General features: G+C 41.3%; 9 protein-coding genes and 1 pseudogene across 12 annotated transcripts; all 10 read left to right on the top strand.

Moving 5' to 3' along the window:
- The first annotated feature begins 9,997 nt into the window (after nucleotides 1–9,997).
- Nucleotides 9,998–12,361, top strand: LOC146552969 (tripartite motif-containing protein 16-like). Its single transcript, XM_085255429.1, has one exon. It carries the CDS (start codon nucleotides 10,008–10,010, stop codon nucleotides 11,682–11,684), a length of 1,677 nt encoding a protein of 558 aa, XP_085111555.1. The 5' UTR covers nucleotides 9,998–10,007; the 3' UTR covers nucleotides 11,685–12,361.
- Nucleotides 12,362–14,644: 2,283 nt separating this feature from the next.
- On the top strand, nucleotides 14,645–19,604 carry LOC146552970 (uncharacterized). Its single transcript, XM_085255557.1, has 2 exons — nucleotides 14,645–14,907; nucleotides 15,394–19,604. Exons 1-2 carry the CDS (start codon nucleotides 14,661–14,663, stop codon nucleotides 15,936–15,938), a joined length of 792 nt encoding a protein of 263 aa, XP_085111683.1. The 5' UTR covers nucleotides 14,645–14,660; the 3' UTR covers nucleotides 15,939–19,604.
- Nucleotides 19,605–20,907: 1,303 nt separating this feature from the next.
- LOC146552971 (tripartite motif-containing protein 16-like) lies at nucleotides 20,908–23,565 on the top strand. The gene has a single exon (XM_085255436.1). It carries the CDS (start codon nucleotides 21,892–21,894, stop codon nucleotides 23,563–23,565), a length of 1,674 nt encoding a protein of 557 aa, XP_085111562.1. The 5' UTR covers nucleotides 20,908–21,891.
- A 3,010-nt stretch (nucleotides 23,566–26,575) lies between these two features.
- On the top strand, nucleotides 26,576–39,089 carry LOC146552972 (uncharacterized). Its single transcript, XM_085255544.1, has 4 exons — nucleotides 26,576–27,779; nucleotides 33,040–33,185; nucleotides 34,451–34,729; nucleotides 35,216–39,089. Exons 3-4 carry the CDS (start codon nucleotides 34,483–34,485, stop codon nucleotides 35,758–35,760), a joined length of 792 nt encoding a protein of 263 aa, XP_085111670.1. The 5' UTR covers nucleotides 26,576–27,779; nucleotides 33,040–33,185; nucleotides 34,451–34,482; the 3' UTR covers nucleotides 35,761–39,089.
- Nucleotides 39,090–46,415: 7,326 nt separating this feature from the next.
- Nucleotides 46,416–61,411, top strand: LOC146552973 (uncharacterized; annotated as a pseudogene).
- LOC146552974 (tripartite motif-containing protein 16-like) lies at nucleotides 60,887–63,894 on the top strand. Of its 3 annotated transcripts, none has more exons than XM_085255451.1 (2): nucleotides 60,887–61,890; nucleotides 62,062–63,894. In XM_085255451.1, the coding sequence occupies exons 1-2, from the start codon at nucleotides 61,550–61,552 to the stop codon at nucleotides 63,215–63,217; spliced, it is 1,497 nt and encodes a 498-aa protein (XP_085111577.1). In that variant the 5' UTR covers nucleotides 60,887–61,549; the 3' UTR covers nucleotides 63,218–63,894. The 3 variants fall into 3 exon arrangements, with proteins under 3 accessions (XP_085111577.1, XP_085111576.1, XP_085111575.1); XM_085255450.1 differs by having other exon boundaries at nucleotides 60,887–61,846; nucleotides 62,003–63,894; XM_085255449.1 differs by having other exon boundaries at nucleotides 60,887–63,894.
- A 2,110-nt stretch (nucleotides 63,895–66,004) lies between these two features.
- LOC146552975 (uncharacterized) lies at nucleotides 66,005–68,386 on the top strand. The gene is made up of 2 exons (XM_085255584.1): nucleotides 66,005–66,262; nucleotides 66,965–68,386. The coding sequence occupies exons 1-2, from the start codon at nucleotides 66,013–66,015 to the stop codon at nucleotides 67,807–67,809; spliced, it is 1,095 nt and encodes a 364-aa protein (XP_085111710.1). The 5' UTR covers nucleotides 66,005–66,012; the 3' UTR covers nucleotides 67,810–68,386.
- Nucleotides 68,387–71,567: 3,181 nt separating this feature from the next.
- On the top strand, nucleotides 71,568–76,724 carry LOC146552976 (uncharacterized). Its single transcript, XM_085255541.1, has 3 exons — nucleotides 71,568–73,270; nucleotides 76,167–76,267; nucleotides 76,363–76,724. Exons 1-2 carry the CDS (start codon nucleotides 72,335–72,337, stop codon nucleotides 76,182–76,184), a joined length of 954 nt encoding a protein of 317 aa, XP_085111667.1. The 5' UTR covers nucleotides 71,568–72,334; the 3' UTR covers nucleotides 76,185–76,267; nucleotides 76,363–76,724.
- Nucleotides 76,725–78,869: 2,145 nt separating this feature from the next.
- LOC146552977 (tripartite motif-containing protein 16-like) lies at nucleotides 78,870–82,529 on the top strand. Of its 2 annotated transcripts, XM_085255393.1 has the most exons (3): nucleotides 78,870–79,110; nucleotides 79,465–79,551; nucleotides 80,039–82,529. In XM_085255393.1, exons 1-3 carry the CDS (start codon nucleotides 78,870–78,872, stop codon nucleotides 81,850–81,852), a joined length of 2,142 nt encoding a protein of 713 aa, XP_085111519.1. In that variant the 3' UTR covers nucleotides 81,853–82,529. The 2 variants fall into 2 exon arrangements, with proteins under 2 accessions (XP_085111519.1, XP_085111520.1); XM_085255394.1 differs by lacking the exon at nucleotides 79,465–79,551.
- Nucleotides 82,530–84,639: 2,110 nt separating this feature from the next.
- Nucleotides 84,640–92,448, top strand: LOC146552978 (uncharacterized). The gene is made up of 2 exons (XM_085255566.1): nucleotides 84,640–84,897; nucleotides 91,349–92,448. The coding sequence occupies exons 1-2, from the start codon at nucleotides 84,648–84,650 to the stop codon at nucleotides 92,275–92,277; spliced, it is 1,179 nt and encodes a 392-aa protein (XP_085111692.1). The 5' UTR covers nucleotides 84,640–84,647; the 3' UTR covers nucleotides 92,278–92,448.
- Nucleotides 92,449–104,736: the final 12,288 nt, after the last annotated feature.

Raw genomic sequence — 104,736 nt, forward strand, 5'->3', positions numbered from 1 at the left:
GCAGAATCAAGTTTAACACCAAGATTAGTGACTGAACTTTTCAGATGAGAGGTCAAATCACCAAAATCAACATCTGGAGAATCAGTAGAACGATGCGGGCCATATAAAATTGCTTCCGTTTTGCGACCATTAAAATTCAAAAAATTATTTGCCATCCATAATTTAATATCGCTAAGACAGTCAAGCAGTGATTGACATGGGGAGGTATCCAAATGACTAAAAGGTAAGTAAAGCTGACAGTCATCGGCATACAAATGAAATGACACTCCGTGTTTACGAAAAATCGCACCAAGGGGGAGTAAATACAGCGAGAAAAGTAATGGCCCAAGGATAGATCCCTGGGGCACACCCCAAAGCAGAGGGGCCACAGAGGAAGCGGCCAACCCCAGCTTGACACAAAAACTCCTTTCGGAAAGATATGATTTTATCCATGACAATGCCAGATCAGAAATTCCCACACAGTGATGTAAGCGGGAGATCAGCAGGTCGTGGTCCACTGTGTCAAATGCAGCTGTCATATCCAATAAGACAAGCACAGCATATTTACCACGATCAGTAGCAACAAGAATGTCATTCATAACTTTAACAAGAGCTGTCTCCGTACTGTGAAAGGGCTTAAAACCAGATTGGAAAATTTCAGACAATTGCGAGTCGCTCAAATAATCCAACAGTTGGGTATGTACAATCCTCTCCAAGATCTTGCTTAGAAAGGGAAGTTTGGAGATAGGTCTAAAATTTGACATAGTAGAACTATCAAGGCCAGGTTTCTTAAGTAAGGGGTGTATGACTGCATGTTTAAACCCACTAGGAACTTGACCGGTTAACAGACTAGTATTGATAATTTTCAGGATATAAGGTCCAAGGATGGGAAATACTTTTTGGAGAAAGCGGGGAGTAACAACATCATTTGGGGAGCCACAGGGCTTAGCATGTAGCACCAACTCCTCTAAGTCACGCAGAGAAATCGGTGCAAAAGCAGGGAATAAGCTTGAGCAAGGAGAATGCATGGCCGGATCAACAATAGGTGGAATCAGAGGCCTCAGGCTAGCAATTTTGTCCACAAAAAAGGTGATAAACTTATTGCACATAGCCTCAGAGGACGGCAAAAGGTTGTAACCCTCCAAGTTAAGTACAGAATTAATCGTATTGTATAAAACACGAGGGTTATGAGAGTTGGCCGAAATAAGTTGAGAAAAGTAGGAGTGTTTATCGGCCTTAACTGCCCTCTGATAAGTTTTCCAACTAATCTTTAGGGCTTCCAGGGAGACATGCAATCTGTCTTTTTTCCACTGTCTTTCACATTTCCTACATTGTCTTCTAATAGCTCGGGTATGATCTGTTAACCAAGGATTAGTCTTTGATTTACATTTTCTTACTCTCAAAGGGGCAACAACATCAAGCACAGATTTACAAGCAAAATCAAAATACAAAAGTAGGTCATCTGCAGTGGGCAACTCAGGGGCATAAGACATTAATTTGTCAAACAGTATAGAAAACCGTTCGGCAGAATCAGAGCCAAAGGCACGATAACATCGAGCAGGTGCAGTCTGATTTGCAAAAGCGTTAGAAGGAGCAATATCAAATAAGATAGGCATATGATCAGAAAATACTGCATCTTCAACCCGTACATTGCAAACAGATAAACCATGAGATAAAACTAAGTCCAGTGTGTGACCACGTTCTTGAGTGGCACCACTAACAAATTGGACAAAATTAAAAGAGTTCACTAAGTCCAGAAAGTCCTTGGCCAGGGGCTTCCCCGGACAGCAAACGTGAATATTAAAATCACCAAGCAGGAGGATCTGGTCATATCGTGATGCACAATCTGCAAGAAACTCGGAGAACTCTGATAAGAACACCTTGTTATATTTCGGCGGGCGATAAACAATCGCACATAACAACGAAGGCGAGTGGCCCAGTTTACATAAACAGAGTTCAAAGCTGGTGTAGCGAGACGAAGGGAAAAGCTGCTTCAAGTCCAAGTGAGCCTTAAAAACAACAGCAAGCCCTCCTCCGCGACCAGAAGCTCTCAGAACATTAAAAAAGGTACAGTCAGCGGGTACTAGTTCAATGAAAGCGCTTAACTCACCGGGAGATATCCAGGTTTCAGTCAAGAAGAGTAAATCCAGAACACGAGAGAGAAAAAAATCCTTCAATATGAAGGTCTTGTTGACCACCGACCTGGTATTTATTAGACCCAGCCTGAGAGGGACTGGGTCCAAAACTTCCGAGGTATTAGCAACCAGATCCACCGGTCGAAGATTTTTCTTGTCAACTCCGCGCCAGCGCATATGCCGTAGAGGAGAGAGTTTTGCTGGACCATTTTCGAAAGACCCAACAACAGGAACCAGCCAGGAGTCCACCGGATCCAAGGCACGCAATGGCACCAATAGTTGCGGACAAAAGCGGCGGATGCAGCGGAGCTCATGGGGAAAATGAGCAATCCAGGATTTCAGCTTCACAAGACGACCTCCACGGTTACCCCGTCTCCTACGTCGCTTCCGCAGATCCGGTGACGGTGGTAGGGAACGCCAGTACGGTGGTATTGGTTCCAGATAGGGAGGAAAAAAGCCTTGGTTGTCATATTCAGGCCGGTCAGACATCCGGATGGATAAACCTATTTCCAATAATGTCTGGCGATCATAGGAAAAAGTACAACACACATGTAACACAAAGTTAACTAAAAACAATAAAACAAAACAAATAAAGGAGAGCGATAGACGGCGTGCCGAACACACAGGCGCCATCTTGAACATTGTCAGCACAAAGAGAGAGAGAGGAACAGAGAGGGAGAGAGAGGAGCAGAGAGGGAGAGAGAGGAACAGAGAGGGAGAGAGAGGGAGATGGAGAACGAGGACAGAACAGAGGTGGAACAAGAGCAGGTGAGACACACATGTTAGTCAAATGGTTGTTTACCAAAAGTATCACCGTATCATAGGTCCTCATGTATCTCGTACCTAGTGTTTCTTTTTAGGTTTGCTATTTTTCAAATTCTATATTTATTAAGCTTGAACATTTATTAGGCTTGTTTGCACAACAAGGCTAAATAATTATATAAACTTTTCTCAATCTAAATATTGTACATTGGTAGACTTAAAAAATAAGTGTAGTGCAGGTCTATGATGATTTTTAGTGCTACTATCATCTAGTTCTGATTCTGGTTCTGTCTTGGTTAAATCCTAAGTAGTCCTGATTTTGAACTGTTGTAGTCCTGTTTTAATTCTGGATCAGTTCTGGGTCTGGTTGAATTGGGGTTTAGTCCTCATGTCTTGATACAGCCCTGATTTTGTTCTGCCTTGCTGCTTAAAAACTAGTTTAAGGTGTCCTGCACATGTGATATATATTTTTCCCTATATGAAGTCATTCTTTTTTGAACAAAACTCAAAACAGAGCCTATTAATCTTTCAGTCATTTTTACCCCCCCCCCCCCCCCCCCCCCCCAAAAAAAAAACCCAAAATCCCACATGCATACTACCCTTTTGGGCTAAGCCCCGGGTGTTTCAAATGTCTGGCTCCGCCTCTGTGTTCAAGATGGGCTTTACGTCTACCAACAACTGCTCACACTGCCAAACTAATTCACCGGACAATTACATCCACGCTCTTTGGTTCTGTCCACCAGTTCAGAGGTTTTGGCGCGAGATATGTGAGGACTTATCAAAGTGTCTGAAATGTAACATTCCAACTTCCCCCTTAGTGTGTTTGTTGGGCAGCTTAGATAATGTCACTTCAGAAAAGAATATAGCCCATATGGTTTTCACTGCCCTATGCATAGCCAAGAAAACAGTCCTCATGAAGTGGAAAAATAAAAATAATCTTAATTCTAACCAATATAGAAATTATCTATTAGATTACATTAGTCTTGATACAGCCTCTGCCACCACATCAGATCAATTGCTCTGGGCTCCTTTGATCAGCTCCATCACCTAGTGGGGGTAGGGGGTCATAGTTTGGTCCCGCCTTCACTGCTGTGATTGGTGTGGGGGTAGGGACAGGCTTAGGGCGTCGGGGGGTTCCCCGGAGGCATCTTCCTTGGGGGGCTCAACCCGGGGTAGCGGTCATGTCCGGTTGGGGGCTCTGTTGGCTCTTAGGTGACGGTTTCCTCGTGGCTGCGTGCAGCGGGGCTAGGGGAGGGTCTGTGCTGACGGACGTGGGTTACTGACCTGGTAGCCTGTCTGCCCCTGGGTGGGTCCGGGATGGGTGTGAGGTTCTGGGGGCGCTCCGTCTCTGGGCTGGGGCCCTGGCCGGGCCTCGGGGGCTTGGGTCCTGGTTGGTCTGTTGCCGGGGTGGTGGGCGGGTGGGTGCATGGGGGCCTGGCCCTGGCGCAGGGTGCCGCCGGTGCGTCGAGCCACCTGGGGGGCTCTTCAACTGGTGGAGGAGATTGTCACACCTTGCAGGAGCTTTCCTCTCTTCAGGAACTCTCTCTGCAGGAGAGGAGGAAGATCTCAGCCTGGGCGTCTATTGTCTTATGTAGTCTGGAAGATGAGTGGATGGTGGGGTGGGTGCAGTTTTCTCTGTGGTGGGGTTGGGTGGACTGTCCCGGGCTCTGTGGGGCCGGGCGGTGCTGCTGCACGGGGCCCCGGTCTGGATGGGCCTGGGCCCCCTTTCCCTGGCGGGTCGCAGAGTATGGGGGTGCCTACTGGGGTCAGCGGGGGAGCTGGCCCCAGGGAGGGGTCACTTGCCACTCCCTTCCTTCCCTCCCCATCTCCAGCTGCCTCCCTCTTCCCGCTCCACCACAACCACCCACACATGCAGGGCCTTGGAGTGGGGGTATGTCACCAGGGTGCAGAGGAGGCTACCCCCCCCCCCCCTGTCCCCTTCTGGCTGCCTCTGCCTCAATTTTATCCCACAACTTAGACATTCACATTACTCACACTCTCATTACACATACATATAGGATCTTGGGGGTGGGCACGATACACAGAATCCAAATTACCATCAGGGTGTACAACCTCTAAACCAGACACTCTAAACCAAGGCACAATGTACATTTCAAATTCCTTTAAATTTAAATATGTTTATATTGTCTCCTGTAAAATAGTCAGATGTCTATTCATATTAATGTACAGAATTCATCTGCTTGCTGCTACTACTGCACATTCACCCAGTGTATATACTATATGTATGTGTGTGTGTATGTATGTGTGTATATATATATATATATATATATATATATATATATATATATGTATGTTCTTCCTCTACACCCCCCCCCCAATTTTTGCACATGTCGAGGAGCGTGTCAGGCTACATTTCACTGTGTGTTATACTTGTATAACTATGCATGTGACAAATAAAGAACCTTGAACCTTGAACCTCACCCCTGGCGTCGTTGCCCACCTCTCAATTTTAAATACACGTAGACATTGAGGGCTAGCAGGAGGGACTATGCGCTTACTTGCTGCTCTCTGGCAGGTAGCTCCATGCCCTTCTGGGTTTTAATTGCACCTTAGAACACACATGCATCAACACTACAATGAGCGGGTGGAGGGAGGTTTGGAGTCTTCTCTCACCCCCGTTCTCTGCGGCCTGCTGGAGCGGGGGGGCTAGGAGGAGGACTTGGCCGTCCGACTGCGGTCTGGAGTGTGGGGCCTCCCTGCTGCTGCGGAGTCGGGACGGTCTGCCTCCCCCCACCGCAGGGAAAAGGGTAACACCACCTGGGTCTGGGTGCAGTTCCCCCCCCTCCAGGGGCAAGGGTACCTAGACCCGGTTCGTAGAGTACGCTTGGGGAGTGTGATCGTGTGTACAGCGTCTCTTTATGTCTGTCTCCACGTCGGTTGAGTGTGGAGTAAGTGCATATGAGAGCATGAGGGTGGGAATGGATGTTTGTATATGTGTGTGCCTGTATGTCTGTGTCTATATGTCAGGCTGGGTATCAGACGCCACCTCTCTGGGGACATCTCAGGCCCTCCAAGGTTTGGAGGCCTATCTCCCCCCCCCCCCCCCCCCAACCACTTCCCTTGCCAGTGGCGGACTCCCTCAGACATCAGTGCGTTGGTGGTTCTTTGTGTCTGGGGATGGGCGTCCAGGTACACGCCGGCTCACTCCTTGGCGGCCGCTTATCGGGACCTGGAGCCTGGGGCTCGCTCGGGCCACTTCGGAGGTGGGGTGCCCCCGACCTCTCGGCCTGGGGCTCGGTCACTCAGGCACAGCTGGCTGCCGGCGGAGCTCACGGGCGCGTCACTGCAACCCCCCCTGGCTTCTGCTCCGCGGCTGCTGAGTGAACCCTCATCTGGGACTCTCCTCAGCTCTTACTGGGACAGTGGCGCGGCTGCCCCTCTGTGGGTCTTCCTTGGTCTCTTGTGTTCTGGGGGCCTCTGGATGTCTGGAGTTTTGATCTCCTCCATACCTGCTTCATGCCCTGGAGGACGGGGCTGTGGCCCCCCCACACCCTCTAGCAGATCATTACATGAAGGAACCTTTTAAAAACAAGCGCGTCCATGCTCACAGGTGTACACACGGGTGATCACACCCACAAACTACACCCTTTTTGGCTCCTACCTCAAAGCACACTGTGTTCTGTTGATCTTATGTGCTGCACAATAATGTTTAATATTTAGTATTTACTGTCATATTCCCATATATCATTGTGATGTTGTTTATTCTATTACACTTGTTTTCTTCTGCTTGTTCTCTTTTTTCTTTCTCAGCAGGTGATCCAGGTGATTGATATATGCATTTTTTTTTCCTGCCCATTCTGTTGGTTTTTGTTTTTTGCCCTTCTCCCCCGTCCCTCTTCTCAGCTGTTTCTCTTTCCCTCTTTCTTTCTCCTCTTCTTTCCCCCAGTCAAGTCTGTCCCGTATTCAGCAAGTGAAAATAAAATAAACAATAAAAGGTGAATCAAATGGACCATTACGGCAAGGCTGGGATGGTCAATTTGGTAAAGTAAATCCATTGGGCATCTTTCTTTGCCTTTAGACAATAATTCTGATGGCAAAGGAGCCAAACGGGACAGGCAAAAAAAAAAAAAAATGATGTGTGCGGTCCAGAAGTAGAAGAAGAAGAAAGAGGAGAGCAGAAATGATGACATTCTAGGCTCGCTTTTCACCTTTGATGTACTCTTAGCAGGAAGACTTTGGTTTGGTGATGTGTTAGAGATAATTTAGTGGTTGAAGCTACTGTGGACTGACCAGATCTGCCATCAGCTCAGAGTGCTGGATATCACCGCAAACCTGAGACAAAGTCATACAGAACAGGTGTGTAAAACTGTGATGGTGTCAGTGAAATAACACTGACTCATGCAGGACTCTGATAAAAACTCAGCTTGTGGGCTAACAGACTAAAATCAAAGAATGCTTCTCTTTTTCTCTTTTGTTAAAAACTTTGAACATCCAGTGAGACACAGAGTAAAGTGACTTTCCGAGATTGTTTCTTCTTCTACAGATTCAGATAAATGATGTCATTTTGAGCCAGAAAGAACATTTCCATCATAAAGTAGAAGACTTTTATATTCTTTATTTATTTATCTGGTAAAAAGTCTCATTGACTTTAAAATGTCTTTTTCAAAAGAGATCTGGCCAAGACCAGAAGCTCCAGTTTTCTCTGCTTCTGTTTGCAGCAGAGCAAAAAGGACAGAGAGCAAGGGACGAGAGAAGACATGAGACAAAGACATGAACGGGACCAAATACTAACCAAGACAACCTAAACAACAAATACTGAATAAATTCAAGAGCGTAAGCCCTTGAATTCTGATTTAATAAAGTAAATCAGAATACTTTATTAATCCTGAAGGATTAATAAAGTATTCTGATTCTGATAACTAGGAAACATAAGATACACAGAGAACAGAATAATGATTAAACAAGACTCAAAAAACCACAAACACAAAACACTGGGTCAACGACCCAGGTACCCTAACAGCCGAGGGAAAAGATGACCTCCTATTCACATCAGTATGGTATATTTTACTCCCATATCACTACTCAAAGATCATATTTTATTGTTGTAGGTTGTGGAGGTGACACACACACAAGCTGTAGTTCAACAATGACTTCATTCCTCTATTGACCTATAAAGAGGTCTTGTTACATAAGATTAAAGCTGGAAACTGACACACATAAGCCCAAACACATTGTGTTATTGTGGACGTTGAAGTCACTGCATGTGTTTTTCATGAAGATTAAACTTTCCTGTGCTGTTGGTTCTTTGTTTAATTCTGTTGATTCTTACTTTTTTGTTCCTAAAGTTTAAACTAAACTCTTGTTGGATACCAGGTGTTCATTTAATAAAGCTGCAGGTTCAAACTTCTAACTGCATGAAAATGTAATGTGTAATGTCATGTGTTTCTAAGTACCATCATTGATTTTGGTCATCAAATCAGCCATTACTCATTTAATTTGATGTAAATTTCCCCTAATTTGCATATTCAGATTCAGTATTCAGTACCACATGTGAAAGTGACCCAGATCAGATTTGAAAATATTGGATTTGTGCCGTTCACACTGTCATAGCATGATCGGATATAGGGTCGCATAGGGTCAAAAAAATCGGATTTAATGCGCTTTCGCCTGCAGTGTGAATGTAGCCTTAGTTAGTTCTTAGAGTTTGGTTTCTGTGTTCCCCTCTATTTAGTGTCTGTACCGTGTCTCTGTGCATTTCCTGTTTTATTGTGAAGGTCCATGTCTTATGTTAGTGTGTTCCGCTCACATTTCCCCTGTCTCGTGTAGTCAATTAGGATCAGCTGTGTCTTTGCCATTCCATGTCCCCCCTGTGTGTATTTATACTATGTGTCCTCGTGTGCTCCTCGCCGGTTCATCTGTGTTTTTTCCTGCATCATTCTGTGTCGTCTCCCTGCATCTCCATTTTAGGTTTCAGTTCTGTGTTGTGTTAGTTTTTTCCAGTTTAGGTTTCACCTCCTGCTGGCCTCCTTCGCCCGTTCCTAGATGCCCCTGGTCTCATATCGCACTGGACTTCATCACTGGTCTCCCACCATCCTCAGGTAACAGTTATTCTGACCATCATCGATCGGTTCTCCAAAGCTGTGCATTTCATTGCTCTGCCTAAGGGGATTAGGTGCAAGAGTTGTTAAAATGTATAATTAAATAATAGATGAATTCAATAGCAAACTGTGCCTCGTTCTCAGATGGACAGCAAGTGGAATGTGATAGATGAGATGAGGAGATGGAAGGAAGAAGAGAGGCAAAGAGTGATTCACAGGCAGAGCTTAGTTTATTTCCCAGTTTTGTTGCCTTATGGTTCCAAGCGCCGTGACCAATCTTTGCGTTTTATTATTATCTCATAACACTTGTTTAATCAGCTACCCTCTCTCCTGTGGACTGTTTAATCTCCACAGTCTCAGATCAACACAGCCCTGCCCTCCAGCACTATCAGCAGCAAGAGCAGAAGCAACCCCCCAAACAGCAACATTGTACCCCATCAGGTAAAAAATGGGCTACATTTGCTTTGCATTGTGCCCACCTGATGACAGTGATGTAGTGTGATGTGATTCCATATTAGATTCTTGATGAATGTGGGTTGTTGTTCTTCAGCCTGCTTCTATGTGCCCTTTTTAACTGTGAGCACCCGCCCCTTTAAACATCTCTGCACTGCCCTGACTAAATGTATATATAAACTGTCTCTATGGTTTACAGTCTGAGTCTGACAAGCTGTCAGCTGTTCATTTCTGCTATTTGAATTGTTAAAAGAAACAAACTATTCATTTAGCAGATTAACAAAAAGAATAGAGAGGCATCCAGTTATTGACATTTATATTATTTAGTTAAAGGTTTGAACAGAAAAACAATTAAACACAGAGCCTCTTCCTGCTTTCTGGAATGAATCACAGCATGAAAACCCTTCCTCTTCTTCCTGCTCTCTAGCTCAGCACCTCCTGTCTGTCCATATCGTTCTGTGTTCCCTCCCCTTTAGATCTACATTATGAAGATGGGTGTAACCAACATGTGTTAGAGCTGGCAGGCCCCATTCACAGCAGCAACACTTGTTGTTCAGATCAGACCAGTTTCTATAATAAGGAAGTGAAACTTACACAGTCACTGACACTGAGAGGAGAAATGGCGCAGAAAGGAGTTCAGCTAGACCGAGAAACCTTCTCTTGTTCGATCTGTTTGGATCTACTGAAGGATCCGGTGACTATTCCCTGTGGACACAGCTACTGCATGAAGTGTATTGAAAGCTTCTGGGATGAAGAGGAAAAGAAGAAAATCTACAGCTGCCCTCAGTGCAGACAGACTTTCACAGCGAGGCCTGTCCTGGTGAAAAACACCATGTTAGCAGTTTTAGTGGAGCAGCTGAAGAAGACTGGACTCCAAGCTGCTCCTGCTGATCACTGCTATGCTGGACCTGAAGATGTGGCCTGTGATGTCTGCACTGGAAGAAAAATGAAAGCCTTCAAGTCCTGTTTTGTGTGTTTGGTCTCTTACTGTGAGAAACACCTTCAGCCTCATTATGTAGCAGCCCAGTTAAAGAAACACAAGCTGGTGGAGCCCTCCAAGAAGCTCCAGGAGAACATCTGCTCTCGTCATGATGAGGTGATGAAGATGTTCTGCCGTACTGATCAGCAGAGTATCTGTTATCTCTGCTCTGTGGATGAACATAAAGGCCACGACACAGTCTCAGCTGCAGCAGAAAGGACTGAGAGGCAGAGAGAGCTGGAGGTGAGTCGACAAAACATCCAGCAGAGAATCCAGGACAGAGAGAAAGATGTGAAGCTGCTTCAACAGGAGGTGGAGGCCATCAATCAGTCTGCTGATCAAACAGTGGAGCACAGTGAGAAGATCTTCACTGAGCTGATCCATCTCATCCAGAAAAGAAGCTCTGATGTGAAGCAGCAGATCAGATCCCAGCAGGAAACTGAAGTGAGTCGAGTCAAAGAGCTTGAGGAGAAGCTGGAGCAGGAGATCACTGAGCTGAAGAGGAAAGATGCTGAGCTGAAGCAGCTCTCACACACAGAGGATCACATCCAGTTTCTACACAACTACCCCTCACTGTCAGCACTCAGTGAGTCTACAGACTCATCCAGCATCAATATCCGTCCTCTGAGCTACTTTGAGGATGTGACAGCAGCTGTGTCAGAGGTCAGAGATAAACTACAGGACATTCTGAGAGAGGAATGGACAAACATCTCACTGACAGTCACTGAAGTGGATGTTTCACTGTCAGATCCACCAGAGCCAAAGACCAGAGCTGGATTCTTAAAATATTCATGTGAAATCACACTGGATCCAAACACAGCAAACAAACATCTGTTATTATCAGAGGGGAACAGAAAAGTAACATTTATGAATCAACAACAGTCTTATTCTGATCATCCAGACAGATTCACTAGATGGCAGCAGGTCCTGAGTAGAGAGAGTCTGACTGGACGTTGTTACTGGGAGGTGGAGTGGAGAGGGGGAGAAGTTTATGTAGCAGTCGCATACAAGAATATCAGCAGAAAAGGAGGTTATGAATGTGGATTTGGACATAATGACAAATCTTGGTCATTAAATTGTGACAACAACAGTTTTACATTTCGGTACAACAACATCCAAACTCCTGTCTCAGGTCCTCGTTCCTCCAGAGTAGGAGTGTACCTGGATCACAGAGCAGGTATTTTGTCCTTCTACAGCGTCTCTGAAACCATGACTCTCCTCCACAGAGTCCAGACCACATTCACTCAGCCGCTCTATGCTGGACTGTTGGTTTACTATAATTATGGAGCCACTGCTGAGTTGATTAAAGTGAAATAGACTGAAGTCTTTCATATTGTTGTAAGTTTAAATCTGTATTTTAGTTCCCTTTTAGTTTCTCTCCATCATTATTGTGGTATTTATGTGCTGCACATAAATCAGATGTCAGTCAAACATTATGGGCAGTACCTCGACATCTTCAACATGTTGTCTTGATGTTTTTACGTTTTATAGGTGGAGCTCTTTCCTGTGTCTGTTCAGCCATGGAGACTATCAATGCTTATGGATATTTTTATTTGAAAAATTTCTCCACATGACAACATAAACTTCTCTATCTTCTAAATGTTTACTGAATATTTTTCTTAGGTATTTGTATGTTGTTGTTTCTCTTCACTGATCTTAACAGAGAAGTCTACAGACCTTCCTTTATCACACAGATTTTATTCTCATTTGTACATTTATAAAGAAAACAATTAATTACAGAGCAATAAGAAATTTTAAGAAAGTGCACTATATCATAATTTATAGTAAAGTGTATTAAAGCATCGTTAGTTAGTCACTTATTTAGTTTGGAGCTGTATCATCTGACACTGTAGAAACATTTCCTCCAGCTTCAGCACAGAATGTTAAAAACAGAACTATTAATGAGAACAAACAGTAGGAACACAGTATCAGCAAACATCATGGCTTAAAATGGAGAGTAAAAATCTAAAAAGAAATAAACAAATTAGTAAAAAGGATTTCCTGTTGACATGTTATTGGTCCTATCTTGTCTGCAGCACCTCCAGGATGCTTCTTATATGTTTCTGGTTATTTTTGCACCAATTTTAGTTTTTGTCAGTAGGAAGTTCAAGTTCAACTCAGTGTGTTTGTTTGTTTTTTTCAAACTGATGCCTGACCTTGAACACCAAACATCTGTCAATAAAGCAATGATATAAAATGCTTATATTAGTACTGAAAAACTGCATATCCACTTTACAAATATAAATAATGATATAAATCCACAGCTGAACTGGAGGAGCAGCTGATCTAGTTCACTCATGTGTTTCTGGACTAAGAGTTGGAGCAAATACCTTATGATTCAGTGATGTTTGTTTTTGTTAAATATTTTGTAGATCCAAGAGTGAGTTTGACTCATGATGATGATGTTCCGAATTAAACAAAGTTGGTCACAAATTCTTCAAAGCTGTTTATTAAGAATATATTCACTTGGACTCATGAGACAGGCTTGTGATCCAAGGGAGCCATCAACTGGACAATTACTGACATGACAACAAAAAAGCTAAGTACAGAGGGGGGAACAGAGGTGAAAATACTTGCTTTAAAGGATTGTAATGTTTCCTTTTAAAATAAGTCTCTAAGGTCAGACAAAGGGACAGAAACTCATAGCTTTCTACCAGCCCAATGACAAAACTATAAGTTGTTTTTTAACATCTACTTTTTCATCTATTTGGCAGTCACAGTGAAAAGTATAAACATTGGCACGCTTTGTCTTGTGATTCTGCTGTTCGTAAAAAATGACCATGCGCAAAGTACCAGACTTTAAGGCTTTGACTTGATGCCAATGGCCTGAGGAGGACAGTATTACCCTTGGACATGTGTAGTCTGCCGTCTACTCAATAGAAGAACAAGAAGCGCGGAAATGGCACAACTGTCTTCAGTTTCTGGGAGAGTTTAACAATGAGAGACTGATGATGCAGAAGAAATCTCCGTGGTTAAAAACATTAAAAACAGTCGTCCAGGATGATGAGATCCGCCACTGGCTCAGACTGCTGTATATCAGCCGGAGACCCGAGATGAAGTCACGCAGCAGGTATGTAAAACTGTGATGTTCTCAATGAACTAACACAGGAACGATCTGAGCTCAGTCTGTAAGCTAACAGGCTAAAATCAGAGAGCAGCTAATCAAACAAGTGCGTCCGTTTTTTTTAAAGGTCAACTTTTAACAATAGACTTTCATGAGACACATCAAAACCAAACAGGGAGGGAAAGCTTCGGTTTTCTGCACTGTGCCACAGTTCGCTGTCTGCTTCGGCTCTCTGACCCTCACTCCGGGGCTACAGACAGTTCTCTGCCGCCTGTGGTGCTCCTCACCTCCGTCTGCACCCACAGGCTTCCCGAGGTGGAGGCAGGCCGGCAGGGACTTTGAGAGATGGGCTTTACTTTCAAAAATACCCCTTAATCAGGGTCTAACCCTACAAGACCATCGTGCCTCCCCCACCATCCTCACCTCATGTTAAAATGTATATTTTTCAACTGAATTATATTTGGGTTCAAGAAAATGATGAAGTTTTTAAAATAACTTTGTAATGTTCTAATAAACAGTCTCGAACTAAATCAGCTCAAATCTCACAGATGTCAGTGTTATTCACAAAGCATGGAAACATAGTTGTTAGTTTTGAATGCAGCCACAGCAGGCAAACTATGGCTGCATGCTCCAAAGAACAGGAGCACAGTAACTGAACACACTCTTAGCACACTTACATCTGATTTTGGGAACAGTTAACAGATCTGAACCTGATGACCTGAGAGGTTTAACTGGGTCAAAGGTCGAGAGCCAATTGAGAACTGTCCAGTTAAACCAACTAAATGATGAAACCTTTGATTTAAAATGTCATGATCAACAGTATCAAAGGCAGCAATGAGATCAAATAGAACTAAGACTGAAACTCTGAGTCCCTAATAATCTTCAGATCACTGATGACTTTAGTTGGGTTGATTCTGTGCAATGACTGGCTGTGAAACCTGACTGGTACTTATCTGCTATGGCACTGTGAGATTTTCAGTTTAATCTACAACAATGACAAACATTTACTTGCAGCGTGAAGCTGGCAGCAGCTACCTGAATGATTTGTACTCTGAACTTTCCTAATAAGAGTATCAGAGCTCGAGAGTAACTTACACTTTCATTTTTCACATTTGTACAGTTTAAATTTCACTCCCATATGAGGACATGCTCAGAGTGGACTATATTTGCTCAGATGTGTTTTCCTGTCATCACATTATTAACCTTTTTCCTCAAGATCTCCCCCTAACATGAAGTGTGAGGAAGAGGAGGGCCTGTATGACCAGCAGGTCTCCAACCAGGAGAGGAACTCCAGTCTGGACCAGGAGGGCCCAGATCCTCCACAGATCAAAGAGGAAGAGGAGGAACTCTGCATCAGCGATGACGTAGAAAAGATTGTACTCAAACAGGAGGATGAAGGCCTCATCTGGACTGAAGAAGAGCAGCTCAGACAGCTGGATAACATCTGGAAACCTGAAATGAACTTACACAGCAGGGGTATGTAAAACCGTAATGGTCTTACCTAAAAATTAATATGACTTTAATTCATTCAATAAAGATATTTTGGAAACACATCAGAGTTCTTCAAGGCCAGTGTTTAAATAAACTCAGCTGATTGTTAGTCGAGGTTTTCTGAGAGCTTCGCTGCTTTTTATCCCCATATTTTAATCCTACTTTTAAATTTCCCCTTCTGTCTGATGTTTGTCTTATCATTTACATAAACATCTTTCCAACAGTAATTGGTGGACAAACTGTGATTGGTGCATAGAAATTTACTAACGTGTTAGAAGTGAGTGCATGAAATCTTATTTTAACAGTTTCCAGGTCTGGGTAAATGATATGATGATATTTCGGATGATATTTTGATTAAACTCTGTTGTAGAGTTGGAAATGGACAGCTGTAGACACCACTGCCGAGTAGTCATTCTTGTTATACTTCTATATTTATCTAAGACAAGTAATTTTGTCCATTTGTCACCTCAGCTTTCCCACAACAGCATGAATGTGAGGAGGAACTGGTTTTTGGGGACCAGGAGAGAAACTTCAGCCTCGACCAGGAGGATCCGGAGCTTCCACAGATAAAAGAGGAAGAGGAGGAACCTTGCACCAGTCAGGACGTAGATCAGCTTGTAGTGAAGCAGGAGACTGAAGGCATTATTATCTTCATGGTGGCTCCTACTTATGAGGAAAGTGAGCCAGAGCTGGACAGTGAACGTCTCCTTTCTTCCAGCTCTCCTGAACCAGAGAGCAGAGATCAGCAAGACAACTTTCCTGTGTCAGAGAGTCAGCGTAAAACTGACACAAGTAAAAAGTTTGTGAAATGTGAGATTTGTGGAAAAACCTTTGAGTACAGATCCAAACTAACGAGACATATGAGGGTTCACACAGGTGAGAAGCCACATTCTTGCAGCACCTGCGGAAAAAGATTCAGCCTGATGATAAACTTGAAAACTCACATGAGAATCCACACAGGTGAAAAGCTTCATTCAGAGGATACAGTTACAAAGACACATGAGGATTCACACTAGTTAAAAGTGGGAGAACTGTCAGATGAAGCAGTCCACTGAGAAGCCAGATCAGAGCAGATCAGATGACCTCCTTCCTTAAAAAACTCTGTATTGTTTATTGTATGTAGGGGTGGGAGATATAGCCTCAAAATAATATTTCAAGAAACTTACATTTAAAAAAAATAATGTACATTTTATCAGCTCGGCAGGCAGCAGCATTTATATGTGTAAGTAAATGATGGATTTTCCATCTTTCTCTTCCAGTGAGCTGCTGTCACTGATGACAGCTTAGCTAATTCAAAGTGTGAAAATGTGGCCACCTCAAGGTGCTTGATATTGTAAGGTAAAGACCCAACAATAATACAATGAAAACAGAGAAAACCCAAACAGTCATATGACCCCCTATTAGCAAGCGTTTTGGCGACAGTGGGAAGGAAAAACTCCTTTTTAACAGGAAGAAACCTCCAGCAGAACCAGGCTCAGGGAGGGACCCCCATCTGCAACAAGGAAAGTTTTAAGTCTAATCTTAAAAGCTGAAGGCTCTGCCTCCCATTCTACCTTTAAATACTCTATGAACAACATTATAGTGCAATGTTAGTGACACGGCATACATGAAATATGAGCACATAAGTATCCTCAGGGGTGTTTTTCCTGGAAGTTTTAAGAAAAGTGTATTACAAGTGCTTACACTCTAGCTTAATATCCAAAATAACCTTGTAATGCGGAGCCTGCACAATTCTGTCATATAAGCAGAGGTGGAAAGTAACGAATTACATTTACTTGCGTTACTGTAATTGAGTAGTTTTTTTGTGTATTTGTACTTTTTAAAGTCATTTTTCAAGTCTGTAATTTTACTTTTACTTAAGTATATTTTTTAAAAAGTATTGTAGTTCGCTACGTTTTCAATCACACCCGTTACTGAGTAAATTTAAAAAACCATTGCACTTCGGAAATACTGCAGGGAATGATGGGTAGTAGAACAAATTGGCGCTAAGGTCACGTTAAAGATGGAGTCTGACATCGGTGTTATGGATCCAGTGAAAAAAGAAGCCCCGTCGAATTCTGCTGACCCTGAACTCGAAGAAACGGATGTGAACCCCTGGCCGTATTTAAGGGACCATTTCGGCTTCAAGTGCAAGAAAGGCAACAGCTTTATTATGCAGTGTAAGCTGTGTTTGCCCAGAGAGACCGAGTTAGCAGCTTTTAAAAATTCCACATCAAACCTGCGCAAGCATGTGGAGGTAAGTTAAATACAACTCGTACCGTTATGGTAGCAAAAAGGCTGTGTTCAAATTAATCACATTAAGTTAAGACATCTGTGAAGAACACAGATAACGTTGGTTGGTACTAGCAACTTGCTGTAATCGGGCACGTTGTTGTCCACGCAACTTACATTTTTTTTACTGGGTTGGTAAATTGCCAAAAGAAAATGTGTTTACCTACGTTTTTCCTGTTTGTTAATAATAAGAATTTATTTAAAAAAATAGTTAAATTAAAGACAGAAGCGGCTACTTTCTTACTTAACCCACATATGTTCACACTGCAGGCAAAAGAATAACAGAGCGCTCACTTACCTTAGATTAGTCAAAGACAGCTGACTTCTGTTACTTGTTAATTAGCACTTGCAACCTCCCGTTAACTAGCCTGTTACTGTCCAATAAAAAAAACCCCACGAGGTATATTGGTATAATTTACCAGCGGTAGCTATGTAATGCATTGATGTCTTATTAGGGACATCAAAAAACTTTCTCTCAAACTTAACACTGGCCTGCCTGCCTCAGCTGCCTTCGAGCGTCTCTTTAGCTGTGCTGGACTACTGTTCACTGCAAAGTGAGCAAGGATGAACTCTACTAACTCTGAAAATCAACTGCTCCTCAAAATTAACAGGAAGTTCAGAGAGTAACACTCTAGGATGGATACAAAGGAACTTTAATCTAGAGGTACAGTAGGGCAGGGCCAAGTTTAAAAAATTCAAAAACATTTTTAAAGCAGCTGCCGTTCAGTTCAGTACTTGTTCTCTTATTTGACAGTTTAGAACACATTCTCATGTGAAAGAATGATATGGTTTTGTATTGAAAACACTGTGATACCTGACGGTTTGGTTTGGTTGATTGGTTTGGTGACCATTATCCATTTTCATGTATAGACTTGCAGTTTAACTGCCACTGCACTTTAATTTGTAAAGTTTTTCTTTTCACTAAAAAAGAACTACTTTGAGATTTATATCCCACTGTCCTTTTTTGCACTACTCAGAAGCGGCTGTCCTCCTGCTGACAGAAAAGTAACTATGTAACTTTTACTCTGAGTACATTTTAAATGAGCTACTTTTACTTGAGTACATTTTTAGACAGGTAATTTTACTTGTACTTGAGTAAAATTTCAGCAAAGTAATAGTACTTTTACTTGAGTAAAATATTTTAGTACTCTTTCCACCTCTGCATATAAGGAAAAGAAATTCTACCTGGTTTGTTTCATCTTGGGTGGAGCTTTTTAACCTCCTGCTTTTCCACCGTGTAGCACATCAGTAATTTCCATCCACTGACTGCTCTTGCTGTTATATGAAATGTAACTCGCGAGTGCTCCAGTGATGCATGGTTGAATCATTTGTTTACCTTTGGGTCGCACATCACTGCTGCTAGTATCTCCTGCTCACGTGCCTTCACAGCCCGGTTGTACTCAAGTGTGTTTTTGCTTAAAGTGTTGTAACAGGTTTGCTTTTTTCACTTTCAGTGGGAAAAGTTTTCTTGCATATTTTGCGAACATTCAGCTACCAAACTGTGACTGGAGCCCGACATATGGCTCTGGCTGTGAGACATGACTGGGGTTGACTCATTGGGGTGAATGCAAACACATGATGTTCCTCTAAACACACTTTTTTGTAAACATTTATACCAGTATTATTGCAGATCATATGATATGTCACAGCCCTAATTCTGTTTGTTGCATATTCCATTAAAACCTGTAATGAAGATGAAACACGTATTTACATTCATTTGATGTGATATTTGTATCGTGTTGAGCTGTGGAGGTGACAAAAAAGTTGCTGAGATGTTTTATTTTTTTGTTTAGTGGAGAGGTTTTACTCCACAGAGTCAAAGCTGGAAAGAAACACACATGAGACCAAACATTTTGTGATTTAATCTTGATTTTCATGAAGACTGAATTTCAGCATGTGCTCATCCTGTTGATTCGTATGTTGGTGTTGGTTATGTGTCTTAAAAGTGAAATAAAGATTTCTTTAAAACTTCTTGTGGCTATTTTTTTAAGGCACAATCTTTACAACATGAAACAACGTCTGTGAAGCACATTTTGTACAGTGGGCAGGGAGACTTGCCCATCACTGTGGTGGTGGGGTGGATGAGATTTGCCTGCGGTCACTTAAGGCTCTGTATGTTGTGGGTCTGTCCTGGTTGTCCTGCTCAAACATTGTATGGAAGTTGAGGTCAGTGCCTTCAGACCGGCCAACTATGGTGGTAATCATGGTCCCCTGTTTTATGAAGGGAGTGTAGAGGGTATGTTTGCACTTCAGGCCTCCCTAGGAAGGTCTATATCTGTAGTCACTTTCACTGTTTTCTTATTGCTGTTTCAAATTGTTGTTTCTGTTTGTAGCCTTTTTATTGAAGGATTTTGGTTTATATTATTAATATGTGCATTTGTTGTTATTAATAATATTTGCTTCACTCTCCATTTGATGTGTTTTTGGTATGTTTTACTTTTAATTGTTCTATGATTATGTTTATGTGTGGTTTATAATTATATTTAAGTTCTGGGTTTTTTTTATGAATAAAAGTGACTTAACTTGTCAGAGATATGAGACTTTGGGCATTTCCCCTTCTGTCTTATTCTCAGTGTCTTGTCTCCATGTTTATTTACCTCTGTGTTGCTATCTTTGTGTCTCTGTCTCTTTCTCTTCCCCTGTTCAGTGGGATTTAAGACTTCCAACAAATAATTTCAAAGGGTCAATTAAATTTTAATAAAACCATTTTACTCAACACTGCACTCGAATTTTAGCATTTTTTTTTACTCAGTCATAAAAAGATTCATCTTAAAATATGTTTTAGATACATTTTTATTACTTTTTTCTTTCTTTCTTTCTTTTCTTGTTGTTGTCCCGTTTTGTTTTTTAGCCATCAGAATTATTGTCTGAAGGCCAAAAAAGATGCCCAACTAACTTAATTTACCAAATGCACCATCACGGCCTTGCCATATTGGTCCATTTGATCAACCTTTGTTATTATTTATTTATTTTAATTTATTTTCAGTTGTTACAGATAGGACAGACATGACTGGGGGATAGGAAGGAAGGAAGGAAGGAAGAAAAGGGGAAGAGGGACAGTGAGAAAGGGCACTTAAAAAATATCTCCCAGGTCACCTGTTGAGAGAAGAAAATAAGAGAAAACAAGCAAAAAAGAGAGCAACATAATAACACAACACCATTGCAATAATCTAGCTAAGTGTAAATAACAGTAAATATTAAATACTGAATGTGATTGTGCAGCACGCAAGATTGACATCGCATAATGTGGTTTGAGGTAGCAGCCAAGAAAGGTGTAGCTTGTGTGTGTGAACACCTGTGTGGATGAGTGCTCGTCTATTCAAAAGGCTTCTCAATGTAACGATCTGCTGGTGTGGGGAGCCATAGCCTCGTCCCCCAGGGCATGAAGCAGGCATGGAGGAGATCCAGGCCCCAGACATCCAGAGGCCCCCAGAGTGCGAGCGCCCAAAGAGGACCACCGGAGGGGCAACCGTGCCACCTTCCTGGGAAGAGCTGAGGAGAGCCCCAGATGAGGGGTCACCCAACAGCCACAGAGCAGAAGCCAGAGGGGGCTGCAGTGACGTACACGCGGGCTCTGCCGGCAGCCAGCTGTGCCAGAGTGAATCGAGCCCCCGCAAGGGGCCCGACCGAGCCACAGGCACCAGGCCCCACCAAGCAGCCGTACCGGGGAGTAAGCTGGTACAGACCTATGCGCCCAGCCCTGGACACCAAGAACGCACCGATGTCTGAGGGCATCAGCCACCAGCAGGGAGTGTGGTGAGGGGAAATAAGCCTCCATACCTTGGAGGGCCTGAGATGTTCCAAGGGGGTGGAGTGTAAGACCCGAGCTGACATATAGACACAGACGAATAGGCGCACACAGACCTAAACATGCATTCCCACCCTCATGCACACATATACAAATACTCGGCGCTCATCCAACCTGGATACAGACACAAATGGACACTGTACATGTACTGTACAGCACGGCCCCTCCTGAGAACCCTCAATGTCTACATGCATTTAAAACTGAGAGGTGGGCACCGGCGCCAGAGGTGAGGTTGAATACAAAGACTGTCCTCTGGACACCGTATAACATGCCCGATCCCAAGGCCCTATATGTATGTGTTATGAGAGTGTGAGTAATGTGGATGTCTAGGTTGTGGAATAAAATCAGTCTGCTGATAAAACAGTGAGCACAGTGAGAAGATCTTCACTGAGCTGATCCATCTCATCTCATAAAATTGAGGCACAGGTGACCAGGAGGGGACAGAGGGGGAACGACCTTTTATTGCTTTTTTCTACAACAATTTCTTAGTTCAGCTGCAGTATTTGATATCCTGTAATGACTAAAATGATAATTTAAACTAATTTACATAAAAAGATTGTCTTTTAAATGTTACGTTTATTTAACAACTTTAAAGGCTGAGCAGTGCTATTTTTAAATGAAAAACTCACAGGCTCACATGTTCCAGGATTGAATTAGTGTCTGATAACCCTCCCTCTTCCTGCTCTCTAACTCAGCACCTCCTCTCTGTCCACATGTTCCCTTGTTCCCTCCCCTTCTGATCTGCAGTTTGAAGATGGGTGCAACCAACATGTGGTGACGTATAAGAGCTGACAGATCCCATTCGCTACAGAAACCTATGTTGTTTAGATCAGAGCAGTTTCAGTTCTGAGGAAGTGAAACTCACACAGTCACTGACACTGTTGGGTGAAATGGCGCAGAAAAGTGTTCAGCTGGACCGAGAAACCTTCTCTTGTTCGATCTGTTTGGATCTACTGAAGAATCCGGTGACTATTCCCTGTGGACACAGCTACTGCATGAACTGTATTGAAAGCTTCTGGGATGAAGAGGAAAAGAAGAAAATCTACAGCTGCCCTCAGTGCAGACAGACTTTCACAGCGAGGCCTGTCCTGGTGAAAAACACCATGTTAGCAGTTTTAGTGGAGGAGCTGAAGAAGACTGGACTCCAAGCTGCTCCTGCTGATCACTGCTATGCTGGACCTGAAGATGTGGCCTGTGATGTCTGCACTGGAAGAAAAATGAAAGCCTTCAAGTCCTGTTTAGTCTGTCTGGCATCTTACTGTGAGAAACACCTTCAGACTCATTATGATTCACCTACATTCAAGAAACACAAGCTGGTGGAGCCCTCCAAGAAGCTCCAGGAGAACATCTGCTCTCGTCATGATGAGGTGATGAAGATGTTCTGCCGTACTGATCAGCAGAGTATCTGTTATCTCTGCCCTGTGGATGAACATAAAGGCCACGACACAGTCTCAGCTGCAGCAGAAAGGACTGAGAGGCAGAGAGAGCTGGAGGTGAGTCGACAAAACATCCAGCAGAGAATCCAGGACAGAGAGAAAGATGTGAAGCTGCTTCAACAGGAGGTGGAGGCCATCAATCAGTCTGCTGATCAAACAGTGGAGCACAGTGAGAAGATCTTCACTGAGCTGATCCATCTCATCCAGAAAAGAAGCTCTGATGTGAAGCAGCAGATCAGATCCCAGCAGGAAACTGAAGTGAGTCGAGTCAAAGAGCTTCAGGAGAAGCTGGAGCAGGAGATCACTGAGCTGAAGAGGAAAGATGCTGAGCTGAAGCAGCTCTCACACACAGAGGATCACATCCAGTTTCTACACAACTACCCCTCACTGTCAGCACTCAGTGAGTCTACAGACTCATCCAGCATCAATATCCGTCCTCTGAGCTACTTTGAGGATGTGACAGCAGCTGTGTCAGAGGTCAGAGATAAACTACAGGACATTCTGAGAGAGGAATGGACAAACATCTCACTGACAGTCACTGAAGTGGATGTTTTACTGTCAGATCCACCAGAGCCAAAGACCAGAGCTGGATTCTTAAAATATTCATGTGAAATCACACTGGATCCAAACACAGCAAACAAACAGCTGTTATTATCAGAGGGGAACAGAAAAGCAACATTTATGAAACAACAACAGTCTTATTCTGATCATCCAGACAGATTCACTGGATTGTCTCAGGTCCTGAGTAGAGAGAGTCTGACTGGACGTTGTTACTGGGAGGTGGAGTGGAGAGGGGGAGTTTATGTAGCAGTCGCATACAAGAATATCAGCAGAAAAGGAGGTAATGAATGTGTTTTTGGATGTAATGACAAATCTTGGTCATTATATTGTTACAACAACAGTTTTACATTTTGGTACAACAACATCCAAACTCCTGTCTCAGGTCCTCGTTCCTCCAGAGTAGGAGTGTACCTGGATCACAGAGCAGGTATTTTGTCCTTCTACAGCGTCTCTGAAACCATGACTCTCCTCCACAGAGTCCAGACCACATTCACTCAGCCGCTCTATGCTGGACTGAGGCTTTACTATAATTATGGAGACACTGCTGAGTTGATTAAAGTGAAATAGACTGAAGTCTTTCATATTGTTGTAAGTTTAAATCTGTATTTTAGTTCCCTTTTAGTTTCTCTCCATCATTATTGTGGTATTTATGTGCTGCACATAAATCAGATGTCAGTCAAACATTATGGGCAGTACCTCGACATCTTCAACATGTTGTCTTGATGTTTTTACGTTTTATAGGTGGAGCTCTTTCCTGTGTCTGTTCAGCCATGGAGACTATCAATGCTTATGGATATTTTTATTTGAAAAATTTCTCCACATGACAACATAAACTTCTCTATCTTCTAAATGTTTACTGAATATTTTTCTTAGGTATTTGTATGTTGTTGTTTCTCTTCACTGATCTTAACAGAGAAGTCTACAGACCTTCCTTTATCACACAGATTTTATTCTCATTTGTACATTTATAAAGAAAACAATTAATTACAGAGCAATAAGAAATTTTAAGAAAGTGCACTATATCATAATTTATAGTAAAGTGTATTAAAGCATCGTTAGTTAGTCACTTATTTAGTTTGGAGCTGTATCATCTGACACTGTAGAAACATTTCCTCCAGCTTCAGCACAGAATGTTAAAAACAGAACTATTAATGAGAACAAACAGTAGGAACACAGTATCAGCAAACATCATGGCTTAAAATGGAGAGTAAAAATCTAAAAAGAAATAAACAAATTAGTAAAAAGGATTTCCTGTTGACATGTTATTGGTCCTATCTTGTCTGCAGCACCTCCAGGATGCTTCTTATATGTTTCTGGTTATTTTTGCACCAATTTTAGTTTTTGTCAGTAGGAAGTTCAAGTTCAACTCAGTGTGTTTGTTTGTTTGTTTTTTTCAAACTGATGCCTGACCTTGAACACCAAACATCTGTCAATAAAGCAATGATATAAAATGCTTATATTAGTACTGAAAAACTGCATATCCACTTTACAAATATAAATAATGATATAAATCCACAGCTGAACTGGAGGAGCAGCTGATCTAGTTCACTCATGTGTTTCTGGACTAAGAGTTGGAGCAAATACCTTATGATTCAGTGATGTTTGTTTTTGTTAAATATTTTGTAGATCCAAGAGTGAGTTTGACTCATGATGATGATGTTCCGAATGAAACAAAGTTGGTCACAAATTCTTCAAAGCTGTTTATTAAGAATATATTCACTTGGACTCATGAGACAGGCTTGTGATCCAAGGGAGCCATCAACTGGACAATTACTGACATGACAACAAAAAAGCTAAGTACAGAGGGGGGAACAGAGGTGAAAATACTTGCTTTAAAGGATTGTAATGTTTCCTTTTAAAATAAGTCTCTAAGGTCAGACAAAGGGACAGAAACTCATAGCTTTCTACCAGCCCAATGACAAAACTATAAGTTGTTTTTTAACATCTACTTTTTCATCTATTTGGCAGTCACAGTGAAAAGTATAAACATTGGCACGCTTTGTCTTGTGATTCTGCTGTTCGTAAAAAATGACCATGCGCAAAGTACCAGACTTTAAGGCTTTGACTTGATGCCAATGGCCTGAGGAGGACAGTATTACCCTTGGACATGTGTAGTCTGCCGTCTACTCAATAGAAGAAGAAGAAGCGCGGAAATGGCACAACTGTCTTCAGTTTCTGGGAGAGTTTAACAATGAGAGACTGATGATGCAGAAGAAATCTCCGTGGTTAAAAACATTAAAAACAGTCGTCCAGGATGATGAGATCCGCCACTGGCTCAGACTGCTGTATATCAGCCGGAGACCCGAGATGAAGTCACGCAGCAGGTATGTAAAACTGTGATGTTCTCAATGAACTAACACAGGAACGATCTGAGCTCAGTCTGTAAGCTAACAGGCTAAAATCAGAGAGCAGCTAATCAAACAAGTGCGTCCGTTTTTTTTAAAGGTCAACTTTTAACAATAGACTTTCATGAGACACATCAAAACCAAACAGGGAGGGAAAGCTTCGGTTTTCTGCACTGTGCCACAGTTCGCTGTCTGCTTCGGTTCACGACGCCTCACTCCGGGGCTACAGACAGTTCTCTGCCGCCTGTGGTGCTCCTCACCTCCGTCTGCACCCACAGACTTCCCGAGGTGGAGGCAGGCCGGCAGGGACTTTGAGAGATGGGCTTTACTTTTAAAAATAGCCCTTAATCAGGGTCTAACTCACTAAAAGATGGCCACATGTCTCTCTCCAACTTAATCTCTTTCTTTTAAGTAATTGTTTTTCATTGAAATGAAATTAATTGTTCAATAAAATGATTACATTTATAATTGAATTAAAGTTAAATGAATCAAGGTGATTTTGACTTTGCTAGTTAACAGGAAGAGAAACAAACTTACACAGGATAAAATGAAATTTGGACCCAGCAGAAAAAGTCAGATCACAGACAAACAGAAACATTCCTCTTTGGCTAAAATAAAATGCAGATTATTGCTCATCTGCAGTTTTAATCATGGTGAATAATTTATGATTCAGCCAAGTAAGATTCTTCTGTGTGGAGGTTTTTCCCCTGTCAAAAGGCATTGACCATTACCTTCATCTAAACATGGAATTTAAGTCATGTAGTTGCCGTTGTTTGTTTTTAAAGAGGTCATAATATTTTTGTGATGGTAGAAATTTATCTTCAAAGTAATAGTTATAAAGTGAATTAATAAGACTTTCCAACAAAGAGAGGGAGTCACATGGTGCTTCTGAAACATTTGTACAAACCTCTCTCACATATGTGAGCAACATGCTCACAGTGTACAGCCCTGCTGACTGAGGCTGCACCTTTACCTGTCTAATCTTTTTCTTTTTACTTTGTTCCTCAAGTCCCACATCAACATGAAGTGTAAGGAGGAGGAAGATCTGGCTGGCCAGCAGGTCTGGAAGCAGGAGAGGAACTTCAATCTGGACCAGGAGGACACAGATCCCCCACAGATCAAAGAGGAACAGGAGGAACTCTGCATCAGTCAAGAGGGAGAACAGCTTGTAGTGAAACACGAGGATGAAGGCATTGTCGTCTGGAGCGGGGAAGAGCGGCTCAGACAGCTGCGTAACATCTGGAAACCTGAGAAAGATTTACAGACCAGCGGTAAAACTGTAATCGCTTTTCTGAAGTGTTAACATTAATATTAAACCTACAGTTTGTATCAGTCAGATCTATTTAAGGGAGACTGGTTATGGCGTCCACCTGAGTGGCAGTGAGACTTCGAGCTCCGACCTCAACGTCCTTTGCCTACGCCCAACAGCGGTTAAAATCCAATCTTTTAGCGGCTGCCTCACCGACTTAAGCTTCTGTTCTGATCTAAACAACCAAGATGCCGACCAAACATAGGTCCAAGCCTAAAACAGCCGGAAAGGATGGATCAGACGATGACCCTAACAACGAACCTGAAACCGAGAAAATGGAAGGCGCTAGTGCTAGTGCTCAACAGACCGAGGCGAGTGTTTTGGCCGCAATTCAGTCGTTGAAAGTACATTTCACTGCTCAACTGCAAGAAGTTAAAATATCAAACCAAGAAATAAAAGAGGCGATTGGAGTGTTTTCGGAGAGGCTCACCTCCGCAGAAACTGGCATCAGTAAAGTTGAAGACGACGTCTCTTCCCTCGTAAGTAAAGAGACTTCCCTTCATAAGAAAATTCAGGAACTACAGTTAAAGGTGGACGACCTCGAAAATAGAAGCCGGAGATCTAATCTGAGACTCGTCGGATTGACTGAGAATACTGAACAAGGAGAAATTACAATATTCTTGCAAACTTTCTTAATTGATGTTTTGGGACGAGACGCGCTCCCATCCCCACCTATCATTGAACGAGCACACAGACTACAAGGGCGAAATACTCCAAATGGCCCACCCCGTGTGATCATCATGTAATTTTTGAATTATCAAGACAAGATGAGGGTGATGAGAGCGGCACGTCTGAAGGGAAAAATAACGCACAACGGACATCACATTATGTTTTTTCCTGATCTGTCAACGGAAGTCCAGAAACAACGGAAACAATACAACCAGGTAAAACAACAACTCCGTGAAATGCATATAAACTTCGGACTGATCTTTCCAGCAAAAATGAGGATTCTCCACCATGACAACAGGCTCCTCTTCCACACACCAGCGGAGGTGGAAGATTTCATGCGAAAAGTCCGGCAACAAAACGAGGGATAAACTTCACGCCCACTCAGAAACGCTACATCAAATATATGCAACTCTGATGAACAACTCCAAACCGGACATATAACGGCTGCTGGTGTACAGGTATGATATAGATGGCCTTAGGTATGCTATGTCTAAATCTTTTCATTCAGTTACATTTGTATGGCCACTTCTTTAGTTAATACGGTCGGACCTAAGTTTGTAACTTCAATCATGAGGACGCTCTATCAGCTCCTTCACACGGATCTGATGCATAACCAATCCGCTATGACTTTGGGGGGGAAGGTTTTGAGATCTACACCGATGGAAGATCTCTGGGTTGTTTTTTTTCTTTTGTTTTCTGGTTTATAAGAGATTGTTTTTAAAGTGCAGTGCTCTTGAAATAACAACTTGTGAGTCTCGACAGGAGAGACGAGATGTAGTCAAACCCAGATTACTAAAGGTACAAACTGTATGAGTAGTTATTCAAATATTGATCTAATTTCCTGGAATGTAAGAGGCCTTAGAAAATATATTAAACTGAAAAGAGTAATGGATAGAATAAAACAATATCACCCAAAGATAGTCTTCATTCAAGAAACACACTTACTCGTGAATGAAACTGACCGGATAAGGAGGAGATGGCCAGGTCAGGTTTTCTTTAGCCACTTCTCAACACATGCTAGAGGAGTGGCAACACTCATTCATAAATCAGTACCCATGTGTATTAAAAAAACCCATATTGGACCCCGCAGGGAGATTCATTATTCTACAATGCTCCGTGCTGAATCAAGATTTAATATTAGTTAATGTATATGGCCCCAATATTGACGACTCCAACTTTTATAATAATCTATTTCTCTCTATTACAGACCTTCACGGTGAGATAATTGTTGGGGGGGACTTTAATTGTACCCTAGAGCCCAGGCTTGATAGATCATCAGGCTTAGACTCTTCCCATCCAAAATCTAGACAAGTCATACAACACTTTATGTTTGAATTGAATCTTAAAGATATATGGAGATTAAAAAATCCAACAGGGAGAGAATATTCTTGCTACTCAGCCAGTCATAATAGCCGCAGTCGCATAGATTATTTTCTTATCTCAAACTTTCTTATCTCCAGAATTAACAGCTGCTCATATAAAAGTGTGCTTATATCTGACCACTCAATAACCACGCTTAACTTCTCAGTCACAGCAGCTTTTAGACGTAACCCTATTTGGCGTTTAAGACCACACAATCAAAAATATTTGGAATATGTAGGCAAAAATATTGATGACTATTTCTACTTCAACAAATCCGAAACTACAGCCTCAGTAAGATGGGAAGCTTTTAAGGTCTTTATTCGTGGACAGATGATAGGCTACACCAAAAACAAAGCAAATAAAAACTATACTGAGATGTTGGACCTCGAAGGTCAAATAAAAGAAGTGGAACTTGAGATAAACCTGAATGACTCTAAAGAAAACCAACAAAAACTTTTAAGATTAAGAGCAAAATACGATAAATTAACTACTGAGAAAGCCTCAGCCGGACTATTTAGACTGAGACAGACCTACTATGACCAAGGGGAAAAGGCAGGAAAACTTTTGGCATGGCGTATAAAAACGCTACTGAACGAACAAACAATAAATGAAATTAGAACTGCAGACGAAAATATCACAGATCCTCATAGAATAAGTGAACTCTTTGAACACTACTATTCACAACTATATACTTCAACAGGAGATACGACTCGAGAATCACTAGAATCCTTCTTTGACTCAATAAGTACCCCTTTACTTTCTGAAGAAGCCCGATGCGAATTAGACTCTCAGTTATCGATGAATGAACTCTCCAATGCAATCGATAAATTAAAAATGGGAAAAACTCCCGGCCCAGATGGAATTCCACTAGACCTTTTCAAAATATTTAAAGATAAATTAATATTCCCTCTGTACGACATGCTGGTGGAAAGCTATGATTCAAAAGAGCTTCCCCCCTCCTTGCGAAATGCACTTATAACGGTATTCCCTAAGCCTGGGAAACCGCCTACAAAATGTGAATCTTATAGACCAATTTCACTAATAAACTCTGATGCCAAGATAATAAGCAAAGTACTGGCAAACAGACTTGAACGGTACCTTCATCTTCTTGTTGATAATGACCAAAATGGGTTTGTAAAAGGCCGACAAACGCAGCATGGGATTCGCAGAGTACTGAATGTACTTTACACAAACTCAGAACAACTAGACATGGCTCTGCTTTCCTTAGACGCAGAAAAAGCTTTCGATAGGGTCGAACATAATTATCTCTATAAGGTACTATCTCAATTCGGCTTTGGCAATTACTTCATGACCTGGGTTAAAATATTATATAATAAACCTATAGCCTCAGTTAGAACCAACAATATTATATCTAGACCATTCTATCTAGGTAGAGGTACACGTCAAGGCTGTCCCCTCTCACCTCTTCTTTTCGTCCTAGCAATAGAACCACTGGCTATTGCGATAAGGAACAACCAAAACATCTCTGGCATTAGAACAAATAATATTGAGTCTAAAATTGGATTATTTGCAGATGATATTATTTTAATGCTGTCTAAATTAAAGAGTTCAATTCCTCAGCTACTTAAAACAATTAACTTCTTTGGCAATATCTCCGGTTATAAAATTAATGAATCCAAATCGGCCATCCTCTTTTTTAATCATTCTGAAAGAACTAAACCACCTATTCAAACAACGTTTCAAATTGCCAGAGACAGTCTCACTTATCTAGGTATAAAAATCACTCCAAAAATTAACGCAAATTATTCTCCTACTATCAACTCTGTTGTTGGCTTAATCAATAGATGGTCTATGCTACCAATCTCGATGATTGGACGTGTAAATATTCTCAAAATGAACATCCTTCCAAAATTTCTATATCTCTTCCGAGTCATTCCTCTCAACCCTCCAGATGACTTCTTCACAAAGACAAAAACAATATTCAGTAAATTCATTTGGAATAACAGACGAGCTAGACTGCGTCTTTCGCTACTATATCTTCCGTATGACAGAGGAGGTCTCTGTGTTCCAAACCTCAAATGGTACTACTGGGCTGCCCAACTCTCTGCGGCCTCATGCTGGTTCTCAACAACTACCCTACCCTGGGTAAATTTAGAAAGGTCAAGTACTACCCCCTTACCACTCAGCACTTATCTGTACTCTGCAAAATATAAAGATCTGATGAAAGATACATCAAACCTCTTTGTTAAAAATACTATTCGTGTGCGGTTCGAGGCACTCGAGTTTAAAAATGAAATGCCAGCACTATCCCAATTCTCACCTATCTGGGGCAATAAGGCCTTTAAACCCGGTTGGAAAGATTTGGGCTTTAAAATATGGGCCGACAGAGGCCTGTGCAAAGTTGCAGATCTATTTGACAAGGACACCTTAATATGTTTCAATGGCTTGACTCAGAAATTTGACATTCCAACCAAACATTTCTTTAAATTTCTTCAAATCAGAAGCTTCATTTCAAAAACTCAAAAATCTCTAACACCGCCCACCCTAAACTCATTAGAGGATATAGCAATAAACCATCAGCTGAAGAAGGGTTTAATTTCTCGCTTCTACAATAACCTTAGAGACGGCTCTCAAATATCCTCAGAAAAAGAAAGACGCGCATGGTGTCAAGACTTAGAGTGTAGTATAACTACAGAGGAATGGCAAAAAGCTTGCTTGAAAGCTCAAACACAATCTATAAACACTCAATTTAAACTAATCCAGTACAAATGGTTAATGAGAACATATATTACCCCAACATTATTAAATAAATTTGACCCCAAAACTCCGGACATATGTGTTAAATGTGGGGAAAAGGGCACACTGATGCACTGCCTATGGGAATGCTCAGAAATTCAAAAGTTTTGGAAGGAAGTTTTAGAAATAATTGCACATATTACAAGTGTCAAATTGGATCCATGTCCTAAATTATGCATCCTAGGAATTTTCCCCGCTGAAATCCAGCTGAGCAAAGCTAACCAAAAAACCACAACCTTCTGCCTGCTACAGGCGAAATACAGTATAGCCAAATCATGGAGATCCACTAGTAGACCACACGTGAGAATTTGGTTATCGACATTGTCAAAAACCCTTGCTCTGGAGAAACTTACGTCTATGATAAAGGGTAAACATGCTTCCTTCAAAAAAATGTGGGGAAATTTTTTGTTATTTTTGGAAGGTGAGGAAATGATCGATAATGTACAGAAATGATTCTATCTATTTAACCTGTATGGAGAAGTAACGTCACAGCTGCTAAAGAAAACCTGGGGAACCTGCGATTGCTGGTCTGCTAAATAGAAGGACAGGAGAAGGGACGTGAAATTAAATGGATTGGAAACGGAAGAGGACGCAGCTTATCATTGCAACCACTAATCTGGATGCCTCTCTAACTAACATGATATCCTTGGATTAAACTTCAGCCCGAAACCCTGGAATGTTATACTTGCTTGATTTTTTTTCTCTCTGGAGCACTATCTGTAAACCTTTGCTTCAGGGTCTTTTTTTTTTTTCTTTTGTTGTTGGGGGGTTATTTTGGGTTGCATATATTTTTCTGAAATAATATATGAATGATTTTCATGGGAGAGTATATATAATATATCTCTGTGTCCTCCTAACATTAATCATTTACGATGTACATAAATCATTATTATATACTCAGTTTTTTGGTTTTTTTTGGTTGATGGAAAAGTAATAAAGAATAAAATTTTAAAAAAAGTCAGATCTATTTAATGTGTATTCGTGAAAACATGACAGGGAGTTTTAAATGGACTGGTTCTTATATAGCGCTTTTCTACTCAATCTTGAGCACTCAAAGCGCTTTACAAAACTTGTGCATTCACCCACTCACTCCCATTCGCACAAGCACATTTTTCTTAGTGCTTTCTACCAACATTCAGACACACATTCCACAGATCAAAGAGCAACTTGAGGCAACTTGGAGTTAGTATCTTGCCCAAGGATATTTGAAATGCAGACTAGGTGAAGCCGGGAATCGAACCGATCAGTAGATGATCTGCTCTACCGCCTGAGCTACAGCCACCCCCAATAGTGAAGATTATTTTGAAAAATATCAAGATGTAGATCAGTTTCGAGATCAACTCCAAAATAGATCATCAGTCAGTCAGTAATAAGTGAGTTCTTTTTTTGTTTGAAAGGTTTTTTTTACTCTTAATGTTGCTGAAAAATGTCAGAACTCAAGTTCTCATTTGCATCAGAGTGCACAAATAACTTCATTTTTACACACTTTTAATTTCACCTGCAAATGTGAGCAACATGCCCTCATTACAGACTTTAACTAAAACTTTATCTTCTCAGAAGTGTTTTTCTATAATTACATTTTTTTTATTGTTCGTTTAGAAGCAATAGTGGAGAGACCGGCTGACTGCTGCAGAAGAAATCTGCTCTGAGGTTAACAGAACGTCTGATCGTCCAGTATGAGATCAACCTTCAGCAGAGACTGCTGGATATCAGCCGGAAACCCGAGATAAAGTTACGCATAACAGGTAAAACTGCGATGGTCTCAGTGGACTAACACAAGAATACAACTCATGTAGGACCTGATCAGAGCTCAGCTTGTAGGCTAACATACTGAAATCAGGGAGCGGCTAATCACACAAGTGCGTCTCTTTTTTACGGTAAACTTTTAGCATTAAACAAACCTTGAGACCGAGAGAAAGTGCCTTTATAGAAGATTTATTTAGAAGATTAAGATAAAGGAGGCAGGGAGGGAAAGCTTCTGTTTTCTGCACTGTGCCACAGTTCGCTGTCTGCTTCGGCTCTCTGACCCTCACTCCGGGGCTACAGACAGTCCTCTGCCGCCTGTGGTGCTCCTCACGTCCGTCTGCACCCACAGGCTTCCCGAGGTGGAGGCAGGCCGGCAGGGACTTTGAGAGATGGGCTTTACTTTCAAAAATACCCCTTAATCAGGGTCTAACCCTACAAGACCATCGTGCCTCCCCCACCATCCTCACCTCATTTTAAAATGTATATTTTTCAACTGAATTATATTTGGGTTCAAGAAAATGATGAAGTTTTTAAAATAACTTTGTAATGTTCTAATAAACAGTCTTAACTCGAACTAAATCAGCTCAAATCTCACAGATGTCAGTGTTATTCACAAAGCATGGAAACATAGTTGTTAGTTTTGAATGCAGCCACAGCAGGCAAACTATGGCTGCATGCTCCAAAGAACAGGAGCACAGTAACTGAACACACTCTTAGCACACTTACATCTGATTTTGGGAACAGTTAACAGATCTGAACCTGATGACCTGAGAGGTTTAACTGGGTCAAAGGTCGAGAGCCAATTGAGAACTGTCCAGTTAAACCAACTAAATGATGAAACCTTTGATTTAAAATGTCATGATCAACAGTATCAAAGGCAGCAATGAGATCAAATAGAACTAAGACTGAAACTCTGAGTCCCTAATAATCTTCAGATCACTGATGACTTTAGTTGGGTTGATTCTGTGCAATGACTGGCTGTGAAACCTGACTGGTACTTATCTGCTATGGCACTGTGAGATTTTCAGTTTAATCTACAACAATGACAAACATTTACTTGCAGCGTGAAGCTGGCAGCAGCTACCTGAATGATTTGTACTCTGAACTTTCCTAATAAGAGTATCAGAGCTCGAGAGTAACTTACACTTTCATTTTTCACGTTTGTACAGTTTAAATTTCACTCACATATGAGGACATGCTCAGAGTGGACTATATTTGCTCAGATGTGTTTTCCTGTCATCACATTATTAACCTTTTTCCTCAGTGACCCTTTGTTCCTCAAGATCTCCCCCTAACATGAAGTGTGAGGAAGAGGAGGGCCTGTATGACCAGCAGGTCTCCAACCAGGAGAGGAACTCCAGTCTGGACCAGGAGGGCCCAGATCCTCCACAGATCAAAGAGGAAGAGGAGGAACTCTGCATCAGCGATGACGTAGAAAAGATTGTACTCAAACAGGAGGATGAAGGCCTCATCTGGACTGAAGAAGAGCAGCTCAGACAGCTGGATAACATCTGGAAACCTGAAATGAACTTACACAGCAGGGGTATGTAAAACCGTAATGGTCTTACCTAAAAATTAATATGACTTTAATTCATTCAATAAAGATATTTTGGAAACACATCAGAGTTCTTCAAGGCCAGTGTTTAAATAAACTCAGCTGATTGTTAGTCGAGGTTTTCTGAGAGCTTCGCTGCTTTTTATCCCCATATTTTAATCCTACTTTTAAATTTCCCCTTCTGTCTGATGTTTGTCTTATCATTTACATAAACATCTTTCCAACAGTAATTGGTGGACAAACTGTGATTGGTGCATAGAAATTTACTAACGTGTTAGAAGTGAGTGCATGAAATCTTATTTTAACAGTTTCCAGGTCTGGGTAAATGATATGATGATATTTCGGATGATATTTTGATTAAACTCTGTTGTAGAGTTGGAAATGGACAGCTGTAGACACCACTGCCGAGTAGTCATTCTTGTTATACTTCTATATTTATCTAAGACAAGTAATTTTGTCCATTTGTCACCTCAGCTTTCCCACAACAGCATGAATGTGAGGAGGAACTGGTTTTTGGGGACCAGGAGAGAAACTTCAGCCTCGACCAGGAGGATCCGGAGCTTCCACAGATAAAAGAGGAAGAGGAGGAACCTTGCACCAGTCAGGACGTAGATCAGCTTGTAGTGAAGCAGGAGACTGAAGGCATTATTATCTTCATGGTGGCTCCTACTTATGAGGAAAGTGAGCCAGAGCTGGACAGTGAACATCTCCTTTCTTCCAGCTCTCCTGAACCAGAGAGCAGAGATCAGCAAGACAACTTTCCTGTGTCAGAGAGTCAGCGTAAAACTGACACAAGTAAAAAGTTTGTGAAATGTGAGATTTGTGGAAAAACCTTTGAGTACAGATCCAAACTAACGAGACATATGAGGGTTCACACAGGTGAGAAGCCACATTCTTGCAGCACCTGCGGAAAAAGATTCAGCCTGATGATAAACTTGAAAACTCACATGAGAATCCACACAGGTGAAAAGCTTCATTCAGAGGATACAGTTACAAAGACACATGAGGATTCACACTAGTTAAAAGTGGGAGAACTGTCAGATGAAGCAGTCCACTGAGAAGCCAGATCAGAGCAGATCAGATGACCTCCTTCCTTAAAAAACTCTGTATTGTTTATTGTATGTAGGGGTGGGAGATATAGCCTCAAAATAATATTTCAAGAAACTTTTAAGTCTAATCTTAAAAGCTGAAGGCTCTGCCTCCCATTCTACCTTTAAATACTCTATGAACAACATTATAGTGCAATGTTAGTGACACGGCATACATGAAATATGAGCACATAAGTATCCTCAGGGGTGTTTTTCCTGGAAGTTTTAAGAAAAGTGTATTACAAGTGCTTACACTCTAGCTTAATATCCAAAATAACCTTGTAATGCGGAGCCTGCACAATTCTGTCATATAAGCAGAGGTGGAAAGTAACGAATTACATTTACTTGCGTTACTGTAATTGAGTAGTTTTTTTGTGTATTTGTACTTTTTAAAGTCATTTTTCAAGTCTGTAATTTTACTTTTACTTAAGTATATTTTTTAAAAAGTATTGTAGTTCGCTACGTTTTCAATCACACCCGTTACTGAGTAAATTAAAAAAAACCATTGCACTTCGGAAATACTGCAGGGAATGATGGGTAGTAGAACAAATTGGCGCTAAGGTCACGTTAAAGATGGAGTCTGACATCGGTGTTATGGATCCAGTGAAAAAAGAAGCCCCGTCGAATTCTGCTGACCCTGAACTCGAAGAAACGGATGTGAACCCCTGGCCGTATTTAAGGGACCATTTCGGCTTCAAGTGCAAGAAAGGCAACAGCTTTATTATGCAGTGTAAGCTGTGTTTGCCCAGAGAGACCGAGTTAGCAGCTTTTAAAAATTCCACATCAAACCTGCGCAAGCATGTGGAGGTAAGTTAAATACAACTCGTACCGTTATGGTAGCAAAAAGGCTGTGTTCAAATTAATCACATTAAGTTAAGACATCTGTGAAGAACACAGATAACGTTGGTTGGTACTAGCAACTTGCTGTAATCGGGCACGTTGTTGTCCACGCAACTTACATTTTTTTTACTGGGTTGGTAAATTGCCAAAAGAAAATGTGTTTACCTACGTTTTTCCTGTTTGTTAATAATAAGAATTTATTTAAAAAAATAGTTAAATTAAAGACAGAAGCGGCTACTTTCTTACTTAACCCACATATGTTCACACTGCAGGCAAAAGAATAACAGAGCGCTCACTTACCTTAGATTAGTCAAAGACAGCTGACTTCTGTTGCTTGTTAATTAGCACTTGCAACCTCCCGTTAACTAGCCTGTTACTGTCCAATAAAAAAAACCCCACGAGGTATATTGGTATAATTTACCAGCGGTAGCTATGTAATGCATTGATGTCTTATTAGGGACATCAAAAAACTTTCTCTCAAACTTAACACTGGCCTGCCTGCCTCAGCTGCCTTCGAGCGTCTCTTTAGCTGTGCTGGACTACTGTTCACTGCAAAGTGAGCAAGGATGAACTCTACTAACTCTGAAAATCAACTGCTCCTCAAAATTAACAGGAAGTTCAGAGAGTAACACTCTAGGATGGATACAAAGGAACTTTAATCTAGAGGTACAGTAGGGCAGGGCCAAGTTTAAAAAATTCAAAAACATTTTTAAAGCAGCTGCCGTTCAGTTCAGTACTTGTTCTCTTATTTGACAGTTTAGAACACATTCTCATGTGAAAGAATGATATGGTTTTGTATTGAAAACACTGTGATACCTGACGGTTTGGTTTGGTTGATTGGTTTGGTGACCATTATCCATTTTCATGTATAGACTTGCAGTTTAACTGCCACTGCACTTTAATTTGTAAAGTTTTTCTTTTCACTAAAAAAGAACTACTTTGAGATTTATATCCCACTGTCCTTTTTTGCACTACTCAGAAGCGGCTGTCCTCCTGCTGACAGAAAAGTAACTATGTAACTTTTACTCTGAGTACATTTTAAATGAGCTACTTTTTACTTTTACTTGAGTACATTTTTAGACAGGTAATTTTACTTGTACTTGAGTAAAATTTCAGCAAAGTAATAGTACTTTTACTTGAGTAAAATATTTTAGTACTCTTTCCACCTCTGCATATAAGGAAAAGAAATTCTACCTGGTTTGTTTCATCTTGGGTCGAGCTTTTTAACCTCCTGCTTTTCCACCGTGTAGCACATCAGTAATTTCCATCCACTGACTGCTCTTGCTGTTATATGAAATGTAACTCGCGAGTGCTCCAGTGATGCATGGTTGAATCATTTGTTTACCTTTGGGTCGCACATCACTGCTGCTAGTATCTCCTGCTCACGTGCCTTCACAGCCCGGTTGTACTCAAGTGTGTTTTTGCTTAAAGTGTTGTAACAGGTTTGCTTTTTTCACTTTCAGTGGGAAAAGTTTTCTTGCATATTTTGCGAACATTCAGCTACCAAACTGTGACTGGAGCCCGACATATGGCTCTGGCTGTGAGACATGACTGGGGTTGACTCATTGGGGTGAATGCAAACACATGATGTTCCTCTAAACACACTTTTTTGTAAACATTTATACCAGTATTATTGCAGATCATATGATATGTCACAGCCCTAATTCTGTTTGTTGCATATTCCATTAAAACCTGTAATGAAGATGAAACACGTATTTACATTCATTTGATGTGATATTTGTATCGTGTTGAGCTGTGGAGGTGACAAAAAAGTTGCTGAGATGTTTTATTTTTTTGTTTAGTGGAGAGGTTTTACTCCACAGAGTCAAAGCTGGAAAGAAACACACATGAGACCAAACATTTTGTGATTTAATCTTGATTTTCATGAAGACTGAATTTCAGCATGTGCTCATCCTGTTGATTCGTATGTTGGTGTTGGTTATGTGTCTTAAAAGTGAAATAAAGATTTCTTTAAAACTTCTTGTGGCTATTTTTTTAAGGCACAATCTTTACAACATGAAACAACGTCTGTGAAGCACATTTTGTACAGTGGGCAGGGAGACTTGCCCATCACTGTGGTGGTGGGGTGGATGAGATTTGCCTGCGGTCACTTAAGGCTCTGTATGTTGTGGGTCTGTCCTGGTTGTCCTGCTCAAACATTGTATGGAAGTTGAGGTCAGTGCCTTCAGACCGGCCAACTATGGTGGTAATCATGGTCCCCTGTTTTATGAAGGGAGTGTAGAGGGTATGTTTGCACTTCAGGCCTCCCTAGGAAGGTCTATATCTGTAGTCACTTTCACTGTTTTCTTATTGCTGTTTCAAATTGTTGTTTCTGTTTGTAGCCTTTTTATTGAAGGATTTTGGTTTATATTATTAATATGTGCATTTGTTGTTATTAATAATATTTGCTTCACTCTCCATTTGATGTGTTTTTGGTATGTTTTACTTTTAATTGTTCTATGATTATGTTTATGTGTGGTTTATAATTATATTTAAGTTCTGGGTTTTTTTTATGAATAAAAGTGACTTAACTTGTCAGAGATATGAGACTTTGGGCATTTCCCCTTCTGTCTTATTCTCAGTGTCTTGTCTCCATGTTTATTTACCTCTGTGTTGCTATCTTTGTGTCTCTGTCTCTTTCTCTTCCCCTGTTCAGTGGGATTTAAGACTTCCAACAAATAATTTCAAAGGGTCAATTAAATTTTAATAAAACCATTTTACTCAACACTGCACTCGAATTTTAGCATTTTTTTTTACTCAGTCATAAAAAGATTCATCTTAAAATATGTTTTAGATACATTTTTATTACTTTTTTCTTTCTTTCTTTTCTTGTTGTTGTCCCGTTTCGTTTTTTAGCCATCAGAATTATTGTCTGAAGGCCAAAAAAGATGCCCAACTAACTTAATTTACCAAATGGACCATCACGGCCTTGCCATATTGGTCCATTTGATCAACCTTTGTTATTATTTATTTATTTTAATTTATTTTCAGTTGTTACAGATAGGACAGACATGACTGGGGGATAGGAAGGAAGGAAGGAAGGAAGGAAGGAAGAAAAGGGGAAGAGGGACAGTGAGAAAGGGCACTTAAAAAATATCTCCCAGGTCACCTGTTGAGAGAAGAAAATAAGAGAAAACAAGCAAAAAAGAGCAACATAATAACACAACACCATTGCAATAATCTAGCTAAGTGTAAATAACAGTAAATATTAAATACTGAATGTGATTGTGCAGCACGCAAGATTGACATCGCATAATGTGGTTTGAGGTAGCAGCCAAGAAAGGTGTAGCTTGTGTGTGTGAACACCTGTGTGGATGAGTGCTCGTCTATTCAAAAGGCTTCTCCATGTAGCGATCTGCTGGTGTGGGGAGCCACAGCCCCGTCCCCCAGGGCATGAAGCAGGCATGGAGGAGATCCAGGCCCCAGACATCCAGAGGCCCCCAGAGTGCGAGCGCCCAAAGAGGACCACCGGAGGGGCAACCGTGCCACCTTCCTGGGAAGAGCTGAGAGAACCCCAGATGAGGGGTCACCCAACAGCCACAGAGCAGAAGCCAGAGGGGGCGGCAGTGACGTACACGCGGGCTCTGCAGGCAGCCAGCTGTGCTAGAGTGAATCGAGCCCCCGCAAGGGGCCCGACCGAGCCACAGGCACCAGGCCCCACCAAGCAGCCGTACCGGGGAGTGAGCTGGTACAGACCTGAGCGTCCAGCCCTGGACACCAAGAACGCACCGATGTCTGAGGGCATCAGCCACCAGCAGGGAGTGTGGTGAGGGGAAATAAGCCTCCATACCTTGGAGGGCCTGAGATGTTCCAAGGGGGTGGAGTGTAAGACCCGAGCTGACATATAGACACAGACGAATAGGCGCACACAGACCTAAACATGCATTCCCACCCTCATGCACACATATACAAATACTCGGCGCTCATCCAACCTGGATACAGACACAAAGAGTATTTTAAACTATTCTGTAAATTCTTGGAAAGTGGTCTTTTTTGGGGGGGACCTCTGCTACTACCAGAGGTTGTCTGCACCACACCAGGGCCTGTGCTGCTAGCATAAACCAACTGAGCCTCAACCAGGGCCTGTGCTGTTTTCTGAGGCCATCTCACTGCACCGGGGCCTGTGCTGCCAGCTGGATCCATCGGCACCATCCCAGGACCTGTGCTGCTGGCTGAGGCCATCTGCACCGCACCAGGGCCTAGCTGGACCCATAGGCACCACACCAGGGCCTGTTCTGCTAGCATAAACCAACTGAGCCTCACCAGGGCCTGCACTGCCGGCTGGACCCATAGGCACCACACCAGGGCCTGTTCTGCTAGCATAAACCAACTGAGCCTCACCAGGGCCTGCACTGCCGGCTGGACCCATAGGCACCACATCAGGGCCTGTGCTGCTAGCATAAACCAACTGAGCCTCACCAGGGCCTGTACTGCCGGCTGGACCCATCTGCACCACCCCAGGGCCTGTACTGCTGGCTGGGGCCATCTGCAGCACACCAGGGCCTGTTCTGCCGTCTGGACCCATAGGCAACACCCCAGGGCCTGTGCTGCTGGCTGGGGCCGTCTGCAGCACACCAGGGCCTTTGCTGCCGGCTGAACAAACTGCATCTGTGTTGCTAGTGCAAGACATCAGCACCACACCAAGGCCTGTGCTGCTCGAAAAGCTTATCTGCAATACATCGGGCGCTGTGCTGTTGATTGAAGCCTTCTACACCACATTGGTGAATGTGGTAGCAGAAGCCCTCTGCTAGCAAGCCACCAGGACCCGAACTTTTGGCTGGAGCCTTACTTGCCATCCTAGGTTTGTGCAGCCTATTTAATTCAGCATCAACAATCATTGTGTTTTGGATAATGGCTTTTTTAATAACTTTACTTTGCTTATTGGCCGTGGGGGACTTTTGGACTCTCAATTTTTCTAAGATGAGAACATTTAACAGTGACCCCATTCTGCGAGACATGGTTCCCAGATCTACATGCGTCACTGCTGCTATACATCCTGTACAATTTCCAATGTATTTGGAACAGGACATTAATCATTTTGAACTACAGAAAGATTTACCTCATCTTCAAAACCTTCTTGCTTTGTACAATTACAAAATTTGTTACGAAAAATCCTGCTTTGTGTCAACATTTCACACGTCAAAATCAATAAGTACAAAGCAGAGACTTCTGATCGTCTTACTACTGCTCTTATCTGGTAATGTGCAACCTAACCCAGGCCCTGAGCTGCAATGTAGCCAGACACCATCTGAATTTAAATCCTCACCTGGGCTGAAGATAGTTCATCTTAATGTGCGCAGTTTGTTACCCAAGATGGATATGATCAAGATCTGGGTTCAATCAACAGATGCAGATATTGTCCTCATTTCTGAAACTTGGTTGTCTAAATATATATCTGATGAACATGTTAGCATGGCTGGCTACAATATCTATCGCACCGATAGGTTTAAGAAAGGTGGTGGTGTTGCTGCTTATGTTAAGTCAAAATTTGATGCTACAATAGTTCTATCAGAATCAATTTGCAAACAATTGGAATTTTTGGCTCTGAATGTGAATGTTGCAAAGGGTCTTTGCATAACAGTTGCTTGTTGCTATCGACCCCCTTCTGCCTCCACAGAAGCTCTGCGTTCTTTAAACCTTTTGCTGTCCAGACTAAATTATGGGGAGCTTGTTCTAGCTGGTGACTTTAACTGGGATTGGCTCAAAACTGTTTCAGATGATTTTAAATCTTTCTGTGATTCTATCAGTCTTACCCAGCTGGTCAATTTACCCACTCGGCCGAATCTGAAAAGCCCCGAAAAGTCTACCTTGATTGACTTGATTTTGACAAATGTTCCTCATAAATTTTCATCTTTGGGTGTCTTTTGTAACGACTTAAGTGACCACTGTGTTGTTGCTGCTATTAGAAATACTAAAGTGGCCAAGTCACAACATGGTATTATTTTTAAAAGAACTCTTAAACATTTTAATGAGCAAGCATTTTATCATGATTTGTCAAATTATGACTGGAAGAAAATAGGATTGATCCCTGATGTAGAATTAGCGTGGGCATTCTTTAAGGATGGGTTTATGCAAATTGTGAATAAACATGCTCCATTAAGAAGATATAGGATAAAAGGTCGTGAAAACCCCTGGTTCTCCCAAGAGCTGGCAGATATCATTCATGAGCGTAATCTGGCTTGGGCCAAAGCGAGGAAAACAGGCTACCCCAGTGATTGGCTTCTTTTCAGACAACTAAGAAACAGATGTACTTCCTCTATTAAGAAAGCTAAAACAGAATATTATCTGTCTGTCACCACTGAGAACCTAAATAATCCACAGAAGTTCTGGAAAATCATTAAGTCTCTTTCAGTGAGTAAAAGCTCCCACGCTCTACCCACCTATGTTTTTAAGGATTCTGTTCCTGTTTATGATAGGAAGGAGATTATGAATTGTTTTAACAAGCACTTTATATCTTCTGGCTCTTTGTTTGACTCTCTGAACCCAGTCTCTGTAAAATCTGGCACAAACCTTCCGGTGTACACTGGTCAGCCATTTAACTTTGTTCCTTTCTCTGTGCAGGAGGTCTGTAAAGCTCTTAAACTGTTAGATCCTAGAAAATCTCCAGGGCCAGACTTACTAGATCCTTACTTCTTGAAACTGGCAGCTGATTTTGTAGCAGAGCCTCTCACAACACTTTTCAACCTCACACTGGATACGAATAAAATTCCCTCAGTATGGAAATCAGCTTTTGTTGTTCCTCTATTAAAAGGGGGCGACCCAGCAGTGTTAACTAATTACAGACCAATATCTAATCTATCTGTGCTGGCTAAAGTTCTTGAAGCTCTTGTGTGTGAGCAGTTAAAGGAGTTTTTGCACATCAATGCCATTTTATCTGAATATCAATCAGGCTTTAGGAAGAATCACAGTACTATCACAGCTGCAATTAGAGTGGTAAATGATATTACTATTGCACTTGATAAAAAACAACACTGTGCATCCCTTTTTATTGATTTGTCAAAAGCATTTGACACTGTTGATCATTGTATTTTAAAACTTAGACTCTTCCAGTCAGGACTCTCTGAGAGAGCAGTGGCATGGTTCTCAAACTACCTCAGTAACAGGACTCAGTGCATTAAATCTGACGGTCTATGTTCTGACTTTGTTACAGTGCACAACGGAGTGCCACAGGGTTCTGTATTAGGTCCCCTTCTATTTATCATTTACGTAAACAATCTTAGTCTACATGTGCCAGATGCAAACTTACACTTCTATGCTGATGATACAGTTATTTACAGCTGTGGTTCAACTCTTGTCCAAGCCATCGACTCCTTGCAGAAAGCCTTTTCTGCTGTCCAGCACTCATTACATCAGCTTAAACTTGTTCTCAACGCAGACAAAACAAAGCTCATGTTGTTTTCTAAATCAAGGAGACGAGCCCAAACAATCCCATCAGTAACCACTCTTGAAGGTAATAAAATAGAGTTGGTTCACACCTATAAATATCTGGGAATCTTAATTGATGACTCGCTTACCTTCAAACCACATGTAGAGAATCTTGTGAAAAACCTGAAGTTAAAACTGAGATTTTATTTTCAAAATAAGTTGTGTTTCTCTTTTAATACAAAGAAGCGGCTTGTTGCTGCAACATTCTTGCCTGTGCTGGATTATGGTGATATTCTATATATGAATGCTTCTGCTCAATGTCTTCGAATGGTTGATTCTGTGTATCGTGCTTCTCTGAGGTTCATCACTAACCGTAAATTTCAGACTCACCACTGTGAGTTATACTCTCAGGTAGGATGGCCTGCTTTGGTAAGTCGGAGGAACTCTCATTTATACAGTTTTATATATAAGGCGATACTTGGGTTGCTGCCTTCTTATATATGTTCCCTGCTTGTAATGAAACATGCTGGTCGGTATTCTCTTCGTCCGCATGGTTACTTGTTGCTTTCTGTTCCATTTGCCCGAACTGAACTTGGTAAAAGAGCTTTTGTCCATTTAGCACCCTTGGCCTGGAACAAACTGCAGAAGGAATGGAAAATGACTGAATTCATTTCATTAAGTGATTTTAAATCTAAACTACGAATCCTTGAGGCCAAGTCCATAACATGCAACTGTTTCAATTAGATTGATTGTCATTTTAACTGACTTTTTATTTTATTTGAATTTTATTGAATTTTATTTTTTATTTTATTTGTATTCTTTCACTTATTGTTGCATGTGTGTTGTTGCTGCCTGTGTTTGAGTAATTTCTGTAACTGTGAGACATCTGCTGCTGCCTATCTTGGCCAGGTCTCCCTTGAAAAAGAGGTTTTTAATCTCAATGGGATCTTCCTGGTTAAATAAAGGTTAATAAATAAATAAATAAATAAATAAATAAAAAATGGACACTGTACATGTACTGTACAGCACGGCCCCTCCTGAGAACCCTCAATGTCTACATGCATTTAAAACTGGGTGGTGGGCACTATGGAACGCCAGGACTGCCATAATGAATTAATTAAATACATCATTAAATAATTAATTAAATGTGGCAATAATTAATTAAAATTGGAATTAATTACTTAAATAAATAGTTATGACACATGTAATTAATTAGTTATTGACACATTTAATTAATTATTTATGTATTTCACATTTTAATTAATTATTGACACATTTAATTAATTATTGACACATTTAATTAATTATTTAATGCTATATTTATTTATTTCATTTTGGCAGTCCTGGCGTCTGGCTCTCATCTTGAAATAATTTTATCTGTCAGCCTCACCCATCAAACTCAGGGGGCGGGGTTAACGCTGCCCATGCAGCTTCTCTAACATTTGATTGGTTGCCGTGCAAAGTAAGTCAAAACAGGTCGATCCTAGATAATCGATTGCTTGTGTAGACTTGGGGCAGCCAGGTATCCCAGAATGCATTTCAAATCACAGGCAGCAATGGTGGTGGTGTAGTTTTAAAATATCCCGTTTTTCTGTCACCAACTACACTTTTAACAGTGTTTTAGCTGCGAATGTCGCGCCGTAATCTTCACATGTCTGGTCAGGTTGTCAACATAGAACATGTTTGCAAAAGTGCTCAGATGTTTTCAGAGATTTCACTAGCTCTGCTAACAGTTAGCATGCAGAGTGCACCGAGGGGGTTACGTTAACCGGTTTGTTTACATATTCCACTCTCCGTGTTCCACATGTTGCATTCGCAGATTCTCATTTTCACCGAACGATCGTCTCTTTCCGCCTGGTCTTGTGTCTCTGTGCTTCTGTAACATAAAGAACGAGCTGACATTTTTCTCACGAAACCAGCGATCAGCTCAACAGACCCTCAGTTTACCTGCATGCAGACAGAGGTCAGACAACAATTTTACATGTATGATCTTAAAACAGGACACAGCCACTATACGTGCTGCACAGTAAAAAATGGAGTGTCAATATTTCAGTGTAAACCTATTTTAACCTAGAGAGAGTATATACAACTCTGTGAGGAGTAAACCAGCTCTAACGTCAGAGTTAAAAGTCAGTGTAAAGTTCTGTAGACACGGAGTGAAGACATAACTCCACACAGTGTTGATTAGTACCAGTCCGCAGGCGTGTGCGGTCTGAGAGCTACCACAGTCAGGTAAGTTAAGTTAACATTCCCATACTGGTAACATTGTTTAGTAAGTATTTTTAAACTAAATAGCTCTTTATAGTTACACTGATGTCGAGTTAGCAGCATTTACCCATAGGTTTAATGATATTGTCGAGTAGCTACATGCTAACCATTGCTAAAAGTTCAAATGTTCGTTATATTCTCACTGAGTTAAGATTAACCTAAAACATGTTAACTATGTATTTCTTCTAAGTGCAGCTTAGATAATATTATTGTCACATGTCTAATGGGATAGTTTTAGCAACTAAATTACCGTTTATTAGTAAGCTAATAATCGCTAATTAGCTTCGAAGGAACTATCAGAAAAAGTGGGTAACATTACAATAAAGTTTACTCTACTGATTTATATTCTTTTAAGCAAATGCCAAAGGCTTACACTAATTTAGAATTAATTCAGATTCTTTTATATAAATTAATTGACAGCAATGTTAATGATATGTTAATATACAGTAATTGTTCACAGAAATAAAGCGAATTGCAGTAAGAGCGACCAATACTTGATAAGTAGACTAAAGTTATTAAACAATATTAGATGTTAGTCACACTTGGTCCATTTGCAGTAACACTGGTTGATAAAGGATCTTTATTAGCAGTTAATCTGTTACTTATTTCTTCATGCTGTAGCTGTTAAGTAATATTGACTTTTAACTGCTTCTATTTTGTATAAAAACTAAAGCTCTAAAGTACATCCACAGTTTTAAACTCTTTCCTTTATTATTTTTTTCTCTTTTGTTTTGTGAACAGAATATGTTGCTGCGTGTTTTGTTTGGTGGGGAGCAGAAGTATGTTAGGCTGTCTGACCTGGGCCCTATTTCAGAAAGCCGGTTTAGTGCAAACTCTGAGTAAGTATACCCTGAGTTAACGAAAACTCTGGGTTTTCGGTTTCACAAAGCGAGTTCAGATGAATCCTGAGTGAGTCACTATGACGACACACTCCGTGAAGCTAACCTGCCCCCTAGCAGGTTTACCACAACTAACCCTGACTGTCTCCGCCTCTTTGTCGGAAACCTGACAGTAGGAAGTGTCGGACATGGCGTGCCCCTACCTCGAAGAGCCAGTAGATGTTGAAGCCCAAATTCTCCGCAGAGCTCTCCGCCGGGAGAGAGTGATTAGAGCGCGTTTGGACATTTGATCATTTCCTGATGATTTTCTGTGTGAACGTTACCGTTTTTCAGCACAATCTATAATTCATTTGAATAACATCCTCAGGCCTAATATTGCTCATGTGACACATCGCGGACATCCTCTCAGTTCTGTACATATTATTTGTATTGCACTTCGTTTTTTTGCAAACGGGAGCTTTCTGTATAATATTGGTGATGCTGAGCACGTTTCCAAGGCTACCGTCTGTCGGGCAGTCAGGAATGTTACAGTTGCACTGAAACGTCTCCTGTACTCGTCTGTGGTGTTCCCCGGTCATAGACCCACAAGATTTATCAAAGAGGGATGCCACAAAATTGCAGGTATCAGGATGAACAAAACTCAATTCATGATGTGGTGATACTTGAACTACTACTTAAATTTTACATTTATTTTCAGGGTTCCCAGGCGTGATTGGCTGTATAGATGGCACTCACATTCCAATCATTGCTCCTTCAGTAAATGAAGGAGACTATGTGAACAGGAAGTCTTTCCACAGCATTAATGTACAGGTACATAGTTCCCTGTAGCATTTCAAACTAACAAATTATTTCATTATAGTAATGGATGCTAATTTGTGTTCTCTGCACTGTGAAGATCATATGTGATGCTGCCAACATTATGACAAATGTGGAAGCCAAGTGGCCAGGCTCTGTTCATGACTCACGAATTTTTTGTGAATGTACACTGAGCACAAAATTTGGACATGGTGAGTTGAAAATACTTTAAAATATATAAAGACCAATTGCTACAGGGACATTTGAACTGAAGTGTATCCTTCTGTCTTAGGAGAGTTCACTGGCTACTTGCTTGGTGATAGGGGGTATCCATGTTTACCCTATTTGCTTACCCCTTACCCTGACCCTGAACCGGGCCCACAGCAGCGATATAATCTGGCTCATTGCAGGACAAGAGCCAGAGTTGAAATGACTATCGGAATGCTTAAGGCCCGGTTCCAGTGCCTTCAAAGACTCAGGGTCACCCCAGAAAGGGCATGTGACATTATTGTGGCATGTGTGATTCTTCACAACATTGCCACAATTAGAGGAGAACACTGTCCTTCTGAACCAAACATCAGCAGTGATCCAAACCATGAACATCCTGACCCTCCCACGGACATACAAGATGGAAGAGCAGTCAGAGACACCATATGTCACAATCATTTCCTTTGACCCATCATCTCAACATGTTGAAAGAAGAATAAACAGATTTTTTGTTCAACTGGCTTTATTGGTCGCCTGTATTTCCTGTACACAAAGTATTAATAAGTATATTATTATGTATAAGTATATAACACTGAAATAATTCGTCCATCTCTGACCACTTCACCCACCCTTAACTGATGTTCTAGCAGTAAAATCTCAATCTTGGTCTTTTGGATCTGCTGCTTGAAGTGTTCCATTTCCAAGTCACATTTTTTTATTTTCTTGATCAAATGGGTCTTGTACAGCTGCTTTACAGGGAGCTATTGAAACACAGAAAATAGCATTGACATTCATAGTACATGCCTACTTAGGTTGGTTGTAAATCAGTGCTGAACATCTTACTGAGGAAAGGTTTGTTGGAGACGTGGCTGGACCCTCTTCCTCTTCATTTCCATCATCACTCTGTTAGAGACATAGAAAGTCCATGGTTTTATTATAGTACCACATTTTATTCAATTGTTATATTTTCCATTGTAAGATGTAAACCTCATAAAGTGTCTCTGTTGCTTCCTCCTCTGTAACAGCTGTCAATGTTTCTTCATTATTTTCCTGTAGTAAAGAAATTAACAACATTGCTGTTCTACTGTAAACTCATATAATCTGTGGAGTATTAAGAGTACTCATAACTGCATGTTGGTCTGGCTCAACAGGAGGCTGCACCAGATGCAGTACACCATCACCATCAACTGATAGAATATGAGGTTTATACAGGTCACTTATAACTTACAAGGGACCAAATGGCAATTAACAAACATATACCAATCACCTTACACTTCATTGTCATTATGCTCTCAAAGACAACCAAGACTGAGGGAAGGCAAAATCAGTAGGAAAATAAGTTCACTACAAAATAATCCATTATGGTAAAGAGTTTATCAAATGAATGAGTAGCACTGCAAAGGTGACTGTGAAGAAAGGATGTATGCACATCATGTATTATTTTGAATTTACCTCTTATGTAGGCACTTGTGTCTTGCGGGGTTACTGACTCAGAGGATGTCCCCGCAGAGATGCCTTCAGCCACAGGGCGCCCACTGTTTTGGCTGAGGGCCAACTGCTCAGCCTCTGTGAGTGGTGGTGGTGGAGGACCCCCACCTGTTTTTCAGGCCTCTGCTTTTTTTCTGTTGGCTATAACGGGTCACATTTGAGCATACAGAGTAAGCAAATATGTACTTGTAATGTGCTCAGATAATTTCAATAAGTGCTTACAGAAGGAAAATTAATGTAGCCTCTAACTGCAATTGATTTACATGGGACAAACAGACCAAGCACTATGGCTCATAATACAATTACACCTTACCTGTTTGGACTATATTTTTATATTTCATTTTTACTTGCTGCCAGGAACGTTTGGGGCCTGTTGGGTTGCACCTGCGCTCACATCACGTCACAAAATAAAATGTATAAAATAAAAAATAAAATAACGTGTTAAATGGGTGGAAATCCCTAGATCAATGTTTAAAGTAACACTCACGCATTGACTCTGTCGGCTATGTTTTGCCATGCATGCTCCCTTTGTTTTGCAGCTGAGGCTGTGTTACTTTTTTTCCGCAAAATTTGCATGTTATCGGCATATGCTGCCATCAGAATTTCGGCCTCAAGCGCTGTAAAATACATTGACCGCGCCTTCGTTCACTCCGTCTCCATGGTGACTCGCTTAATCTGTGCTCCACTAATCAGGGCTTTATGTATCCTCGTGCGCGCGCTTGACTTGGGGTTAAAGCAACTCCGCGTTGATTGAACTAATTGTTATCAGCCTTTCTGAAACCGAATATTCCGAGTTGGACAGTTCGGGGTTACTCAACCCTGAGTATCGTTTTTCACTCTGAGTTTTCTAAACCGGCTTCCTGAAATAGGGCCCTGACATTTGATGCTTTCATGAAAGAAGGTTAGAATATCAGGATAAAACAAGATAACAACGTTTACCTGGTCAATAAACAAGCTTAATTATATTCTAAGTCAACTACCTAAGTTGATAATTGTTTCTACTTCAACAATGAATGAGAATTACCTATATTCTTAAGCTTCATCTCATCAATATTTTGTGAAGACATAGCCTTACTCTACCATTTGATAAGAAAATGCATGGCCTTTTTTTTTTTTTAACAATTTCTGTAACATTTCTTTTCTCTTACCTTACTTCAGTGTGCCTAAAATTTAACATACCAGAAGGCAGACAGCTAGATATGAAGGTGTTTGACCAGTCTGACACAGAAGTAGACGCAGAGGTGTTTGAAGAAATAGTGAAGGGGTCACCTGTAACCTTCCGAGTCATGCTGAGCAATGAAGAACTTGGTAATCACTCACATACGTATATGTTTATATGAAATTTAAAGGTTGAGATTGAAGCATTAACAGTTAAATTTAATGCTTCTGCTTTGGTCATGTTCCTTAATGCACAGGTGTATCTCTGTCATCATCATCTTCTCCATCGGATGATACAATCAGAATCAGAATCAGAATCAGAATACTTTATTGATCCCTGGGGGAAATTATTTTTTGTTACAGTGCTCCATTTTAAACCAACATTAAGACAAGACAGACAATACGCTAACTAAGAATAGTACAATATATACATATATATACATACATACATACATAAGTCACTTATAAATAAATATTTGGAAAAGAAACATGTGTAGTTGTAGCAGCAAACAGTGTGTTAAGTGGATGCGTTGTACAGGGAGATGGCCACAGGCAGGAATGATTTCCTGTGTCGTTCAGTGGTGCTTTTCGGTATTCTCAGTCTCTCACTGAACGAGCTCCTGTGACTGACCAACATGTCATGGAGTGGGTGGGAGGTGTTATCCAACATTGTCTTTATCTTGGACAGCATCCGCCTCTCCGACACCACCTTGAGGGAGTCCAGCTCCATCCCCACAACATTGCTGGCCTTACGGATCAGTTTATTAAGTCTGTTGGCATCTGCGACCCTCAGCCTGCTCCCCCAGCATGCAACAGCATAGAGGATCGCACTGGCCACCACAGACTCATAGAAAATCCTCAGCATTTTCTGGCAGATGTTGAAGGACCTCAGTCGCCTCAAAAAATAGAGACGACTCTGGCCCTTCCTGTAAAGTGCTGTGGTGTTTTTAGCCCAGTCCAGTTTATTGTCAATGTGTACTCCAAGGTATTTATAGTCCTCCACAATGTCAACACTGACCCCCTGGATTGAAACAGGGGTCAAGTGTTTCCTGGTCTTCCTGAAGTCCACGATCAGTTCCTTGGTCTTTGCCACGTTGAGCTGCAGATGATTCTGCTCACACCACGTGACAAAGGAGTCGACCACAGCCCGGTACTCTGTCTCATCATCCCTGCTGATGCATCCAACCACCGCAGAGTCATCAGAAAACTTCTGAAGATGGCAGGTCTCTGTGCAGTGGCTGAAGTCTGTGGTGTAGAGGGTGAAGAGGAAGGGGGAGAGGACAGTCCCCTGTGGTGCCCCTGTGTTGCTAATCACCTTGTCAGACACACACTGTGGGAGACGTACATATTGTGGTCTTCCTGTCAGGTAATCAACAATCCAGGACACCAGAGAAGCATCCACCTGCATCGCTGCTAACTTATCACCCAGGAGGGTCGGCCTGATGGTGTTGAAAGCACTGGAAAAGTCAAAAAACATGACCCTCACAGTGCTCGCCGGCTGGTCCAGATGGGTGTAGACACGATTGAGCAGGTAGATGATGGCGTCCTCTGTTCCGAGACGAGGCTGATAAGCGAACTGAAGGGGATCCAGATGTGGTCTTACTATGGGTCGCAGCTGGTCCAGGATGAGCCTTTCCAGGGTCTTCATGATGTGGGAGGTCAGTGCCACGGGCCTGTAATCCTGGGGGCCACTGGGACGAGGCGTCTTTGGTACAGGGACGAGGCATGATGTCTTCCACATCACCGGGACCCTCTGCAGACTCAGACTCAGCATAAACAGTTTATGAAAGACTCCACACAGCTGGGGGGCACAGGCCTTGAGGACAAGGGGACTCACTCCGTCTGGTCCAGCAGACTTGCCTGAGTGAAGTCTCCTCATTTGCATCTCAACCTGGTATTGAGTGAAGGTGATGGGTGGGGGAGGGGTGTCAGGAATCTCACAGGAGGCAACATGTGAAGAGAGAGGCTGGCACAGTGGTGTGGCTCTGGATTCCAGGCTGACTGCAGGTGAGGTTGTGGGGGTGGGAGCAGACACTGTGGTGTCGAATCTATTGAAAAACAGATTCAACTCGTCGGCTCTATTCTCACCTCCCTCAGCTCCCCTGCTGTTGGTTGGCCTGAATCCAGTGATGGTCTTCATGCCCCTCCACACCTCTCTCATGCTGTTCTGCTGGAGTTTCCACTCCAGCTTCCTCCTGTAATTGTCCTTAGCCTCTCTGATCTTGTCCTTTAGTAACACCTGGATCTTCCTCACCTCCTCTTTGTTGCCCCCTCTGAAAGCCCTCTTCTTGTTGTTGAGGAGGGCTTTGATGTCCTTAGTCACCCACGGCTTGTTATTTGGGTAACAATGAACAGTCTGAGCTGGAACAATGGAGTCGGTGCAGAAAGTTATGTAGCCTGTGATACACTCAGTAAGCCCATTGATGTCCTCGGCGTGAGGCTCACAGAGTGTTTCCCAGTCGGTCACCTCGAAACAGCCCTGTAGTTCCGCTATTGCCTCCTCTGACCACCTCCTAACAGTCCTGGTGGTCACAGGTTCCCTCCTCACAATTGGCACATAGCGGGGGGTGAGGTGAATCAGGTTATGATCTGACCTACCAAGTGGGGGGAGGGAGGAGGAGCTGTATGCATCCTTGACGTTAGCATACAGTAAGTCTAAAGTTTTCTCTCCCCTGGTGGGACAGTCCACATATTGTTTGAATGTTGGTAGTGTATTGTCCAGTGATACATGGTTGAAGTCACCCGAGATCACAATAAAGGCACTCGGGTGCTGAGTCTGTAGCCGAGCTATGGCAGAGTGGATAGTGTCACATGCAGCTGTGGGGTTAGCAGAGGGGGGAACATAAACAGCCACCAAGATGACGTGAGAGAATTCCCTGGGTAAATAATACGGCCTGAGTCCAACAGCACACAGTTCAGTGTCCGGGCAACAAATCCTTTCTTTGATTGTTATGTTGGCAGGGTTACACCACCGGTTGTTAACTAAAACAGCAAGCCCACCTCCTTTACGCTTACCGCTAGCGATGCTGTCCCTGTCCGCCCGAACAGTGTGGAAGCCTTCCACGGAAGCATTCTCATCGGGAATGACCTGGTGCAGCCATGATTCGGTGAAACACATCAGGCTACACTCTCGGTATTCCCTCTGACTCCGTACCAGTGCTGAGAGCTCGTCGATTTTACTTGCCAACGATCGCACATTTCCCATCACGATAGACGGCAGACACGGTTTAAACCTCCTCCTCGCTTCGAGCCTCCGCTGTCTCACCGTCACCTTTTTTCTTCTCTTCTGTCCTTGACCTCTGCATCCCCGATGTGTTTTCCTCCAAATTTCAGCTGGTACTTCTGCGGGCACTTCTGCGGGCCTGGCCAGCGAGCCGGCCGGCATCAGGGCGATCAGCTGATCTCTGGAGTAAACAGTCCGTGCGTGTAGGAGATGTGCCGCGGTCCCGTTCCATGATAAAAGTAACAGTTCCACGGCCAATCATTCTAAACTTCACAATGTGTGAACCTCCTGAAGAAGCAGCAACCACTGAAGGAAGACAACCTAAAAGGCCATGCCATATAAACTATGAGGCAAAAGCTGTGGGTAGTGAACATTGTTAGTCTAATTTGCATGTTTGATGTGAAGTGTTTTTATGTAATCGTTTTCCAGTTTTTCTCAAGGTTTAAAAAATTTCTGACTTCATATTTTATGTCTATTTAAGTTGATTGAAAAAATCCTAACAACAAAGCCTGGTGGTGAACACATCATACAAGAGTATGCAAAAACCAAATCTCTGACAGATGCAACTAGAAGACAGATGATAAACATACTTGCTGCTGAGATGACAGAAGCACATGGGTAAGAATCATAAATGTAGTCTATAAAGAAACATTTTTAGTATTGTATTATTTTTAATTGTGATGTTCAATGCCAATTGAGTGACGGTCATCACTGAATTTATACATTAGGACATCTCCCCCTAAAAGTGTAAGAGTGATGTATGCGCAGGGGATTGTTGCTCTGTTTCCATATCTGGAAGACCCATATTCACAACATGGATATGTAAGTAAAGGGGACTTTGCAACATTAAACACATAGTTGCCCTCAGAAATGTTGATAACATTCTGCTTGTATTTAATTACATAAGAACATTACTATGATCCAGAGAGCGGTTCAGGATACCTTGCGTGGCGGTTGAAGACAATTCAAAGAAAAGCTGCAGAGGAAAGAAGTGTCTCACTTTCCAAATCTCCTAAAAGTAAGTTCACTTGTGATTTAAATGATTCTGATCTAATTTGTAGGCAGGAGTCAATCAAATTGTTTTTTCTTAAGTTGGCGGGCCAGGCCGTGGTCGATCCAGACCACTCACCACTGAGACAGTGTTATCAGATGAGGATGTAAAAGCAGCTATTGCTCTTTTGAGACACTCTGCTGATGAAGACACTATCCGTGAAAAGATGAAAGCTACCTTCATTTATCGGCATTCAATGGTCAGCGATGATAAGAATGCAGCAGATGTCTTCATAGTCTTCCCGCGGTTTCTGGACACACCAGGACTGGTAAGACATCTTCATTTGTTGAATCACTGAAATATTCCATGCAGCTTGCAATTTCACTCATTACACCTCTTATCTTCTATTTTTGCATTATAGATAGAACAAGATTTCAGACTCCTGTTTGATGAGGTCACTGCCAACAAATTCTTGGAGAGGTGGCCCATCGATCTCAAATCAAAGATTGTAAAGGAAAGTCATGGACTTGTACCCACCTCGGAGCTCTTGGAGTTGATGTGCAATGCTGAGTCAGCTACTGAAGTTGAGAATGGTATGACTGACTGTTTTTATTTGCCATTGTTGGTTATATAGGCAATTCTGTCTATCGAATGTATTTTTGGAGTAATTCTTTGTTTATTCGTCTGTAGGCTGGGACAGTGACATGTCTGCTATCTTGCTGCTGCTACATCTGCTACCGCCATCTGCACAAGGGTGAAAGAGACCAGGAAAGATGTCTGCATCTCAAGCTGTCGATAACCTCATCAAATTCCTAAAGGTATGTTATTTAAAATATATATTCCATCACCGCCATTGTAATGTACAGTAAGGTGATCTAATCTAATGGGATAGTCACTAAATACTGCTGTTTAATGTGTTGTTGTAGGCTGGAACCAGTGTACAGCAGCATCTAGACAACATCACCCGAAGCAGTCAGCCCTACCTTCTTGCTCAGGGACCCACAAGAAGCAGCATCCACACCTTCTTCATTGTGATTGACAAGCATGCACTTCCATGTAAAGCGACAGGTTCAGTAGGAGCCCTTGATGAACTCTTTAAGGCCCATTATGTCTTTGATACGTCATACAGTTCATCCCTGACCAACTTTTTCACTTTTCTGCAAACAACCATTTACAACATTGATGTTGGGGAAACAAAGGAAACTCCCAGAGTTGCGAGCAAGAATGGTGCGTTAGTATCCATTGAGATCAAAATAATGAAGTGCTTTCTTTGCAAAAGTGATCATGGTAGACCAAACAGCCTTGTAAAACACCTTAAGGTAATTCATGGTCTCTGTACTGGGAGGACACTATATCTCAAATGTGGCCAAGTGGGATGCTCACGTTCTTTTAGTAGTTTTTCTGGCTTTAGAAAGCACCTGAACAAATGCCACGTAAGCAGTTCATTTGATTCTGCAGAACTAGATTTTTCACCAGTTCAAAGTGTTACGGACACAAGTACTACTGCTAATGTTGATGTGGTGCCTGAACATTTAGAGCATAGGTGTCAAACTCTGGCCCGCGGGCCAGATTTGGCCCGCAGCCTGATTACATTTGGCCCGCGAAGCCATACCAAATTACTATTAGAGCTGGCCTACTGGTATTATACAGTTAATATATATATTGTTTAGTATTAAGCTTTGCTTGTTCCATATTCAGGTTTTCAGCAAAACTTGTTTGCGTCCATAAAAAAAGATTCATTCTTATATCTAGAGGAAGATTTTTTTTTTCAATAAATATTAATGTTAGCCCGCGACTTTGTTCCAGTTTTGAATTTTGGCCCACTGTGTATTTGAGTTTGACACCCCTGATTTAGAGGCTGAGTCGGAATTATCTTCAGCAGACCTTGTAAATAGTTGTGCAGCTGTTATTTCTGATCTAAAGGCAGCAGGTGTAGGCCAAAGTGTAGTGAATTCTGTAGTGAATTCCATGGAAGAGATTGTTCAAGATATCCAACAACATGCTAAAGAAACAGTCATTAAGCATGTATTTAGTAATGAAAGAGAAACAGAAATGTGCAAGAAAGTTGAAGCATGTTTTGATGAGTTAGAGAATCCTTTCTCAGTTCTTAATTCTGAGTACAAGAGGTCAAAATATTTATCAGACAAGTGGGAAACTGTAGAACCAGTTGAATGTGTAATTGGCTCAAGATTTGACACAAGGCGAAATAAAAAGACTGGAACATATGATCAGGCAGTTGTTCAAGATAAATTCATGTATGTTCCAGTTTTATCAACATTGGAATCAATATTTAAGAGTCAGCATGTTGGAGAAATGTTGAAAAAATCAGACACTTGTGATTCAAGACGCAGAGATATTTGTGATGGATCTCTATTGAAGACACGCCCTCTTTTTTTCAACAGAAAAGCACACAGTTCAGATCCAAATGTTCTATGATGACTTTGAGGTTGCAAATCCTCTTGGTTCCAAGCGAGGTATTCACAAGTTGGGTGCAGTATATTTTACCTTAAGAAACTTCTCTCCCAAATGGAATTCTTTTTTGGCCAACATACACCTTTGTGCCTTATTTCATGCACAAGATCTGAAACGTTATGGTTTTAGTGAAATTCTTGTTCCTATTGTTCGAGACATTAAAGTGTTAGAGAGCGATGGTATTGAGATTCCACTATTCGGTGGTTATGTTCGTGGTAGTGTGGTACAGGTCACTGGTGATAATTTAGGCTTACATAGCTTGTTTGGTCTGGTGGAGTCTTTCAGTGCAAGGTACTGTTGCAGGTTTTGTTTAGCTGATAAAGATGACTTTCAAACAGAATTCTCTGAAGATTTCCCCCAAAATAGTGTTGCGCACCAAAGACAACCACACTGCTCACTGTCAGGAAATGTCTAATAATCCATTGCTTCCTTATGTTTTTGGTGTAAAGAGTTCATGCTTATTGAATTCACTGACATATTTTCACACAACTGAGAACTTCTCAGTTGATGTGATGCATGATGTTTTGGAAGGAGTGGCCCAGTACAAACTGAAGTTATTGTTTTTGTATTTAAAAGAACAACATCTTACATTGGGAGAAGTGAATTTGAGAATACAAAGTTTTGATTATGGATTCATGGAGAAAAACAATAGGCCAGTAGCTGTGAATTTAGGTGGAGAGTCTAATGATCTGGGACTGAATGCTATTCAGACATGGTGCTTACTGAGGAATGTTCCCCTCATGTTTGGAGATTTGGTAACCTCTACTGACCAACATCGGGGCCTACTACTTTTATTACTACAGATAGTTAACATTGTATTTTCTCCTATGTTATCTCAAGGTATGTGTGTATATTTAAAACATTTGATTGTGGAACACCACAAACTGTTCAAGATGTTGTATCCCCAGAAAAAACTTTTACCAAAGCACCATTTTCTTATCCATTATCCTCGCTGCATCCAAAAAATAGGGCCTGTACTTCATAGTTGGTGCATGCGCTATGAAGGTAAGCACAATTTTTTCAAGAAACTGCTCAAATCATTCAAAAATATCACCAAAACGCTGGCCAAAAAAACACCAGAATTATATGGCATACATTTGGCAATCTTCAACAACCTTTAGTCGGTTAGACATTGGTCCAGGAAAAATGGTGTCTTTAGATATGGTAAAAGGAGGTTCTGGAATTGCAATAGCAATGCAACTGCCCAATAGAGTTCAAGTTATGAAAGTGAACTGGGCTAAACAGAATGGTATTGTTTACCGCCCGCATTTGGTTATTTGTGGCAAAGTAGTGTCTGAAATGCCTGTGTTTTACCAGATTGAGTCAGTTCTGATAATACATGAGAAACTGGTACTTCTCATTTTGCCATTATGTACAGTAGCCTTTCAAGAACATTTCCATGCTTATGAGTTGACCAGGACAAAGCAAGATTTAGTTGTCTTTCATGTTGACAGCCTGCATTATCCCAGGCCTTTTGACATACAATTGTCGTATGGAGTGAATGACAACTGTCATTACTTACTGTCATTTGTAAGAGTTTGTTATGCTAATAAATGCTGTTACTGTAACCTGTATGTTTGTAGTTATTTTCATAATATAGGATAGATCACAGCCATTTAGAAATATAGCATCATATGATAAATATGAAAAAATAATGAAAATGAAATATTATTACACATTAGAGTGAACTTGGACTAAAAATAACTCTATAAAGTGAAATCATATTACTCTAAACAGTGTGAATAACCCTCAGTGTTAAATATTTTTACACATTTTGTTGTTAATTTTGACACTAAACTGAGTAGAATTAACACTAAAAAGTTAACACTGGCCATAGAGTAAATTTTACCCTAATTTTGAGTGGGACCAAATGTTATCTGAAACAGAGTTAAAATCAACTCTCTAAGTGTAAAATTGACAGTTTTTTACTGTGTGGCCTCATATCAAATGTGAAGGCAGAATGAGTCTACGTTTGACGTTTGTTTATATCTAATCTTCCTTTTCAAACATTTAAACAGCAGCGAGTCTGCAGCTGAGGGAACACAAACTCAAATTGTCGGAACAGGTTTGCTCGTTTCTTGGATTCATTTGGTGATTTATTAAATGTATAACTGTTATTCTAATCTGCTGCTGGGTCTCTTACACTTTTCTTTATGCTGTATATTTTCACGTCTCTGGAATAGTTGGCAGTTAGTCAGCTGGGAAACTCTGCATATCGTGGATATGCTGACCTCGCTCCGTGGTGTACAGGGCCGTTTACCCTCATGATTAATATTCACAATAAAAATATTAGCCGAACATCATGAAGTCTGTATGTGTTTCATAGTGTCGAACAACCTTTGTACAGTTAAAGCCAGCAGTTACTACATGACAGAAACACCAACGTTATCTCTTTTATGCGTTTATACACAGGTCACGCTGATTACTGAACAAAAACCCAAAGATCAGATGTTAAACAGATTTATTTGCTCTCTCTCCTCCTTAAACATGTTTTTAATGTTAGTTATAATTCAGAATTGGCGACTGAAACACGTAGGACACATAAGAACATCAGGAAATAAAACACCGATAAATATAACCTCAGTAAAAGAAGTCAGCGGGGGTTACTACAGCTGTGTACCGGGGCCTGCGCTTTGTCGGTGGGATTGCTTGCGAGGCGAGCGGGTCTATCCCACGCTTTGCCGTGAGACTGGGCAGACGTCTCCGAAATCATCGAAGCACTTTTGCAAAGAGGCTGTATCTTGACAAACCGACCAGACACATGAAGATTAAACCACTACATTCTCGGCTAAAAAAATATTAAAACGCTATTTGGTGACACACAAACAGGGTTTTTCAAAGTTCAGTTCTGTTAGCTTCCACATGCCGGTTGTTGTGTGCTAGAAACAATGGCCACCAGGCCTAAGCAATGGTTTTGACTTGATCAGCGTTAACCCCGCCCCCTGAGTTTGATGGGTGAGGCTGACAGATAAAATTATTTCAAGATGAGAGCCAGGCGCCAGGACTGCCAAAATGAAATAAATAAATATATCATTAAATAATTAATTAAATGTGTCAATAATTAATTAATTAAATGTGTGTTGGCCCTGCGACAGACTGGCGACCTGTCCAGGGTGTACCCCGCCTCTCGCCCTATGACAGCTGGGATAGGCTCCAGCGCCCCCCGCGACCCTGAAAAGGATAAGCGGAAGCGAATGGATGGATGGATGGAATAATTAATTAAAATGTGAAATACATAAATAATTAATTAAACGTGTCAATAATTAATTAATTACATGTGTCATAACTATTTATTTAATTAATTAATTCCAATTTTAATTAATTATTGCCACATTTAATTCATTATTTAATGGTGTATTTAATTAATTCATTATGGCAGTCCTGGCGCTCCATAGGCACCAGCGCCAGAGGTGAGGTTGAATACAAAGACTGTCCTCTGGACACCGTATAACATGCCCGATCCCAAGGCCCTATATGTATGTGTTATGAGAGTGTGAGTAATGTGGATGTCTAGGTTGTGGAATAAAATCAGTCTGCTGATAAAACAGTGAGCACAGTGAGAAGATCTTCACTGAGCTGATCCATCTCATCTCATAAAATTGAGGCACAGGTGACCAGGAGGGGACAGAGGGGGAACGACCTTTTATTGCTTTTTTCTACAACAATTTCTTAGTTCAGCTGCAGTATTTGATATCCTGTAATGACTAAAATGATAATTTAAACTAATTTACATAAAAAGATTGTCTTTTAAATGTTAAGGTTATTTAACAACTTTAAAGGCTGAGCAGTGCTATTTTTAAATGAAAAACTCACAGGCTCACATGTTCCAGGATTGAATTAGTGTCTGATAACCCTCCCTCTTCCTGCTCTCTAACTCAGCACCTCCTCTCTGTCCACATGTTCCCTTGTTCCCTCCCCTTCTGATCTGCAGTTTGAAGATGGGTGCAACCAACATGTGGTGACGTATAAGAGCTGACAGATCCCATTCGCTACAGAAACCTATGTTGTTTAGATCAGAGCAGTTTCAGTTCTGAGGAAGTGAAACTCACACAGTCACTGACACTGTTGGGTGAAATGGCGCAGAAAAGTGTTCAGCTGGACCGAGAAACCTTCTCTTGTTCGATCTGTTTGGATCTACTGAAGAATCCGGTGGCTATTCCCTGTGGACACAGCTACTGCATGAAGTGTATTGAAAGCTTCTGGGATGAAGAGGAAAAGAAGAAAACCTACAGCTGCCCTCAGTGCCGGAGGACTTTCACAGCGAGGCCTGTCCTGGAGAAAAACACCATGTTAGCAGTTTTAGTGGAGCAGCTGAAGAAGACTGGACTCCAAGCTGCTCCTGCTGATCACTGCTATGCTGGACCTGAAGATGTGGCCTGTGATGTCTGCACTGGAAGAAAAATGAAAGCCTTCAAGTCCTGTTTAGTCTGTCTGGCATCTTACTGTGAGAAACACCTTCAGACTCATTATGATTCACCTACATTCAAGAAACACAAGCTGGTGGAGCCCTCCAAGAAGCTCCAGGAGAACATCTGCTCTCGTCATGATGAGGTGATGAAGATGTTCTGCCGTACTGATCAGCAGAGTATCTGTTATCTCTGCTCTGTGGATGAACATAAAGGCCACGACACAGTCTCAGCTGCAGCAGAAAGGACTGAGAGGCAGAGAGAGCTGGAGGTGAGTCGACAAAACATCCAGCAGAGAATCCAGGACAGAGAGAAAGATGTGAAGCTGCTTCAACAGGAGGTGGAGGCCATCAATCAGTCTGCTGATCAAACAGTGGAGCACAGTGAGAAGATCTTCACTGAGCTGATCCATCTCATCCAGAAAAGAAGCTCTGATGTGAAGCAGCAGATCAGATCCCAGCAGGAAACTGAAGTGAGTCGAGTCAAAGAGCTTCAGGAGAAGCTGGAGCAGGAGATCACTGAGCTGAAGAGGAAAGATGCTGAGCTGAAGCAGCTCTCACACACAGAGGATCACATCCAGTTTCTACACAACTACCCCTCACTGTCAGCACTCAGTGAGTCTACAGACTCATCCAGCATCAATATCCGTCCTCTGAGCTACTTTGAGGATGTGACAGCAGCTGTGTCAGAGGTCAGAGATAAACTACAGGACATTCTGAGAGAGGAACGGACAAACATCTCACTGACAGTCACTGAAGTGGATGTTTTACTGTCACAACCAGAGCCAAAGACCAGAGCTGGATTCTTAAAATATTCATGTGAAATCACACTGGATCCAAACACAGCAAACACATGTCTGTTATTATCAGAGGGGAACAGAAAAGTAACATTTATGAATCAACAACAGTCTTATTCTGATCATCCAGACAGATTCACTTGGTGGTGGTCTCAGGTCCTGAGTAGAGAGAGTCTGACTGGACGTTGTTACTGGGAGGTGGAGTGGAGAGGGGGAGGAGTTGATGTAGCAGTCGCATACAAGAATATCAGCAGAAAAGGAGGTGAATGTGTTTTTGGATGGAATGACAAATCTTGGTCATTATATTGTTACAACAACAGTTTTACATTTTGGTACAACAACATCCAAACTCCTGTCTCAGGTCCTCGTTCCTCCAGAGTAGGAGTGTACCTGGATCACAGAGCAGGTATTTTGTCCTTCTACAGCGTCTCTGAAACCATGACTCTCCTCCACAGAGTCCAGACCACATTCACTCAGCCGCTCTATGCTGGACTGAGGCTTTATTATGGAGCCACTGCTGAGTTGATTAAAGTGAAATAGACTGAAGTCTTTCATATTGTTGTAAGTTTAAATCTGTATTTTAGTTCCCTTTTAGTTTCTCTCCATCATTATTGTGGTATTTATGTGCTGCACATAAATCAGATGTCAGTCAAACATTATGGGCAGTACCTCGACATCTTCAACATGTTGTCTTGATGTTTTTACGTTTTATAGGTGGAGCTCTTTCCTGTGTCTGTTCAGCCATGGAGACTATCAATGCTTATGGATATTTTTATTTGAAAAATTTCTCCACATGACAACATAAACTTCTCTATCTTCTAAATGTTTACTGAATATTTTTCTTAGGTATTTGTATGTTGTTGTTTCTCTTCACTGATCTTAACAGAGAAGTCTACAGACCTTCCTTTATCACACAGATTTTATTCTCATTTGTACATTTATAAAGAAAACAATTAATTACAGAGCAATAAGAAATTTTAAGAAAGTGCACTATATCATAATTTATAGTAAAGTGTATTAAAGCATCGTTAGTTAGTCACTTATTTAGTTTGGAGCTGTATCATCTGACACTGTAGAAACATTTCCTCCAGCTTCAGCACAGAATGTTAAAAACAGAACTATTAATGAGAACAAACAGTAGGAACACAGTATCAGCAAACATCATGGCTTAAAATGGAGAGTAAAAATCTAAAAAGAAATAAACAAATTAGTAAAAAGGATTTCCTGTTGACATGTTATTGGTCCTATCTTGTCTGCAGCACCTCCAGGATGCTTCTTATATGTTTCTGGTTATTTTTGCACCAATTTTAGTTTTTGTCAGTAGGAAGTTCAAGTTCAACTCAGTGTGTTTGTTTGTTTTTTTCAAACTGATGCCTGACCTTGAACACCAAACATCTGTCAATAAAGCAATGATATAAAATGCTTATATTAGTACTGAAAAACTGCATATCCACTTTACAAATATAAATAATGATATAAATCCACAGCTGAACTGGAGGAGCAGCTGATCTAGTTCACTCATGTGTTTCTGGACTAAGAGTTGGAGCAAATACCTTATGATTCAGTGATGTTTGTTTTTGTTAAATATTTTGTAGATCCAAGAGTGAGTTTGACTCATGATGATGATGTTCCGAATTAAACAAAGTTGGTCACAAATTCTTCAAAGCTGTTTATTAAGAATATATTCACTTGGACTCATGAGACAGGCTTGTGATCCAAGGGAGCCATCAACTGGACAATTACTGACATGACAACAAAAAAGCTAAGTACAGAGGGGGGAACAGAGGTGAAAATACTTGCTTTAAAGGATTGTAATGTTTCCTTTTAAAATAAGTCTCTAAGGTCAGACAAAGGGACAGAAACTCATAGCTTTCTACCAGCCCAATGACAAAACTATAAGTTGTTTTTTAACATCTACTTTTTCATCTATTTGGCAGTCACAGTGAAAAGTATAAACATTGGCACGCTTTGTCTTGTGATTCTGCTGTTCGTAAAAAATGACCATGCGCAAAGTACCAGACTTTAAGGCTTTGACTTGATGCCAATGGCCTGAGGAGGACAGTATTACCCTTGGACATGTGTAGTCTGCCGTCTACTCAATAGAAGAAGAAGAAGCGCGGAAATGGCACAACTGTCTTCAGTTTCTGGGAGAGTTTAACAATGAGAGACTGATGATGCAGAAGAAATCTCCGTGGTTAAAAACATTAAAAACAGTCGTCCAGGATGATGAGATCCGCCACTGGCTCAGACTGCTGTATATCAGCCGGAGACCCGAGATGAAGTCACGCAGCAGGTATGTAAAACTGTGATGTTCTCAATGAACTAACACAGGAACGATCTGAGCTCAGTCTGTAAGCTAACAGGCTAAAATCAGAGAGCAGCTAATCAAACAAGTGCGTCCGTTTTTTTTAAAGGTCAACTTTTAACAATAGACTTTCATGAGACACATCAAAACCAAACAGGGAGGGAAAGCTTCGGTTTTCTGCACTGTGCCACAGTTCGCTGTCTGCTTCGGTTCACGACGCCTCACTCCGGGGCTACAGACAGTTCTCTGCCGCCTGTGGTGCTCCTCACCTCCGTCTGCACCCACAGACTTCCCGAGGTGGAGGCAGGCCGGCAGGGACTTTGAGAGATGGGCTTTACTTTTAAAAATAGCCCTTAATCAGGGTCTAACTCACTAAAAGATGGCCACATGTCTCTCTCCAACTTAATCTCTTTCTTTTAAGTAATTGTTTTTCATTGAAATGAAATTAATTGTTCAATAAAATGATTACATTTATAATTGAATTAAAGTTAAATGAATCAAGGTGATTTTGACTTTGCTAGTTAACAGGAAGAGAAACAAACTTACACAGGATAAAATGAAATTTGGACCCAGCAGAAAAAGTCAGATCACAGACAAACAGAAACATTCCTCTTTGGCTAAAATAAAATGCAGATTATTGCTCATCTGCAGTTTTAATCATGGTGAATAATTTATGATTCAGCCAAGTAAGATTCTTCTGTGTGGAGGTTTTTCCCCTGTCAAAAGGCATTGACCATTACCTTCATCTAAACATGGAATTTAAGTCATGTAGTTGCCGTTGTTTGTTTTTAAAGAGGTCATAATATTTTTGTGATGGTAGAAATTTATCTTCAAAGTAATAGTTATAAAGTGAATTAATAAGACTTTCCAACAAAGAGAGGGAGTCACATGGTGCTTCTGAAACATTTGTACAAACCTCTCTCACATATGTGAGCAACATGCTCACAGTGTACAGCCCTGCTGACTGAGGCTGCACCTTTACCTGTCTAATCTTTTTCTTTTTACTTTGTTCCTCAAGTCCCACATCAACATGAAGTGTAAGGAGGAGGAAGATCTGGCTGGCCAGCAGGTCTGGAAGCAGGAGAGGAACTTCAATCTGGACCAGGAGGACACAGATCCCCCACAGATCAAAGAGGAACAGGAGGAACTCTGCATCAGTCAAGAGGGAGAACAGCTTGTAGTGAAACACGAGGATGAAGGCATCGTCGTCTGGAGCGGGGAAGAGCGGCTCAGACAGCTGCATAACATCTGGAAACCTGAGAAAGATTTACAGACCAGCGGTAAAACTGTAATGGCTTTTCTGAAGTGTTAACATTAATATCAAACCTACAGTTTGTATCAGTCAGATCTATTTAATGTGTATTCGTGAAAACATGACAGGGAGTTTTAAATGGACTGGTTCTTATATAGCGCTTTTCTACTCAATCTTGAGCACTCAAAGCGCTTTACAAAACTTGTGCATTCACCCACTCACTCCCATTCGCACAAGCACATTTTTCTTAGTGCTTTCTACCAACATTCAGACACACATTCCACAGATCAAAGAGCAACTTGAGGCAACTTGGAGTTAGTATCTTGCCCAAGGATATTTGAAATGCAGACTAGGTGAAGCCGGGAATCGAACCGATCAGTAGATGATCTGCTCTACCGCCTGAGCTACAGCCACCCCCAATAGTGAAGATTATTTTGAAAAATATCAAGATGTAGATCAGTTTCGAGATCAACTCCAAAATAGATCATCAGTCAGTCAGTAATAAGTGAGTTCTTTTTTGTTTGAAAGGTTTTTTTTACTCTTAATGTTGCTGAAAAATGTCAGAACTCAAGTTCTCATTTGCATCAGAGTGCACAAATAACTTCATTTTTACACACTTTTAATTTCACCTGCAAATGTGAGCAACATGCCCTCATTACAGACTTTAACTAAAACTTTATCTTCTCAGAAGTGTTTTTCTATAATTACATTTTTTTTATTGTTCGTTTAGACCTCCACCAGCAAACTGCCTGTAAGGAGGAGGAGTTTGTCGCCAATCAGCAGGAGAGGAACTCAAGTCTGGACCAGGAGGACCCAGATCCTCCACAGATTAAAGAGGAACAGGAGGAACTCTGCACCAGTCAGGAGCTGGAGGAGATTGTACTGAAGCAGGAGATCAATAGTTTTATGGTGACTTCTAGTTTTGAGGAAAGTGACCTCAGTGAATCAGAACCAAACGATGACCAGCTCCTTGCTCTTAACTTTCCTGAACCAGAGCTTGAGGAACAGGAAGAAAACCAGCATGTGGACTCGGGATCAACTAGAAATGCGGAGCTGAAGAAAAGGAGACGTCACAAAAACCGAACAGATAAGTCTCGGAGTGAAACTGATACAAGTAAAAAATCTGTAAGCTGTGACACTTGTGGAAAAACTTTTCAGTGTAAATCCAACCTGACGAGACACATGAGAGTTCACACAAGTGAGAAGCCACATTCTTGTAGCACCTGTGGGAAAAGATTCATTTGGAAATCAGGATTGGAAACTCACGTAAGGATCCACACAGGCGAGAAGCCATATTTTTGCATCACCTGTGGGAAAAGATTCATTTGGAAATCAGGATTTGAAAGTCACGTGAGAATCCACACCGGTGAGAAAGCGTATTCTTGCAACGTCTGTAGGAAAGAGTTTAGAGACTTGTCGACTATGAAAAGTCACAGAAGGATCCACACAGGTGAGAAACCATATATTTGTAGCTCCTGTGGGGAAAGATTCAGTTGGAAATCAGGACTGAATTTTCATCTAAGGATCCACCTGAGTGACAAACCAAATCACTGCAGCACCCGAGGTAGAAAATGACCTCATGCTCCAAGTCACGGTACATTTCCTGTCCACAGCAGTGAAGGGCACTCTATGTTGTTTGTTCCAGCCCTGACTTTATGTTTCTCTAAGTTTGATATTTTTTTATTGGTCTTTAAAGGTGACACAAATATTTATTGAACATGGATGCTCTTTTAATATTTACCACAGAAACTTGTATTTCTTCTTCAGTATAGAAGAAAACAAACATGAAAATGAGTTTTTCATCACTTGTTCCTTGTAACAACCATGATGTGATTCCTTTTTATCAGCCAATAAATAAGTTTTGATACACAGGACTAAAGATTTAAAAAAAGTTCAAGACAAGTATACAATTTTTATTTAAATATGTTTTCTTTGTGATTTATGTTAATGAAGGTTATACTTCAGCATGGCTTTGACCTGGTTGTCCTGGTTCTTCTTAGCAACATGTTGCAAGATTTGATTAAATTTTTTGTGACTAATTTTGTGTATTGTGTAATCCCTGCTAAATAAAAGCAGTTAAATGTGCTATATTGGCTCATGATAAGTGTTTATATCATTTTGCCTAAATGCAAGTAAACTCAATGTTTGCCAACTCTGTGTGTGCAGTTTGCTTCATAAGTACAGTAACAGAACTTGAACTACATGGAGCCTATTTTGATTACATCATTACAGATGTAGATATTATTCATAGTTCATATTTCACAGTGTGCTGCAATCTTCTCCACAGACCTGCATTGCTCTCTGTTCAGACCCGTCATCTTCAAGATGTCCACTAGATGTCGTCAGAGTTCCCCCACTTTCCTCATCTATTGTGTTGCCATTACCTGAGCCTGCTTAAAACCTACAGTCTTTTACATATGGGTTCATTCAGGGTCATGTTTAGTGGGCAGGTTTAGTGAGATGAAGGAAACTCGTTTTCTTTAACTTTACCTCTCAGTAAGTAACTGGAGTAACAGACTCACTGATTCCTCCCCACCTGCTGGACATGAACCAGCTGACTGACACTTGTTTTCATTTTCTCATTCATAAAGTTGCTACCAGTTCAATTCATTTATATTTATATATAGTGCCAAAAAACAACAGTTGCCTCAAGGTGCTTTATATTGTAAGGTAAAGAATGTAAAAACCTCCACAATTGAACAAGCTGAAAAGAGCAAATGCTTGGCAGCAGTGGCAGAAACAGGCTTTCTGTCGTAATCACTGTAAAACACTAATCACTGGTCAGTCATTTGTTGTGTTGCAATCGGTTACACTGAGGGAAAAAATTTCACAACTGGATCTCGGAGATAATGTGAATATTTGTGAAAATATGTGAAGATGAGGCTGAAATAACTTTGAGACTCTAAAACATGATGAAATGCTTACATATTGAAATGTGTGTAGTAACATGACCTACAGCCTGTTTAAGAACTCGTGATTTTTTTCCCCTGTTGGCATAAGGTGAAATCCTGCATAAAGGAGGTGACCTTTGCTCCCTGACTCAGACGTGATAAACATGACCCAAATCATTCACGTTGGTGCCAAATAATGTTTTGTTAAAGTTTAACAAGCTTTCCCAGCCTGAAACTGCCAGACAAACAAATCACCTGTTGGAGATGCTGGTTTAGCTCCCTGGGTAAAGTGGGTGACCCAGATGCTAAAGCCCAGCTATGACTCCTGCCTGAGGACTTTTAGTCTTGGTTTGCATCCAACTTTTCTGCCACAATAGTTCAATTTTCTTAATAAAACACCAAATTACAACAAGTTACCTCGAGGCAGTTTATATTGAAGGCACTTTATTTGAAGGTAAAGATCCGACAATAATACAGAGAAACAACAGGTAGAAGCAATGGAAGATTGAAAATAACGGTTGTCATTACTTTTCATTCAGTCATATATTAAGATACAGAAACACCATCTGTTGTGTGTAAAGATGAACAGTAGGGGTAGGGTGATTTTCACCAGATCAAAGCCATGGATTCACAATTATGGTTTGGTGCTGTTGAGTACCTGGATAGAAAATGCACATGTGGAATGGTAGAAAGTGTTCAGCATGCTTTGATGATCTGATTCAAGTATGCTGGGGTGAGCATTACAGACTGCTTCTTAAATTTAATAACCAAATTGCATCAATGGGGAACTATAAATTCTACATTTGGATTTCTGATTATTATTTCTGGCTGATTTTCATTAGATCGACCTGAGTAGGGCAGCGACAGATGTGTGCGGTCCAGAAGTAGAAGAAGAAGAAAGAGGAGAGCAGAAATGATGACATTCTAGGCTCGCTTTTCACCTTTGATGTACTCTTAGCTGGAAGACTTTGGTTTGGTGATGTGTTAGAGATAATTTAGTGGTTGAAGCTACTGTGGACTGACCAGATCTGCCATCAGCTCAGAGTGCTGGATATCACCGCAAACCTGAGACAAAGTCATACAGAACAGGTGTGTAAAACTGTGATGGTCACTGTGATGGGTGCATGCAACCACACAACTGAGACACTTAGTAATATTCATTTGGTCTTTTGTCTTATGTTTACGTTATGCTTTAAAGTTTCTGTGATCATAAGTTAACTAATTTGACGTTTTGAGGTTACCTGTAGTGATGTGACGTTCTGTATCGAGGCTTCGGAGCGTGTGTCGGGTAATTGAGGGGGCGTTTCCGCGATGCGCGTATCGAGGCTTGCTTCATTTATGGGAGGAGCTGAAAATGATGACGTCCGAAGCCTCGCTGCCCGGCTGTACCACGTGACTGGTTCATGAAGTGGTTCGAACTTTGCCGCGAGATATGACAGCGATATAAACCCTCAGACTTCATTAAAAATGTAGGTGTTTGATGGAGAGTTGCGGTTAGTGAGAGTTTGGAGACAGTTTGGAGGTTTATGAGAGTGAGGAGAGAAAGTCAGGAGAGAATGGAGCCAGCTAAGAAGAGGAGGATGTCCTCCCCTGTGTGGGAACATTGTGATTTTATTCCTCCCAACAAGGTATGTAAATTTCTACAGAAGATGTATTTTCATAATACTGATGCTGCCATACAATTTATGTTAAGCTGTCTTGACTTTTGTACAAGGTGAAGTGTTTGCTATGTGCCAGGGAGCTGGGATATAACAGCAACACCTCATCCATGCTTAGGCACTACAGAGCTTTGCATGAGAATAAGGGGAACACCGATTGTGGAGCAAGACCAGGTGAGCCATCAAATGCCATGATAATATAGGATGCAGTAAGGTTACTAAATGATATAACAATATTATACAACTGTAATAAGTTACATGTGTGATATTTATATTTGTGCTTTGTCTTTATTGTCTTTCCTCAGGAGAACAATCTCAAATAGATGAAGACCTGGTTAGCATGGTGATTGAGGACTCCCAGCCATTTAGCATTGTGGAGGACAAAGGATTTAAAAGATTTGTTAAATCATTAAATCCTAGCTATGTTCTCCCCACTAAAAAGGTCATAAAAGCAGTGAAAATTTAGTTTTTACAGAATAAAATGTGAACAGGCAGGACTGTGTAGCTGTCCATACCTCAACGTTACAACCGCACAACCACTGTCCACACCCCAACCACACCTCACCTCACAGTAAATGATCATTTGCATTTTAAGCATTTCCAAATAATCATTTTCCATACTGCCAGTATAAATATACACAGTATACTGCCATCACTACAATATACATGTTTTACACACTCCTTTTGTTGTTGACATTTACAGGCTGTGTGCAAAAGGCCACACTCTTCAAATTCATGCCAGCTATTATTTTTACGTCCAGTAGGTGTCCTACTAGAGCAAATGAAGCTTCAAGAAGCTTTGCGCTGGGGTGAACCAATTGGATGAAAAGCTTCAGTGCTTCACGAAGCTTCATCTGCCCATCACTAGCATAGACTTTGCTTTGCATTGTTTGTTATTTTATATAGGTATGTTATATTGATTATATTTCTGCTCTTTCTCAGTTACCTGACCTCCGCTCCAGTCCTTCCTGGTTTGGCTGAAAGAGGAGGCTGAGGGTGGAGCTGGTTTAAATGCAGAAGCCAATAAAGTGGACTGGACCATCTATTGTGATCATGCAGGGGGAATGGGGTTCTTCTTGAATGATGGTTATCTGTTATCCCTTTAGTTTTCACCTTTGGTTTATATAATGGTTTATTCATTTGCTATATAACTGGAGCTGTTTCTCATTTGGGCAGGTCAGTTTGAGTTATGTTTTTGTTAAGTGATTTTTGAGTAGCGGTCTGTTAAGGTAACCTCTTTTATGGGCCCACTTGGTTCTTACAAACTTTATTTTTTGTTATTTTGAATTTTTGTAATCATTTTGTCCTTTTTGGGGTATAATAAAACCCTTTTTTTTGAAGATTACATTTGTGCCTGTGTGTTCCTGGCGGCTTGGATCATGACAATTGGTGGCAGCAGTGGGATTCAGCCAGTGTAAAAGAAATAATACACACACAAAAAAGGCACAGGTTTTTTTTGTTTTTTTTTCTCTTTCCCCCCCATTCCTTATCAAACCATGCAGAGGAGCACGGAGTGCGAGAGCAGTCCGAGGAGATGTACCAAGCCAGCAAATGGGCTCAGAAGGACAAGTCGATGGAGAACAGGAGGAGAATGGAACTTCTGGAGGGGTAGACAGCACTGAGGGCCGAGGTAGGGAACCAACGATATCGGATCTGATCTCTCTTCTCCGTTCACATATGGGGCAGCAGGAGGCCAGAGAGGTTAAACAGAAGGAGGAAAGTGCAAAGCAAGAAGAACATTTTAAAGCACTTCAACACCAGTTTCAGTTGTTACAGGTAGAAGTACAAGCCCGCACTTCTCCAGTGCCTGAAGGTCAGGCAGCTGAATCACCTGATCCAGAATCTCTAGATGACGACATTGTTCCTCAAGCTGGTCCTAGTATATCAGCTACTGGTTTATCAGGTCAGTCCCATTTTCTGGAGCCTAAGTTGCAAAAACTTACCAACGAGGATGATATTGAACATTTTTTGATTACCTTCGAACGCATTGCACTGGCCTGTCGGTGGCGGAGACATGATTGGGTTTTTCACCTTGTACCGCTGCTTACGGGCAAAGCAAGAGGTGCATATGTACATATGGATGTTGATGATTCTTTGGATTATGATAAGGTTAAGGCAGCTATTCTTTATAAACATGATATCAATCCTGAGACCTATAGGCAGAGATTTCGATCTCTTGATGTAAACCCTGCAGAAAGCCCTAAAGAGTTGTATGCACGGCTGAAGGAGCTTTATGTAAAATGGGTCCACCCTGAAGATAAAACCGTTCAGGACATTGGGGAAATCATCATTCTTGAGCAATATTTACGAATGCTATCTCCTGAGTTGCAGGTGTGGATAAAAGAGCATAATCCACCCTCTGCTGCAGAGGCTGCAAAGCTGGCTGATGTTTTTGTGGCGGCACGGAAAAAGGGACAGCCTTGGAGCTTTATGACTTGGAAAACGAAGGACAGCCGGAAATCACTCCCGCAGAGACGAGCTGCCAATGTGAGTAGGGCTTCATATAGCCATTCACCCGATGGGTCTTTGAAGTCCCCGGCCAAAACCTTGGTATGCTATCTTTGTGGTATGGAAGGTCATACAAAGCCCATGTGCCCTGAAAACTCAGCTAAATTAACCCAAATGTGCTTTGTGCCCCGAAGCCATGATAACTCTGAGATAAAATTAGACAGAGGGTTAAAGATGACATCAGTTGAGATTAATGGTGATACATTAAAGGCACTAATTGATACAGGTAGTACACAGACTCTTGTACACAGACAGTTTGTCCCCTTAAATAGTATTAATATGACTGAAACGATTCCTGTTTGTTGTGTTCATGGAGATGAAAAGCCTTATCCAACAGCGGATCTATACATCAAGGTGCAAGGACAGGTTTATCTCCTGAATATTGGGGTTGCGGATAATTTGCCATTCCCTGTTATATTAGGCCGAGATCTACCTGTGCTGTTTGACCTTTTGGATTATAGCCACACATGCAATGTTGCAGTAACTAGGGCTCAAGCTAGGAAGCCAGCAGATGCCACTCAGACCCTTAGTGCTCTGCCATTTTATGAGGCAGAATTAGAGACGGCACCCGGGAAATTGCGCAAGTCCCGCAGGGAGAGGAGGCGAGAGAAGTTTCATCATACTATTGTGAAAGCATCTCCCGTCTGTGAACCTGAGATGCCTTTGGACTTTAAAGTCCCAGCTAATATCACTGAGATGCAACACAATGATCCAGTATTAGCACCCTTTTTTCAGAAAGCCAAAAAACAAGGACATGAGATGGAACCAGATATTAACAGCAGTGAGGAATTTTTTCTGAAAGATGGCATTCTTTATCGCCGGCAAAGATCACAGGTACAGCTGATGGTTCCTAGTGGAGTCAGGGAGGTGGTACTGAATTTGGGGCACTCTGTGCCGTGGGCAGGACATTTAGGGAAGCATAAAACCATGGCTCGCATTAGGAAGTATTTCCACTGGCCGGGCCTGCGTGCTGACGTGGCCCAATTTTGTAAAAGCTGCCCTCAGTGCCAAAAGACTTCCATCAAAACCCGCTCCAGGGCTCCACTTCAGCCTTTGCCAGTTATTAGCACCCCATTTGAACGGTTGGGGATGGATGTTGTCGGACCTGTTGAGAAAAGCAGGGCAGGGAACCGTTACATGCTGGTAATAACTGATTATGCCACAAAGTACCCTGAAGTTTTTCCTCTGAAATCTGTAAAGGCCAAGTCTGTGGCTTTTTGTCTGGTGCAATTTTTCTCAAGGGTGGGATTCCCTCGTGAGATCCTGACAGACCGTGGGACTAATTTTATGTCAACTTTATTAAAGCAGGTCCACCAGCTTCTTGGCATCAAAGGGCTAAGGACTACTCCATACCATCCTCAAACGGATGGCCTGACGGAGCGCTTTAACCAGACCCTGAAGCAGATGTTGCGCAAGTTTGTGAATGACACTGGTACTGACTGGGATCAGTGGCTGCCTTATCTGCTCTTTGCGTATAGAGAAGTACCCCAAGCTTCTACTGGCTTCTCACCTTTTGAACTGTTATATGGTCACGAAGTAAGGGGGCCCCTCTCTTTGCTGAAAGAAATGTGGGAGGGTGACCGAAGTGGGGCAGGGGCTACTAATGTCATCTCATATGTTATACAGATGAGGGAGCGACTTGAGAAGATGACTGAGCTAGCCCAAGCTCATATGGGAGCTGCCCAGCAACATCAGAAGGTCTGGTATGATCGGTCAGCTCGGGAGAGGTCATTTGAACCTGGACAAAAGGTACTTGTACTCCTTCCGAGTGATGACCGTAAGCTGTTAGCTAAATGGCAGGGACCTTTTCAGATTCAGCAGAAACCACCTATCGGCTGGCAACTCCGGGTCACTCTCGCTCCAGTAGAGTTTTGCATGTAAATCTCCTGAAGGAGTGGGTGGAGAGGCCAAAGAGAGCAGAAGTTCTTTTGATAAGGGAGATTCATGAGGAGGAAGAGGTAGAGGAGCAGTATCTTCCTTCAGGGGTGCTCCAGCAGGTGGACCTTAATCACCTTTCAGAAGAAAAACAGCTTCAGGTGAAAGAGTTATGCAGCTCTGGGGTGTTTCAGGAGAATCCTGGGGGGACGGATGTTATTGAACATGACATTATATTAAAGGATGGAGCGTCTGTGAGACGTATGAGTTATAGGATTCCAGAGCGGCTGTTAACATCTTTGAGGAAGGAGGTGGATTTAATGTTGTCTCTAGGGATCATTGAACCATCTAAGAGCGAGTGGTGCAACCCAGTGGTTTTGGTCCCAAAGAAGGATAGTAGCCTGCGGTTTTGTATTGATTTCAAGTACTTGAATGCCATCTCAAAGTTCGATTCATACCCTACACCTAGGGTTGATGATCTGATTGAGCGACTTGGGAAAGCCCAGTACCTGACGACTCTAGATCTCTGCAAAGGCTATTGGCAGGTGCCACTTACTCAGCGCTCAAGGGAACTGACTGCCTTCCGGACACCATGGGGGCTATTCCAATTCACAGTCCTGCCTTTTGGTTTGCATGGAGCCCCTGCAACCTTTCAGAGGCTGATGGATCGGGTACTGTGTGGTTTGTCAGAGTTCGCGGCAGCATATCTGGACGATATTGTGATTTACAGCCAAACCTGGGAGGAGCACCTCAAACATCTAGAAAAGGTACTAGAGCGTCTCAGAGAAGCTGGGCTGACTGCTAATTCGGCAAAATGTGTTTTTGCCAAGGCTGAAACTGAATACCTGGGATTTGTCATAGGTAATGGGGTGATAAAACCACAAGTGAGCAAAATCAGCGCCATTGAATCCTGCAGTTTGCCACAGACAAGGAAACAACTTAGATCATTTCTTGGCATGGCAGGGTTCTACCACAGATTTATCCCTCATTTCTCTGCCAGGGCGTCTCCCCTCACTGATCTAACAGGTTCTAGGTGCCCTAACCAGATTCAGTGGACGGAGGAGGCTGAGGCAGCTTTCCAGGACATCAGGCAATCCCTCAGTAAGACTCCAGTCTTGTATACCCCAGATTTTGAGAAACCTTTTATTCTTCAAACTGATGCTTCTGACAGGGGTCTGGGGGCTGTTCTTCTACAGGGACCACCCAATGAGCGACACCCAGTGGCTTTCATTAGCCGTAAAATGTTCCCAAGAGAGACGAGATACTCGACGGTGGAAAAGGAGGCTTTAGCAATCAAGTGGGCACTTGATTCCCTCAAGTATTACCTCCTAGGCCGGGAATTTACACTGGAAACTGACCACAAGGCGCTCCAGTGGTTGGAGAAAATGAAGGATACGAATGGACGAATTACCAGATGGTACCTTGCGATGCAGCCATTCCGTTTTACCATTCAGCATATCGCAGGCAGGAACAACTGCACAGCGGACTATCTCTCTCGCTGTTCCAGCTCACTGCTGAAGGGGGGGAGTGTGTGATGGGTGCATGCAACCACACAACTGAGACACTTAGGTAATATTCATTTGGTCTTTTGTCTTATGTTTACGTTATGCTTTAAAGTTTCTGTGATCATAAGTTAACTAATTTGATATTTTGAGGTTACCTGTAATGCATGACAGCACTAAACTATAGCCCAAATGGTGGCATAGACTTTGCTTTGCATTGTTTGTTATTTTATATAGGTATGTTATATTGATTATATTTCTGCTCTTTCTCAGTTACCTGACCTCCGCTCCAGTCCTTCCTGGTTTGGCTGAAAGAGGAGGCTGAGGGTGGAGCTGGTTTAAATGCAGAAGCCAATAAAGTGGACTGGACCATCTATTGTGATCATGCAGGGGGAATGGGGTTCTTCTTGAATGATGGTTATCTGTTATCCCTTTAGTTTTCACCTTTGGTTTATATAATGGTTTATTCATTTGCTATATAACTGGAGCTGTTTCTCATTTGGGCAGGTCAGTTTGAGTTATGTTTTTGTTAAGTGATTTTTGAGTAGCGGTCTGTTAAGGTAACCTCTTTTATGGGCCCACTTGGTTCTTACAAACTTTATTTTTTGTTATTTTGAATTTTTGTAATCATTTTGTCCTTTTTGGGGTATAATAAAACCCATTTTTTTGAAGATTACATTTGTGCCTGTGTGTTCCTGGCGGCTTGGATCATGACAGTCTCAGTGAAATAACACTGACTCATGCAGGACTCTGATAAAAACTCAGCTTGTGGGCTAACAGACTAAAATCAAAGAATGCTTCTCTTTTTCTCTTTTGTTAAAAACGTTGAACATCCAGTGAGACACAGAGTAAAGTGACTTTCCAAGATTGTTTCTTCTTCTACAGATTCAGATAAATGATGTCATTTTGAGCCAGAAAGAACATTTCCATCATAAAGTAGAAGACTTTTATATTCTTTATTTATTTATCTGGTAAAAAGTCTCATTGACTTTAAAATGTCTTTTTCAAAAGAGATCTGGCCAAGACCAGAAGCTCCAGTTTTCTCTGCTTCTGTTTGCAGCAGAGCAAAAAGGACAGAGAGCAAGGGACGAGAGAAGACATGAGACAAAGACATGAACGGGACCAAATACTAACCAAGACAACCTAAACAACAAATACTGAATAAATTCAAGAGCGTAAGCCCTTGAATTCTGATTTAATAAAGTAAATCAGAATACTTTATTAATCCTGAAGGATTAATAAAGTATTCTGATTCTGATAACTAGGAAACATAAGATACACAGAGAACAGAATAATGATTAAACAAGACTCAAAAAACCACAAACACAAAACACTGGGTCAACGACCCAGGTACCCTAACAGCCGAGGGAAAAGATGACCTCCTATTCACATCAGTATGGTATATTTTACTCCCATATCACTACTCAAAGATCATATTTTATTGTTGTAGGTTGTGGAGGTGACACACACACAAGCTGTAGTTCAACAATGACTTCATTCCTCTATTGACCTATAAAGAGGTCTTGTTACATAAGATTAAAGCTGGAAACTGACACACATAAGCCCAAACACATTGTGTTATTGTGGACGTTGAAGTCACTGCATGTGTTTTTCATGAAGATTAAACTTTCCTGTGCTGTTGGTTCTTTGTTTAATTCTGTTGATTCTTACTTTTTTGTTCCTAAAGTTTAAACTAAACTCTTGTTGGATACCAGGTGTTCATTTAATAAAGCTGCAGGTTCAAACTTCTAACTGCATGAAAATGTAATGTGTAATGTCATGTGTTTCTAAGTACCATCATTGATTTTGGTCATCAAATCAGCCATTACTCATTTAATTTGATGTAAATTTCCCCTAATTTGCATATTCAGATTCAGTATTCAGTACCACATGTGAAAGTGACCCAGATCAGATTTGAAAATATTGGATTTGTGCCGTTCACACTGTCATAGCATGATCGGATATAGGGTCGCATAGGGTCAAAAAAATCGGATTTAATGCGCTTTCGCCTGCAGTGTGAATGTAGCCTTAGTTAGTTCTTAGAGTTTGGTTTCTGTGTTCCCCTCTATTTAGTGTCTGTACCGTGTCTCTGTGCATTTCCTGTTTTATTGTGAAGGTCCATGTCTTATGTTAGTGTGTTCTGTTCACATTTCCCCCTGTCTCGTGTAGTCAATTAGGATCAGCTGTGTCTTTGCCATTCCATGTCTCCCCCTGTGTGTATTTATACTATGTGTCCTCGTGTGCTCCTCGCCGGTTCATCTGTGTTTTTTCCTGCATCATTCTGTGTCGTCTCCCTGCATCTCCATTTTAGGTTTCAGTTCTGTGTTGTGTTAGTTTTTTCCAGTTTAGGTTTCACCTCCTGCTGGCCTCCTTCGCCCGTTCCTAGATGCCCCTGGTCTCATATCGCACTGGACTTCATCACTGGTCTCCCACCATCCTCAGGTAACAGTTATTCTGACCATCATCGATCGGTTCTCCAAAGCTTTGCATTTCATTGCTCTGCCTAAGGGGATTAGGTGCAAGAGTTGTTAAAATGTATAATTAAATAATAGATGGTTTCAATAGCAAACTGTGCCTCGTTCTCAGATGGACAGCAAGTGGAATGTGATAGATGAGATGAGGAGATGGAAGGAAGAAGAGAGGCAAAGAGTGATTCACAGGCAGAGCTTAGTTTATTTCCCAGTTTTGTTGCCTTATGGTTCCAAGCGCCGTGACCAATCTTTGCGTTTTATTATTATCTCATAACACTTGTTTAATCAGCTACCCTCTCTCCTGTGGACTGTTTAATCTCTACAGTCTCAGATCAACACAGCCCTGCCCTCCAGCACTATCAGCAGCAAGAGCAGAAGCAACCCCCCAAACAGCAACATTGTACCCCATCAGGTAAAAAATGGGCTACGTTTGCTTTGCATTGTGCCCACCTGATGACAGTGATGTAGTGTGATGTGATTCCATATTAGATTCTTGATGAATGTGGGTTGTTGTTCTTCAGCCTGCTTCTATGTGCCCTTTTTAACTGTGAGCACCCGCCCCTTTAAACATCTCTGCACTGCCCTGACTAAATGTATATATAAACTGTCTCTATGGTTTACAGTCTGAGTCTGACAAGCTGTCAGCTGTTCATTTCTGCTATTTGAATTGTTAAAAGAAACAAACTATTCATTTAGCAGATTAACAAAAAGAATAGAGAGGCATCCAGTTATTGACATTTATATTATTTAGTTAAAGGTTTGAACAAAAAACAATTAAACACAGAGACTCTTCCTGCTTTCTGGAATGAATCGCAGCATGAAAACCCTTCCTCTTCTTCCTGCTCTCTAGCTCAGCACCTCCTGTCTGTCCATATCGTTCTGTGTTCCCTCCCCTTTAGATCTACATTATGAAGATGGGTGTAACCAACGTGTGTTAGAGCTGGCAGGCCCCATTCACAGCAGCAACACTTGTTGTTCAGATCAGACCAGTTTCTATATTAAGGAAGTGAAACTTACACAGTCACTGACACTGAGAGGAGAAATGGCGCAGAAAGGAGTTCAGCTAGACCGAGAAACCTTCTCTTGTTCGATCTGTTTGGATCTACTGAAGAATCCGGTGACTCTTCCCTGTGGACACAGCTACTGCATGAACTGTATTAAAAGCTTCTGGGATGAAGAGGAAAAGAAGAAAATCTACAGCTGCCCTCAGTGCCGGAGGACTTTCACAGCGAGGCCTGTCCTGGAGAAAAACACCATGTTAGCAGTTTTAGTGGAGCAGCTGAAGAAGACTGGACTCCAAGCTGCTCCTGCTGATCACTGCTATGCTGGACCTGAAGATGTGGCCTGTGATGTCTGCACTGGAAGAAAAATGAAAGCCTTCAAGTCCTGTTTATTCTGTCTGGCATCTTACTGTGAGAAACACCTTCAGACTCATTATGATTCACCTACATTCAAGAAACACAAGCTGGTGGAGCCCTCCAAGAAGCTCCAGGAGAACATCTGCTCTCGTCATGATGAGGTGATGAAGATGTTCTGCCGTACTGATCAGCAGAGTATCTGTTATCTCTGCCCTGTGGATGAACATAAAGGCCACGACACAGTCTCAGCTGCAGCAGAAAGGACTGAGAGGCAGAGAGAGCTGGAGGTGAGTCGACAAAACATCCAGCAGAGAATCCAGGACAGAGAGAAAGATGTGAAGCTGCTTCAACAGGAGGTGGAGGCCATCAATCAGTCTGCTGATCAAACAGTGGAGCACAGTGAGAAGATCTTCACTGAGCTGATCCATCTCATCCAGAAAAGAAGCTCTGATGTGAAGCAGCAGATCAGATCCCAGCAGGAAACTGAAGTGAGTCGAGTCAAAGAGCTTCAGGAGAAGCTGGAGCAGGAGATCACTGAGCTGAAGAGGAAAGATGCTGAGCTGAAGCAGCTCTCACACACAGAGGATCACATCCAGTTTCTACACAACTACCCCTCACTGTCAGCACTCAGTGAGTCTACAGACTCATCCAGCATCAATATCCGTCCTCTGAGCTACTTTGAGGATGTGACAGCAGCTGTGTCAGAGGTCAGAGATAAACTACAGGACATTCTGAGAGAGGAATGGACAAACATCTCACTGACAGTCACTGAAGTGGATGTTTCACTGTCACAACCAGAGCCAAAGACCAGAGCTGGATTCTTAAAATATTCATGTGAAATCACACTGGATCCAAACACAGCAAACACACATCTGTTATTATCAGAGGGGAACAGAAAAGCAACATTTATGAATCAACAACAGTCTTATTCTGATCATCCAGACAGATTCACTGTCTGGCGTCAGGTCCTGAGTAGAGAGAGTCTGACTGGACGTTGTTACTGGGAGGTGGAGTGGAGAGGGAGAGGAGTTTATGTAGCAGTCGCATACAAGAATATCAGCAGAAAAGGATTTGAATGTTTATTTGGATGTAATGACAAATCTTGGTCATTAAATTGTAACAACAACATTTATATATTTTGGTACAACAACATCCAAACTCGTGTCTCAGGTCCTCGTTCCTCCAGAGTAGGAGTGTACCTGGATCACAGAGCAGGTATTTTGTCCTTCTACAGCGTCTCTGAAACCATGACTCTCCTCCACAGAGTCCAGACCACATTCACTCAGCCGCTCTATGCTGGACTCTGGTTTTACTCTGATTATGGAGCCACTGCTGAGTTGATTAAAGTGAAATAGACTGAAGTCTTTCATATTGTTGTAAGTTTAAATCTGTATTTTAGTTCCCTTTTAGTTTCTCTCCATCATTATTGTGGTATTTATGTGCTGCACATAAATCAGATGTCAGTCAAACATTATGGGCAGTACCTCGACATCTTCAACATGTTGTCTTGATGTTTTTACGTTTTATAGGTGGAGCTCTTTCCTGTGTCTGTTCAGCCATGGAGACTATCAATGCTTATGGATATTTTTATTTGAAAAATTTCTCCACATGACAACATAAACTTCTCTATCTTCTAAATGTTTACTGAATATTTTTCTTAGGTATTTGTATGTTGTTGTTTCTCTTCACTGATCTTAACAGAGAAGTCTACAGACCTTCCTTTATCACACAGATTTTATTCTCATTTGTACATTTATAAAGAAAACAATTAATTACAGAGCAATAAGAAATTTTAAGAAAGTGCACTATATCATAATTTATAGTAAAGTGTATTAAAGCATCGTTAGTTAGTCACTTATTTAGTTTGGAGCTGTATCATCTGACACTGTAGAAACATTTCCTCCAGCTTCAGCACAGAATGTTAAAAACAGAACTATTAATGAGAACAAACAGTAGGAACACAGTATCAGCAAACATCATGGCTTAAAATGGAGAGTAAAAATCTAAAAAGAAATAAACAAATTAGTAAAAAGGATTTCCTGTTGACATGTTATTGGTCCTATCTTGTCTGCAGCACCTCCAGGATGCTTCTTATATGTTTCTGGTTATTTTTGCACCAATTTTAGTTTTTGTCAGTAGGAAGTTCAAGTTCAACTCAGTGTGTTTGTTTGTTTTTTTCAAACTGATGCCTGACCTTGAACACCAAACATCTGTCAATAAAGCAATGATATAAAATGCTTATATTAGTACTGAAAAACTGCATATCCACTTTACAAATATAAATAATGATATAAATCCACAGCTGAACTGGAGGAGCAGCTGATCTAGTTCACTCATGTGTTTCTGGACTAAGAGTTGGAGCAAATACCTTATGATTCAGTGATGTTTGTTTTTGTTCAATATTTTGTAGATCCAAGAGTGAGTTTGACTCATGATGATGATGTTCCGAATTAAACAAAGTTGGTCACAAATTCTTCAAAGCTGTTTATTAAGAATATATTCACTTGGACTCATGAGACAGGCTTGTGATCCAAGGGAGCCATCAACTGGACAATTACTGACATGACAACAAAAAAGCTAAGTACAGAGGGGGGAACAGAGGTGAAAATACTTGCTTTAAAGGATTGTAATGTTTCCTTTTAAAATAAGTCTCTAAGGTCAGACAAAGGGACAGAAACTCATAGCTTTCTACCAGCCCAATGACAAAACTATAAGTTGTTTTTTAACATCTACTTTTTCATCTATTTGGCAGTCACAGTGAAAAGTATAAACATTGGCACGCTTTGTCTTGTGATTCTGCTGTTCGTAAAAAATGACCATGCGCAAAGTACCAGACTTTAAGGCTTTGACTTGATGCCAATGGCCTGAGGAGGACAGTATTACCCTTGGACATGTGTAGTCTGCCGTCTACTCAATAGAAGAAGAAGAAGCGCGGAAATGGCACAACTGTCTTCAGTTTCTGGGAGAGTTTAACAATGAGAGACTGATGATGCAGAAGAAATCTCCGTGGTTAAAAACATTAAAAACAGTCGTCCAGGATGATGAGATCCGCCACTGGCTCAGACTGCTGTATATCAGCCGGAGACCCGAGATGAAGTCACGCAGCAGGTATGTAAAACTGTGATGTTCTCAATGAACTAACACAGGAACGATCTGAGCTCAGTCTGTAAGCTAACAGGCTAAAATCAGAGAGCAGCTAATCAAACAAGTGCGTCCGTTTTTTTTAAAGGTAAACTTTTAACAATAGACTTTCATGAGACACATCAAAACCAAACAGGGAGGGAAAGCTTCGGTTTTCTGCACTGTGCCACAGTTCGCTGTCTGCTTCGGTTCACGACGCCTCACTCCGGGGCTACAGACAGTTCTCTGCCGCCTGTGGTGCTCCTCACCTCCGTCTGCACCCACAGACTTCCCGAGGTGGAGGCAGGCCGGCAGGGACTTTGAGAGATGGGCTTTACTTTTAAAAATAGCCCTTAATCAGGGTCTAACTCACTAAAAGATGGCCACATGTCTCTCTCCAACTTAATCTCTTTCTTTTAAGTAATTGTTTTTCATTGAAATGAAATTAATTGTTCAATAAAATGATTACATTTATAATTGAATTAAAGTTAAATGAATCAAGGTGATTTTGACTTTGCTAGTTAACAGGAAGAGAAACAAACTTACACAGGATAAAATGAAATTTGGACCCAGCAGAAAAAGTCAGATCACAGACAAACAGAAACATTCCTCTTTGGCTAAAATAAAATGCAGATTATTGCTCATCTGCAGTTTTAATCATGGTGAATAATTTATGATTCAGCCAAGTAAGATTCTTCTGTGTGGAGGTTTTTCCCCTGTCAAAAGGCATTGACCATTACCTTCATCTAAACATGGAATTTAAGTCATGTAGTTGCCGTTGTTTGTTTTTAAAGAGGTCATAATATTTTTGTGATGGTAGAAATTTATCTTCAAAGTAATAGTTATAAAGTGAATTAATAAGACTTTCCAACAAAGAGAGGGAGTCACATGGTGCTTCTGAAACATTTGTACAAACCTCTCTCACATATGTGAGCAACATGCTCACAGTGTACAGCCCTGCTGACTGAGGCTGCACCTTTACCTGTCTAATCTTTTTCTTTTTACTTTGTTCCTCAAGTCCCACATCAACATGAAGTGTAAGGAGGAGGAAGATCTGGCTGGCCAGCAGGTCTGGAAGCAGGAGAGGAACTTCAATCTGGACCAGGAGGACACAGATCCCCCACAGATCAAAGAGGAACAGGAGGAACTCTGCATCAGTCAAGAGGGAGAACAGCTTGTAGTGAAACACGAGGATGAAGGCATTGTCGTCTGGAGCGGGGAAGAGCGGCTCAGACAGCTGCGTAACATCTGGAAACCTGAGAAAGATTTACAGACCAGCGGTAAAACTGTAATCGCTTTTCTGAAGTGTTAACATTAATATTAAACCTACAGTTTGTATCAGTCAGATCTATTTAAGGGAGACTGGTTATGGCGTCCACCTGAGTGGCAGTGAGACTTCGAGCTCCGACCTCAACGTCCTTTGCCTACGCCCAACAGCGGTTAAAATCCAATCTTTTAGCGGCTGCCTCACCGACTTAAGCTTCTGTTCTGATCTAAACAACCAAGATGCCGACCAAACATAGGTCCAAGCCTAAAACAGCCGGAAAGGATGGATCAGACGATGACCCTAACAACGAACCTGAAACCGAGAAAATGGAAGGCGCTAGTGCTAGTGCTCAACAGACCGAGGCGAGTGTTTTGGCCGCAATTCAGTCGTTGAAAGTACATTTCACTGCTCAACTGCAAGAAGTTAAAATATCAAACCAAGAAATAAAAGAGGCGATTGGAGTGTTTTCGGAGAGGCTCACCTCCGCAGAAACTGGCATCAGTAAAGTTGAAGACGACGTCTCTTCCCTCGTAAGTAAAGAGACTTCCCTTCATAAGAAAATTCAGGAACTACAGTTAAAGGTGGACGACCTCGAAAATAGAAGCCGGAGATCTAATCTGAGACTCGTCGGATTGACTGAGAATACTGAACAAGGAGAAATTACAATATTCTTGCAAACTTTCTTAATTGATGTTTTGGGACGAGACGCGCTCCCATCCCCACCTATCATTGAACGAGCACACAGACTACAAGGGCGAAATACTCCAAATGGCCCACCCCGTGTGATCATCATGTAATTTTTGAATTATCAAGACAAGATGAGGGTGATGAGAGCGGCACGTCTGAAGGGAAAAATAACGCACAACGGACATCACATTATGTTTTTTCCTGATCTGTCAACGGAAGTCCAGAAACAACGGAAACAATACAACCAGGTAAAACAACAACTCCGTGAAATGCATATAAACTTCGGACTGATCTTTCCAGCAAAAATGAGGATTCTCCACCATGACAACAGGCTCCTCTTCCACACACCAGCGGAGGTGGAAGATTTCATGCGAAAAGTCCGGCAACAAAACGAGGGATAAACTTCACGCCCACTCAGAAACGCTACATCAAATATATGCAACTCTGATGAACAACTCCAAACCGGACATATAACGGCTGCTGGTGTACAGGTATGATATAGATGGCCTTAGGTATGCTATGTCTAAATCTTTTCATTCAGTTACATTTGTATGGCCACTTCTTTAGTTAATACGGTCGGACCTAAGTTTGTAACTTCAATCATGAGGACGCTCTATCAGCTCCTTCACACGGATCTGATGCATAACCAATCCGCTATGACTTTGGGGGGGAAGGTTTTGAGATCTACACCGATGGAAGATCTCTGGGTTGTTTTTTTTTTTTTCTTTTGTTTTCTGGTTTATAAGAGATTGTTTTTAAAGTGCAGTGCTCTTGAAATAACAACTTGTGAGTGTCGACAGGAGAGACGAGATGTAGTCAAACCCAGATTACTAAAGGTACAAACTGTATGAGTAGTTATTCAAATATTGATCTAATTTCCTGGAATGTAAGAGGCCTTAGAAAATATATTAAACTGAAAAGAGTAATGGATAGAATAAAACAATATCACCCAAAGATAGTCTTCATTCAAGAAACACACTTACTCGTGAATGAAACTGACCGGATAAGGAGGAGATGGCCAGGTCAGGTTTTCTTTAGCCACTTCTCAACACATGCTAGAGGAGTGGCAACACTCATTCATAAATCAGTACCCATGTGTATTAAAAAAAACCATATTGGACCCCGCAGGGAGATTCATTATTCTACAATGCTCCGTGCTGAATCAAGATTTAATATTAGTTAATGTATATGGCCCCAATATTGACGACTCCAACTTTTATAATAATCTATTTCTCTCTATTACAGACCTTCACGGTGAGATAATTGTTGGGGGGGACTTTAATTGTACCCTAGAGCCCAGGCTTGATAGATCATCAGGCTTAGACTCTTCCCATCCAAAATCTAGACAAGTCATACAACACTTTATGTTTGAATTGAATCTTAAAGATATATGGAGATTAAAAAATCCAACAGGGAGAGAATATTCTTGCTACTCAGCCAGTCATAATAGCCGCAGTCGCATAGATTATTTTCTTATCTCAAACTTTCTTATCTCCAGAATTAACAGCTGCTCATATAAAAGTGTGCTTATATCTGACCACTCAATAACCACGCTTAACTTCTCAGTCACAGCAGCTTTTAGACGTAACCCTATTTGGCGTTTAAGACCACACTGGCTGCACAATCAAAAATATTTTGGAATATGTAGGCAAAAATATTGATGACTATTTCTACTTCAACAAATCCGAAACTACAGCCTCAGTAAGATGGGAAGCTTTTAAGGTCTTTATTCGTGGACAGATGATAGGCTACACCAAAAACAAAGCAAATAAAAACTATACTGAGATGTTGGACCTCGAAGGTCAAATAAAAGAAGTGGAACTTGAGATAAACCTGAATGACTCTAAAGAAAACCAACAAAAACTTTTAAGATTAAGAGCAAAATACGATAAATTAACTACTGAGAAAGCCTCAGCCGGACTATTTAGACTGAGACAGACCTACTATGACCAAGGGGAAAAGGCAGGAAAACTTTTGGCATGGCGTATAAAAACGCTACTGAACGAACAAACAATAAATGAAACTAGAACTGCAGACGAAAATATCACAGATCCTCATAGAATAAGTGAACTCTTTGAACACTACTATTCACAACTATATACTTCAACAGGAGATACGACTCGAGAATCACTAGAATCCTTCTTTGACTCAATAAGTACCCCTTTACTTTCTGAAGAAGCCCGATGCGAATTAGACTCTCAGTTATCGATGAATGAACTCTCCAATGCAATCGATAAATTAAAAATGGGAAAAACTCCCGGCCCAGATGGAATTCCACTAGACCTTTTCAAAATATTTAAAGATAAATTAATATTCCCTCTGTACGACATGCTGGTGGAAAGCTATGATTCAAAAGAGCTTCCCCCCTCCTTGCGAAATGCACTTATAACGGTATTCCCTAAGCCTGGGAAACCGCCTACAAAATGTGAATCTTATAGACCAATTTCACTAATAAACTCTGATGCCAAGATAATAAGCAAAGTACTGGCAAACAGACTTGAACGGTACCTTCATCTTCTTGTTGATAATGACCAAAATGGGTTTGTAAAAGGCCGACAAACGCAGCATGGGATTCGCAGAGTACTGAATGTACTTTACACAAACTCAGAACAACTAGACATGGCTCTGCTTTCCTTAGACGCAGAAAAAGCTTTCGATAGGGTCGAACATAATTATCTCTATAAGGTACTATCTCAATTCGGCTTTGGCAATTACTTCATGACCTGGGTTAAAATATTATATAATAAACCTATAGCCTCAGTTAGAACCAACAATATTATATCTAGACCATTCTATCTAGGTAGAGGTACACGTCAAGGCTGTCCCCTCTCACCTCTTCTTTTCGTCCTAGCAATAGAACCACTGGCTATTGCGATAAGGAACAACCAAAACATCTCTGGCATTAGAACAAATAATATTGAGTCTAAAATTGGATTATTTGCAGATGATATTATTTTAATGCTGTCTAAATTAAAGAGTTCAATTCCTCAGCTACTTAAAACAATTAACTTCTTTGGCAATATCTCCGGTTATAAAATTAATGAATCCAAATCGGCCATCCTCTTTTTTAATCATTCTGAAAGAACTAAACCACCTATTCAAACAACGTTTCAAATTGCCAGAGACAGTCTCACTTATCTAGGTATAAAAATCACTCCAAAAATTAACGATTTGGTAAACGCAAATTATTCTCCTACTATCAACTCTGTTGTTGGCTTAATCAATAGATGGTCTATGCTACCAATCTCGATGATTGGACGTGTAAATATTCTCAAAATGAACATCCTTCCAAAATTTCTATATCTCTTCCGAGTCATTCCTCTCAACCCTCCAGATGACTTCTTCACAAAGACAAAAACAATATTCAGTAAATTCATTTGGAATAACAGACGAGCTAGACTGCGTCTTTCGCTACTATATCTTCCGTATGACAGAGGAGGTCTCTGTGTTCCAAACCTCAAATGGTACTACTGGGCTGCCCAACTCTCTGCGGCCTCGTGCTGGTTCTCAACAACTACCCTACCCTGGGTAAATTTAGAAAGGTCAAGTACTACCCCCTTACCACTCAGCACTTATCTGTACTCTGCAAAATATAAAGATCTGATGAAAGATACATCAAACCTCTTTGTTAAAAATACTATTCGTGTGCGGTTCGAGGCACTCGAGTTTAAAAATGAAATGCCAGCACTATCCCAATTCTCACCTATCTGGGGCAATAAGGCCTTTAAACCCGGTTGGAAAGATTTGGGCTTTAAAATATGGGCCGACAGAGGCCTGTGCAAAGTTGCAGATCTATTTGACAAGGACACCTTAATATGTTTCAATGGCTTGACTCAGAAATTTGACATTCCAACCAAACATTTCTTTAAATTTCTTCAAATCAGAAGCTTCATTTCAAAAACTCAAAAATCTCTAACACCGCCCACCCTAAACTCATTAGAGGATATAGCAATAAACCATCAGCTGAAGAAGGGTTTAATTTCTCGCTTCTACAATAACCTTAGAGACGGCTCTCAAATATCCTCAGAAAAAGAAAGACGCGCATGGTGTCAAGACTTAGAGTGTAGTATAACTACAGAGGAATGGCAAAAAGCTTGCTTGAAAGCTCAAACACAATCTATAAACACTCAATTTAAACTAATCCAGTACAAATGGTTAATGAGAACATATATTACCCCAACATTATTAAATAAATTTGACCCCAAAACTCCGGACATATGTGTTAAATGTGGGGAAAAAGGCACACTGATGCACTGCCTATGGGAATGCTCAGAAATTCAAAAGTTTTGGAAGGAAGTTTTAGAAATAATTGCACATATTACAAGTGTCAAATTGGATCCATGTCCTAAATTATGCATCCTAGGAATTTTCCCTGCTGAAATCCAGCTGAGCAAAGCTAACCAAAAAACCACAACCTTCTGCCTGCTACAGGCGAAATACAGTATAGCCAAATCATGGAGATCCACTAGTAGACCACACGTGAGAATTTGGTTATCGACATTGTCAAAAACCCTTGCTCTGGAGAAACTTACGTCTATGATAAAGGGTAAACATGCTTCCTTCAAAAAAATGTGGGGAAATTTTTTGTTATTTTTGGAAGGTGAGGAAATGATCGATAATGTACAGAAATGATTCTATCTATTTAACCTGTATGGAGAAGTAACGTCACAGCTGCTAAAGAAAACCTGGGGAACCTGCGATTGCTGGTCTGCTAAATAGAAGGACAGGAGAAGGGACGTGAAATTAAATGGATTGGAAACGGAAGAGGACGCAGCTTATCATTGCAACCACTAATCTGGATGCCTCTCTAACTAACATGATATCCTTGGATTAAACTTCAGCCCGAAACCCTGGAATGTTATACTTGCTTGATTTTTTTTCTCTCTGGAGCACTATCTGTAAACCTTTGCTTCAGGGTCTTTTTTTTTTTTCTTTTGTTGTTGGGGGGTTATTTTGGGTTGCATATATTTTTCTGAAATAATATATGAATGATTTTCATGGGAGAGTATATATAATATATCTCTGTGTCCTCCTAACATTAATCATTTACGATGTACATAAATCATTATTATATACTCAGTTTTTTGGGTTTTTTTGGTTGATGGAAAAGTAATAAAGAATGAAATTTAAAAAAAAGTCAGATCTATTTAATGTGTATTCGTGAAAACATGACAGGGAGTTTTAAATGGACTGGTTCTTATATAGCGCTTTTCTACTCAATCTTGAGCACTCAAAGCGCTTTACAAAACTTGTGCATTCACCCACTCACTCCCATTCGCACAAGCACATTTTTCTTAGTGCTTTCTACCAACATTCAGACACACATTCCACAGATCAAAGAGCAACTTGAGGCAACTTGGAGTTAGTATCTTGCCCAAGGATATTTGAAATGCAGACTAGGTGAAGCCGGGAATCGAACCGATCAGTAGATGATCTGCTCTACCGCCTGAGCTACAGCCACCCCCAATAGTGAAGATTATTTTGAAAAATATCAAGATGTAGATCAGTTTCGAGATCAACTCCAAAATAGATCATCAGTCAGTCAGTAATAAGTGAGTTCTTTTTTGTTTGAAAGGTTTTTTTTACTCTTAATGTTGCTGAAAAATGTCAGAACTCAAGTTCTCATTTGCATCAGAGTGCACAAATAACTTCATTTTTACACACTTTTAATTTCACCTGCAAATGTGAGCAACATGCCCTCATTACAGACTTTAACTAAAACTTTATCTTCTCAGAAGTGTTTTTCTATAATTACATTTTTTTTATTGTTCGTTTAGACCTCCACCAGCAAACTGCCTGTAAGGAGGAGGAGTTTGTCGCCAATCAGCAGGAGAGGAACTCAAGTCTGGACCAGGAGGACCCAGATCCTCCACAGATTAAAGAGGAACAGGAGGAACTCTGCACCAGTCAGGAGCTGGAGGAGATTGTACTGAAGCAGGAGATCAATAGTTTTATGGTGACTTCTAGTTTTGAGGAAAGTGACCTCAGTGAATCAGAACCAAACGATGACCAGCTCCTTGCTCTTAACTTTCCTGAACCAGAGCTTGAGGAACAGGAAGAAAACCAGCATGTGGACTCGGGATCAACTAGAAATGCGGAGCTGAAGAAAAGGAGACGTCACAAAAACCGAACAGATAAGTCTCGGAGTGAAACTGATACAAGTAAAAAATCTGTAAGCTGTGACACTTGTGGAAAAACTTTTCAGTGTAAATCCAACCTGACGAGACACATGAGAGTTCACACAAGTGAGAAGCCACATTCTTGTAGCACCTGTGGGAAAAGATTCATTTGGAAATCAGGATTGGAAACTCACGTAAGGATCCACACAGGCGAGAAGCCATATTTTTGCATCACCTGTGGGAAAAGATTTAATAAGAAATCCGGATTTGAAAGTCACGTGAGAATCCACACAGGCGAGAAGCCGTATTTCTGTAGCACATGTGGGAAAAGATTTGGTAAGAAATCAGGACTAGAAACTCATTTGAGAATCCACACCGGTGAGAAAGCGTATTCTTGCAACGTCTGTAGGAAAGAGTTTAGAGACTTGTCGACTATGAAAAGTCACAGAAGGATCCACACAGGTGAGAAACCATATATTTGTAGCTCCTGTGGGGAAAGATTCAGTTGGAAATCAGGACTGAATTTTCATCTAAGGATCCACCTGAGTGACAAACCAAATCACTGCAGCACCCGAGGTAGAAAATGACCTCATGCTCCAAGTCACGGTACATTTCCTGTCCACAGCAGTGAAGGGCACTCTATGTTGTTTGTTCCAGCCCTGACTTTATGTTTCTCTAAGTTTGATATTTTTTTTATTGGTCTTTAAAGGTGACACAAATATTTATTGAACATGGATGCTCTTTTAATATTTACCACAGAAACTCGTATTTCTTCTTCAGTATAGAAGAAAACAAACATGAAAATGAGTTTTTCATCACTTGTTCCTTGTAACAACCATGATGTGATTCCTTTTTATCAGCCAATAAATAAGTTTTGATACACAGGACTAAAGATTTAAAAAAAGTTCAAGACAAGTATACAATTTTTATTTAAATATGTTTTCTTTGTGATTTATGTTAATGAAGGTTATACTTCAGTATGGCTTTGACCTGGTTGTCCTGGTTCTTCTTAGCAACATGTTGCAAGATTTGATTAAAATGTTTGTGACTAATTTTGTGTATTGTGTAATCCCTGCTAAATAAAAGCAGTTAAATGTGCTATATTGGCTCATGATAAGTGTTTATATCATTTTGCCTAAATGCAAGTAAACTCAATGTTTGCCAACTCTGTGTGTGCAGTTTGCTTCATAAGTACAGTAACAGAACTTGAACTACATGGAGCCTATTTTGATTACATCATTACAGATGTAGATATTATTCATAGTTCATATTTCACAGTGTGCTGCAATCTTCTCCACAGACCTGCATTGCTCTCTGTTCAGACCCGTCATCTTCAAGATGTCCACTAGATGTCGTCAGAGTTCCCCCACTTTCCTCATCTATTGTGTTGCCATTACCTGAGCCTGCTTAAAACCTACAGTCCTTTACATATGGGTTCATTCAGGGTCATGTTTAGTGGGCAGGTTTAGTGCGATGAAGGAAACTCGTTTTCTTTAACTTTACCTCTGAGTAAGTAACTGGAGTAACAGACTCACTGATTCCTCCCCTCCTGCTGGACATGAACCAGCTGACTGACACTTGTTTTCATTTTCTCATTCATAAAGTTGCTACCAGTTCAATTCATTTATATTTATATATAGTGCCAAAAAACAACAGTTGCCTCAAGGTGCTTTATATTGTAAGGTAAAGAATGTAAAAACCTCCACAATTGAACAAGCTGAAAAGAGCAAATGCTTGGCAGCAGTGGCAGAAACAGGCTGTCTGTCGTAATCACTGTAAAACACTAATCACTGGTCAGTCATTTGTTCTACAAATTCTACATTTGGATTTCTGATTATTATTTCTGGCTGATTTTCATTAGATCGACCTGAGTAGGGCAGCGACAGATGTGTGCGGTCCAGAAGAAGAAGAAGAAGAAAGAGGAGAGCAGAAATGATGACATTCTAGGCTCGCTTTTCACCTTTGATGTACTCTTAGCAGGAAGACTTTGGTTTGGTGATGTGTTAGAGATAATTTAGTGGTTGAAGCTACTGTGGACTGACCAGATCTGCCATCAGCTCAGAGTGCTGGATATCACCGCAAACCTGAGACAAAGTCATACAGAACAGGTGTGTAAAACTGTGATGGTGTCAGTGAAATAACACTGACTCATGCAGGACTCTGATAAAAACTCAGCTTGTGGGCTAACAGACTAAAATCAAAGAATGCTTCTCTTTTTCTCTTTTGTTAAAAACTTTGAACATCCAGTGAGACACAGAGTAAAGTGACTTTCCGAGATTGTTTCTTCTTCTACAGATTCAGATAAATGATGTCATTTTGAGCCAGAAAGAACATTTCCATCATAAAGTAGAAGACTTTTATATTTGTAGGAGCCATAATTGAATGTATTGAATTTTGATGATCACTGGGTTTTTATTTGTTTGGTTGTTATGGGAGTCACGTGGGTGCTAGCGGTGACATAAATGGGTGTTGTCACTCTGTCATTCACGGGTTTTGATTTTGACAGAGAGGAGGGCTGGGTAGCCGTAGTTTTTGTTGACCGCTGCACTACATGTTTCGCTTCGTTATATTAGAGCCTGTGATGTTGTAAGAGTTTGAATCAGGAGCCGATGATACTACTCTGTAAACTCTCAAAGCACTTTAATTAAACGAGCAAACAATTCCATCTCTCGCATTATTGCGTAACTTTGACAGCGCGTCAGGCAAATAGGCAGGCTCCATCCCCGGCCTGTAGCGACTGTGGAAGTCGCTATATCTTTAGTCGACAAAAAACGGCATTCTGGAGAAGCCAGCTGCAAGCAGGATCAAAGGAATCAGATCAAGGAACCTGAAAGCCACAAGTAAGTGCAGCGCATCTGAATGAGTGAGCCCAGCAGCACCGACACACCTGACGCAATTCTGAGGAGCGCAGGTAAGAATACCTGTGCATGTCTGGTTGTGGAAAAGGAAGCGACATTGCATTAGCGCTGAGATGTTTCAAGAGGAGACACTGAATGGAATGAATGTTGGTTAAATGTGCAATGTTTTTGGCTGCGCTCTTGGATTGATGACTGCGCTGCGTCTTATTAATTATGCTGCTTGGATGACGTTCAAATGGACAATTAAAGTGCCGTTACGTTGAAAGGATTTTATGGTCAAAGTCTATTGTGGCTTCCAGTGGATATGTTTTAATGGATAATCACTGAAGATTAAAATAAATAAATAAAAAATCGAACAAACAAACGGGAAAATCATGAGTCAAACAGGTGGTGATGATTGTTCCTTTAATGATTTTGGGGGAAAGAGAGAAAGAAAAATGACTGGAAAGGCATTGTTGAATAAAATCGAAAAATCACAAAATGAATGCAAAATATATGTTAATAAAATGAAAGGACTAATACAAAAAATGAAAGCGCTCCTGCAACACAATGAAAATCTTTCTCAAATTAAGCAGTATTTGGTGGATTTAAAGGCACTGTGTGAAAAGGCTTCAAGTTCACATGTTGAGGTGTTGTCTTTGGTGCCAGAGGAAGAAGTAATAAAACAAGAGGAATGGTTTTCAAGCATCATGAAATACACCAATGTGTTTTTAAATGAAATTCAGAACTGGATAAATCAAAGAGAACAAAATTCTGCTGTTTGTCCAAAGCAAATCAATTTATTGGAAAACAATGTTACATCAAATACTGAGACAGAAGTGGAGGATGATATCAAGCCAAGTGATAGTGTTTCAAATGTTGAAAGCCACAAAACTTCTTCATCAAAATCTTCAACTTCATCTGTTCATATGAAAGCTGAGGCAGAGTTGGCAGCTTTAATGATAAAGCAGAAATTATTGGATGAGAAACATGTACTGGAAGAAGAGGAGGAACGTCTTCGTAAAAGAAAGGAAAGGCTAAAATTGGACACTGAAATTGCTGAAAAAATGGCTACAATAAATGTCCTTAAAGCTCAAAGTATAACAAGCAAAAAAGGATCTTTAAAAGTTTCAGATGGAATGAATTCATACATTTCCCATGAAAGATCTAAACAAACCCTTAATGTTGATGCATTAGAATTTATACCTCACATTTCTGCAAAACAAAATTCATTGACTAATGCTGAAACTCAAAACCGGAGAAAAGATAAAACCCAGGAATGTGTCATGCAACAAGCTGTGCTGACTGAATCTTCTCAAAATAAGCATCCTCGACAATATTCAGTTATTCCTTCAAACCCATCTGATGCAAATGGACAAAATCAGAAATCAGAAAGGGTTTATTGCCAAATGTTGAGCAGGTTTACAACATTAGGAAATTGCTGCGGTGCTTCAGTGCAAACATACTGTCATAAAAATATAAAATAAGAATAAGAATTAAAAGTGCTAAGTAGATAGATATATACATGAGTGCAGGTGGTGATCAGTGCCAAACATGGAATGATGCAGTGAACACAGCGTAGGGTCATGTGTTAGTGGTGGGAACAGTCATACGGTTATTGTTCATGTGTCCGACACCAGAGGGGAAGAAACTGTTCTTATGGCGAGAGGTTCTGGTGCGAATGGACCGGAGCCTCCTGCCTGAGGGGAGCAGGTCAAACAGACTGTGTCCAGGGTGAGAAGGGTCAGCTGAGATCCGAGCTGCACGCCCCAGTGTCCTGGAGGTGTACAGGTCCTGCAGAGATGGAAGTCTGCAGCCAATCACCTTCTCAGCAGAGCGCACAACACGCTGCAGTCTCTGTTTGTCCCTGGTAGTGGCTCCAGCGTACCACACGGTGATGGAGGAGGTGAGGATGGACTCGATGATTGCAGTGTAGGATTGCATCATCGTCCGTGTTGGCAGGTTGAATTTCTTCAGCTGCCTCAGGAAGTACATCCTCTGCTGGGCTTTCTTGATGACGGAAGTGATGGTGGGCTCCCACTTCCGGTCCTGGGTGATGGTGGTACCCAGGAAGCGGAATGAGTCCACAGAGGTGATGGGGGTGTCAGACAGGATGATGGGGGGGAATGTGGAGCTGTGTGCTTCCTGAAGTCCACAATAAATAAAATAAAATGACTGTTATACAAATGGTATGGTGGAACCGGAACCACAAAATGATGTTATTGGAGTAATGACTAAACAAAATGAAATAACAACACTCTTAATCCAACAACAAAGCCTCTTTTCTTTACCAAAGAGAGAAATACCTCATTTTGATGGAGATCCACTTCAATATTATTCATTTGTTAAAGCATTTGAGAATGCAGTTGAGTGCAATACGAAGAATAACAGCGATCGTTTATATTTTTTGGAACAGTACACAAGAGGCCATGCAAAGGAATTGGTGAGAAGCTGTCAACAAATGAACTCAGATCGTGGTTATCGCAAAGCAAAATCACTGTTAAAGGAGCACTATGGCGATGAACAGAAGGTCGCAGCTGCATATCTGGACAAGGCACTTTCATGGCCATCAATTAAAACAGAGGAAGTAAAAGCTCTTCAGAACTACAGTTTGTTCCTCAGGGGATGCTGTAATGCAATGGAGGAGGTGCAGCATCTGAGCGATTTGGACATGCCTTCTAATATGGTGAACATTATTAAAAAATTGCCGTATAAATTTAGGGACAAATGGAGAAGCCATGTTTGTGACCTGCAAGAAAGGCATAAAAGAAGAGCCAAATTTATGGATATTGCAGACTTTTTGGAGAAGCAAATAAGAATATTAACTGATCCTGTATTCGGTAATATTCAAGATTCTCCGCTTTCTTTACCAACAAAAGGAATGAGTAAAGCCAAGTATCAAGGCAGACCTGGAAATAAAGGAACAAGCTTTGCCACCACTATGCAAGTTGTGGAGAGTACACCTAAGCCTGCGGAAATGGAAATGAAAAATAATCAGGTTGGAAGGAACGTCTGTATTTGTTGTGGAGGAAGACATATGTTGGACGTCTGTGCACAGTTGGGAAAAATGGCTCATGAGAAGAAGATAACCTTCTTAAAGGAAAATGGCATCTGTTTTGGCTGTTTGTGTATAGGACACATCAGTAAAGATTGCCGTAAGAGGATTTCCTGTTCCAAATGCAGCTGGAAACATCCCACCATCCTGCACAAAGAAAGTTCACCTTCTGAAAAGACCGACAGGAACATGCAGCCGCATGTGAGCACACTAGTGTCGAGTGGTCTTACAGGGGCTGGAGACCAGGACTGTAAACTGCCCATTGTGCCTGTCCAAGTAAAGTCAAAGAAAGGAAGCAACATTATTACAACATATGCTTTTTTTGGACCAAGGGAGCACAGCAGTTTTCTGCACTGAGAGTCTGATGCGCAGACTTCACCTTGAGGGAAGGAAAGGAAACATCCTCCTCAGAAGCATGGGCCAGGAAAGAGTTGTGAGCAGCAACACTTTATCAGGACTGGAGGTTGCCGCTCTTTGTGGTGACGAATTTCTGGAACTGCCAAAAGTGTACACACAGGAGTCCATGCCTGTACATAAGGGAAATATTACAACACCAGGAGATATTGAAGGATGGGCACATTTAAAACACATAACCCTGCCTCAAATAAATGCAGGAATCGAACTTCTGATTGGAACAAACATTCCCAAAGCCTTGGAACCTCTGGAAGTGGTGTGTAGTGTTGATGGAGGACCGTATGCCATAAGGACAAGGCTTGGCTGGACCATCAATGGACCACTTTCAGGAAACTGTGAAGCTACAGGTGATCAGAAGCATCCACAAGTTACAGTCAACAGAATTTCTGTTGTCACGCTGGAGGAGCTTTGGCAGCAACGGTTCAAGAATGACTTTCCTGAGAGCAAAGTTGATGAGCAGGTTGGATTGTCAAGAGAGGATCAGAGATTTCTGGAAATAGTGACTAACTCTGCCAAATATGTGGGTGGTCATATCCAGATAGCATTACCTTTTCGGAATGCCAGTATCAGTATGCCAAACAATAAGAAAGTTGTTCAACAACGTCTGTGCTTTCTAAAAAAGAGATTTGAGAGAGACACAGTGTTTCATACTGAGTACAAAGTCTTCATGAATGAGCTTCTGGCTAAAGGTTATGCTGAAAAGGTCCCGGAAGAGGAGATCAATCGCAATGATGGCAAGCTGTGGTATATACCACACCATGCAGGGCTCTAGACTAACTTTTTGACATGGGCGCACCGGTACGCCTAACTTTAAAAATTTAGGCGTACCGGCACAAAAGTTAGGCGCACTCAAATTTTTCAACCGCATCGCTTAACACCGCAGTTTTACATGTGCACTTTCTTTGGGGGGGGAAGTCCATACAGACAATATTAATTTCTAAATTATTAACTAACAAACTTGTGCTTAAAGTGCTTTGTCAATATTGTAGAAAATGTTAAAAACTTAATCATCATCTTGGCCTCCTCTGACGACCTGTTTGCTGCTGTCTGCTGCTGAAAGGCCGTGGGGAGAGGGGACACTTGGGCAGTGCATTTATTGCAGCATATAATGTGTTTTCTGGATACACTGTGCTTTTTCAGCATTCAAATATTGATGGCACCGTGTCAGAGCACTGGCTATGAATTTCAGACAGATCAGGCCTTAACTTAACAAAAAAGTTATCAATAGTTCTTTTCATCTTTTCTTATTACCCACAGCTACAGTACATCCACTTCTCTCAGGCCTAGGCTGCTCACTAGGGCTGAGTATCATCACTGATTTCTATAATCCATTCAATTCCGGTTCTCAAAGTCCTGATTTGATTCAATTTAGCCTCAGACAGTCAGAAATATTATAATTCTGATCATTTATCAGTACTGATACACATGAGACTTCATCAGAATTGTGAAAATCACAGCAGATGCCTTTGTGTGAAAGTAACTGAGAATAAAACACAGGAAAACATGAAGGAGATTTTCCTGGTCTGGCTTTTTATAGCAGATAACCTTAAAAATATTCTGCAATTTTGCATAATTTTAAGAAATTTAAATTTCTTCAGTATTGAACAGCAGAAATTAGGCTTTCTTGTCCGAGGTCATTTAAGTGAAAAAAGAAAAAGCGCTGTAAACAACGCTAGACTGGTGGGTAATAAGCGAATGAATAATGCAGAAAACAGATTTGAGACGGGAAACTGTTCCTGAAGTACAGAGAGAGAGAGAGCTGTGCAGGAAGTGTGATTTTTATCGTGGTGGAAGCAAAACAGCAAAAGTCAGAGGGAATTCATGACGACATTGATCAAATGTGAAGCGCAGTTTGCTGCTTCTTTTGCTGCAGGCTCGGTGAATTTTGGTTGGAGAGAGGCAAAACCTGCAGCTCAGAATCAGCGCAAAAAGACGTAAACACAGCGCGGACCCGAAGAATCGCTAAGCTCCGACAGCGTGTCCGTGTTCAGGCCGTCGGGTGAGAAAGCCGAGAAAGACGAAGCTGATTCTGATGTGTTGGGTCCGCTCCGTGTTTAGGTCTTTGTGTGGAATCCGTTAATGAATTGATATCGCTTTATTCAAGCTACTCACCTCTCTCTTCCACCTGCACTTTCAACTGGACCACGGCCAATCAGAGAGGTCCCGCCCCTGACTATCTCTGATTGGTTTAGTCCACGATAGGGGCATAATGTGTGTCTGTTGTTGACCACACGGAGAGTTACAGAGATTTTTTTTTTTTGTTACCGGAACAGTTGGTCGCACCTGTGCGACCAAATATTTATTTTTAGTCGCACCACTGAAAAATTTGGTCGCACTCTAGAGCCCTGCCATGGTGTTTACCATCCGACCAAGAAGAAACTCAGAGTTGTGTTTGACTGTGGAATGAGTTATCAGGGAACATCTTTAAACTCCCAACTCTTACAAGGACCTGATCTTACAAGCTCTTTAATAGGAGTGATCACAAGATTCAGGAAGGAGCCAGTTGTAATTATGGGAGATATTGAATCCATGTTCCATCAAGTCATGATTCCAGCTGAAGATAAAGATCTATTGAGATTTCTCTGGTGGCCTAAAGGTGATCTGGAACAACCAACATCTGAATACAGGATGAATGTACATCTCTTCGGGGCAACTTCGTCACCAAGTTGTGCCAACTTTGCACTCAGAAAGTGTGCGGATGACTTTGGACATCTCTACAGTGAGGAAGCTGTGAAGAAGTTGTTGCACTGTTTTTATGTGGACGATTGTCTTGTGTCCATTGAAACTGATGAGGAAGCAGTGTTAATGTACCACGAGTTGGTTTCTTTGTGTGCCAAAGGAGGATTTCTGCTCAAAAAGTGGATCACCAACAGACAGGGAACAGTTGGACATTTAACTTGCCGTCACCCCGATGCCCTTGACTCTGTTCTGAACTGGCCCTGCCCAGCACATCATCACCGCACCACTGCGTACCAAGACACCGAGATGACATGCAACATGTCCCCTGACTCCGAGAGAGGAGGAGAGTCATCATTTATTCTTTCACTCGCCTGCTGGAATCAATTCCTGAAAGTCACAGAGCCATAGGAATGAAAGAGTTGAACATGGAATTGGATTCCTCAATGACCGAGCGAGTTTTGGGCGTGGAATGGTGTATAAAATCAGACTCTTTTAAATTCAAGATTGTGCTCAAGGACAGACCGCTCACCAGAAGAGGAATCCTTTCAATTGTCAGTTCTATCTATGATCCTCTTGGAATGCTAAGTCCTGTGGTCTTAACTGCTAAGAAAATCCTAAGAGATCTATGCCAGGAAGGAATCGGCTGGGACAATAATGTAACCGAGCTGTTTTCCAAAAGATGGTTAACATGGCTCCAGCAGCTCCAGCTATTGAGCAAGTTTGAAGTGAGTCGTTGTTTGAAACCTGATGGATTTGGAGAAATCACGAGTGCTCAGTTGCACCATTTCTGTGATGCCAGTGAGGATGGGTATGGAACAGTGACCTATCTGCTGATTGAAAACATCTGTTCAGAACGACACTGTGCGTTTGTTATGGGAAAAGCACGTGTCGCTCCTCTTAAATCCTTTACCATCCCGAGAATGGAGCTCATTGCAGCAACCATGGCCAGTCGATTGGATGTACTCTGGAGGAAAGAGCTGCAGATGGAACTTCTGGATTCTGTGTTTTGGACAGACAGTGCTTCTGTTCTTAAATACATCAGGAGTGAAACTTCAAGATTCAAGGTTTTTGTGGCCAACAGAGTTTCACAAATCTTAAGAGTTTCATCTTCCTCGCAATGGAGATATGTGGACACTGCCAGTAATCCAGCAGATATGGCCTCAAGAGGAGTGAAAGTCGATGTTTTTATGAAGAATACAAAGTGGTTGTCTGGGCCTCAGTATCTTCTACAATCTAGGAGTGAATGGCCTGTCTACCCAGATGACATCAGTCTGCTTGCATCTGATGATCCTGAGGTAAAAACAGTTGCCACAGTGAGTGTTGAGCAAGCTGGCAAAAATTCTGTTACTCGCTTGTTTAAACATTTTTCCACCTGGACACGTCTTAAGAAGTCAGTGGCATGGCTGTTAAAATTTAAGGACTTGCTTCTGTCCTTTGCGAAGAAAAGGAGAGAATTGTGTTCAAGCTTACCACAGTCAGAGGTCACCAAAGAGCAACAGAAATCATTTGTGGAAGAAAAGCTGAGGAACTTCAAGAGGACATCTGTGATTAAGAATCTTACAGTGGAAGATCTGGACAAAGCTGAGGTTGTCATTATCAAGTTCTGTCAGAGGAGGAGATTTTCCTTGGAGCTTGTGAGTCTGGAGAAGGGACAACCCATTATAAAATCAAGTCCTCTAAGAAGACTCTGCCCACAGCTGCAAGATGGAATTCTCAGAGTGGGTGTGAGACTCAGTAGATCATCGATGCCGGTTGAGGTGAAACATCCCATAATACTAGCAAAGGATCAACACATTTCCGAGCTCTTGCTTAGACACATACATCAGGAAGTTGGACATGGTGGTCGTAACCACATGCTGTCTAAGCTAAGAGAAAAGTACTGGTTGATTGGAGCTAGTACAGCAATAAGAAAAGTGTTATCTAAATGTGTCATCTGTCGACGTCTTAATGCTGCACCAGTGAATCAACAGATGGTGGATTTGCCCAATGAAAGAATCATTCCAGATGAACCTCCATTCACGCGGGTGGGAGTGGATTACTTCGGACCCTTCAGTGTAAAAAGTAGGAGGAGCGTGGTGAAGAGATACGGTGTTATATTCACCTGCCTTGCTATCCGTGCTGTTCACATTGAGGTTGCTCCATCACTGGATACTGACTCTTTCATTAATGCGTTCAGACGTTTCAATGCAAGAAGAGGTCAGGTTCGAGAACTGCGTTCTGACAACGGAACCAATTTTATAGGCGCTGAACGTGAACTTAGAACTGCCATTGAACATTGGAACCATGTAAAAGTCAATGACGTCTTTCTGCAAAAGGGAGTTAAATGGACATTTAATCCTCCTGGAGGTTCACATCACGGAGGAACCTGGGAGTGACTGATAAGACTGGTTCGCAAAGTACTTAATTCCATAATGAAAGTACAAAACCTGGATGAAGAAGGTCTTCATACAGTACTTTGTGAGGTTGAAGCCATCATTAACAGCTGCCCAATTACCAAAGCCTCAATGGATCCTAACGACCTGGAAGCTTTGACCCCTAATCATCTTCTTCTGTTAAAGACCTCACCGATATTACCACCAGGAGTATTCCATTCCACTGATATGTACACACACAGAAGATGGAAACAAGTCCAATACATGTCTGACTTGTTTTGGAAAAGATGGGTGAAGGAATACCTACTACAGGAACGTCAGCGATGGATTGGAGTAAAAAGGAACCTCATCGTGGGAGATCTGGTTCTCATCATGGACAGTTCGGCACCTCGAAACTCTTGGCCAATGGGACGTGTGATAAAGACTTTTCCTGACCGAAGAGGATTCGTTCGTCAAGTTCGGATTAAAACTCAGACTAGTTGCCTGGATCGACCTATTACCAAACTGTGTCTACTGCTGGAGGCAGATCACAGTTAAAGACTTCTGGGTCCAATTATCAGACTTTGATTGTATTTGGACATAAAATGTCTCTCATTTTTCTTTAAAGATAGACTTTAAGATTACCTATAGGATTCCTGCGGGTAATATTGAAATACAGTAAATGCTTGACTTTTCTCTGCATGTTTTATGTCTCCTACTTGGTTAATTATGGGTAATTATTAGAAGGGATACTAATAATTAGGGGCTGGTGTGTAGGAGCCATAATTGAATGTATTGAATTTTGATGATCACTGGGTTTTTATTTGTTTGGTTGTTATGGGAGTCACGTGGGTGCTAGCGGTGACATAAATGGGCGTTGTCACTCTGTCATTCACGGGTTTTGATTTTGACAGAGAGGAGGGCTGGGTAGCCGTAGTTTTTGTTGACCGCTGCACTACATGTTTCGCTTCGTTATATTAGAGCCTGTGATGTTGTAAGAGTTTGAATCAGGAGCCGATGATACTACTCTGTAAACTCTCAAAGCACTTTAATTAAACGAGCAAACAATTCCATCTCTCGCATTATTGCGTAACTTTGACAGCGCGTCAGGCAAATAGGCAGGCTCCATCCCCGGCCTGTAGCGACTGTGGAAGTCGCTACAATGTTCTTTATTTATTTATCTGGTAAAAAGTCTCATTGACTTTAAAATGTCTTTTTCAAAAGAGATCTGGCCAAGACCAGAAGCTCCAGTTTTCTCTGCTTCTGTTTGCAGCAGAGCAAAAAGGACAGAGAGCAAGGGACGAGAGAAGACACGAGACAAAGACGTGAACGGGACCAAATACTAACCAAGACAACCTAAACAACAAATACTGAATAAATTCAAGAGCGTAAGCCCTTGAATTCTGATTTAATAAAGTAAATCAGAATACTTTATTAATCCTGAAGGATTAATAAAGTATTCTGATTCTGATAACTAGGAAACATAAGATACACAGAGAACAGAATAATGATTAAACAAGACTCAAAAAACCAAACACAAAACACTGGGTCAACGGCCCAGGTACCCTAACAGCCGAGGGAAAAGATGACCTCCTATTCACATCAGTATGGTATATTTTACTCCCATATCACTACTCAAAGATCATATTTCATTGTTGTAGGTTGTGGAGGTGACACACACACAAGCTGTAGTTCAACAATGACTTCATT

This window comes from Mchenga conophoros, linkage group LG18 (assembly GCF_057382185.1).
Source record: "Mchenga conophoros isolate Kocher_MC1m ecotype Shallow Benthic linkage group LG18, M_conophoros_male_GT1.1, whole genome shotgun sequence".
Classification (NCBI taxonomy): Eukaryota; Metazoa; Chordata; class Actinopteri; order Cichliformes; family Cichlidae; genus Mchenga; species Mchenga conophoros.

Coding starts and splice junctions, on each gene's coding strand:
- LOC146552978 (XM_085255566.1), top strand. CDS start 84,648: ATGAAGTGTAAGGAGGAGGAAGATCTGGCTGGCCAGCAGGTCTGGAAG. Junction 84,898..91,348: donor GAAAGATTTACAGACCAGCG/GTAAAACTGTAA, acceptor TTGTTCGTTTAG/ACCTCCACCAGCAAACTGCC.
- LOC146552977 (XM_085255393.1), top strand. CDS start 78,870: ATGTCTCCCCCTGTGTGTATTTATACTATGTGTCCTCGTGTGCTCCTC. Junction 79,111..79,464: donor TGGTCTCCCACCATCCTCAG/GTAACAGTTATT, acceptor TAATCTCTACAG/TCTCAGATCAACACAGCCCT. Junction 79,552..80,038: donor GCAACATTGTACCCCATCAG/GTAAAAAATGGG, acceptor CCTCCCCTTTAG/ATCTACATTATGAAGATGGG.
- LOC146552969 (XM_085255429.1), top strand. CDS start 10,008: ATGGCGCAGAAAGGAGTTCAGCTAGACCGAGAAACCTTCTCTTGTTCG.
- LOC146552972 (XM_085255544.1), top strand. CDS start 34,483: ATGAAGTGTGAGGAAGAGGAGGGCCTGTATGACCAGCAGGTCTCCAAC. Junction 34,730..35,215: donor AATGAACTTACACAGCAGGG/GTATGTAAAACC, acceptor TTGTCACCTCAG/CTTTCCCACAACAGCATGAA.
- LOC146552975 (XM_085255584.1), top strand. CDS start 66,013: ATGAAGTGTAAGGAGGAGGAAGATCTGGCTGGCCAGCAGGTCTGGAAG. Junction 66,263..66,964: donor GAAAGATTTACAGACCAGCG/GTAAAACTGTAA, acceptor TTGTTCGTTTAG/ACCTCCACCAGCAAACTGCC.
- LOC146552970 (XM_085255557.1), top strand. CDS start 14,661: ATGAAGTGTGAGGAAGAGGAGGGCCTGTATGACCAGCAGGTCTCCAAC. Junction 14,908..15,393: donor AATGAACTTACACAGCAGGG/GTATGTAAAACC, acceptor TTGTCACCTCAG/CTTTCCCACAACAGCATGAA.
- LOC146552976 (XM_085255541.1), top strand. CDS start 72,335: ATGGGCTCAGAAGGACAAGTCGATGGAGAACAGGAGGAGAATGGAACT.
- LOC146552974 (XM_085255449.1), top strand. CDS start 61,550: ATGGCGCAGAAAAGTGTTCAGCTGGACCGAGAAACCTTCTCTTGTTCG.
- LOC146552971 (XM_085255436.1), top strand. CDS start 21,892: ATGGCGCAGAAAAGTGTTCAGCTGGACCGAGAAACCTTCTCTTGTTCG.